Below are 144179 nucleotides of genomic sequence, written 5' to 3'. Positions count from 1 at the left end.
CCCACTGAACTAATTAAGCTCTTACAACAATAGCATATTGGGAAAAGAAAGTGGTAACAGACATTTAATTTTTCAACTTCGAATACTTTAGAATTTTAGATTCTACAATTGACAGAATGTAACTAGAAACCAGAATACTGTAAAACAAACTAAATATTTGCAGTATATAAGATTAATCACATCTTATATACTGTCGTAAGACATATACAAAATCTTAAGCAGATACAAATGACTTTAAGATTAATCACATCTTTTGTATATGTCGTAAGACATATACAAAATCTTAATCAGATACAAATGACTTTGCACATACAAATAAAACAGTAGATGATACATTCTTATCTGAAAAGAAAAAAGTCTTAGGTTGCTAGGATTAGACTTAACCTGCCATTTGGAGCGGATTGCAGACATAAAAGAGATAATCCTTATCAAAAATGAATCGATTGCTCCAACAAATTGATGCTAAGCAAAAAAAATAATGTCGAACGTTTTGTGTTGATTTAATGGTATTTGATATTAAAGAAAGACATCTCTGAAGTCGATCTTCAAGTGTATTATTTTTATTACATAGATAGGTCTAGGTAAGGGAGAAATAAAGAGGACCTCTGCTTGGACGTTCTGTGGGCGAAGAAGGGAAAGATCTTATACTACTTGACATCAGATTCCGCTATTTTAAGTCAATTTCCTACAGGAGCAGTTTTAAGTCTCATAATGTGGGAGGGGGCAATATTTGCCACGGGTATACCCTTTATATAGCATAAAAATAATTTAACATTATATTCTGGAAACACTAGGGGTGATTCCCCCCTGCCCAGGCCTAGAACTGCCACTGTCTCCATGCGTTCTTTTCTCATTGCGAAATTTGCAATATTTGCTTTATGGTATTTGTTTTATTGCTATCTTTACATATTTATCAAATTACGAAACAATACCAATAAATAACTTTTCGCCCTCAGGTGGAATTACTCGAAACAATAGCTTCAGAAACCTCTTCAGCCATACTTCATTTTATAACCTACACAAAAGAATACGTTAATGGAGGATTAAAAATTATGTTTAGGCTCTAGAGGGAATAAAAGCGTTTCATGTCATATTGTTTGAGCATTATCGCCCAGTGCATCTGGGTCAAGTATTTTGACCCAGTACATAGATGTAGCAGCATATTCTTCTATGTTTTTTTTTTTTTATTGCAAAATGAATGGAGCAAAATAAACACTGAATTCAGCAGAGAAAGAAAGAAGCCTACTTGAAGGTTTCTTTATTTTGTATTAGTAATAGGATAGTTTCTAAAATAAAGTTTAATTTAGATTCTGTCGTCTCACTAGCCTATTAAGATTTTTTTTTATTTTTAAACTCGATATTCTGACTTGGCTGTCGAACCACTATATTGCACAAGATTAGCGGCAAAAAAGCAAGCAGAATCTGTGATGCCATACGAAGACTTATATCCATGAAACTGTAAATAAGCTGAAATTCAAAACAATGACAAATTTTATCACTCCAGGTTGAAGATAAAATGTAACAAAATCTGAACACTGGTACTGAGGTGAAATCACTATCTCGTTTTGAGAAGAGGTTACTAATGAGGAGAAATATGGTGGGAAATTTTAAGGAAAGTGTTCCTCACATATTCAATACTGCCACATATACAGCTTTGAAGTAAAGAAGGGCACTTCGGATGTTTGGCAGCTTTGTCAAATAATGTAGAAACGTCTCTGAACGCAAGTTTTGTGTAAGGGTTCCTCATGGACATGCAACGTAAAATCAAAAGACAGCAGTGGCAAAAAGTGTAAAAGAGTCCAAGACATCCAAGACTAGGTCTAAAGATGAAAAAACTATTAGTAAAAAAGAGCAGGGAAATCACTAAATAATATATGTATATACATAAATACACAAACACGCGCACATACACACACCCTAATATATATATATATATATATATATATATATATATATATATATATATATATATATATATATATATATATATATATATATATTTATATATTTAAATATTTATATATATATATATATATATATATATATATATATATATATATATATATATATATATATATATATATATATATATATATATATATATATATATATATATATATATATATATATATATATATATATAAAATATATATATATATATATATATATATATATATATATATATATATATATATATATATATATATATATATATATATATATATTATGGTGATAAGCACCCATGTCCGTCAATTTGGGTGACAAAGGTAGGCCTAGTATCTAATCATTCAATAAATTTTCTTATAGGAGGGGCTTTGGAGTAGTCTCCTATCCTAGAAGCAATTTCCATAACGTTGTGGGATGTGGAAGAGGCTTGGCCATCTTATATAGAAAATGAGACGAGTGAAACGAGTTTCTTGGGAAACTTTTTGGAAAATAACAGAGGTAAAAAAAATATACCAAATATGAGGTGTCGACAAGCAGTCACGAAGATAGGGCACTCAGTCTGCCAGAGAAATATAAAAACAAATTTATCACGTGTGAACACTGGAAAGCTATTTTTATAATACCACAGACGTGTTTTAACTTCTATTACAAAATTCGACAAAAAGTAATCAAACTGTTTGTGATAACCAAGTTTAAGTAAGGTGTGACGTGATTCAATTGTAACCGAAACTCTAAACAAGAGCTAAGAGCTCATATGGCACTTGTGACGAGGCGAGAAGAGCTAAGAGCCAAGAGATCACATGGTATGAGCTCTAACAAAATTCTATGAATCAATAGATTGATTTAAAAAGGAAAATAAGAGGCTTAATGCCGGTCAAGATTTAAAATAAGAGCTCTGAGTCACAAAGTCCTTCTAAATATCAAAATTCATTAAGATCCGATCACCCACTCGTAAGTTATAAATACCTAATTTTTTCTAATTTTTCCTCTCCCTTTTGCCCCCCAGATGATCGAATCTGGGAAAACGACTTTATCAAGTCAAATTGTGCAGCTCCCTGACACGCCTACCAATTTTCATTGCCCTAGCACGTCCAGAAGCACCGAACTCGCCAAATCACTGAACCCCTCCCCCCAACTCCCCCAAAGAGAGCGAATCCAGTACGATTCTTTCAATCACGTATCAAGGGCATTTGTTTATTCTATCCACCAAGCTTCATCCCGATTCCTACACTCCAAGTGTTTTTCCAAGATTTCCCCCTCCAAATCCCCACAATGTCAAAAGATCTGGTCGGGATTTGAAATAAGAGCTCTGAGACATGAATTCCTTCTAAAAATCAAATTTCATTACGATCCGATCATCTATTCGTAAGATATAAATACTCCAATTTTCATGTTTTCCAAGAATTCCGGTTCCCCCCTTCAACTCCCCCGAATGTCACAGGATCTGGTCGGAATTTGGAATTAGAGCTTTAAAGCACAAGATCCTTCTAAATATCAAATTTCATTAAGATCTGGTCACCCTTTCGTAAGTTACAAATACCTCAATTTTCAATATTACCCCCACCCCCCAATTCCACCAAAGAGAGCAGATCCGGCCCAGTTATGTCAGTCACGTATCTTAGACAGGTTTCTATTCTTCCCATCCAGTTTCATCCTGATCTCACCGCTTTAAGTATTTTCTAAGATTTCCGGTCCCCCCAACTGCCCCCCCCCCAATTACGCTTGATCCGGTTGAGATTTAAAATAAGATATCGGAGTTACGAGGTCCTTCTAAATATGAAGTTTCGTGAAGATCCGATCACTCCTTCCTAAGTTAAAAATACGTCATTTTTCTTATTTTTCAGAATTACCCCCCCCCCCGCAATCGAGCGGATCCGTTCCAATTATGTAAATCACGTATGCAAGACTTCTGCTTATTTTTCCAACCAAATTTCATCCCAATCCCTCCAATCTAAGCGTTTCCCATCCTTTTAGGTTTCCCCACCCCAAACTTCCCCCAATGTCACCAGACCCGGTCAGGATTTAAAATAAGAGCTTGGAGACACGATATCCTTCTAAAAATCAAATTTCATGGAGATCCAATCAACCGTTCGTAAGTTAAAAATACCTCATTTTTTCTAATTTTTCAGAATTATCCCCCCCCAACTACCCCAAAGAGAGTGGATCTGTTCTGGTTATGTCAATCATGTATCTAGGACTCGTGTTTTTTTCCACTAAGTTTCATCCCGATCCCTCCACTCTAAGTGTTTTCCAATTTTTATGTTTCTCCCTCCCAACTCCCCCCCCCCATGTCACCAGATCCGGTCGGGTTTAAAATAAGAGCTCTGAGCCACGATATCCTTCTAAATATCAAATTTCATTGAGATCCGATCACCCGTTCGTAAGTTAAAAATACCTCATTTTTTTTATTTTTCAGAAATACCCCCCCCCCCAACTACCCAAAAGAGAGCGAATCCGTTCCGTTTATGTCAATCATCTATCTAGGACTTGTGTTTATTTTTCCCACCATGTTTCATCCCGATCCCTCCACTCTAAGTGTTTTCCAAGTTTTAGGTTTCCCCCTCCCAACTCCCCGCCCCCATCACCAGATCCGGTCGGGATTTAAAATAAGAGCTCTAAGAGACGATATCCTTCTAAACATCAAATTTCATTGAGATCCGATCACCCGTTCGTAAGTTGAAAATACCTCATTTTTCTAATTTTTAAGAATTACTCCCCCCCCCCAACTAACCCAAAGAGAGCAAATCAGTTCCGATTATGTCAATCATGTATCTGGGACTTGCTCTTATTTTTTCCATCAAGTTTCATCCCGAATCCCTCCACTCTAAGTGTTTTCCAAGATTTTAGGTTTCCCCCTCCAACTCCCCCCAATGTCATCAGACCCAGTCGGGATTTAAAATAAGAGCTCTGAAACACAATATCATTCCAAACATCAAATTTCATTAAGATCCAATAACCCGCTGATAAGTTAAAAATACTTCATTTTTTTCTATTTTTTGCGAATTAACCGGGCCCCCACTCCCCCCCAGATGGTCAAATCGGGAAAACGACTATTTCTAATTTAATCTGGTCCGGTCCCTGATACGCTTGCCAAATTTCATCGTCCTAGCTTACCTGGAAGTGCCTAAAGTAGCAAAACCGGGACCGACAGACAGACCGACAGACCGACAGACCGACGGAATTGGCGACTGCTATATGTCACTTGGTTAATACCAAGTGCCATAAAAACGGAATTTCGATACCAGTAAATATATCAAAAGAATTTGGAAGTAATTATTTATGCTGGAATCAGCATAAACAATTATGCTGATTAGAAATATATAAGATTCATTGAATTTAAGTTTACCCATCAAAAGTTACGAGCCTCAGAAAATTTCCCTGAGGATTAGCCTAGAAACTTGGCACAGCCTATCTTCAATGTGGCTAGGAAAATAGTGCCGTTTGAGCAGATAAACTACATTTTATATTTTTACCTTGCTGCTTTTCAGGGCAGGACTTAAATTGCAGTTCAGTGGCTTTTCACTAATGCATATTGAGCTGAGTTACAATTGAGGATAAAAGAATGGCAGATCCTACGCTATTCCTACTGAATAACGGATAGCCTAGGCTGTAAGAAATTAGTATTACTTACAGATGGCAACCATTTGAAAGAAACCAAAACTTACATGGTAAAGACTAGAAGTGGTAACGTCACTATGTCACAAAAGGCAACTATCTGAAGAATGGTGACACTTTGAACTTCTACAACACCGATGATCATTCTGACAAGACGCATTCTATTTCTATCCACGCCCTAGAAAAAACAACAACAATATAATGTAAACTAAATGGTAGCATTCATTAAGGCCTTCCAGTATTTTCGCACTGAAAAGAGTTCCCTAATCAACCTACTTGACATATCAGCTGTCATTGTTACATCTCACCCCAATTTTGTAATAGCCTTTAGTCACCCAAGACTACACTACACACAAGTTTTGTATTTTTCATTGTTGGGACTAAAATCACAGTATATTGCTATCTTTTGTTTTAATTAATAAGGTCTGACAAATACTTTTGTATATATGACCCAATTATACACTTATGCATATCAGCACTTGTAACTAGGTACGTTAGAACTGTAATAGCCCGGAGTTACAACAGCCAAACATTAACTGAGTGGTGGTGGTCTACATAAATAAATTTCAGGCTCAATAAATGAAAAAAATGCACTACATGACAAACAAACAGGAACTGATACAGTGATCACAGACAGCAGTGCTTGCCATAATAAAAGCAGTCGGAATAGTTTTTGAACAAAAATACTGTGAATCACTAAAACGAGCCGAGAGTATAGGGCTTCAGAATGGAAAATAAAAAGATGGATAGAAGACTAATATAAAACTAATACAGCCATGGCACCGCTTCTGAACAAACAAGAGATGGCAGCACTTTCGGACCCGTGGGAAAATGTTACATTTTTGCTTCTGTAAATTTTTCTATTTATCACCCAAAGAAGATATATTGGCTGTGGGGGCCGGGTAATTGCCGCATATATTTAACACTTATAGATTGTAGTCCATCTTTAATTTGAAAGTGGTGCCTGCCTGCTTGCCTGATAGAACGGAGCTTTCCACTCGATAGCAGAAACATGGTTTGATGAAACGAAAGCTTGGCTGCACAACTTCAGATACTCCTCTCTGACATAGGCCATATAACTCCACTTCACTTTGCACACCATAGGCTCTAGCTCGTGGACAAGCAAAAACCATCCTTTTTGGCCCCAGGCAAGAGTTCCGCGGAGCTTTCCAAAATGTAATGTCATATTCATCAATCCAGCCTGAGGTCCACACTTTCCGTAAAAACCGCACAGGTTAGAACCTTACCAGTTTCCAAGAATAAGCTGAGATCGGCGGCATAGGAAAAAAAAAAAAAAAAAAAAAAAACGGGAGAAAACCAAAGTGTTGCTCTCGCAACACAAATCGAATAATAATGATTCTAAAACTCCCCGCATTTAGAAACTTTGTACTTGCACCCTATCCATTATCTAGTTTTAAAAATAAACTAAATAGCTTTAGTCACCGCCGGTGGTATATCTTTGGAGGTGTTTCCTCTGAAAATGGAACCTATAGGTAGTGAAAAGTTAATACTCCCCTAACCTAACTTTTTTTATCCATATTTGAAAAACTCGTTTCTTTCGCTACAGTTAGAAACAAAGTCATCCTTACTTAAACACAAAAGAGCAAGTATTAATGCACGTACCTCGTTTGTTATACAGTAAATATAAAGTCAAATATATGTTAATATGATACCACAAATAATGCTGTAAATTAGCATAGTTCTTTAAGCTAAAAACTTTAGTACTCGATCTAGCTGCTGCTCCAAGTGCATCCAAATTCTTTTTTTTATAGACCATGTCTCTGTCTTCTCAGAGTAAAATCAGAGGTAACAGAAAACTAGGAAGGTGAGCCAGATTCTACTCTTTGGTAGTAAGTATAAATTTGCAGCGGAAAATTTTGATCCCAAGGACACAATGTTTGCTTTAAGTAATGGATAATTAATTTTCAAAACAAAGAATTTTACTGATCTTGAAGTGGGTTGACAACTTGCTAACTAGAACAAAGTTATCTGTTCAAAATTATGAACATGGTTTGTAGAAATAATATGGGAACATTTTCAAATTGTAGGGGCTATGTACCCGTTTTAGTTGAAGAAAGCCTGTTGGACACTGATTTAGGGTTAAGACAAATTTGACCAATCCAAAACATATTAAACAAAAATAAAGAACCAGAAACACTGTTAGTTACTTACATCAAGATAACACAAACACCTGCTTGATAAATGTAGAATTGCATACATAAATGGTGGGAGTAAGATCAGAGATGGTAGGATACGATCTGCAATGGTGAAAAAAATACATTTAAAGATTCGGTTAAAATCTTTCTTTAAACAAAGAAAAAGGGACTATGATAATATTAATGATAATTTATTTGTACAAAATCCCGCAAAGGCCGTGACCAAACAAACAAGACAACATCCAACAAGTGACGTCACTATCTAACATATAAATACATAAAAGCAATCCTGTGTAAACCTAAAAAAATGCCTTCTTGGTTCAAGCCTAGTCTCAGGAATTTCACAGCTTTGAAATTTCCCAAAAATTCGGTTTTCTCTTTATTTGCATTATTTATTACAATTAGTATTATCACTAAAACATTCTAAAAAATTCTTTCCTTAAATATACTAATTCTTTGCATTTCCATACGAAATCCCAGCACTCTGCAACATTGGGCTAGAGCTTGCCAATTTCTCAATCAAAAATGACAATAGCCTCTAATACCTTAGTATTCTCAAAGGGCGATTGAGCATTTTCACATGACGAAGTAAATGTTTGGGTGAATGAACTTCATTAATGTAAGTCTCATAAATCATCTGCTGACAAGCAGAAATAACAAGCAGCTATAACATCCAAAAGAAATATTTAATGGCTTATTTCAAATCTTATTTGTGTGATTTTCGTAAATTTGTCTTGATAGAACCATTGTAAACAGCCATATGACCACAAAAATAGTACCATTGGTGTCATCTCTGTAGTTGAAAGCCTGGGAATCATAAAAACGGTGCCATTATAAGGTCCATCTCTGGAAGCCCCTCAATGAAGATTTTGAGCTCTGCAACTCGATATGATAGACAAGGAAAACAGCGCGGGCGTGAATACCGCGGTGATTTCTATGTTTACTCATAATCGTCTTCTGACTAGCAGGACTAGCAGGATGTTGCAACATTATGGAGGGATGTTTAATGACTCAATTCGAAGTTCTTTCTCGTATCTAAATACTTTATTTTTAATTAAGTCTTGATGAGACTATGAATAATCCTTACCAACAATTACATTTTTTGGTGCCGTTTCTAGAGCTTAAACATCGAGAAGCATTAAAACGACATGATTATAGTCTCTATAATCGTAAACCCTTTAATGGAAAATCTTAAGTCCTCCAATTAGCCCCCATAGTTAGTAAAAGGTACAAAAATTTAAAAAAACTGCCAAGTAATTTTTTTATTTAAATCTGATTTTAAAATAATGAATATTATTTATGTTTACCTTAGCAGCATAAGATAATCATGAAAACAATTTTCGAGAAATTTCAAAAACGAGCGTCAGACACCGATGTATTTCCTTTTTTATTCTTTTTATTTCCCCTGCACTAGCGGGGTACCAAAACATCGTAGACAGTAGTTTAAAAGCTCATTTAAAAGATATTAGTTAAATCTATATGCCGAATATAAATTCTTTTAGATAGCACCATCTTAAGCAAGCATATCAATCTAAAAGTATGACATTTTGCGTTGCAAACCAACGAAACCTCCACGGACAATCATTAAAAATCAGAAGGTTAAAATCTCCCTCTTGAATTCTCCCCCTACCCCTCCTTAAAGTAAGTGAAAATAAAAAAAACCCAAGTTAAAAATGTTTTCACTCAAATTCAAAACCAAGTCAGGAATAATAGTAAACGGTAAAAAGTACATTTACAGGTATTGAAAAATATACACAATGAAAGTAGAACGCGTCGTCTGGAATTGTGTACTCTTCTACACTTTTTCACAGAAAGGGAGTAGCCTCTTGCAGTGTTGTCTATATTTGGGTACTTCTCTACCTCTTTCAAAGAGAGTGAGTGGCCCCTCGCAGTGCCATCTGGATCTGGGTACTTCTTCACGACTTTTCACATAGAGTGAGTAGCCCCTCGTAGTGTCGTCTGGATTTTAGCACTTCTACATCCCTTTTACAGAGAGTGAGCAGCTCTGAATTTGGTTGGTGTTGCAATCCAAACCATCGTATGGATTAGAGTGGTTCCAAGCTTCATTGTACAGGAACAATAAACTCTTGCATAATTGATTTCTCTAGCCCTGAATTACTTCTAGGTCATTCCCTATGGTACTTGGAGGTGCAGTGAACTGTTGCACAATCGATTGCTCTTGTCTTGAGTGTTAGTTCTGCAATGATTTAATACTACAGTACTTGGAGGAGAAATAAACTCTTGCGCTACTGGTTTCTCTGTCCTCAAGTATTAGTTGCGCAAGGACTTAGCCTTAGGGCACTTGGAGGATCAATAAACTTAGACTACGCGTTATAGCTAAGTTACGTAACAGGTTCTACGCTTCTTTTGCCTGCGATAGATACTACGAGTTTTACGACTCTTCTCCGTAATTCATTAAGATGGTTCTACGACCCCTCCCCCAAGAATAGGAAAAAATCCAGCTACTATATATTTATATCAATGAATTATTACGTAAGTGCTATTGCATAACCAATTTTTCTGACCTCGAGTGAGGGTATAAAAGTTTGATAGAACTAGTTAGTATCGCAGTTCCATAGAAACATTTGATTAGTTTACATTGGGTCAAGTTTTCCTCGAGAAATACTCTCTTATTGAAAATGTCTGGTTTTACACTACTGCAACTTGAAGGAGTTGACAATGATAATATGAGGACAAGAGTTCGCAATGTAAAGTGTCTCCCCGTCAATTTAAAAAAAAATCATCGACCTGGCCTGTTCTTCTCAACATTAGTAATGTTGGGCAAACTGAGGGTGGAAGAGACATTGAGCCATTTACAGTCAGGGTATGGTACAGCGTAATGGAACAAAGCCAAGGGATATAGGAAATTTATATCAAGGAACACTACATCCAACTTTTCTCCCGTCTTCACTCGAGATGGACCTATCTATAAACAAGTGCTCAGCAATGTCGGTGATAATTCCAATTTTTTCCCCACTGATCTTTAGGATGAGGTCTATTACCATTTGAGGAGCGAAATACTAACATCGTACATCGAGACCAAATTATTCGTAGAATTTTTCTGCTTTTTTTTTACCTACAATTTCCAACAGAGTGAGCATATCACTTTGAAAATACAACTTGCAGAAATCAAACCCATTTTTAACACTCACCTTCTGCCCACATTTTTTGGCAAAGTTATAATCATCAGGAATACACCCACGATCGTGCAGACTGTCGTAATTTGATCGAGGAGATATTCCCCTCGGAGAAATATCGACATGGATTTAAAATGATCATAAGAGAAAACGCCTTTGAACGTTAACAAATTATACAAATCACTTGGAAATTGTTGCTTGAGAAGGGGAAAATCGTTGCAACCATCGTCATTCTTCTGCATTTGAATTAATTCACTCAAAGATTTGGAAAATTGAAGGAATCTAAAAAGTGAGTTTTATTCTTATACTCAACGCCATCTTCAACAGATTTCCACATAAATTCCAAAAAAGCAGCTTTTCGAATGATTTAGCTATTATATTGTAGAAAAAACTGTGTTCGGCCCATGCAGCATATATCTCAATGTGCCATTGCTGGTAGCACATAATTGAGATTGTAATTGAAAATGTGTATAAAAACAAGAAGAAAGAGCTTCTATTCATTTTTTAAATAGCTAGTAGTATGGGCCCACCGGTGAAAGTTACTTTTCGCTGTCGAACTGTATTCAACAAGATGATCATGGACGTGGACTGCATATTTTAAGGCAAGAGCACTCCTACAAACCAATTAAACTGATCCCAATTCAAGGCAGATTGTTACTCCCCTGATAATAACAAGGGGGCAGTTGGTGTGCCAAATTCTTGAAATAGACTTATTTGCTGTTCTGATTAGCCCCACCAGTGTTTTCCCATGCTAACCACCTCATCCATAGTCTCAAAAACTCTATCAGATTCATATTGTTACCTGGATCTTGTTGTGCCTGTGTATAAGAAACAGCTAAAAGTTCGTGTTCTTTGACTATATATAGCTTTGATGGGTTAGATACGAATTTGGCTCCGATGAGTCAGATACGTCCAACAGTGTTGCTTTACAATTGAAAGGTACTTTATCACTCCGCAAAAATGAATTTCACAATTTTTTAAACTGTACAATAGCGTTGTCTCCTGCCGGCATTTCTACCCTTTGATTGCTGCAATTTATCATACGATTTCTGAATTTTCTTCAAGTTTTAAATAGAAAAAAAACACATTGGAAATTAGTGACGTTCCCCATACTTTTTAACTTAAGACAACAGTCAACTAATTGTAGTAATGGGGGAAAATGACCATGCGAGTTTACATCTTTGGGTGTTCATAGGTCATCCAAACCAAATTTTTTAATTTATCTACTGGCGGTGTGATGACTGAATATAAAACCCCTTTTTATTTGGTTTCTTTCCTCCATCTGCAAATTCTGTGGTACACTGAAGAACCACCTCCCACAAACAGAGATTTTAATTTTCTTTTTCAAACCTTCTCATTTCTTAAAAGACACCAGATACTTACTCTCCAATCAATCAAAATTTACCTTAGAGAACTATTTTCATAATTACGGGCAAATTCGAGACGCATGTTTGAAACATTGCAAACCCGTGTTAAATTGAAAATCCCGAACTCCCTGGCAGCCGAAAAATCTGGGTGACATTTTGTTTTGTAATTCCCCACTCCCTCAAATATTTTTTTCAATTTACAAAGATTCAGATCAATATATTCGATGAAAAAAATAGTGGACCCGCTTCCCCGCTCATTAAATGTGTCTAAAGTAGATATTAATTTATTTATCCAGTTGAAAACTTACCCACAAATTCGCTTGAGACAGGGTAGAATGTTTGGTTTCAGTTTAAAAAATAAAATAAAAAATATATATATATCCCTGACATCCCACTCCTGATGAATACAACTTTCCCAAAAAGCTGTTGGCAGAGGGAGGTGTAAATGGATTTAACTGCTAGTTTTTTTGTCAGGTGATGCGCTCACTCTTCTGGACATTGTTGGCAAAAATACAGAAACAAATTACGAGAAATTTGGTCTTGATATAAGGTATTATTTTGCCACTCCTCATACGATAATGGGTCTCATCCTAAGGATTAGTGGGGCAAAAATTGGACTCATCATTGACATTGACCAGCACTTGCCTATCGAGTGGTCAATGAGGGATGAGTAAGTTTTTCATGGGGATCATATCTTGGAAACTGATCCAACTGGAGTGTAGACGGGAGAAAAGTAGGATGCAGTGTTCCTTGATATGAATTCCCTATATCTGTCGGCAATGTCCCATTACTCTCTACCATGCGGTGACAATAAATGGCTAAATGAACCTTGCGTCCGCAACCTTCTCATAAGCACTTTAAGCTGCTTAGTCCACGATTTTGCCAAATACTTTAAGATCCAGCAACGAATTTTTCTATTATAGAAAATACATTACACTTAATTTATATACGGTTCTAGAACTGTTTTTATAGTAAGGAGTACTTATAACCTTTTGTAATTTTACGAACTGGATTATTACGGAGTACCTAAAGGATACAATTTGGATGGCTGTTGTTAGATTTGATCCGAAAGTTGTCTTAACCGACGAGTCTATTCAGGAGCCAAAAATAGGTTCTCCTGTCAGGGGGGGGGGGTGATAGCCCTACTCTCCATCTCTTTGTAAAAAATGTAATATCTCCTGAGATGGGTTTTTTATCAAAATACAATAATTTAAGAATGATGCTGTTTAGTCTGAGTCCCAGGAAAAATAAAACAACTTACAAGTTACCAGGGTAAGAGAGCCCAACATGTAAACCAGAGAATGTTGAAAATTAAGAAAACTATCTTCTAATACCAGCTTCCGATGCATAGCAGTTTGACAAAGCTGTATACACCTCAGTGCATTTGTGACTGCACTTGCCAATAGAGCACAACAGTAGTAAAACCCAGCAGACCTAAAATAAAAGAAGAAAAGAATTAGCATCAGTTTCTCAAGCTTGCCTCTCCATAGACCCTGACAAATATATATGTATGTATGTAAAATACTAAATAGTTAAACATTTAGAAGCAACTGCAAGTATCCTTTTCGCGAATTTACTCCTATTTGATGCAAGTTTCTCTTATTTCATGGAAATAAGCATAGTCCTGTAAAATGCAGTTTTTACCCACCATTTGACCAACAGAAATGTCTTTTCCATCAAAATGTTCAGAAAAATTTGCTCAGTAGCATATTTAAAATTGGTCGAAATCATCCGGGCTGAAATACCCCCTGTTTTAGAGAAAAGAGGTAAAGGGGGGGGGGGTCTCGACTTTAATATCTGCAATATTTTCTGGATTGAAAGGTTGTTTCCTATCAATTCCAAACTGGTGAGAATGAAAACGACATCAGAATTGAAAAAAATCCATCATTAAGTACCCCGCTTCTATCCCAGGCGAGGTCAAAGGAGGGCGAAAGCACCCTTTCTTGCTATTGGCTTACTTTTGGTTTTAACGGCGCTTTATTGCATTTTCACACCCTTGAACTCAAATATGGTCCAATATATTGTCTTTTTGACATCAAATGTGTTAAGCTGGCAACCCTGCTCATAGACGCTTGAATCTCATAATCTACGCTACCCTGATGTTTCTCTCTTTGAGAACGACTTAGGCAACCCTTTTTGACACATAGAAGTGTTCAAAAAGGTTAAGGATATTAAAGTAAAACTTCAAGGAATGTTGAGCAGCCTGTTAAACTAAATCTAAGCATACTACGTGCATCCTGTCTATCGAAAAGGTATATCTGTAATGTACTAAAGAGCAGCCGAGGGTATCAATTTTAAACGTTCAGATCATGTTTAGGAAGTTGTTAAAAATTTCTTGGAGGGCAACCAGTCCCACTCCCATTGCTTTTTGGCTGCCATCCCTCGAAAAATATCTGATCAAAATTTTAGAATAGCAACCTTGTTTAAACTAGTCGATGAATTATAATAAGCATTCCTCTGGGAATGACTTATCCCCCACAGTACTTGGCGCATGTGTTGTAAGTTATATAAGTTGCCCATTGTTTATATATACAAGGCTGGTCATTGGGAAAAGATGGCATGTTTGATTCTGGTTTCACACCCGTGAACTCAAATATAAACTAATATTGGGCATCTTTAGAAGTGTCAACCTGACTTCAGAGAGGGGTGGCAATTATACTTACAATGATAATTGTAATAACAAGGTGGGTCATTGGGGAAAGGTGGCATGTTTTATCCTGAGTCCACAAAAAGGCTAAGAATATTAAGGTCCTTAGCTGCTAGAGAATATTAGGCTCCTTGAAAAAACTTCTAGGAAACGTTGAAGGGAATATCAAACAAATTCAAAGCACACTATATGCATGAAAGTTTTCAAAAGGACACAATAGTAGTATCTAAGGGACACCAATGGGTATTAAGTTGATACTTTAAAAGGATGATGAAAAATGGAAGAAGGACAGTGGTCCCTCAATCCTCTTGTCCTTTTAGATTATCTCCTTAATACTGATAGAGATATTAAAAAATGATTTTGTTATAATAGCCGTAACGTCTAATAACTAAACCCCCGGGGATGCTTGGTTCCCGCATCCCCTAGGACAAAGAATGGAAATTGTCCAATTTATTTATTTTTATATGCATATACATAATCTACCATTAGTAAAGAGGGCAATATTTATCTGGGATATCTTAAAAAGCCTAAACGTTTGAGGCAAAACTTTGGGAAATAAAGAGGGGTATGTTGACCTAAATAAAAAGAAACTATACATATCAAGTTATCAAAGAAGCCTATCTACAATCTCTTAGGAACAATTAAGGGTATTAACTTTTAACATTCAGTGCCACTACTGCTATTGCTACTATTGCAGCTGCAAATGAGATTGGTGATGACTGCAACTCTGACTAATTCCAATTACGACAACTTACAACTGTGAGTGTGACTGCTTAGAACTGCTACTAAATTTATCTGTGACTACTGTCAGGGAATGTTGAGAGGGATGTTGAACATCGAAACTTTAATGTGGAAAAAAACATGACTTTAATGTTTTGATGCTTCGATGAAACTATGATATGAAAAAAAAAAGGTATGGAAATGGGGAAAATTCCTAATATTATTCGAACTCAAACGACCAGAAATTACTATTAAAGAATAAATGAAACCCAAAAACGAACAAAAATTCAATATACAATCATAGCAAACTAACACACAACAGGTACTAACATAAATGAATAAATAAATCTTAAGACAAATAAAACTTGAATTGAATGTGTTAATCAAACTTGAAAAAGAACAAAAATTACTACAAACAAGAGTTTGGTAACTACCCTTTTCCCTAACTGTTAAAGTCTAAAGCCTACTGTGTTATTTCCGCTTTACTGAAACGAATTATCTAACAAATATTTTCTTTTGTTCTTTCAAAGTTAAAAATAAAAATAAAAGTTACGGTGAAATAAAATTTTGAACTCCTGAGCATTCAGCAATTAATGTTATTATTATATATGAAATATTCAGTTTAATATTATTAGATTTTTCCAAGGACAAATACAGTTTCACTACAAACAAGACTTTGGATACTACCTCCTTCCCTAACAGTAAAAGTTTAAGGCCTAATTTAGGCCTTTACAACCTAATTAATATCTCTGTATATCTAACGTTCAGTTTAATTTTATTAGTTTTTTCCAGGGACTGTTCAATACACAAATAGTTTTTAATCAAACGCAAATGACGCAGTAGCCCTTTTACTTTTACAGTTAGGGAAAGGGGCAGTAGCCAGACTTTTGCTTGTACTGATTTTTGTTCGTTTCAATTTTGATTTTCATATTCAATTTAAGTTTTAATTGTTTAAGATTTATCTATTCATTTATATATGCGTATAATATGCGTATAATTATGATATAATATGATATGCGTATAATTTCTGTTCTTTTCGGGTTTTTATTAATTCTTTAATAGTAATTTCTGGTCGTTTTGAGTTTGAATTATCAAAGAAATTCATTTCTGCTGCTCTTAAGTTTAATGTGGCTCTTATCTTTTCTTTGAAAAACTTCTTTTTTATTTTTTTATATTTTGGTAAACATTATTTAGTCCTGGGACGTCATTCTCCTTATTTGTGTCGTTGTTGATGTAACAACAAGTAAAAATCGGACTAATTTTAAATTAATAATTAAATAAAACTATTATAATTGAAAAATAAAATTTCAATATCAATCAAGATCACGCAAACAGAAAAATATAAATGTTTAAAAAAAATTTTATGTGTAAATTCTTTTTTTGGTCTATTTCATTTTAACACATAGAGCGATGATGCTTAAATAACACTTTAAAAATGAATAGTTAAAATTTTTGATGAGGTACATTTTGTTCTTCGAAGTGAAGTTTTGTAATGACAGATCTATTTGACTCTTATACATTTTAAAGGGATATATTGAGTATGAAGAATGTATGAATGGAACTTTTGTGTATATCAGCCTGATGAAACAAGGCTGATAACATAGAATATAATCGCATTAACTTTGAAATCTTTCGTTAATCTATTTATTTCTCAATGTTAATAATAAAAGAGAAATCGCTTAAAATATACATTGCTTTCAGTAAAGTACATTTGACACTCGTGCTATAGTTGACGTACAATGGGGACACCTTCCCATTCTACGTACTTGATAATTTTTGTTTGTCTTGAGTTTGAGTTGAACATTTGCTTTATTTTTGGTACATTATAAGCTCATTATTGGTTTGACTTTTTATTAAGTCTAATAACTGTTTCTTTTAAGTTTTAGTTCATTGCTAATCATTTTTTTTTTACTCTGGTCATAGCTTTGCTCTTTATTTTGCTAAAATGACCTTTTTTTATATATAATTTATATCAAAAGCAGCCAGTGTGGCAAGTTTTGTCCTTCCTGAACTCTTACCGCCCACACCTACTGCCGTAAAGTATCACTACCTGCGTGTTTATTTTCAAATGATGACATGGTTGTGGTCAGCAACCGCTCAAGTACCTGGAGACTAGTCATGGGAATCGAAAACAAAATTGTGATCAAGTGCTCCTATTTGCTCTTTTTTTTCTAGTCTTTACTTTCCATGCTTTTTTACAATAATATTAATGATGACAAACCTCTATTGTTCTCATTGCACCCTCCCTCTGAAAAATGCTAAAGGGTGAAGGTGGGGTGAAAATAAGAATGAAAGTATCACCATTAAAGATAATTTAAAATAGATATACCGTTCAAATTTGAACTTTTTAACCCTGAAAAAGAAGAAACCTCCTGCAAAAAATTATCATTGTAAGTATAATTGCCACCCCTCTCTGAAGTCAGGTTGACACTTCTAAAGATGCCCAATATTGGTTTATATATTGAGTAATAAAATAACGATGTAGCTTGTCGGCAAAGCGAATTGTAAACTCACCAATAACTTTGAAAAGTTGAAGCCAAGAATCATTCCAAAATAGCTTAGAGGACCTGTAAGCCTCCCGAAACTTATTTTTCATCCTCCAACTTTTAAGCAGTCTGGAAGGAGTCTCATTCAAGGCTTCAAAGGGGCTGTTTTTTCGATATTGGATTCGACTGGGGTATATCACATGTATCCAAGGTAACTTCTATCAAAGAATCATAAAACGAATTAAACAAAGAATCTATATCAGATCCATTTTCTCAAATACTCCACGAACGACCCGCCTACCGTGACCTAAGAAGATACCAACCCTGATCATTGAATTTCAAAGAGGAAAAACCAGCTCCTTGGCTCCTCCTAGGCAACGTGTCCGAAAAATCAGACAATTAAAAAAACAGGAAAATGGTCCGAGATATCACTTGTCAATACAAAATTTTGCACAAAGGTCAACTATGACAAAATATTATAAGAAAAAATAAATCCAAGGACGAGGATGAACTCCTGTCACACAAATTAAGGTTGAAGTAACCTTATCTAATTAGCCTTAATTTAATTCAATTTAAATTTATTTAATTAAGGTTGAAGGTATCAACGATCGAAATGACATAATGTTTATACGATTCTGAAGAAAAGGCTCACTTTGTCTCATTTTGGTTCTCACCTTGTCATCACAGTCCACCAACTTGGTTTTAATTTAAAATCCGGCCAGATTCTGTTTATTTTTTTAGTAAAAACTAAGTAGATGAACTGTAATGATAAAGTTGAAAGCCATAGCTAATTGGAAAAGAACAGCAAACACAGATAGTCTGATTGAGAGGCATAAGCCTTTTTTCAGAATCTTATAAACATTATGTCATTTCAATCGTTGATACCTTCAAGCTTAATTAGATAAGGTTAAATTGAAATAAATTAAGGTATAAATAAGGTTACTTCAACCTTAATTTGTTTGACCGGAGGTCATCCTCGTCCTTTGATTTTCTTTCAGCAATGCTTGCTTGTGGAACAATACCTTCTGCATGCGTTCCTACTTGCATAACTAACACTACCGCTTCTTTGCTTGATAATATTTTGTCATCGTTGGACCTTGGTGCAAAATTCTGTATTGACAAGTGACAAGTGACAATATCTCAGACCATTTTCCTGTTTTTTTTCATATCTGATTTTTCCGACACGTTGCCTAGGAGGAGCCAAGGATCTGGTTTTTTCCTCTTTGAAATTCAATGATCAGGGTTGGTATCTTCTTAGGTCACGATAGGCGGGTCGTTCGTGGAGTATTTGAGAAAATGGATCTGATATAGATTCTTTGTTTAATTCGTTTTATGATTCTTTGAAAGAAGTTACATTGGATACATGTGATTCACCCCAGTCGAATCCAATATCGAAAAAACAGCCCCTTTGAAGACTTGGATGACTCCTGGACTCTTTAAAATTTGGAAGATGAAAAATAATTTTGTATCTTCCAAATATTTTTCATCCGTTATTTTATTACAGAAAATTCTACGCATGCAGTAAAGACATTAGGAAGACATGGCAAGTAATCAATTCTGTTATCAAGCCATCCTCTCTGCCTCCTTCTGTCCCTTCAAGTGTTGTGATTGACGGCGGAAATGTAGAGGGTGAGCCAAAAGTTCCAGGCGCGATTACTTTCTATTTTGCTAATATCAGCAAAACTACAACCTCTTCTGTAAGTCCTTCTTCTTCTCTACCTGATTTTAGTTCTTACCTTGGACCACCTTGTCCTAAATCAATGGCATTTGAGTCTTTCTTTGAAGCTAAAATAGCCGGAATTGTCAATGGTTAGACGAGTTCTCCATCTTCTAGCCCAGACCGTATTCCGACTAAGGTTGTCTAGTTCCTGTCATCTTTTTTACCCTCACCAGACTTGTCAATCTTTCTTTTGAAAATGGTGTCTCCCTAAGTGCTTTTAAGCGTGTTCTGTTATTATTCTTTTTAAAGGTGAATCAAGGAACGATCCTGCAAATTATCGTCCCACCTCTCTTTTATCAGTGTTTGGTAGACATTCTTGAAAAAGCTATGCTTTCTCAACTTCTTCATTTTTTTAATTCTAAACAATCTTTTCATGATTTTCAGTTCTGTTTTAGGGCGAAGCACTCAACTGAGCATGTATGTGCAACTCTCCTGAATCATTTACATTCAGCTCTGCACTCTGGGCTGATACCTGCTGCTCTTTTTCTCGATGTTTGAAAAGCATTCGACGCATTAACACACACGATTGTTCTTTGGAAACTGTCTTAGTTTATTATTAACTATCCTATATTGGTATAAGAGAGAATGTTCATTCTTGGTTTCTATCAAATTTATCTGGTCGAGTCATCCCGGTCAATCCGCACTTTTCTAACCCTTCTTGGAAAGAGTCTGGCGTTCCACAAGGATCTGTCATTGGGCCAACAGTCTTTTTAATCTACATCAATGACCTTATTAATATTGTTGAAAATTAAAAAATTAACATTTGGTGTCGACTTTGTCAACAAGCATCTGTTACTAATTGTGACAGGAGTTTGTCCTTGCCAGACACATTTACTGCTTTTGCTGATGACAGTACTCTTGGCACAGCTGGTAGAACTGAATCTGATCTTCGTTCAAATATGGTAGCACTTTTTGGAAGAGTTATCCCATGGTTTGATGTAGATTATCGTGCCTTAAATGTTGTTAAATGTCATTAAAAGTAATTTTTTCTCATTTTCTCCAGAGTCTCAAAGGCTTGCCCTGGCTTAAATGAAATACACGCATCGAGAGGTTCTCTAAGTAGACCTAAGGATCTTTACACTCGACTCTTAGGCATCTTGCTTGGCGAAAATCTCCCCTTCAAGCATCATATTGACCTGACTGAAATGAATGTCTCCAGGAATCTCGAAATCCTTAGAAGGCTCAAACACATATTTCCAAGGTCGATTCTTAGAATCTTTTCTGCAGCCTAGTTCAGTCTTATGTTTTGTATTATTCTGATATTTGGATGCCAACTTTTCCCTCATCTCTGAAGCCACTTTCAAAACGTTATGATAAAGCAAGGACTATAATTAAGGAAACTAACCGATCTTCACTTAAACCCTTGCTTGATTTGAAATATCTCTATTCTCTTTCTTGTTCTTCTTTCATTTTTTTTTACAGGTGCACGGCCATCTTCCTACTACCCTTCGTAATAATATATATTTTGTTTCTGATCAATAGACTTATCGTATCCCTACAATTTACAGATTCTTCATCCTCCATCAGTGAGGTCTGATTTCAACCCTCTGACAGCTTGCAACAGGAATTTCTAGCTAGTAAAAAAGTTTTTTTCCGGTTTCCCAAGGAGTTGATGTCTCTGGATTGAGTTTGATAGTTAATTTAGCTGATGAAATCATGCGCTACTCCCTGCCTAGCTTGCAATTTTGGGGATTATTAAGGTAGGCGAGGCGACTGGGTTGGCCTATGGTTTTCATAACATTTGGGTAAACGGCACGGCATACTATTTGGGTAAATGGCAGGCAAACAAGCAATCAAAGCCTAATATTACCCACCCAACTAGAGTCTCTGGCGAGTGACCCACTTTCTAACCTGAGACAGTTATCCTAATAAAAAATTAATAAAAATATCTTGGCTAAAAAGTCACTTGGGCTTGCAGGCAAACGATAGACCCAAGTCCAATAGGAGGCCTGCTCACCTATAATCTCAGGAGAGAGACCCAATTAATAAGCTCAGGCAGTTACGCCAACAAAAACATTAATTAAAAAGTTGTTGGCTGACAAGCCACCTGGACTCAAAGGCAAACAGGCGACCTAAGTCTAAAAGGAGGGCCCACCCGCTTAGGGTTTCAGGGAGGTGATTTAGATTTCGGGACTCGGAGCCCAATTTTTATGTGGAGATTAAGTTTTAGAGTGGAAACGTCACGAATCCATTTTGTCCCGTGGAACGAGAAATATTATAATCCAGCCCTGGTCGCATCGTCACTTCTCCTAGAATAAAGGTGTAAAACATTTCAAATGTTATTTTGAGCAAACGTTTCAGAGAATGCTAAATTGTATTACTTGTTTATGAGCAAAATTCATAAAAATAACAGTACAGTTTTTTCCTCGCTTAAAACATTAAAGGATCAAACAGAAAAAGAATATGGAGCCTGACACAAAAGAGGAGTGTTTCTATGCAGTGAATGTTCTTATTAAAGGGCTGTTTTGTCCTATTTTTATATTTACTCTATTACTATCCCAAGTAAGCAAAACAACAGAAATCACTGTTCCCCCTTAAAGAATAATACACCAGTTGTGTGCTATTGTTCGCCTACATCTTTTGAACAAACACAATAAAAGTAAAATAACTGGTTAATAGAGTTAACGCAAGATAACTTATTCAGTGTTATTATTATACACCTAGAATTAAATTTCTAAGGATTTCTAGGACATTGGAGAGAAATAGAAAAGACTTTAGACCATAGTTCTTAAACAAGCTTTAGAAAAATGGAACAGGCCAATCTCGCCAACTTCCGTAATCAAGTCAAGGAGGGACACTCGTGCCTCTTTAAAGAGGCGAACCACGACAATGTTAAGCGATCTTCGGTTCCAGTGGTCGCAGAGGGATGGGGAGGGATGCATTTCGTAGCTCGAGCTCCAACTAAGAAACCCGCCAAATTTCATCCCCCTCCGACTTTTCCTTCATGGGTAAAATCTGGCCGAAAGTTTCGACCCACCAACCCCACCTCCCCTTTAACGTTGTCCGATCGGGCAACGTTCACAAGTAGGAAGTTCACAAGTTAAGGTCCCCTAGTGACCAGGAGCTTATCCGCGAAATTTCAGCTCGATCCGATAACTCCTTCCCTGTTTTCCAGAAACCACGCAAAGCCACTTAATGTTCATGTTCTCCCTTTGTTTCTTTTTCGCCACGCCTACAGGTCACAGCCGACATCGGATCTGGGTGTACGAAGACTCATTCGACGCGGAATTCTCCGAGTAATTTTCCTGGAAAGTTTCGTCGGAAAATCTTAACCCCCCGATTTTCTAGCTTAGAAAAACCCATTTCCCCATAAGAGCCCATGTTAATTTTTGAAATTCTTAAAAGTTATATTTATACACATGCAGGTATTTCGACTTCAAACATGCCCGGTTAGCTCAGTGGGTAGAGCGTGGGACTTTTAATCCTAAGGTCAAGGGTTCAAGTCCCTTATCGGGCGGTTTTTTTTCACAAAATATGAAAAAAACTTCGTTTTCTTAAAGAGTTAAAGAGGCTGCGTCCCAAAGTCGAACCTTGAAACGTACAGGAATTAGGAGAGGCAGTCCTAATTCCTGTACGAAGAGTACAGGAATTATTAAATTACATACACCATGGATTGTAGAAAAACGTACAGAAATAATATGAAAAAAATTTCGTTTTCTTAAAGAGTTAAAGAGGCTGCGTCCCAAAGTCGAACCTTAAAACGTACAGGAATTAGGAGAGGCAGTTGGGGGGCTGCGGCCCCCCAACCCCCCGCCTTTAAAATACTCTTTTGTACAGGTTTTTTGTTGTGGGGGGCTGCCGCCCCCCTAACCCCCCGCTGTTGGCTTCGGAAAGGCCCTCTTTTAATTAACAAAACAAAAAACCTGTACAAAAGAGTCTTTAAAAGTGGGGGGTTTGGGGGGGTGGTAGCCCCCCAACTGCCTCTCCTAATTCCTGTACGTTTTAAGGTTCGACTTTGGGACGCAGCCTCTTTAACTCCTTAAGAAAACGAAGTTTTTTTCATATTATTTCTTAATAAAAGTGACTTTTCCTCTACCTACGCTATTGGACATATTTCTTCCCAGTTAATAAATTCCAGAGCATTGGGTTCAAGACATTGCTCTTTTTTGACAATTATTCAGAGCTCCAATATCAATTTTAAGAGACCATGGCTTTTGCAATAAGTGTTTTGACAGACAAAAAGCGTTTTGGAGGAGGGGAGGGGATCTCTTTAAATAAACTGAAGAATTCTCACCTAAAAGAGGAAAAAATGTAAAGAAGAGCAGAGGCAAGAGTAAAAATTCGAGTGATCAATTGAACTCCTTCAATCAGGTAGGATATTTTTTCCTTAAAAAGGTCCTGTCTTTTATTAGCCAACGATGAAGATACGTCTGGCTGGGACAGTGCTGACGACTGAGGCTCAGACTTGGAATGAATTGAAGGTCTTAGGTCAGGTGGTATTTGTGTGTAGGGCCCTTCTTCCCTGTCCTTCTGTAACCTTGAAATGGATTCTCCATGTGATTCCGTCTCTTGGAGGTCTCTTTTCGGCTCATTCATAACTGAAACACAAAATTGACTAAGGAACATATGCAGCTGAATTACAGAGATCAAGCTAAAAACGTAATTTTCATCTAACCGTCAATGGGTAATACAATTCTTAAATGAGTAAATCTTTAAATTAACAAAAATAAGCAAAGTCCACCCTTTGCTAAGTAAGTTCAGCCCTGTAAAAATAAGATATGTGCTGACTCGGTGTAAAAATTATCGAAGTCTAACCTGTGGAAATAAGGCAAGGCACAGAAAAAACAAGTTTAGGCCTGATCTTACGCTGTTTGAACTAGTATCACCTAAGTATTTTTTAAATTGCAAGATTAAAGAACCAAAAAGTTCCGTTTGCCTCAATTTTGTGTCGGAAAGGTTTCTATAATAAAATAACGAAATAAGATATACAGCCTATATATTCAAGAATACCCATAGGATCAAATGTCAAGATGGTTTCAGCCCAGACAGATTTACAATCTGAGCCGCTGAACATCCATCCCCCCATTCACCCTTTTTTTGTAAAATTATCGTCGAAGAACTATTGCTCAAAATTACTATTAACCAAATATTTTGACTTGAATATTGTTAAAATTTACATTTAATAAAAATAATTCCCCCTTCCCCCAAAAAAACTCTATAAGAAATGCAATTAGCGATATTAAAACATAAAACGGGCAGAAATGAGACAATATGAATCATATACAGGCAATAAGTATCAGATATTACTATGAATGAACAAATGAAATAAAAAACGAACACACATAAGTATGCATAATCAAATCAATTAAACGAAAAGAAATGACCCAAAATGAAAGTTTAGCTACCACCACTAGGTATTGTAGGCTCTTTCGATTGGAAATCGAGAGTTCTAGTGCCTTTTCAAAAACGATCGGAGAGCAACTACGCCCCCACACCCTTTTTCCCCAAAATGCATCCAAAAAAAATTTTAAGATAGCCATTTTGTTAAAAATAGTCCAAAGATTATATTACAAAAACTCCAGGGTCGACGGCCTGGGGGCAGGTTATGCCTTACGGGAAAATAAGGTTCTTATAGAAGGGATGCTTGTATAAACTTCAGAAAGAGCTCATTTGATTGGAAATTAAAAGTTCTAGTTCACTTCTTAAAAGTCAAAAGAGATCAGAGGGCAACTAGGCCTCCACGCTCTTTTTCTCCAAATTCATTAGAAGAAAATTTTAAGATTGCCATTTTGTTTAAAATACTTCAAATGTCAGATAACAAAACTCTGATGTCGACACAACCACCGAGGGCAAAGGGAGCAGGCACCATAAGTTATGCCCTGGAGTATATAAGGTTCTTATGGAAGGGATGCTCGTATAAACTTCAGAGAGGGCTCATTTGATTCGAAATTGAAATTTCTAGTTCATTTTTTAAGATTCGAAAGTGATTAAAGGGCAACTAGACCCCCCTCTCCACGCCCATTCCCCCTAAAAACATCCGATAAACAATTTGAGGTGTCTATTTTGTTAAAAATAGTTCAAAGATCATATAACAAAATCTCCGGGGTTGACATAACTCCCCAAGGCCCGGGGCAGGTGTTGTAAGCTATGCCCTGGGGCAAATATGGTTCTTATAGAAGGGACGTTTGTATAAACTTAAGAGAGGGCTCATTTGATTGAAAATTAAAAGTTCTAGTTCATATTTCAGAGTCAAAAGAGATCGTATATCAACAAGCCCCCCCCCCACACCTTTTTTCCCCAAAAGGCATCAGATGTTATTTTAAGATAGTTATTGTGTTCAAAATAGTTCAAAGATCAGGTAAAAAAACTCTAATGTCGACAAAAACCCCAGGGCCGGAGAGGGCATTGTAAGTTATGCCCTGGGGGTATATAAGGTCCCTATGGAAGGGATGCTCGTATAAACTTCAGAGAGGGCTCATTTGATTGGAAATTGAAAGTTCTAGTTAACTTTTTAAGAATCAAAAGTGATTGGAGGGCGACTAGTCCCACGCCCCTTTTCCCCAAATACATCATGTTAAAATTTTGAGATAGAAATTTTGTTAAAAATAGTTCAAGTCAAATAACAAAAGCCCAGGTGTCGACAAAGCCCCCAGGACCCGAGGGCAGGCGTTGTAAGATATACGCTGGGAGCATATATGGTTCTTATGGAAGGGATGCTCGTATAAAGTTCAAAGAGGGCCCATTTAATTGGAAATTCAAAGTTATAGTTCACTTTTTAAGAGTCAAAAGTGATCGGAGGGCAGCTGGTTTCTCCCCCACGCCGTTTCCCCCCAAATATATCAAATAAAAATTTGAAAGAGTAATTTTGTCGAAAATAGTAAAAAGTCAGATTAACAACTCTGGTGTCGACAAAAGCCCCCCCCCCCAGAGCCCAGGGGCAGTCGTTGTATATTATGCTCTGGGGGTAAATATGGTTCTCATGGAAGGGATGCTCATATATACTTCCGAGAGGAATCATTTTATTGTAAATTTAAAGTTCTAATCCACTTTTTAAGAGTCAAAAGAGATCCAAGGGCAACTAGCCCCAAACGCCCTTTTCCCCAAACCCATCCGATACAAATTTTAAGATATCCATTGTTTTAAAAATAGTTCAAACATCAGATAAAAAAACTCCGGTGTCCGGTGTCCCCCCAGGGCACGGGGGGCGGGCGTTGTAAGTTATGCCCTGGGGGAATTCATGGTTCTTATGGAAGGGATGCTTGCATAAACTTCAGAGAGGGCTCATTTGATTGGAATTGAAAGTTCTAGTTCATTGTTTAAGATTCAAAAGGGATCGGAGAGAAGGTAGTGTCCTCACCCTAACCCTTTTTTCCTCAAATTCACCAGATAAAAATTGAAACTTCCATTTTGTCAAAAATAGTCCAAAGGTCAGACAACAAAAAATCCGGCATTGAATGTAACCCGCAGCGCCCGGGGGCAGGCGTTGCAAGTTATGCCCTGGGGGCAAATATGGTTCTTATAGAAAGGATGCGCGTATCAACTTCAGAGTACGGTCATTTGATTGGAATTTAAAAGTTCTAGTTCACTTTTTAGAGTCAAATGAGACCACAGGGCATCTAGCCCCTCTCCCTCCACACTTTTCAGCCCAAACCCATCTGATAAAAATTTTAAGACAACCATTTTGTTATGGTTCAAATATAAAATGGTTCAGACTTTAGATATTAAAACTCCGGGTCGACACACTCCCCATGGCCTAGGGACAGGGGTTGTAGGTTATGCCCTAGGGGCATATATGTTTTTAATAGAAGGGATGCTCGTATAAACTTCAGAGAGGGCTCACTGGATTCAAAACTGAAAGTTTAGTTCACTTTAAAAGAGCCAAAAGAGATGGAAGGGCAATTAACCTTCCAACGCCCCTTTTTCCTCAAACCCGTCCCATCGAAATTTTGAGATAGCCATTTTAGTTAAAAATTAATTTAAAAAAAACAAGTTTTTTAACGGACAGTTAGGAGCGACATTAAAATTTAAAACGGATCAACGCCGTGTTTCCTCATAAACGCCCCGCTCTTTACGCTAAAGTTTGACTCTTTCTCTTAATTCTACTTTTTAAAACAGTAAAAAACTTTAGCGTAAAGAGCGGGGCGTTGATGAGGAAGCAGCCCCTTTCATATACGAAGTAATTCTTGTTCGTTTTAAGTTTTAATGTCGCTCCTTACTTTCCGTTAAAAAAACTTTAAAAAAAAAATTAATTTCTGAATGTTTTTGAATCAATGCATGTTTTGATTTTGGCTCTCCACAGATGAATAATTAAAACGATATTTCCGTATTACTTTTTTTGGCTAATTGGCTTTCTCATAGTTTTGATCGAATAATTTTGAGAAAAAAAGAGCGGGGGAGGAGGCCTAGTTGCTCTCCGAGTTTTTGGTCACTTAAAAAGGCAACTATAACTTTTAATTTTTACGATTCTTTTTATTAGTAAAAGATATACGTAACTTACAAATTAGCTTGCGTAACGAACTTCTGTACTCTCATGTTTTTATTACGTATATGAAGGGGTTCACCCCCTCGTCAGTACCTCGCTCTTTACACTAAAGCTTGAATTTTGTCCCAATTTCTTAAGAATGACCCCTCAATCACAAGAGCCGTAGAGTAAATAGTTGAAATTACTAAAAATGCTTTAGCGTAAAGAGCGAGGTATTAGGAAGAGGTGAGCCCATCATATGCGTAATAATTTCTGTTCGTTTTGAGTTTTAATGCTTCTCTTTACTTTCAGTTGAATAAAACTTTTTCATATTTATTTTTTCATTTTTTTTTAAATAATGCTAGAGAATCCTGCGCTCCCTTCATGAAACTTTTCTTCCCCCATGACAAATTCCTCCAAGAAAAGTTCCCCCAGCATATCCCCCTCTTCTCAACCCCCCCCCCCAACCTAAAAATCCCCTAGAAAACGTCTGTACATTTCCAAATAACCATTACTAAATATAAGCACTGGTCAAAGTTTGTAACTTGTGGCCCCTCCCACGGGGACTGTGGGGGGGGGGTGTAAGTCGACCCCAAAGACATAGTTATAAAGTTTTTTGACTACACTGAATAAAATGGCTATCTCTGAATTTTGATCCGGTGACTTTGGGGGAAAATTAGCGGGGGAGGGGGCCTAGGTGCCCTTCAATTTTTTTGGTGACTTAAAAAGGGCACTAGAACTTTTCATTTCTGTTAGAATGAGCCCTTTCGCAAGATTCTAGGACCCCTGGGTCGATACGATCACCCCTGGGGAAAAAACAACAAACAAACAAACAAATGAACACGCATCCGTGATCTGCCTTCTGGCAAAAAATGCAAAAATTCCACATTTTTGTAGATATGAGCTTGAAACTTCTTTAAGAGGGTTCTCTGATACGCTGAATCTGATGGTGTGATTTTCGTTAAGATTCTATGACTTTTAGGGGGTGTTTTCCCCCTTACTATTGAGCCGGGTCGCTCCTTACTACAGTTCGTTATCGCGAACTGTTTGACTCTGAATGGCGAAAGGAAGCAAATGCACCATCCTGGGAAATTTCCTTGCATCAGTCATGACATCCACTAGCCTATGATATTTTACAAAATAAAGCAATATTCATGTTCTATGTCAGACAAAAGCAGAAAAAAAGGACAATTCATACTATCACATAACGTGTGGCAGCCCCGTCCACAGTACTATTTTGGGTCAGAGGTTAATTGCCGCTTTTTGGAAATAAACTGAACTCTACCATAAATGTGACCACTTCGGTAGCTGAAATCAGTGTCATGGATCACTGCCACAATGATGCAGCAATTTAGAAGAACTTGGTACTAAATCAGTTTTAAAGCAGGTTATTGTAAAACTAAACAGTGACTTAATAAGTAAGAAGTGATCAAGTAATTTTTGTACCATTTTAGAAGTTACTAGAGGGTATAATACTGATGAGTATGTAAATCTTTCTATCACTCCTTTTCTTTGGCTTATTGTATCAGCATGGCTAAATGTTAAAGAAGTAGCATCTGAAAATTCGAAATTTGTGGCCCTAGATCTGATTGCATTCGGGCCCGGTCCCTAATGCCTGGACATACCGATAGTATACATCTATATTAAAAACTTCTCTTATTTACATTATTTTTTCATCAATGGTTGGTTCAGAACACAAATAAATTAGAAAAGAAAAACAAAGCAAATTTTAGCCTAGTGGAACGAAATATTAGTGGGAACGAGGTACAATTGCAATGATGGTAATCATTATTTTTGGAAAGAACATTTAATGGCAAATTAAATTGTATATTTGTTCTCCTTTTTTTGTTGTCTTATTCTGTGTTATATAAAAAAAAAACATTACCTTAATACCCTATTCTTAATCACTGGAATTATGTTTTGAAACTCTAGGGTACAGTAGGCTATAAGAAAAGCAGGGTCAAAAATCTTTAGATGAGATTCTCCTTTGGACTCCTTTTAAACTAGCTATGATAACAACCAGATTCTTACTTTGTTCTTATCAGAGAGACTCTATTTGCAAACAAATAAATGGTTTTCTGATAAAACGAGCAAGGACTTGGCTATTATTTTAGCTACTTTTTGAAGGGGAACGATTGCATAATAACCCTGTATCTATTTGATATTGATATTTATTTTTATCTTAATTGCATTCAGCCGCCTTTTCCCCTAATGCTTGTATACAGCGTTGGGCTATATTTAAAAGTTTCCTGTTTCTTTTTCGGTTTAACATTCTTCTGAAATACTGACCATAATAATAAAAAAAATCTTACTTTGTGCCCTGAATCAAATGAAGAAAGGATCCTTTTTTTAAATAATAAGATAAGTATGAGCCTATAATTGGGGCTATTGAGAAGGAGATATCTTAAGAAAATAATTCTCACTTAGTAATAATCAGAAAAATGGTACTTTGAAAGCAATTCCAATATTCTGTAATCCCTATCCCTTCCCTTCCCCCTAATGTGCAAATATACAGACCAAATTGTATATTTCGGTATAAGCTTGGAATAGGAAACATATTAAGAAAACACATTAAGAAAAAAAAATCCTTAATTCATAATCTGCTGAAAATCATAGATTTGAAAACATCTTAGTTTCGAAATTTTTAAATCAATTCCACTAAGCTTTATCCTCTGCCCTAAAGTGCAGATATATAGCCCAAATTATATATCCCAAAATTTCTGCCATGCGTCGCACTTGTTTCAACCTGTGTGCCCGTAGATTGTATTAACGCTAATGAAATTAAGAAAGACAAAAATACATGGAAAAATGTATAATTTAAGCTATATATTTGTGCATTAAAGGGGGCCGGGGGTAGAATTTAGTGCAATTGCAGTAAAAATGCGTTAACTACGGTTTTCCCGCGCATTATGAAGTAAGAATTTTTTCCTTACCAACGGCCCTAAATTAATTTATACCCAATCTTCTGCCTAGTCAGAAGGAAATGCAATAGTGCTGCCTAAGTAAAGAGCGATATGGGCACAATGTATTATTTAATAGTTTTGGTTTGTTTTGGACCAGGGAACTTCGTACAGAAAGAGTTGTCATAGAAACTTTAAAAGGGGTTCATTAGATTGGAAATTAAAAGGGCTAGTGTCCTTTTATATAGTCGCAAGTGATTGAAGGGTAACCAGTCCCCCTCTCAACCATAATTTCAAAAAATATATCTAATCAAAATTTTCAGTTTTGTTCAGCGTAGTTGAAAGGCCCAAAAATTATGTCTATGAGGATAACATCTCTCCACAGCCCTCAGGGCAAGATTTGTAAGTTATACCCTGCGGTCATGTAAGATTTTCAAAGATAGGATGGACGAATAAACTTTGGAGGGGGCTCTTTGGATTGGTAATCAGAAGTTCTAGTGCAATTTTTAAAAGTGAAAGTGATCAGAAGACAGATACCTCCAACCACACGTCTCATTTTAACGAAATGCATCTGATAGAAATTTTCAGATAGTCGTTTGTTCAAAAAATAGTACAAAGGTCATAGGCAGCGCAATAGCACTGCCTAAGTAGAAAGCGATGTGGGTATCAATATATAATTTCTTAGCTTTTTTTTACACCTGGGAGCTTCGTGCAGAAGGAGTTGTCACAGAAACTTCGAAAGCGGCTAACTCATTGGAAATTGCATGAGCAAGGCAACTAACTCCCTCCCCTCACGCCAATAATTTCCCTAAATACATCCAATAAAAAATTTGAGATGATCATATTGTTCAGTGTAATAGAGATGTCCAATATTTAAGTCTTTGAAGATAACAACCTCATACAGCACTCATAGTAAGGGTTGTAAGTTATGCCCCGGGGTTATATAAAGTCTTTATGGAATGGGTGGTCGCATAAACTTAAGAAGAGGCTCATTTGATTGGATATTGAATGTTCTGCTTCACTTTTTAGAGTGAAAATTGATAGAGGACAACTAGCCCTCCCATGGCACCCTCTTGTCCCAAACGTGCGATATCTTTTTTGTCAAGAACAGTCCAAAGAGCATGGTTCTAGGCGTTCACCCCCCGGCAATTAACCCTCTGGAAAATACCCCCGGAAAATACCCTCGCAAAAAATCCCCCTCCCCCCGCAGAAAATACCTCCTCCTGCGAAAATACCCCCCGTAAATACTTCCCTAGAAAATACCCCCCCTGTGGAAAAATAAGGCTTTCCTAATTTGAGAATTTTATTTTAGTTCTGTTTTTTTTTTTTTTTTTTTTTTTTTTTAGTTGCTATAGGGGGAAGGAATTTTGGTATTAGTTTATTATTCGCCACTCACTCAAGTCTACGCAGTGTAAAACTCGAAAATAAATCGGTTTCTTCGTTATTTCTTTCAGCCTAGCATGAGACAAGACAAAGGATAGTGACAGAAAACATGGGAAATAAATAATTTGGGCTATATATTGGCACATAAGGAGGGGGGTGAAGTATTTGGACAGTTCGAATTCAGAAAACACTTCTTACTTCATAATATGCAGAATAATTGTACCTAACACATTTTGCATGTAGATCCTCTATACTTTACCCCTTCCCTCCCTAATGTGCAAATCTATAACCCAAATTTGATGCTAAAGTAACGAAGAACGGAAAAATCGGTTTGTTTTTAAGTTTTACATATTGCAAACTTGAGTGAGTGGTGTATAATATACAAGTACCGGAATTTTTACTAGAGAGAGCCGGATTTGACAGCAATATTTATAAAAACGGTCAAAACTTCAATTAAAAACGTTTAATTTAAAAAATTAATACATTTTTCAACTAAAAGTACGGAGCAACATCAATCAGTTGAAAAAACTTGTTTTTTTAAATTTCATGTCAGACCGTTTTTAAAAATACCAAGGCATACCCAAAATAGAGGCCACTGTCTATATCTGGATCTTTCGCCCATATTTCCAACTTTTCCTTCTGGAGAGGATCCTCAAACGATGGTATCCTGCAGTACCATACAATTCAGCACATTGCTGGAAGAAGGTTTGCAACTAACGGGACGTGTCAACAGTCCCGTTGTGGCCCTGCTCAGTGATCAGTGAGTAGAAAGGTTCTTACTTATTTGCCTGCATTTATGGCCCCCGGGCGAGGGTGTCCCAGTTTCAATTTATGGACCTACAGGGCTAGGCCCCCGCTAGATCTGCACTTCCCTTTATGGGATGACGTTCCCCTATCCGCACGCTGGGGACGTGGTGAGTGGCAGGAAGAGGGCCCCTACTTAGAAGGGGACTCAGTAGGTATACAGAAGACACATAGTTAGTCAGAAGGTACTCAGTAGGTACTACTTCCACAGAAAACAAACAGAAAAAGAACGCACACGAAAAAAGAGACAGGCTTATTAGGGCCATTATATTTTCAGATCTCTCCTCCTCCAAATAATATTTTTATGCTTTGACGTTTAGACATGGTAGCTCCGTTTGCAAAATCTTTTAGACAATATTTAAAAATTATTAATAACATTTTAGATTCCCCTTCCACTACGAAACATTTACAAAAAACTTGAAGCCTATTCTACAAATCAATCAGTTCTTAGCTTTTGGTAAAGAATAAATATTTCATTTTTCCAACATATCAAACAGTTCGTTGTAACGAACTGTAGTTAGGAGCGACTCGGCTCAATAGTAACCAAAACTAAAAAAAAATGGAATTTTTATACCAATAGCTACATCAAAAGAATCGCATTTTCATGCTGATATCAAATAAATAAGTTTCATCAAGTTAATTCTTACCCATCGAAAGTTACGAGCCTGAGAAAATTTGCCTTACTTTAGAAAATAGGGGGAAACACCCCCTAAAAGTCATAGAATCTTAACGAAAATCACACTATCAGATTCAGCGTATCAGAGAACCCTATTGTAGAAATTTCAAGCTATTATCTACAAAAATTTGGAATTTTGTATTTTTTGCCAGAAGGCAGATCACGGATGCGTGTTTATTTGTTTGTTTGTTTTTTCCCCGGGGGTAATCGCATCGACCCTCTTATTCTAGAATGTTGAAAGGGAAGCAGCCCCTTTCATATACGAAGTAATTTCTGTTCGTTTTAAGTTTTAATGTCGCTCCTTACTTTCAATTAAAAAAAACCTGTTTTTTTATTTAATAATGAATCGATATCTATTGCAACCAGATAAATTTAGATTAGCAATAATCACAATTTTATTCTCTTATCAGTAAGCTATAAGTCACTTATTTTCTATCGGTCTCCTTTGTATATCATGGATGCGTGTTTATTTGTTTGTTTGTTTTTTTTCCCCAGGGGTAATCGCATCGACCCTCTTATTCTAGAATGTTGCAAGAGGACTCATTCTAACGGAAATGAAAAGTTCTAGTGCCCTTTTTAAGTGACCAAAAAAATTAAAGGGCACCTAGGCCCTCTCCCACGCCAATTATTTTTCCAAAGTCAACGGATAAAAATTCTGAGATAGCCATTTTATTCATCGTAGTCGAAAAACATTATAACTATGTCTTTGGGGACAACTTACTCCCCCACAGTCCCCATGGGAGGAGCTACAAGTTACAAACTTTGACCAGTGCTTAAATATAGTAATGGTTTTACGCATATGAGGGGCTCACCTCCTCCTAATACCTCGCTCTTTACGCTAAAGTATTTTTAGTAATTTCAACTAGTTATTCTACGGCTTTTGTGATTCAAAGGTACTGACGTGGGGGTGAACCCCTTATATATGTTATAAAAACATGAGAATACAATAGTTCGTTACGTAAGCTAATTTATAAGTTACGTATATCTTTTGCTAATAAAAAAAGTCGGAAAAAATTAGAAGTTCTAGTTGCCTTTTTAAGTAACCAAAAAATCGGAGGGCAACTAGGCTTCCTCCCCCGCTCCTTTTTTTCTTGAATGAAATAAAAAAACCAATTTTTTTAACCGAAAGTAAGGAGCGACATTAAAGCTTAAAACGAACAGAAATTACTTCGTATATGAAAGGGGCTGCTCTTTACGCTAAAGTTTTTTACTGTTTTAAAAAGAAGAGTTGAGAGAAAGAATCAAACTTTATTGTAAAGAGGGGGGCGTTGATGAGGAATCAGCCCCTTTCATATACGAAGTAATTTCTGTTCGTTTTAAGTTTAATGTCGCTCCTTACTTTCAGTTAAAAAAAACCTGTTTTTTTTTTTATTTAATAATGAATCGATATCTATTGCAACCAGATAAATTTAGATTAGCAATAATCACAATTTTATTCTCTTATCAGTAAGCTATAAGTCACTTATTTTCTATCGGTCTCCTTTGTATACCACGGATGCCTGTTTATTTGTTAGTTTGTTTTTTCCCCAGGGGTAATCGCATCGACCCTCTTATTCTAGAATGTTGCAAGAGGACTCATTCTAACGGAAATGAAAAGTTCTAGTGCCCTTTTTAAATGACCCAAAAAATTGGAGGGCACCTAGGCCCCCTCCCACGCCAATTATTTTTCCAAAGTCAACGGATAAAAATTCTGAGATAGCCATTTTATTCAGCGTAGTCGAAAAACCTTATAACTATGTCTTTGGGGACAACTTACTCCCCCACAGTCCCCGTGGGAGGAGCTACAAGTTACAAACTTTGACCAGTGCTTAAATATAGTAATGGTTTTACGCATATGAGGGGCTCACCTCCTCCTAATACCTCGCTCTTTACGCTAAAGTATTTTTAGTAATTTCAACTATTTTTTCTACGGCTTTTGTGATTCAGAGGTACTGACGTGGGGGTGAACCCCTTATATATGTAATAAAAACATGAGAATACAATAGTTCGTTACGTAAGCTAATTTATAAGTTACGTATATCTTTTGCTAATAAAAACAGTCGTAAAAAATTAGAAGTTCTAGTTGCCTTTTTAAGTAACCAAAAAATCGGAGGGCAACTAGGATTCCTCCCCCGCTCCTTTTTTTCTCAAAATCATTCGATCAAAACTATGAGAAAGCCATTTAGCCAAAAAAAAGTAAATATGCAAATTTTGTTTTAATTATTCCTCTGCGGAGAGCCAAAATCAAAACATGCATTGATTCAAAAATTAAATAAAAAAACAAGTTTTTTTAACTGAAAGTAAAGAGCGACATTAAAACTTAAAACGAACAGAAATTACTTCGTATATGAAAAGGGCTGCTCTTTACACTAAAGTTCTTTACTGTTTTAAAAAGAAGAGTTGAGAGAAAGAATCAAACTTTAGTGTAAAGAGGGGGGCGTTGATGAGGAAGCAGCCCCTTTCATATACGAAGTAATTTCTGTTCGTTTTAAGTTTTAATGTCGCTCCTTACTGTCAGTTAGAAAAAAACCTGTTTTTTTATTTAATAATGAATCGATATCTATTGCAACCAGATAAATTTAGACTAGCAATAATCCCAATTTTATTCTCTTATCAGTAAGCTATAAGTCACTTATTTTCTATCGGTCTCCTTTGTATTTTGATCGGCTTTCGGATCTTTGTTGAAGCTTTTTGATATCATTTTTATTCTTTTTTTATCCCAAAATTTTCCTCTGTTTTTCCGTTCTAATTTTAGGGTACATTTTGTTTCGTTTTATATTACGGAAACTACTAGGAAAGGAGAAATGAAACTTAAAATGACCAGGAATTAAGTGTGCAACTCCATCCATAGAGTAACAGCAGTAAGCTGTATACAGTGTACTTACGACTTTGAATACTATACTCCACTGGCAGTACTCAGTAAATATGATATAATAGTTTTGATCAAACGGTACATTTAAAATGATAAAGTATGACATTTATGGCTCGTATATGAGTTGCCACTGGATTTGTTTACAGTGTTAATGGTAATTCAGGAAACTTTTGATATTTATAGCTGCAAACTTTACTAATTCACATTTGTTACTGTTTTGCAAAATTTACATACAAAATTAGTTTTTGCTCAAAGCAAAGCTATCGAAACACAATTTGTGCCGGTAAAGTGTCGGCAGCTTTTCAAGTCTTGTTGAGTTCTGTTTTCGCATTTTAGAACTTTTTGCATGCCTGTCCAAACAACATTAATTTGGAGGGGGAGTGGTAAACATTTTTCCCTTGGATCTTTCAGTTATACTATGCCACAAAAAGAAAGAAAAACACACACACTCTTGCGATGCGTTTGAATGCATTAATTCCATCGTCAACTGCTCGCTCAACGTTGTCAAGTAGATACTCAGTGGCTCCTCTTAAATAACTGTTGAGACCCTTGACTCTTTACTTTCATTTCTGAATACCACGGCCATGGTATCTCCGATTTCATCAGTTTACATCAAATCGCAGTAACCCATTTCCTGTGCAGTGGAAAGAAAAGAACTGGAATGAAAAGAAAATTAACAGCAAAAGTATATTATTTCGGCTTAACTTTAGATGAATGGTTGCCTTCTACATACCTGTTTCCTTGACAATGTTTTACTGCCTTGATTCTCCGAAATATTTGTGTAACTACTTTTCAAACAGAAAAGATGGCGAATCTGAGCTAAATATTTGTTATTGTCCAGAATCCAGAAAAAAAACCTTAAGTCCAGAAACAAGAGCAAGTGTCTCTACATCGGTAAAATCAGAACAGTATTTAAGACATATACCCTTGAAAAGTCATGAGAACATTTCTTAGCTTTTTATATCGTGATATTTTCTCCAAAAGTAATTATGGATCCTAGTCCCTTTTCTCTGGTTAGTCAACTGCCGGAGCAAGAAAAAAATTGATTGAAGGTTAGACCAATAGAATGACTTGCACGATGGACAAGATCAATCTCGTTTTTCTTTTTGCTGTTGGCAAATATTATAAATATTTCATTCACTGAATTTTTCTGTCTCATACCAGTCAATGTCTCTAAGATAATTGATAATCCTTGGTTCCTAGGCCAAATTATCTTTGTTCAATTCCAAAGGCATTACCAAATAAGGCTTAATACAAAATTTGTATCTTTTAGCTTAGAAAAAAAATTAATATGCAAATTTCGTTTTAATTGTTTATGTGCGGAGAGCCAAGATCAAAACATGCATTAATTAAAAAACTTCCAGAAATTAAATAAAAAAGCAAGTTTGTTTAAACGAAAGTAAGGAGCAACATTAAAACTTAAAACGAACAGAAATTACTCCGTATATGAAAGGGGCTTTTCCTCCTCAACGCCCCGCTCTTTACGCTAAAGTTTTTTACTGTTTTAAAATATAGAGTTAAGAGAAAGAGTCAAACTTTAGCGCAAAGAGCGAGGCGTTGAGGAGGAAAAGCCTTTTTAATATACGGAGCAATTTCTGTTCGTTTTAAGTTTTAATGTCGCTCCTTACTTTCATTTAAAAAAAAAACTTGTTTTTTTATTTAATTTCTGGACGTTTTTTAATTAATGCATGTTTTGATCTTGGCTCTCCGCACATAAATAATTAAAACGAAATTTGCATATTAATTTTTTTTTGGCTAAATGGCTTCCTCGTAGTTTAATCGGAAGATTTGAGAAAAAAGGAGGGAGGGAGGAAGCCTAGTTGCCCTCCAATTTTTTTATTACTTAAAAAAGCAACTAGAACTTTTAATTTTTTACGAACATTTTCATTAGTAAAAAATATGCGTAATTAAACGAATTAACTTACGTAACGAACTTCTATATTCGTATGTTTTTATTGCCTATATGAGAGGGTCCACCCCTAGTCGGTATCTCGCTCTTTACACTATAGCTTAAATTCTGTCCCAATTCCTTAAGAATGACCCTTGAATCACAAAGGCCGTAGAATAAATAGTTGAAATTACTAAAAATACTTTAGCGTAAAGAGCGAGGTATTACGAGGAGGTAAACCCCTCATATGCGTAACAATTTCTGCTTGTTTTAAGTTTTAATGCTGCTCCTCACTTTCAGTAGAAAAAAACTTTTCGTCTTTATTTTTTCATTGTTTTCTTAAATAATGCTAAAAAATTCTGCGCCCCCTTCATTGAAAGTCTCTTATCATAGACAGCGCAATAGCGCTACAAAATGGCTATCCCTACCATGGTTTCATAATTGGAAGTAACGAGATTGCCGGTTTCCATTTGTCTAATGGCAATATTTAAAGAACAATAAATGTTTAAATATTTTTATTTATATTTTAGCTTAGATAAATACAAATATTTATATTTATAAATATTTTTATTTTACGATAGTATACAAATTTATAATTTTCTACATTAAATTCTCATTTTTCATGGATCGAGAAAGAGCTTTTCTCAAGATCTGTTTACTGTTGCTGTGCTCAAAACGAAAGAAGGTATCATTTATTTTCAGTTTGAGGTTTTAAGTGAAAAAAAAAAAAAAATCAGAAAAATAGTCTAGTATAAAGAAGCCAAATGAGAAGTCTTTATTTTGATATACGGTCAGGATCGTCACCAGGATTTTTGCTGGGGGGGGGGTGTACAAAATAAAACTTTAAAAACTGCACTGAAAATAAGGTTATACGCATTTTGTTACGTTTTTACGAGTCGAAAAAATTGGAGGGGGGCAAGCCCCACTTCGCTAAAGTTTTCGTTAATTCGTCATCGACTATGTTAGTATCTACCACTGTTAGTATTGCTATAAGGATCACGGTGAACTTGAGCTATCAAATGTATTTGGATCGCTTTGTGTTTTGTAACCAAAATCTGGAATATAGAAAAGGGTCTTAAATATATTCTTAGAAACTACGAAAGCAACAATCATATTGGAAGCCCCTATCCCATCCCATAACCCAGATTTTTCGATTGACTCATGACGAAGAATTACTACTGGACTTGTATACAAAACGTTGGACTGAATTTGCAGGTGAATAATCGACAAAAGCCCAATAGGACCCGGCTGCCTAGAGTTTCAGGCGAGCGACTCAATTTACAAGCTCAGTCAGTTACGCTAACAAAGTAATTAATTAAAATTGGTTGACCGACAAGTCGCCTGGACTCGCAGGAAAAAATCAACCTAAGTCTAATAGGGGGTCTGCCGGCCTAGAGTCACAGGGGAGATACCCAATTTATAAGCTCAGACAGTTATGTTAATAAGAAAATCTATTAAAATTGGTTGGCCAACAAGTTGCCTGAACTCAAAGGCAAACAATCAGTCTAAGTCTAATGGGGGGAGGGGGAGGGCACCCGACTAAATTCTCAATCGGGCAACCCAATTTACAAGCTCAGACACTTCCGCTAACCAAAAAAAAAAAAATGCAAATTGGTAGGTCAACAAGTCACTTAGACTCGCAGGCAAACAAGCGATCAAAGACTAATAGGAGGACCTACCCGCCCATTGCGTTACGCAGGTGAACCAATTTTCAGAGCCCAGAGGCCTATTTCTATGTGAAGATAAAACTGAACTAGGCATACCAGAACTGTGATTTCAGCTTAGGAGCAAAGTCTCTCCGCCAAATGCAAGCAAGTTTTAGCGCGGGACCGTCTTAGAAGGTCCAGCAAATCCATTTTATTCCATAAGATGATAAACATTTATACTGTTTTCTATTAGGAAAAGATGAAGATACGTATGGCTGGGACAGTGCTGACAGAGGCTTAGACTTGGAATGAATTGAAGATCTTTGTTATGGTGGTATTTGTGTTTAGGGCCCTTCTTCCCTGTCTTTCTGTAACCTTGAAACAAATTTTCCATGCAACTTCGTCTCTTGGAGGTCCCTTTTATGCTCATTCATAGCTGAAACACAGAATCGACTAGGGAACATATGCAGCTGAATTAAAGAAAATTAGTTAAAAATGTAACTTTTAAGTAACCATCAATGGATATAGAATTCTTAAATGAGTAATTATGTAAATTGATACAAATAAGCAAAGTCCATCCTTTGCTAAGCAAGTTAAGTCCTGTAAATATACGCTGTGCTGACTCAGTGTAAAAGGGCTCGAAGTCTAACCTGTGGAAATATGGCAAGGCAAAGAAAAAACAATTTCAGACCTGGCCGTACGTTGTTTGAATTAGGACCACCTAAGTATTTTTAATCTGCATGATTAGAGAACAATAAAAGTGGTATTTGCATCTATCTTTTGTCGGAAAGGTTTCTCTAATAGAATGATGAAATAAGAAATGTAGCCAATATATTCACGTGTGTCCACACGATCATAAGTCAAGATTGTTTCAGCCCAAAATCCTGCAGATTTACAATCTGTACCGTCGAACATCCATCTCCCCATCTACCTTTTTTTGTAAGAATGTCGTTGAAAAACAGGCGCTAGAAATAACGGCTAATCAAAAGCTTGATTTGAATATTTCAAAGATTTATGCATAATAAAAATAGTTCCCCTCCCCCAAAAAATTCAACAAGAAAAATAATTAGCGATGTTAAAACAAAAAACCATCATAAATAAAGCAATATAAACTGGTTCAATTTGAAACGGTCAGAAATTACTATGAACAAACAAATGGAATAAAAACGAACAGACATAAGAATGTACAATCAAATCAATTAAACGAACATAAAATACCCAAAATAAAAGTGGAGCTACCACCCTTCTAACACTTTAGGAGATAGAATATCATTTGTGCTTCACAAAAAGAAGCAGTCAAAAAAACCTCTACTATATCGACATTCTTCTTTCATTATCTCCATTTCTTTTATACTGGGACCATATTTTTTCGTAATTCTTATGTTTTGGTACGCCTTTATAGATTTTATGAGACAATAAACGTATACTGACTCTCTGAGGACAGCCACCATCTTAAAGCTCCTGGGAATTTGCTTGTACCTATGTGTATTTGTTTCCACCTATTTTAACAATCGATTTATTGTTATTATCTTTTCAAAAAAACTTTCTACTTAGCTAAAAACATGTGCCTTCAAAATCGAAGCCCCTTTGGTGTACATTCCACAAATAGGATGGTTTACAACTTGCTAAATTTTTATGTTATTTCCATATATGATAGAGTTTTGCTGCTTAAGATATTTCTTATATACCCTATAGAAATCCTCCATTCAAATGGTTTTATTTTTTTAATCCGTCACAGGCTACCCTAAAAAGTAAAACTTTATAATGGAAGTCGTTCTTGAGATATTGTTGTGTCATCTTTTTAGTGATCTGCATGCCCACAGTGCACCTCGATTTAGTTCAACATCTTTTTAGGTATTCCTTGAAAGCTTCACCTAATACCCTAAGCTTGTGTGGTAATAATAGGAATAGTAGGATTAGTAGTGTAAGAAAGCATTATTTTTGGGTAACTTCAGTAAATCAATTTTAAGCCATTTTTAGTCCAATAAATTAGAGATAAACCCACTATTTTAATATAGCTTCACTTTCCCTTTGGATTGCCCACTATAAATTTGAAGTGACTGTCTTTGTTTCAAGTACTAACTAATATTTGATCTTCAATAAGTAACAGGATATAATTCAGTCCAACAATCCTAGTAGAAAAATATACAAAAAGAACAATTACGGCCCTTAACGTGTTTCTTCGAACAAGCTAAGAAGGAACGAAACGAATAATTTAACTGAAGGCTGTGATTGGCCCGAATTCAGAAAGAGGACGAAAAACCAATCTCTAACAAATGACAATTCAGGGCTAAGCAGTGCTAAGCAAATAAAAAGATAGGGTCTGGAAGGTAGAGTGGTTGTCATGTCTTGAGATCAAGTTAGAGAGGAGAGGAACTTTGGTAAGTAACTGTAGTCTTTGGCAGTCTGTTTAAACAAAGAGAATTCTAATTTTGTTGAATTAAGTTTTCAAGTGATACTTTTGAATTCTCTTTTTGGGTTTTGGCCCTAACTTTGGTTGGAGCAAGTGTTGTTCTGTACTTCAAGTTGAAAAACTTACTTTTAAAAATTTTATTTTCTGCTTGTTAATCAGATTATGCCGAAAAATTCGGCTCCCTCAAGGCGGTTTCAGGCACCATCCCCTCTCCCCGCTCTGCACCCACCCGTTTATTATGTTAAGACACTTTTTCATAACAGGTAATTGCAAAAAAAAAGATTATTATTCTTATTAAATGGCCCTTGTGTTTCAGGGGTCGTTCTTAAGGAACTGGGACATAAAGTCAAAACTTTAGCGTAAGGAGAAAGATCATGAGGGGGGGGGGGGGGCTTTCAAATACGTTATAATTTCTGTTCGTTTATGTTTCAATGTTACTTCCTACTTTTAGTTGAAGAAACTTTTTTATAATTTAATTTCTGATCGCTTTTAGTTTCACCAAGAAATCGGACTCCCCCCCTCCATGAAAAATTCCTTCACCCAAGGAAAAAATCCACCGTGGGAAGTTGTTTTCACGTAGACATGCCCTCCCTCTTTCCAAGAAAATTCCTCCAAGACAATTCTGTTCTAGCTGAAAATTCCACCCAGAAAATTTATTGCGGATAATTTGGGATGAAATTTTTTTTCTTAGTCGTACTTTCATTTGAAATAGACTTCAATTTTTTATTGTTTTTAAAATCATGCCGGTAATCCTCTTCTCGGTGGAAAAGCTTCCCAGCAAAAAGGCAGCAAAAGGGTGTTTCCAAGCAAGGTTTTTACAGGGGTGGGGGCTGGGATGGGAGGGTACCGCTGGCCACCAAAAAAGACAAGCAAAGATAAAAAAAAGAACGATAATTTTTTTTAATGAATAAGTACGCGTCAAACGAGGCATGTCCAATGCCGATAAAAACCAGAAAAGGAAAGAAACGTCTAATAATAAGAAACAAGAGCTAAGAGCTCATATGGCACTTGTGACGAGGCAAGAAGAGCTAAGAGCCAAGAGCTCATATGGTATGAGCTCTAACAAAATTATAAGAATTAATAGATTGATTTAAAAGAAAAATCAGAGGCTTAATGCAGGTCAGGATTTAAAATAAGAGCTCTAAGTCACGACGTCCTTCTAAATATCAAAATTCATTAAGATCCGATCACCAACTCGTAAGTTATAAATACCTATTTTTCCCTCTCTCTTTAGCCCCCCAGATGGTCGAATCTGGGAAACGACTTTATCAAGTCAATTTGAGCAGCTCCCTGACACGCCTACCAATTTTCATCGTCCTAGCACGTCCAGAAGCACCAAACTTGCCAAATCACTCAACCCTCCCCACAACTCCCCCAAATAGAGCGAATCCGGTACGGTTACGTCAATCACGTATCAAGGACATTTGCTTATTCTATCCACCAAGCTTCACCTTGATTCCTCCACTCCAAGTGTTTTCCAAGATTTCCCCCTCCAACTCCCCCCAATGTCAAAAGATCTGGTCGGGGTTTGAAATAAGAGCTCTGAGACATGAATTCCTTCTAAATATCAAATTTCATTAAGATCCGATCACCTATTCGTAAGATAAAAATACCCCAATTTTCTTGTTTTCCAAGAATTCCGGTTTCCCCCTCCAACTCCCCCCAATGTCACAGGATCTGGTCGGAATTTAAAATTAGAGCTTTAAAGCACAAGGTCCTTCTAAATATCAAATTTCATTAAGATCTGTTCACCCTTTCGTAAGTTACAAATACCTCATTCTTCCAAATTACCCCCCCCCCCAACTCCAAAGAGAGCAAATCCGGTCCGGTTATGTCAGTCACGTATCTTAGACAGGTTTTTATTCTTCCCATCCAGTTTCATCCCGATCTCTCCGCTTTAAGTATTTTCTACGATTTCCGGTCCCCCCCCCAATGACGCTGGATCCGGTTGAGATTTAAAATAAGAGATCTGAGTTACAAGGTCCTTTTAAATATGAAGTTTCATGAAGATCCGATCACTCCTTCGTAAGTTAAAAATACGTCATTTTTTCTAATTTTTCAGAATTAGCCCCCCCCCCCCCAATAGAGCGGATCCGTTTCAATTATGTAAATCATGTATCTAAGACTTCTGCTTATTTTTCCCACCAAGTTTCATCCACGATATCCTTCTAAATATCAAATTTCATTGAGATCCGATCACCTGTTCGTCAGTTAAACTACCCCCCCCCCAACTACCCCAAAGAGAGCCGATCCATTCCGGTTATGTCAATCATTTATCTAGGACTTGTGCTTACTTTTCCACCCAAGTTTCATCCCGATCCCTCCACTCTAAGTGTTTTCCCAGATTTTAGGTTTCCCCTTCCCAACTCCCGCCCCCCGATGTCACCAGATCCGGTCGGGATTTAAAATAACAGCTCTGAGACACGAGATCCTTCCAAACATCAAATTTCTGATCAACCATTCGTAATTTAAAAATACTTCATTTTTTCCGAATTAACGGGTCCCCCCCCCCCCCCAGATGTTCAAATCGGGAAAACTATTTCTAATTTAATCTGGTCCCGTCCCTTATACGCCTGCCAAATTTCATCGTCCTAGCTTAGCTGGAAGTGCCTAAAGTAGCAAAACCAGGACCGACAGACAGACAGACAGACCGACAGAATTTGCGATTGCTATATATCACTTCGTTAATATCAACTGCCATAAAAACGGGATTGCAACTAATCAATTGAAGAGAGAACGTGAAAATCGGAATTTTTCGTCATTAAAACTAAAAGTAACTAAATCTAACCTGTTTTAGGTTTGACCCTTAGCACCTGGATTTGATTGGAGTAGCCTGAATACATTTTATTTGTTTTTTCTGCGGGAGGGGGTGGGAGTCAATTGTTTTCGGTTTTTCTTTTAAAAAAATGTTGTTTCTAGTTTTCTTATCTCTTCTTGCATTATTCTTGTTGTTTCATTCTTCTGGTTTCGTATTGCTTTTGTTTTTATTCTTTTGTTAACCCAAAACGAACAGAAACTAAATAAAAAATCATAGCAAACAAACATAAAACATGTACTAATATAAATGATAAAAAAAAACAGCCTAGCAACGAATAAAGCTTTAATTAAACATGCGAATCAAGATCGAAACTAACAAACATCAAAGAAGAGTATTTGTTCTGCATCCTTTAAATCTAAAAGTCTATAGTCTACTGCGTCATTGGCGCTTTACTGAATATGGCACTTATATATCAAATTTTAATTTAACCTTATTTCTTCCCAGGACCGTTCATGACATATTTAGTTTCACTACAAACAAGAATTTAGCAACTGCCTCTTTTTCTAACTTTAAAAATCTAAAGCCAGCTGCGTCATTGGAACTTTGTTGAAAGCGAATTATTACAAATATTTTCTTTTCCAGTTATTACAACATACAAATGGAAATACATATGATAATATTTAAATTTTACTTAATATAAAAAGAATTTTAGTTTCTCAATTAGAATTAAATCTTTAGCCTCCTTATAGTATATTAAACACCAAGTGCATATTAAATGCGTTCAATACCTTGCGACAATTAAATGTTTCTCCTTTTACTATAAAAATATTACGCTCAGGTGCCTGGTACAGAAATTTTAGCCCACAACGCCACTGCGCATGAGTACGACTCTGACAGACAACAAGCTGAACGTAATCGATGAAATTAGGTTCAAATCCAGGTTTTTAGCCTGTTGCTAAAATAAATTCTGACCATAAGTGCCAATGGCAAAGAAATGATTAATCTGCAAGTTATTTGGTAGGATTATTGTTTCCGTTTATTCAAAATATATTTTAGGTCTATTGTATGATAAAGAAAATCTTTGCAAATTGGATGTTTGAATTCATTTTTATTTTCTGTTAATGACAAAAAAGGAATATTAAACAAATGCGTAGAAGTTACAATTGTCATCATTAGTCCTCATCAGCATCTTGAGGTCCTGCTGGTCTCGCTTGAGGTCCTCCAGCTCGCTTGGCCATTATAATTTGATCTACACGGATAATCGTACAGGCAGCATTTGTGGCATACTTCAGGGCCCAATGCTTAGTAACAAAGAGATCCAAGAATCCTGCCGTAACCGCATCTTTAAAGTTAAGCCCTTCTCCCTAAAATATTAAAAAAACAGCACTATAACAATACAGTTTAATGAAGCAAGAGGGAGGAAAAGGGGGAAAGAAAATCACAATCGAAACTAAAACAAAACTGTTTTAACGTTTACCTTACCAAGCACTAAAACAATAAAAACACGCGGTTTCATTTTGCTTTGATTTCATTCCAACACTTAGAGATACCAAATGCTGTTTTGACCGAAAAAAACAACAACATTGTATTGATGGAAAAACTTGCGCATGAAAAATAAAACAAGCCATTAAAGCCTCAATTTCAATAGAGGTCCCCAAGACTTCCTATTATCCGGTTCAACCAGCTTAAGTATTTTAATTGCACTTGATAAGGAGCTTCTGGTCCCTGGCATGTACCAGTGGGGCCGTTTACTTTCGTAACAACGTTCAGTTACCGCATTCACATCTTAAAAAGAAGAATTAACATGTTTTGAACCTGGTTTATTAGGAATTTTAGAAATTCATCTCGCCACACTAGAAATATAAAATATGGTGATATGGAATTTGATACGCCCTAGTAGACCCAGCTTAAGGATAAAATAGAACTTAGATGAACAAACATAAGAGATTTTAGGAAAAAATAGAACTTTTTAGGATAGAACTTCAATACACATGCTGGCACAATAACAGAAAGATGGTATCTAGCTCAGAACAAATGGACATACAAAAATAATAGCAATGGTATTTTTCTTCGTATTAAAGCCTAGTAATAGCTAATACGGTGTTTGGTCATAAAATGGCTCATAAATTATCATAATCTAATTAATTATATCATTTGGTATTGGAGACTAGTAGAATCGATAGACGACACCAAGATAAATAAGAGTGCTTCTATTGATGTCAAAAGTAAAAAACCACCATTTAATAGTCTCTATAATGCAATACATCTAACATAATGTTACAGCCTTTATGATAATATAGTATCATGTAGAGGGATGCAATGATTTTCGGAAAATAGTTTGTAAAAGAAAGGAAGGAAAGTTGAAAAAGCAGAAAGGAATATCAGGAAAACAGATTATAACTTTGATAGAACAGAAGGATTTTATATAAGCAGTCCCTGAATGCGATAGATCTTTTGAGACAGGAGGATAAAGTAAGGATATTAGGGAAGGAATTTAAATATAAGGATATACGAAGGGGAGACTATGGTTAGAACTGCAAAAGGTCCGGAAAATGTAGCTAAAGGACATAATAGCAAGAACTACTGTAGTGACAGGTTAGAAATTGAAGGAATTGTCAGTCCAGACAGGTTCGAGTTAAAAACAGAACGTCTCCATAATTAGTGACATTTAGTATTAAACGCCAAAAATTTTACGGAAGTGCAAAGAAATGACAAAGCTATAGAAAATTTTATTTAAAAAAAGAAGGTTGATGATAATTTAGAAGGGATTATCGAACTTTTCAGTAAACCTAAAAAACCAACGAACAGAAAAAGAAGAGATGATTTCTTATTTTTTCGTAAGTTTGATATAGACATTTCAGTTAAATGTAGATATTCTCTACAACATAAATATTCATTTTATTATACCAGAATTCTAATTAACTTCTGGGTAATGATTCACGAATTTCAAGAACAAGTAAGAATCGGCGAAAAAGTCTATTGTAATTATGCTCAGATATATTTTTTAAGCAATTTTTCCCCTTTTACCATCAGTGTTGTATTTCTACACAAAAGCGACCCTTTCGCCTCACGCATCGCGAAGTTTCACTGGCTTCCCTGAAATAATTTAACTTGGCTGCTGAAAGCGCATCCGTTTTAAGACTAAAAACAAGTACTAGTTAATCAGAACGCATCAGTTACGAATAATTTTTTTTTTTGGGAGCTATGCCGTTTTCTAACGCCATAAGTCACAAGTGACTCCGTTAGTAGAGTAAGTATCGTAGTTGTTTTGTTTTTTTTTTTTAATTTCGGCTGAGCTTAATGTTTTGTTGTATTGGATTCAATTTTCCGATTTAATCTAAGTAATTACGTGAACCCCCTCCCCAATCTAAAAAAAATTACAAACATGACTTTAAAAATTTAGTTTTGAAATGGATAGTTTTGCCGATCATTACTCCCTATGAAGACAATGAGTGTTGTGTAAAGACGTCAAGTGGCTAAACCCATTTCTTCTGTATCCTGTCAGGAGTTGAACAAGACTACGTCTAGTCACCGCTACTCTTCGTAATTGTAATTGATTACATATTGATACGCACCAGCACAGAGGGCATCCAGCTGAACCCCGAAATACACCAAAGCAATAAAGATTTGACTAACGACATCACTGTACTAGAATCGTGTAAGCAACGACTTCAAGAACTCTCAGACCAAGTGAGGGAGAGAAGCTACCAGGACGAAAAAAAAATGCATATAAAAAAAAACATAATGCATGACCACAACACACTCACATCTGAGCATCGCTTGCGGAGACCAACAGTTAGAACAAGTCGTCCGTTTCAAATACCTAGGAAGCATAATTGAAGAATACAGGATCTACCACAAAAGAAGTGCTTCCAAGAGTTGGTCAAACCGATGGATTAATATATTAATCCATAATCTATTCTTTTATAGATTAAAGAAGATTTGGCGGTTTTAAAACTTCTCTCTACAGCTGCAATTACGACTCTTTAATAGCAACGTTTCTTAGTTTCGAGAACACAAGTCTCACAAGAATTCACGAAATCCACTGGCAACAGAGCATAACCAACCAATTAGTCCGTAATAAAAGGGGCCAGCCTCTTGTGACATATGTAATAAGGGCTCATCGATGGAGATACCTTGGCTACGTACTACGCATGGACAATCCCGGCTACCGAATGCAGTGCTCCGTTGACAAATATCGGGGACGTGTCGCAGATCCAGAAACGCCATGCACCAAAAGTACCAGATCACCAAGACACCAAGCCTCAATCCAAGCTCAGTGGTAGGATATACTGGTAGTAGCAAAATTGCGGGAAGACTGATGGCTCCTTCTTGATGCTCTGGGTGCCTCTGGAGGCACAGGCAGGTCTGAAGTCTAAGACTTTGAAAAGAATAACAATAAAGGAACTGGTATAAAAAAATGCAACAATACAAGCCCTACCATTTTTGATACACTGTGTTATTATCATTTAATCACACTGCTAATACATTCGTTAGACCATTTACTGAGAAAAAGCATGTTAGAACCTTACCTTAAAACGCAGGGGGCTAAGGGGGTGACAGCTACTTCAGTAAGGTTTCTTTTCTATCTCCCCAGAAGAAGATTATTCTATTATATTTTTATACTGTTCTACAAAATACTGTTCTAAGATTTACCGTATGACACATATTTGTAAATAAATTGCATGTCAAAGCGAAATAACCTTGATTCTTTGGGTATCTTTACATTCCATTTAATCTATTAGAAATGCTGACTTTTATACATGAATTTTGCAAAAAGAGTAGTAGCTTAGGGGATCAGGCCAACCATTAAAAAATAGCTGATATTTTGGCTATCATAAAAAATTGACCTTGCCAATCATTGAAAAAGGTCAATATTCTGAGAACCAACACCACGTAAGCATGGGGTTAATTTTAGAAATTACGATGGCTCAATATTGAAGTTCTGCTCTTCCTTCAGTTGATTGAATAAATCTAGGCTTGACCTTGAAATTTATTACCCGTTAGTAATAATTCATTGCAGCACCCAGCGCAACGCTCTAACCATTCACGGCTTAAGCTTAACTCTTTCCTCTATCTGTTGTGAACTTTTCAGCTAACATTATGAAGATATGTATTCATCTCTTTTATTAAGAATTAAAAGTTACCTCGATATCAAACCCTTCACTCTTTTTCCCCTCTTCGTGGGCAGCATACAGTCGTGATAAAACTTCGTTAGGTTTGACTCCAGTATTTTCTGCCAAAGTTCTTGGGAACACTTCCAGGGCTTGTGCAAACTTTTTGATAGCATACTGTTCCAAGCCAGGACATGTGTCAGCGTGTTTAGCTATCTGTCGCGCTAATTCAATTTCTGTAGCTGCAGCACCGGGAACAAATCTACCATCCTATAACACAAGGACTTAGTCAGAGTTTACTTGGATTTGTGGATAATATAACCAAATTTTCTTAAGAAACATAAAAATATATCAATTTCAGAAAAACATATACTAAAGAACATAAGCATATAGAAATTGAATTCACAAAAATTAACTTCAAGTAAAAAGATTCAATAGAAAATAAATTAACTTAGGCTAATATACATAAAAAAAAAAAACTCCTCACTGTTTACAAAGACTCGTGGCATATTTACCTTAACAAAAAGTAAAAAGACCTCCCCTAAACCTTGTCTCTAAGGTACTTCTATGGAAAACACGAAGAAAAAGAAAATACACAAAAATAGAGAGAGGATTATTAGGTCCATTATATTTTCAGATCCCTCCTCCTCCAAATAAGATTTTTACTCTTAGACGTTTAGACATAGTACGTTTTTGTTTGCATAAGCTTTTAGACAAGATTGAAACAATTTTAAATTCCCCCTACCCTACAAACCATTTACAGCGAACTTGAAGCCTATTCTGCAAATCAATCTGTTCTTATGTTTTGGTAAAAGAATAAAGGTTTCATTTTTCCACCAGATAATTGATATCTATTGCAGGCAGATAAATTTAGATTGGCAATAATCACAATTTTATTCTCTTATCAGTAAGCTACAGGTTACACATTTTATTTGGGTTTCCTTAGTGTTTTCGATCGGTTTTTATTGAAGTCTTTTGATACCATTATCATTCTTTTTTTCCCAAAGTTTTTCTCGCTGCTTTGCCGTTCTAACTTTAGGGTACCTTTTTGTTTCGTTTATTTCACGGAAACTAATAGGAAGGAAAAATGATACTTAAAATGATCCGACATTAAGTGCGTAACTCCATCCATAAAGTAGCAGTAGTAAGCTATATACAGTGTACTTAAGACTTTGAATATTATATCCCACTAGCAGTACTTACCCAAATGTGACATAGTAGTTTTGGTCAAATGGTACATCTAAAATTATGAAATATGGTATTTATGGCTAGTATATAAGACTTGCCAAAGGATTAGTTTATAATGCCAATGGTAATTCAGGAAACTATAGATATTTCAAACTGAAAACTACAACAATCTACATCTGTTATTGTTCTGCAAAATTTACAGACGAATTTAGTTTTTGCTCAAAGCAAAGCTGTCAAAACACAAGTTGTGCCGCTAAAGTGTGTGCAGCTTTTGGAATCTTGTCGAGTTCTGTTCAGGCAGCTATGTTTTGTATGCCCACCCATGCGATATTAATTTTGAGGGGGGGGGGGGTAAACATGTTTCCCTTCGGTCATTCAATTAAACTATATCACAAGGAGAAAGAAAAACACACTCACTCTAGTGATACATTTGAATGTATTAATTCCATCGTCAACTGCTCGCTCAACGTCGTCAAGTAGATACTCAGTGGCTCCTCTTAAAATAACTGTTGAGACCCTTGACTCTTTGCTTTCATTTCTGAATACCACAACCATGGTATCTCCGATTTCATCAGTGTACACCAAATCGCAGTAACCCATTTCCTCTGGAGTGGGGACAGTCTACAAATGAAAAAACAAATACCAGCAAACGTATAATTTTAGTTCAACTTTAGACAAATGGTTGTTCTCCACATACCTGTTTCGCTGACAATTTTTACTTTTTTGATTCTCCGAAACATTTGTGTAACTACTTTTGAAATAGAAGAGATGACGAATCTGAGCTAAATATACGTTATTGTCAATAACCCAAAAAAAAAGGTTATTCCAGAAACAACAGCAAAAGTGTTTCTCGATCGGTAAAAGCAGAATAGTATTTAAGACGCATACCACTGAAAAGTCCTGAGTACATTTTCTCGCTTTTTATTTCATGAAATTTTTTTCAAAAGTATCATGGATCCCATTCCCTTTTTTCTTACAAGTCAACAGCCAGAGCAAGAAAAAAAAGTGATTGAAGGCTAGACCAATAGAATGACTTTCCCGGTGAACAAGATCAATCTCTTTTTTTTGCTTTTTGCAAATATTAGGGAGTATTATAGTCATCGAATTTTTCTTATCATACCATCCAATGTCTCTAAGATAATTGAAAATCCATAGTTCCTAAGCCAAGTTTTCATTGAATTCCAAAAGTTTTGACAAATAAGGTTTGATTCAAAATTTGTATCGTTTAGCTGAGTAAACAAAAAAAGAAATACAGTAGAGCACCGAACATTTCTTAACAAGAGTTGGTAGTATTGTACAGCCCTGCTTACTTGATCATCCACCACGCCAGAGAAATTTATTTCAAGAAAGAGAGGACGGGGAAGGGATTTCAAGAACAAAAACATAGATAAATTCTATAAAAACATGAGCTATCTTAATGTAAGATATATATGTATAGGAATTTAATGTAAATTCCTATTAATGTAGTGATTCCTATTAATGTAAAGAGCAGAAATTAAATTGACCGGCTAGAATTTCTCTTAGCTTAAAAAGAAGTAAAAAAAAGGAAACAGCAAGATTTTCCCATGTCAATTAACATATGCGAATAAATTGGCAACTACAGAAAGAAAGCATAGACTTCTTGTTTAGCTTAATTAGATAAAAAAAGGCTCCTGTTCAGAAACTAAAGAAAGGTTATGTATTACCCCATATCTAAAAACAAAGAACAATAATTGCTATTTGAATGTTTTGGCTAAATGTGAATTGAAAAAAAGGTAGTGCTTATACTAGAAAAACCTAGTTTACATAACTCAGTGAATCTGTGATTATATTCGTATCCTTTGCGAGTTTGAATTTTTATTTAATATCTCTCAAAAGACGTTTCTAATGTAATAATATACATGACAAGCGTTAGTAATAAAAAAAAAACAAGTACACCACAATCGGATCCCCCATCCAATCTGCATCAGAAAAAAAGAAAGAGGGAAATCAGGAAAAGAGAGGGAGGGGGAAGGTAAAAAAATAGTACTCAAATTATCTGCAAAGATTTCTGAATTCCACCAAACTCTTGCTGCGATATTTAAGGTACAACTGAAATACTTTCAATGAAGATTTCAACTTGAAGATCTTACAAGGTAATTCCAAGCAATGAACCCAACATCATAGCTTTCGTTTCTTGTTATTAAAAGATGCTTTGGCTAAATAAAAACTGTCAATTCATATACAACAATATAACATCATGTCAAGCATACTTAAATGACATGCTTTAAGTTTTAGTTCAATTATAGTGACCACATTGCTGCAATTGATAATGTATCTTCAAAATTTCTCAAACTACATAACTTGAGAAATTTGGGATAGGATAAACATGAAAAAAAAATTTAATTTTGGATATTGAGTTTTTCGAGTATGTTATCGAATGGAAAGTCCGGCCTCTAGAGTGACCTTTACATTGAAAATAACGAGTCTTGCACAAAGGAGCTGAAAAAAGATGTGAATTTAACGTCTAAACCGTTCGTTGCAAAAATGTGTGAAAAATATTTTTAGTCATCTACTTGAGTCAATTGCCCTGGCACCGGATGTTATAACGTAAAAAGTGAAATAAAAAAAAAACAACCTTAAAACTTTGGCTTCATATTTCTGGCCTTTCTTACTGAAAATCAAAACTAAATAGTTAACAGCTCGGCAAAGAAAAAGAGTAAAATACATAGCACATTTTTTTTTTAAGAAAACAGAGCTCTGAAAATCATTGAGAAAAGGAGTCAAGCTTGGTTTACTCTAGACTGTAAGCTCCAACCTACAATAATATTGCCCTGAATAGTTGGATGAACAAAAACTTACAAGGCGAGGAAGTGCAGTGGCACCTGTAGTCTTAGCTATACGTCTAACATCAAATTTACTGTTTAGTCGAACCGCCATCATTTCATATTTGTTAATAAAATGAAGACACAGTTCTCCGACTTTTCCTCCAGCAACGATAACATCCACACCAGCTTCTTTAAGAGCCTTGATTTCATTTTCAACTAGAGATTCTTCGCCTTTGCTAAAGTCCTTCAGTTCTTGCGCGGTTTTTATCAAAACAGTTCCCTGAAAGAGGTTAACATTCAAGTTTATAATTCAAAAACCAAAATAAACAACAGAATAAAAACCTTGTGAACATCTCCAGACTATCATTTAACTTTTTAGAATCACTATCTTTAAATCAACATCTAAAGTACATGAAAGAGACTGAATATGAGCATCTGGAGGAAAAGGAGCTTGCATAAACAAGGAGAAAAATTGCTGGTGATACTATTTAATAATCACAAGGTACACACAAGAGATAGAGGTGATGAGGGCTTCCAATGTGATTCCTTTTTTCTTAGTTTCTAAGAATACATTTAAAACCCTTTTCCATATTCCAAATTTGGCTCGCAGAAAACAAAGCGATCAAGTGCAAGAGGAGGTAATGGTGTATGGACAGTTTCGCCTTTTTTTACGTTGTAAAAAAAACTATTTGTTACTCTATTGAGGATTCTAATTGTTGCTCTATTAAAGATTCTATAAGGGCCCAGTTTAATCAAAATACATTTCAAAGCTTGTGGTATTAATAGCAATAATACAATTGGTAGATACTAACACAGTCGTTGACGGGTTAACGAAAACTATACCGAAAAAAACTAATTGTGCATATAACATCATAAAGAACAAGCTGAAGAAGTGGTAACGCTTCGGGAAATTGTGATTCAATTTGATGTTTTCGTTAGTCTTCAAACCAATTCTTATCTTCTGAAAAATTTACAAAATCCACATTTTTTTTTCCGTTACATCCTCTCTTGCATTGTACACTTTATTATGGAAGTAAAAAAAATATTATTTTGTTGTATTGATTGAGTTCATATTTAGTCAATTGCAAAGCAACTAATACTTTGGCCAAGATTTTTTTTTTCATATCACGTAACTATTTAATTGTTTTCAACTTTCATTGTATCCAATAGAGTTATAATTTATTGCAGTGTTTAGTTTCGTGATCTCTTATTTTTGTAATGGACCCATATCCCACCTGCTTTAATTTCAACAGGCTTTACATAAATGACAGGTATCATTTTTATATGGGTATGGCTAATCACCTTTTATTCTATGTTTATCGCATAATATTTGTTAACATGAGCAAGTTACTATTTTTTTTGTAGCCTATTATGGGTGTCAATTGTCAATTTGACACCCACTTTGATTTCATCAAGTGAATAATGATTAAATTTCCGGTGACATTATTTTTCATATTTTCCTTCTACGCAAATTTTTCGAATACGTTTTGTGATATTAAAGTGAAATATAATTAATTATTATTGCAATTAGTCTCATCTTTTCCCTCCAATGTTCTATCCCTCTTGTCTCGTGTATTATTAAAGAAACAATTATTCTTTGTTTTTATAGAAGAATTGTGTTCCCCCTTCTCAACAATATATTTGTATTTGAGGAATTTCTTAATTTTTTGGAAATATTTACGCACCTTTAGGAAGTGAAAGGGATACGGAAGGTGTTGCATGGTTAGAAATGTCGTGTGCTCTAAGCGACTAAACCATAGGCGAAGTATTGTTCGGTTAATAATAGCGAAGGTAAGTTTGAGTTTCTTTTTCTTGGTTCATGAAGTAGTTTGAAAATTGATAGGTGCATTTTACCTAAGTGTTTATCTGTGTCAAAGATGGAGTCACCGTAAGATAGGTCTTGTAACTCTTAGTCATGGATAGGATATTTCAATCTCCTTCCGCATCTCAGAAATTAAAGGAGATAGTAATATAGATTTTGCATACATATCATGAAAAGAGAAATCACCAATGCTACAGCACAAACACAAAAAAAAAAAAAAAAAAAAAGAGACAGAAGGAGAAAAGGAAGACTGTTTTCCTAAATTAGTGATTAATATAGAACAGCACTTGAATGAGGCCTTAACCCTACTCATCCATACAATCACATAGGTCAAACAGCATAGCCACACACAATCAACCATAAAGAATAATCCATGGACAGGCAGTCATGTCGTCAATAAGTATAAGTCGTCATTTACCAAACAATAGAAAAAATAATATAGACAAATAATTCAGAGGCAACACCCAACATAAGGGCTCATCAGGAGAATACACTGGCCTATATAGGGTTTCGCCACTCTAAATTCTCTACCCAGCACAGTGTTGTGGCTACCACAGAATATCCATGGCATCCCCGCGTCAGGTATCACCCCCAAAATACATGCCTATGAAAAAAAAAACAGCAAATGTAAAACAACCAAGTAAAACCAAAACAAGCTTATCCTGTTAATATATCCCTCCCTTTAGCAACAATAGGTAAACTAAATATTATAAATTTTACCAAATCACAAATATTAACACATTGCAAAAAACCTGAATGAACTAAACAATTATATAAATCATCTTTACCATGTGGCTAATTTTTTAAAAAATTCCGCTCAAATAGAAACACAATTCAAAATAAATGGCGCTGTGACAACATTTCTCGAACCTCCGAAATTAGTTAAAAATTTCTTTAAGTATTTCTTGATAATTCTTTTGATATTTATTTAAAAGTTCGTTATAATGAAAACTAAATTTTTTAAATTGCCAAGTTAATTTATTTGCAGAAAAACCTCTTGATATCAATTTTTGGCTTAAGATTTTACATCTATTTTTAAAATCAATATAATTACTACAAATCCTTGCATAACGAAGTAACTGTGAGAAAAACGCTGAATATGTGATATTTGAGTGTATATTACTTTCAGGGAATGGGAAACTAATCACTTCAAAATCAAAATCATCCGTTTTATTATACATTTTAAAACTTAATTTATTATTATCACAAATATTAATATTTAAATCTAAGAAATGATCTTCATGACCAGCGCCATGACTAGGCTCAAGAATAAGCTCTGATGGATATATATTTTTAGAAATATCAATGAAATCCTTATAATTTAAGACCAAAATATCATCTAAATATCTTTTATTATTTGACAAAGCATGTTTTAAATCAATTGGATTATTCTTATCCATCGTATATTTATATTCTAGTTGACTTAAAAACAAGTCAGCTATAAATGGGCTGGCATTCCCCCCCATGGGAATTCCCATAATTTGCTTGTACAAATCACCCCCAAATCTTATATAAGTATTGTATAAAACAAATTCCAATAACTCAAAAATCATATCCAAGCTGTAACATCTCAAGTTAACTGTAGTATTAAAGCAGTTTGTCCATATGGCTTTTTTATTATAACTGTCTATTTTTAAGAACCTTTTACTAGATAAGAGGAAAGATTTCTTTATAACAGTTTTTAAATTATCAAACACTAAATTGAGTGATAAATTAGTATACATTGTCGCAAAATCGAAAGACTCAATTCTTTTAGCTGAAACCATTGTTAAAGAATCTATCACCTGCAGTGAATTATTAACACTCCAATATGGATTAAAATTCGAAAATTTTTTAATACCAGAACAATAGGTTTTAAGTTTATTTACAATTTCCTTTAAAATTAAAGAGAGGTCAGTAGCAGCAATGCGGGTTGGACATTTAGCTGCTCCAGCAATAAACCGTGGTTTAGGGGGATTCTTATGAAATTTTACAGTCCAATATAGGAAAGGGAACTTTTTATCATTGTCATTTATTTTAATATTAAAATTTTTAAAAAGTATTTCTTCAGTCTTTTCAATTAAATTCTCATCCTCTATATTTACCTTTTCATAAACATTAGTTGTGCATAACTCCCTTTTTAAGATATCACAATACAGCTTCTGACAAATTATGGCAAAATTATTATTAGCTTTATCCACTGGCACAATTACAAATTCATTCTTTAGATTAGCAATTGCTTGTTTAATCTTCGCATTATGAAGACGGTGAAAAGCCAAAAAGTGCTGATAATGTCTTGAAGGTATTCGGAAATTACTTCTCAGCAGTAGGAAAGCGTGTTGCTGAAGGAATCTGTCCGATGTTACATGATCCAACTATTTTTGACTACATTCGTCATTTTGGATCTGAGGTTTTATGTATTTAGCACCTGTATCATGAAGTGAGATGAAAGAGGTCATCTAAAAAATGAAAAGTAATACCTCTGGTAGTGATGTAATATCGTTAAGAGTGGTTAAATTTATCCTGCCACTAATACAGAAGCCACTTTTGTCACTAATTAATTCTTCATTAAAAGAGGGTTTCTTCCGCTCTTGTTACTCCTGGTTATAAGGGTGGTGAAACAAATAATTTAGGAAATTATAGGCCGATTTCTGTTCTTCCTGTGCTATACATGTTTTAGAAAAATGCTTTACTCCCCGTCTTTATGCATATCTAGAGCCTCGTAACGGATTTCGGCATGGTTTCACAACAGAACAAGCGGTTTCCTATCTAAGCAGCGAAGTCAATCAAGCGCCGGATGAAGATTACAGAGTGTTAGCAATAGCTTTAGATATAATTAAAGCTTTGACACAGTATTCTAAGCTTGACTTCCTACGTACATTCTTAGCAGGGCGGCTAAAATATGTTCAGATTGACTCAAAGCGTTCACCAAGCTTTCCTATTACATGTGGAGTTCCACAGGGCCCTGTTCTTGAACCGCTATTATTCTTAATTTTTTATAAAAGACCTAAGTCAAACCATGTCTAATATCAAAAACATTTTCAGTGAATTAGTCCATGATCCACGAGAATCGACAGTAATTTTTGCTGATGACACGTCGCTTGTTTGTCTTGCAAGAACTGAGAAGGGATTACTTGAATTAAGTAAACAATAGTTAGACAGAATTTCAACTTGGATGCGCGTAAATAAACTACAAGTTCACTCGGCCAAGAGTATTTTTATTATATTCTCGAGAACAGCTACAGATTACCCATGTATTTCTCAATTAAAATACAGTTATGGCGAGATTGAAAGGATGTCTTGTGTCAAGTATTTAGGTATTACACTTGTTAAACTTTACCGTTTAGGACAACATGGTGGGAACATGTCAGCAATTTTATCACCGAACATCGGAATCCTTAGAAAACTCGCACACTTTGTCCCGAATCGCATTTTAAGGTTGTTGTATTTCTCTATAATACATCCGAATATTTTATATTGTTTTTCGGTATGGTTAGGGACTTTTCCGTCGCTAGTGAATCCAATTCGAGTTCTCGCAAATAATGCGATCCGTTTACTCCACAAAAAATCTGTGTGATTCTGTGAGATTGGAGTACGGACAAAAAAATTAACCAGCTGCTGGCGTAAGTGATTTTATATCACCAGTTATTTATGTTTAAATATAATAATAATACTTTACCTTTATGCTACTCAGGCATGTTTCAGGTTAGGTCTGATTGTCACAATCATAATACTCAAACAAGCAAGGCGATGTCTGCTGCAGTTGCTATCACTACAAGGTCTAAGTTCTCCTTTATTTATCGAGGAAAAAAATTATGGAATAGTAATGATAAGACAATTCAGACATAACAAAATTTGAAGAATTTAGAAATAAAGATAGGAAAAGATGTATTCTAATTACGAACTTTAAGTTATTATTTGTCATTTTTATTTCTATTTTATTTATAAATTTATGGACCAGTAATAATATGATAATTAATGATATAAAATAATTTGAAAAAATTAGAAATAAAGTCAAGGAAAAAGTGTATCCTATTAATGAGTCATAAGCTATTATTCGTCTTTTTTTTTCTTTTTCTTCTTTTGTTGTTTGAGAGTGGATTATTTGGATTAATTTTTCAATTCTTTTTTTTTGGTCGTTGCGGTGATCTCCAGAAGCAACTGAGCAAGGAATATATATTATATTTCATATATATATATATATATATATATATATATATATATAATATATAATTTTTTTAAAGCCATTCTGAAGGCTTCTTAGCCCCTTCCCTTGCCTATAAAATGTCCCCTGTCATTCCTCTCTTGGAAATCATAATCAAGAACCAGAATTTCCGTTTTATCGTTTTTAACCGTTTCTCTTGTTCGGCTGGTGCACACCCAATGAAGTCCAAGAAAATAATCTTAACCAATTTTCAACATAACGGCTTGAATGGAAAAGACTATCAAAACAATTAAGTGCATTCAAAAAATTCTTGATTGGATCAGACATATCACATGACAGGATTAACAAAGTGCACGTAGAGTTGAACTTGTGGCGATTAGTGTTCAATCAAATCTGGCACGCTTAAAAAAATACAGAGTTATTCTGAAACATGTGGGAATGATGGAAAAAATATTGAAAGTATTGTTTTCCATTGTTTGGCTGGTACATACCCAACGAAGTCCAAAAAATAATCTGAACAAATTTTCAACCCAATGGCTTGAAAGCAAAGGATTTTCAAAACAATTAAGTGCAGTCAAAAAACTCCTGATTTAATCAGACAGATCACATGACAGGATTAACACAGTGCATGTAGAGTTGAACTTCTGGTGATTAGTGTTCAGTCAAATCTGGCACGTTTGAAAAAATACAGGGTTATTCTGAAACACGTGGGAATGATGGAAAAAATATTGAAAGTATTGTTTTCCATTGTTTGGCTGGTACATACCCAACGAAGTCCAAAAAATAATCTGAACAAATTTTCAACCCAATGGCTTGAAAGCAAAGGATTTTCAAAACAATTAAGTGCAGTCAAAAAACTCCTGATTGGATCAGACAGATCACATGACAGGATTAACACAGTGCACGTAGAGTGGAACTTCTGGTGATTAATGTTAAGTCAAATCTGGGACGTTTGAAAAAATACAGGGTTATTCTGAAACCTGCCGGAATTGAGGAAAAAATATTAAAAATAGAAAGAAAAAAACTCAAATTCAAAAGTAAGGAGCCAAGCGAGTCAGTTATAGACTTTTTTGATAAGAGAAATCAAAGCTCAATAAAAAGGAGCAGCAAAAATCTACACTTTTGGCCACTAGCTGAAGATCGCTGGCTCTTAGCATGCTGAAAGAAAAGAAGAGTATGAAAATGAAGACTTGATTCACACTTTAATGCCATGTCTCACCCTTGGCACCTTTACAAGGAAACTGCCTCGAGTTTTCAAGTTAAATTCCAGACACGCTATGAAAATGTATGGCATCTATATCCTTTGGCTGGTTTTCACTCAAGCAAGCCGCATGCTGTTTACTCAATTCAGATGGTCAGTAAAACTCCCCACAAACATAAATTATAAAATCACATGCCTGCAGCAAGCCCGCTGATTCAGACGCATTCCATACGGCTGGTCAACTGCAGAATGAATGAACTTAATTATCCGTAAAAGTATTTAAAAAAAACACTAAGTACGGAGTATTATAAATAAACAAAAACAAAAACGGTAAACAGTGAGAAAAAATTCAAACTAACAAAAGACAACGTGGACTAATTAACCAGTATCAATATGGAAAAAAGGCTGCAGAGGGTCGTAAACGTGAATAAAGTAGATAGTCCTTTGCATAATCATCACCGGAAGACCGAATCCAAGAAGGCATATCTATTAAACCAAATCGAGCAATTATTTTTCTGTTTTGGTGCCATCTAGGAAGCTGGAGGAGGAATTTGCAATGTCTGAAATAAGCCGCACGTAGAGTATGGCGATTTTTCTTACGAAACAGATGAGCCATGCCTGATAAAAACAAAAACACAATAAGCGTTATAAATCATGTACAAACCGTTGCGGTTGTAACAACTTTTGTTTGGGGATATTTTTCCGTAAATGATGCGTAGGTTTTTCACGGCTTGATTCACTAGGGATGAAAAGGTAGTGGAAAGTGTTGGACCGAAACACGGACCAAGCTAACTAACTAAAGAAGAACATTGCAGCATTGCAGTCCCAGCAACGAACGGAGCAACCGCATAAGGGCTATTAAAACAAATAAACTCGCATTTAGACGCATTAACTGACAGTCCAATCTTGGATAGTTCATTGGTTAATATAGTAAAGTTGGAAAGCCATCCAAGGCAAGTCCGGGCAACAAGAAGAATGTCGTCTGCCTATGCAAAACAAGACGAACCAATATTATAGTAAAAAACAGAACTTTTAAGGGGACGCAGGCACAATGCAAGCACACATTTAAATATACTAGGTAGAAGTTGCAATCTATCTATTTTTAGCAGCGGTTTTCACACCATGAAGTGGCAAAAACCATGAGACTAAGTAAAAAATCCTCTGAGAAAAAGGAATAAAACAAGAGTTAAGAGCTCATATGGCACTTGTGACGAGGTCGGAAGAGCCAAGAGCTCATATGGCATGAGCTCTAGCAAAATTATAAGAATCAATAGATTAATTTAAAAGAAAAATCAGAGGCTTAATGCTGATCGGTATTTAAAATAAGAACTCTGAGACAAATGGTCTTTTTAAATATCAAAATTCATTAAGATCCGATCACCCACTTGCAAGTTAAAAATACCTCATTTTTCTAATTTTTTCTCTCCCTTCAACCCCCCCCCCAGATTGTTGAATCGGGGGAATCAACTTTATCAAGTCAATTTGTGCAGGTCCCTGACACGCCTACTACCAATTTTCATAGTCCTAGCACGTCCAGAAGTACCAAACTCGCCAAAGCACTATACCCCCTAACTACCCCAAAGAGAGTGAATCCAGACCGGTTTCGTCAATCATGTATCTACGACATGCTTATTCTACCCACCAAGTCTCATCCCGATCTCGCCACTCTAATCGTTTTCCATGATTTCCAGTTTTCCCCTCCAACTCTCCCTCAATGTCACCATAACTGGTTGGGGTTTAGAATAAGAGATCTGAGACATGAGTTCCTTCTTAATATCAAATTCGAAAATACCTAACGAACGGTCACCCGCTCTTAAGTTAAAAATATCTCAATTTTTGAAACTTTTCCAAATTAACACCCACTACAACTCCCCCAGAGAGAGCAAATCCATTTCGGTTGTGTCAATCACGTATCTAGGACTTGTGCTTATTCTCCCCACCAACTTTCATCCTGATCACTCCACTCTAAGCGTTTTCCAAGATTTACGGTCCCCCCAATGACACTAAATCCGGTCGGGATTTAAAACATGAGATCTGAGTTACGAGGTCCTTCTAAATATGAAATTTCATCCAATGAAATTCCAGATCCGACCACTCCTTTGTAAGTTAAAAATACCTCATTTTTTCTAATTTTTCAGACTTAACCCTCCCCCCAACTCCTCAAAAGAGAGTGAATTCGTTCTGTTTATGAAAATCTTGTATCTAGGACTTGTGCTTATTTTGCCCACTAAGTTTCATCCCGATCCCTATACTCTAAGCATTTTCCAAGATTTTAGGTTTCCCCCTCCAATGTCACCTGATCCGGTCGGAATTTAAAATAAGAGCTCTGAGACATGATATCCTTCTAAATATCAAATTTAATTAAGATCCGATCTAATTTTTCCAAATTAATCGTCCCAAATTATTACCAAGTGTATGTCACTTGGTAAATACTAAGTGCCATACAAAGTAATTTTTCTCTGGGGATGGAATATTTGGTTGAAGGATGGCTTCAGTATGACTTATTTTGGAAAAGGGTTATTTCTAGGCTCTGGGCAAGCCATGGGTGGAAATAGTTATAGGCCCAACTAAACTGAAGGAAAACTCGACTTTCTTAAAACCTAAAACCCCTCCCCCTCACCCTATTTTAGATAAGGCTTGTGATATCATAGCTCGATATGAGCCCTGATCCTAATCATCTTTGGTCTAGCTTTCATTTGGATCTGTTGCTCCATTTGCGAGTTATACTAAATTAGACCAAAAGCTTGACTTTTTTCAGCACTTAAAACCCACTCCCCCTTGTTCTATTCGAGCTAGGGTTTTCATCTCAAAACTTGATGCCTGCCACGATCTCAGGCACCTTTGGTTCAATCTTCACTGAGATCCATCAATCTCTTGCAAGTTACACTGAATTAAATGAAAAACAACTTTTTTTCGCACTTAAAGCCCCATCCCCCTAATTAAGCTAGAGTCTTCAACTCCAAACATTATGTGTCGTATGGTTTTGGCATCTTTGGCTTGACTTTCATTGAGATTCATTACTTCATTCGCAAGCTAAACTGAGTCAGACAAAACTCACCTTTTTTAGCACTTAAAGCCCCCTACCCCTCGTCCTAATGAAGCTTGGGTCTCCATCCCAGAACTGAATGCATATCATGCTCTTAGGCATCTTTATTCAATTTTCATCGAAATTCATCTCTATATTTGCAAGTTACAGTGAATTAAATGAAAAACTCGATTTTTTTTTTAACACTTAAAGCCCCATCACCGTAATTAAGCTCAATTTTAATCCAAATAGTTCAATATTAATACAAATCTGACTGGCGGTTCTTCCACTATACTTGATTGCACAGATGGGCGGACAGACAGACAAATCTCAAAAACCTATCTTAATGGATATTTTCCACTATGCAAATAGGTGATGATGCCTGGATGGTGATATGCGTTTTTTTTCCTTTTTTGGATCCAATGAGCCAACATGGCTACCTAAGACGTTACAAAATCCGCATGTTGTCTGTCCATCCATCTGTGTAATCACGTATAGGGGAGGGGGGATTTGCTGGTTGGATTTGGATGAAAATTTTGATGGCCAGATTTGGTGCCAAGGATCATGAGACACATCAAGTTGAAAGATGAAGACCCTAGCTCAAATAAAACAGGGGGGGAGAGGGCTTTACCTGCTAAATACAGGTTTTTGTTTAATTCAGAGTAACTTGCGACTGGAGTGATGGACCTGAATGACAATTGAACCAAAGAGGCCTAAGACCATGACACATATCAAGTTTTGAGATAAAGAACCTAGCTCAAATTTAACAAGGGGGAGTGGGTTTTAATTCCTGAAAAATTGAAGCATTCTGTTTATTTTAGTATAACTTGCAAATGGAGAAACGGATCCAAATGAAAACTACACCAAAGATGCCTAAGATCAGGGCTTATATCAAGTTTTGGTATCACAAACCATATCTCAAATAGGGCAAGGGGGAGAGGGTTTCAAGTCTTAAAAAGTTGAGTTTTCCTTTAATTTAGTAGGGCCTATAACTTATGAATGGAGTGACAAATCTGAAGTCAGATTCGTCTGAATACCTGAATTTGCTGGAACAACTACTACTACTACTAATAACTCACTGCAGCACCAAGCCGCCTGAGGCCAACACAGCTACGCATGCTCCTCCTCCAACCTAATCTATTTAAAGCCTCCCTCTTTACACCCTCCCAGGAAGTTCCTATTTCCTTTAAATCTTTATTTATGACATCCTCCCAACCCAGACAAGGACGACCTGCCTTCCGTGTAGCCCCAAACAGTTGGCCAAAAAGGACAATCTTTAGTAATCTGTCATCCTTCATCCGTAGAATGTGGCCATTGCTGGAATGAATTTGACGAAATACCACTGCATTGGATCCGGCTAAAGTTTCCTAGACTTGTTTATTGCAGACAACATTTAGATGGGCAAAAATTCATAGCTTCAGTAGTTTTACCAATAATATGGTCTGAAGATGATGAAATTGTAGAAATCTGGTTCAGTTAACAAGATGATAAAACTTAAACACTAATGTCAGAAATATAAGCCCAAATGGACTACAGTGTGCACCATTTAGCACAAAACAAGGGATTTTAGCTCACTGTCGGCCAGTGAACTGTGAAATAATTTCAATTGTCTTTGTTATATAACTTTTAAACAAAAATTAAACCAAGTGTTAATCATGCTATATTTTTTTTTCGTCAAAAACAAATACCTTATTTCATATCCAAAAATAGGGCATGGAGCTATATCTGAGTTTACTTTAAATCTAAAGGGTGATGTTTTCTTGTACATTGCCAAAGCACACACACATAAAAGCTATATCTGAGTTTGCTCTAAATCTAAAGGTGATGATTTCTTGTACATTCCCAAAGCATACACACACAAAATTTTTGGGTCAAAGGTAAAGTATTTGAAAAACAAGTACATTAAAAGTATCTTAAGTATCTCGTAATCTTACTTAAACATCAAGTAAAAAGTAAACCCTAGAGTTTTAACTTGAGTACAAGCACAAGTAATGGAAAATTTTTACTTAAGTAGTACTTCAAGTAAAAGTACTTCAAGTAAGTGACAGCACTGTTTTGGGCACGCAATAGTAGATAAGATTCGAGACAACCTCATTCTTGATCCACGAAAAATGAAAATTTAATGTAAAAAAGCAGAAATTTGTATGCGTGCATGAAATACTAGCTTTATTAAATACATCCAACGATGCAAATGGAAGTCGGGAATTTCGTCAGTTTCAATTTTCCGGAGTATATACAATAAAACGTCAAAAACACATATTCCCAAACACAAATTTCACTGCAATATATGGAAGGTTACAGTTTTATTTCTTTTTAACAAAAAAAAAAATATTATTTTATTCATAAAAAAACAAAAAAGACTGAAGATTTGCTCTTTTATTCATATACATCATCTTAGAAATCCATAAACCAAACATTTTGTAATTAGTTTATACTAATTTGCATAAAATAAAATAAATATTTAATTAAGCGTCAACATCAAGACTACAAAATATAAAATTAGTAAGCTGGCGTACAGGCTTAAAATTTGGCGGTATCAAAGCTTCTCTCTACGACTGAAATTTTGACTCTTTAATAGCAACGTCATGTCAGTTCTGTTGTCTGCAGCCGAAACCAGGCACTTGAACCAGAAATATGAGAGGAGACTTCTTGGTTTCGACAACACATGTCTCAGAGGAATTCTCAACATCCACTGGCAGCAGAGGATAACCAACCAGTCCTCCCGTGATAAAACGGGTCACAGAGTTTATAAGAATACGCCAATCGGGATATCTTGGTCACGACCTACACATGGACAATCCAAGGCTACCGAATGCAGCGGTCCCCTGGGAACCATCCAGTAAAAGCCACAGAGACAGACCCAGATACATGATGCACCAAACGTACTGGACAGATCTGCAAAACCTAAACACCTCGATCCAACCTCAGTGGGAGGATATACTGACAGCAGCAAACTTGCGAGAAGATTGGTTGCTCCTTCTTGATTTCCAGGATGTCTCTGGAGGCACAAGCAGATTTAAGGTAAAGATACAGGCTACAATTTATATCTTAGTCAAATTGAATTTAAAATGTTACTTTTTTATAATTCCAAGTTCCTTCATTTAGATTACAAGGAATGACTACAACTAAAATGTGTGAAATAAGCAAATAAATAGTAAAATAAGCTCTAAAAGGTATATGAAAAAAAAAATAGAGTGACCTTGGTTTCCGTTTGCACAGTGTCTACAGGACAGGTATAAACTGCAATTTTCGCCTTCTCTTTCTTGGAGACACTGCCTTCTACTAGCCTTTTGAAAACCATGCCTTGAACAACTGATGAACTTGTTAAGCCAGAGCCCGATATTTTACAAACTCTCACATTATCAACGTTAAAAGTTGTCTTCTCAGGAAGAATTGATACTAAAATGGAACAAAACTAAATTTATTAGACACACTAATAAACAGTACTAAACACGAAAAATAATTTCTGTTCGGTTTAAGTTTTAATGTTGCACCTAACTTTCAGTTGAAAAAAAACGTGTTTTTTTATTTATTTAATTTCTAATCGTTTTTTTTAATAATGCCAGAAAATCCAGCTCAATCTCATTGGAAAATTTCCTTTCCCTACGAAAAGTTCCTCCACGAAAAAACAAAATGCAAACCATATGTAAACAATGGGCATAGTTCTTAGCATGCAGCCCTTCCCTGAAGAACCCGTAGTGAATGATCTTGTTAGTATGATGAACGAGCTCATGGGCAACTCAGAGGATTCTGGATACAGTGAAACATACATGAAAAAGAAGATGCGAGAGAGATTTGGTGAAAGCGCAGTATTTGGAGAGATAAACGGCAGACAAAGTCACTACGCTAAGAGCAACAGCTCATGACATTCTCCATGAGTATTACTTAAAGCCAAAATATGTTGACAACTGGAAAAGAAAGCTATCGTCCAAGCTGCAGCAGCTATAATCAGAAGTGATACCAAAGGTATTAAACAAAAATGGATGTATATCTCAATTCTAAAACCTCGGGGAGATAACAGACAACATCAAATACCTACCCTCATCTTTGCGGCTTTTTCTCACACTCTGTTCGTAGGAGACAAAACAGACAGGGAGGTTGCGTCAATAGGTCAGTACATGTTACAAGCCTTCAGCCAAAGGCAATCAGACCACCTCTTCAGATTGCATCAGCTGTCCAGTTGCATTATCAGTTTAAGCAGACGTTTTCTAATTGACATGCTTCGTGCTATGGGTGTCAGCTCATCATATTACGAGACGAAGTTCTTGGAGCGCGACGTTTCGGTATCTAACAGCACAAACATTGAAGAACTGGAAATTTTTTTTTGCGTGCATCACATAGCTGGTAACGTCGATCACAACGTCCGAACCTTTGATGGTAACACCACTTTTCACGGCATAGGTATTATTGTTTCTCTGACGCCACTGTTGAGCTCTTGAATAGTACCTTAGAGGAGAAAGTTTGTAAAGTCAAGGCAGATAACTGAATCGAACTGAATTCCCAATAAGTATCGCAGACATAAAACATGAGAATCTAACCTTCTGTACGATCCGCTACCACGAGCTTTGATTCTGAATCCCTTAAAATATTGCGACTTGCTATGGAAGATGTCCAGACTTTTTCCTGCACCCTCGCCTAGCTGGCAAGGAGCTTTGAGCAGGCCTTGTGTTTACATGCAATCAGGCTCTTACATAGGGAAAGCCTCTATTCTCTTTATACCCATGACCGATATGAGACCAAGTGATCCCGTTTGTATTTACTTGACACTCAGTCTCGTTTGCGAACAGTGTTCCAGATACAGTGTTACTCCGGTACTGACCTTCGATCAGCCGCTTTACTGAAGAGCTTTTCCATTATTGCTTCCAATACAGATGCAAGTCCTGACAAAAAGGTGTCATGTGGCTGAGTGGCTTCTATACCCTCATGAGTAACGTTGGGGCTTGGGCAGATTATTGAAAGATCTGGGCTTCAAGAAATATTGGAAATTATATAAAATCCGATTAGAAGCTGAAATTTCTAGATAAACAGAGGATTCTCGCCTCTGAGTTTGTTTGACCTGCGACAACGATAGAAAATACTGTCCAATAGATTTCTTTTTTGTGAGGTTAGACCTGTAGGACATATGGAAAGAATCCACAATAAGTGTTGTGGAATCTTCACGCTTCCCTGATAGACAACCTTCATTTACAGAATCTGGACTTTTCTCTCCCAAAACGACCTTACCCGATTCTTCCACTATTTTTTTTTCATATGATACAATTCATATCGACAATTTCGACAAATTTTATTAATAGTTTAAGATAAAATAAAAATAAGATTTATACATCATGAAATAAACATACAGTATTACATTTTACTCTTCCCCCAAAGACTCATTTGTAGGTAAACAAGGGGGGAAGACAAACGAGTCACTCACTCAAAGAACAAAAAATTAAAATAATCACTTACTCGCAGAGAGAAGAGCAGAAAGAAGAAGAAAAGAAAATATAAATAAAACAAAACTATAGAAAGCAAAACTAAATACATTGAATAGACTAAATTAACCGAGTAGATTAAATAGACTGCAATAATAAACTTATAAGAAAAATAATTAAATAAATAATAAAATAACTTCTAAGATTCCAAAGGATTTTTAACATTTTTTTTTTTCATTTTGATCAAATCATAGTGACGCTTGAAAGACAGTTTGCTACATATTCATCGCTCCACCTAAAAAGGTAAATGAAAGTTTTAGTTTTATGTTCAAATGAATGTGATTTTCATAATCACCGTGATATAGTACCCTATTGTAAACATCAATTATGTTGTTGTATGCCCTTATATGGAAACACGAATTTTACCTCCTCAAAATCAACCTCAACCTCAAAAAATATTAAGTTTTGACTTAAGTTCAAATAAAGGTGATTTTAATAATCACCGTGATCTAGTACCCTATTCTAGACACTTTATATGGAAGCACACATTTCACCTCCTTAAATCAACCTCAACCTAAAAAGAACCTTAGTTTTTATTTTAAGTTCAAATAAAAAGGATTTTCATAATCACCGTGATTCATTATCCTAGTCTAGACATCAATTTTGTAGTTGTACGCCTTAATTTGGAAACACAAACTTCATCTCCTCAAAATCAACCTTAATTTTAAAAATAACCTATTTGTGAAACAGCTAGATGAAGAAACTTTGAGTATTTGGAATCAGCACATTTTTCTGAGTCGGGTAGTCAAAGAATCATTTCTCTTGCAATTTGTTTCCGGTTAGACCCTTTTTTCACACACGTCCTGGACTATTTGATTTAGTTTTAAAGCCAGATTTAGTTTTAATGCATAATGGCATAAATGTGTGAAGTTGAAATACCCAATATCCCTAGAAACGTAGTAGCTGGACCATTCAACTATTCGGAAACAGAATAGTTATCTCAGAATTCGGACAGGATGTCTTTGAAAAATTAATGGACTCGGAAGGAGACTGTTAGCCCTCCAATCAGTTTGAACTCTTAAATAGGGCACTAGAACTTTTAATTTCCAATCAAATTAGCTCCTTTAAAAGTTTCAGTGAGCAAAAAGTTCCATAAAAGTATCACCTCAATACCCGTAACGTCATAACTTACAGTAAACGTAGTAGTTGCATTAATAGTATACATTTAGTGCCTTCTGACTAGTTTAAAATCCGCCACAACTTACCCTGAAAGGTCTAACTTAATAATTGAAGCCGTTCTTGAGATATGGCTGTGTCATCCTTTTGACAATCTACATGCTCAGTTTGTTTTCATATAGCTCAAGATCCACCTGAATATTCCTTGAAAGCTTCACCTTGATTCCCTTAGTTTTTATAGTGGCAATAGTAATTAGAATTAGTAGCTGTATGCAAGTAGTACCTTTGTTTTTCTTCAAATCCCCTTCAACACACACTGAAATTTTCAACTCAATACCAAAAACCGTTCCTGAGATATTAATCATATGTCCTCTTTACAGTCGGAGTGGGCAAAGTGATTTTCAATTTAGTTCAATACAGTTTCAATATTCCCCAAATTTTTCGCCTTAATACACTTCGTAGATAGCAGTAGTAATAGCACTAGAAATAATAGTAACAGTAGTAGTAGTACAATCTATGGTAGAAATAGTAATAATAGTAGCAGCAGCAGAAGTATTATGAGTAGAAGCAGTAGCATTATGGTTAGTTCAACTTCCCCCACAACAAGCCCTGTAACTTTCAACTTAACACACCAAACTGTTTCTAAGATAATAAAGATGTGCCCTTTTGAAAACCTGCATACAGACGGCATGATGTGATTTAGTTCATTTTTCCCTCTCATATTCCCTTAAAATTTCACCTCCATACCCTTAGGCATAGTTGCAATAGTGGTCACAGTAATAGTATTAGAACTTGTAGCACCAGTAGCATTATTAATAATTAGCTGTTGGTGGGGGCGCTCCGAGCCCCCCCCCCCCCCCCGTGCGCGTAAGTCGTTACGCGCCATTGTAGTTGTGTCCCTGTTTCCCACCTGTGAATATAAATAGATATATATATACATATATATATATATATGTTTTTAACTACGTAAAACTTGCGAATATACAATACTAGCTGTTGGGGTGTTAAGTCTTTACGTAAGTCGTTACGCGCCATATTAGTTACGCGCCATTGTAGTTGTGTCCCTGTGATATATATATATATATATATATATATATATATATATATATATATATATATATATATATATATATATATATATATATATATGTTGCATATAAATAGATTGTCAGGTTTACTGACTCTTGAACATGCAACATATAATTTTCCGTGGGAAAAGCAATCCGTATTCAGATCTTTACCTCATTATTCTAATGATGTGTCCCTGTGTCCCGGTCGTCATTTGTGTCCCGGTGTCCCAGTTTGTAATTTCTCTTTGAGTGTCCCGGTCGTCATTTATATATCCCGCCTGTGCCCCCGGCGTCCCGTTGTAGTTGTGTCCCTGTGTCCCGGTCGTCATTTATATTCCCTGTGTCCCGGTCGTGATTATGTCCGGGTGTCCCAGTCTGTAATTTCTCTTAGAAGTTCCCGGTCGTCATTTATATTCCCTGTGTCCCGGTCGTCATTTGTGTCCCGGTGTCCCGGTATGTAATTTCATCAGTTGACAAACATGACGTCAGTCGACAAACAACTTCATGACGCATACAGCTCAGTCCTTATAATGACGTCAGTCGACAAACATGACGTCAGTCGACACACAAACATGACGTCACTCGACACACACACACACACAACTTATTTATATAAAGTTGTGATAACACACTTTATTTATATAAAGTAGATTCTTCGCTTTCCCATTGTCTGTGCATATAAATAGATTGTCAGGTTTACCGATTCTTGAACATGCAACAAATAATTGTCCATGGGAAGAACAATACGTATTCAGATCTATACCGTATTTTTCTAATGATTGCCCTTGAGCTTTGTTGATGGTGATTGCTAATCGAACATTCCCTGTGTCCCGGCCTTATTTATATATCCCCCCTGTGCCCCCCGGCGTCCTCGTTGTAGTTGTGTCCCGGTCTGTAGCGTCATCTTATAATGACGTCATATACAAAGCCATATATACTTATAATGACGTCATATGCAAACCCACAAACAAACAAACATGCATACATACATTTTATTTTTATATAGATAGATATAGTTTCTTTTTTTGGTTTTTTTCTTTTCTTAGTTTTTTTCTTTTTAATTTTTTTTCTTCTTTTAGTTTCTTCTTTTTGTTAATTTGTTTTCTTTTTTAGTTTTTTCTTCTTTTTTAGTTTTTTTCTTTTTTTGTTTGTTCTTTTCTTTTTTCTTTTCGATGAGTTTCAGCAATTCTTACCAACTGAGCGTTTCGCTTATGAAGAATAATATCTCGGTAAAAACTGATCACCGACCATAACGATTGCCACTTCGTCGATAGTTGGAGCATTGTATCTACGCACATGTTGGCCAGTAGGCGTTTTGTCAGCGGAAATAACAATTTTATGTGTATCAGTATAAAATTCAAGGCCTTGCAATAGGGACAAATTTTAGACATAGTCCCGATTTGAACCTGAATGCCAGGCGAAAATTTTCAGGTTGCTCTTGTGATTCCTCGGCACGCTTTCTTTTGGTGATTTCTCTTTGAGATGCAAGCCTGTTTTCACGCTGTTGTTGTGATTCCTCGGCACACTTTCTTTTTATACTTTCTCTATTAGCCGCAAGCCTGTTTTCACGCTGTTGTTGTGATTCCTCTGCACGCTTTCTTTTCATACTTTCTCTATTAGCCTGTGATTCCTCAGCACGCTTTCTTTTCATACTTTCTCTATTAGCCGCAAGCCTGTTTTCACGGTGATGTCGTGATTCCTCGGCACGCTTTCTTTTCATACTTTCTCTATTAGCCGCAAGCCTTTTGGCATAGACTCCTTGAGCAGCTTCCTCGGCTGTTGCCATGGTAGGCTCTTCTGTCTTTTTAAAATCTATATTAAAAATTTCTCTTTGAAAGGCCCTTCTTATATACTTATAATGACGTCACATACAAAGCCTTTGGCGTCATAACAAACATGACGTGAGTCGACAAACAACTTCATGACGGCATAATGCCCAGTCCTTATAATGACGTCAGTCGACAAACATGCATGACGTCAGTCAACACACAACACACAAACAACTTATTTTTATATATGTAAATTATTTATATATATATAGATAATAACCCTAGTAGTATTTACAGGGTTCGGAAAGGTCGGTTCGTTTCAAATTATAGGCTCTGTCCTATTTTTATAGGATTTCCCGGGCCCAAATATAGGCCAAATATAGGACTCAGAAGTCCTCGGGATCAGATATGTGGTAGATGGCGTGGGATGCCTGGTCACATAAATTACCAAGTTTCATCCCGATCCCTCCAATCTAAGCGTTTTCCATGATTTTAGGTCCCCCCAAACTCCCCCAATGTCACCGGATCCGGTCGGGATTTAAAATAAGAGCTTTTAGACACGATATCCTTCTAAATATCAAATTTCATTGAGATCCAATCACCCGTTCGTAAGTTAAAAATACCTCATTTTTTCTAATTTTTCAGAATTACCCCCCCCCCCCTCCCAACTACCCCAAGGAGAGCGGATCCGTTCTGGTTATGTCAATCATGTATCTAGGACTTGTGCTTATTTTTACCACCAAGTTTCAGCCCAATCCCTCCACTCTAAGTGTTTTCCAAGATTTTAGTTTTCCCCCTCCAAACTCCCCCAATGTCACCAGATCCGGTCGGGATTTAAAATAACAGCTCTGAGACACGATATCCTTCCAGACATTAAATTTCATTAAGATCTGATCAACCGTTCGTAAATTAAAAATACTTCATTTTTCTATTTTTCTCTGAATTAACGGGCCCCCACTCCCCCCCCCAGATGGTCAAATCGGGAAAACGGCTTTTTCTAATTTAATCAGGTCCAGTTCCTGATACGCCTGCCAAATTTAATCGTCCTAAATTACCTGGAAGTGCCTAAAGTAGCAAAACCAGGACCGACAGATAGACAGAATTTGCGATTGCTATACGTCAGTTGGTTAATTCCAAGTGCCATAAAAACACTATGCTACAATGAGATTAACCGAACAGGCGGACCAAAGGATGATGAGGCGATAAACGATAAAAAGCTGATTCCGACAACCTTCCATGCAGGAGGGCCAACTTCGCACTTTTATCAGGGACATCAAACTTACAAATTATCTTACCATTGCTATACCACGGGGGGAGATAAAGTAAAAATTTACAATATCTGAAATAAAAAGTCCGAATCTGATTAACATCATTTTTCTTTAGAAGGGGATAAAGACCATATAGATAGAGGACAGATTGATCACAGAATGTAGCATATAGCCTACCCAGTGCACATCTATTATACTTCCCTCGATTAGCACCTATCTTAGAATAGCCCATTTGAATAGCTGGGCCGTATTCACATCAGCCAGCCAGCGTTCAGCCAGGAAACACATAAGTCGCAAGAACTCCAGTCTCATTAAGCAGAGACTGCTAGCCTATATACTCATCTTCACTCATTTCGGACAGGCCCAACATGACAAAAAACAAAACATAGGCTACTAAGTCAACACAACAGCATAGCCCAGGCAGAAGCAGCTTACTAAGCCCAACACAAAGCATTAGTTAAGTTCAAAAAACTCAACAGTTGCAATTAATTATCAATCAACAACAAAAGACAGAAAATTGCAAATCCTGAGCAATGTTCTTAGTGCTCTTCAGCCGAAAATATAGGAATAATAGGATTTTAGCCAAAATATATGCATTTTACAGGAGTCCATTAAAATATAGGAATTTATTGGAATTTATAGGCGAGTCCGAACACTGCATTTACATATTGTCTTTTGGTCAGTTCTCATCAAGTTCTGGAAGTTTCAACTTAATACAATTAGCCGTTGACATTGCCGATATATCCTTTTGATAACCTGTTAATTCATATTCTTCCTGAAATTTTCGTCATATTGCTCTTAGCCTTACAAGTAGTTGGCAAGGAAATAGTAGACAAAGTAGTAGCAATAGTTGTAAATGTACCAGTTGTATTAGTTTTAGTAGTAGCGTTCACATATTGCCTTTGGGTCAATTAATTTTCCCTTTAAGCATTCTCTGTAATTTCCAACTTCATACCCATATCAATTCTTGAGATACACCCTTTTGACAATCTGTGTGAACATAGTTTCTTTTGCTTTAGTTCAAATTTCCCCTCAATATTCTCTCAAATTTTCACGAGACATAGCCTTAATAGTGTTAGTATCACGATAGCAACTGTGTTAGTAGGAGAAGTAGCAGCATCAGTAGTGTAGTATCAGTATCAGTAGTAACAGTAGTATGAATAACAGCATTAGCATGTACATGTTGCCTTTTTTTCAGTTGAACATCCCCCTCATGATACTGTGAAAGTTTCATCTTGATACAGTGAGCCGTTCCAAAACTACTGCTGATGTGCCCTTTTGACCCCCTTTTCATCTTAATACTCTTAGCCTTACAAGTAGTCGTAATCAAAGTAGTAGTTGGAGTAGTTTAACAGCAGTAGTAGAACTAAAAGTAGCGGTGGTAATAGTGTTAGTAGTAGCATGCATACATTACCTTTTGGTGAATTGATTTTCCCCTTTAAGCATTCTTTGAAAGTTCTAACTATACACCCATATCCAATCTGATACGCCCTATTGACTACCGACATACACAGGGTGTTTTGACTTTGCTCAATTTCTCCCTCAAAACCGTCCCAAATTTGCACCTTCATAGTAGGAGCAGTAGTAGTGTTGTGTTCGTAGTAGCAGCAGTATTAATAGAAGTAGTAGCCACTACATGTTGTCTTTTGGTCAATAGAACATCCTCCTCATGATTTCCCAGAGGTTTCATCTTGATAAGCCGTTCCAAAAAAGCTGACACGCCTGTATCAGGCGTATGCACATAGTGTGTTTTGATTTATTTCAACTTTCCCTAGGATCCCCCAATCACTTTTAACTTTAAAAAAGAGCACTATAACTCCCAATTTCCAACCAAATGAGCTCTATCCGAAGTTTATAAGACCACCCACTCCATAAAAACCTTATTTGCCCAAGGGGTATAACTTAAAACCCTTTTCCCTGGACTCTGGGGGATTGTGTCAGAGCTCGAGACATTGTTACATGTTCTTTAGACTTTTTTGAACAAAACGGCTACCTCACAATTTTGACCAGATTAGTTTAGGGAAAAGAGGGCATCGGGAACAGAGGGGGCTAAATCCCCTTAAAACCCACTTTTGACTCTTAAAAGGGAAATAGAATTTTCAATTTCCAATAAAAGTGCCTTCTCTTAAGTTTATACAGCCACATCCTCCACAAAAACCTTATATACCCCCAGGGAACAACTTAGAATCCTTGCCCCCAGGCAATTGGGGTTATGCCAACTACGAAGACATTGTTATACGATCTTTGAAATATTTTGAACAAAATGGCTATGTCAAATTTTCTATCAGATGCAATAGGAGAAAAGAGGACGCGAATGGGGGGGGGGGCTAGTTGCTCTTCGATCCCTTTTGACTTTTAAAAAGGAAATTAGAACTTTATACGAAGTTTATACGACCACCCCTTCCCAAAAACCTTATGTGTTAATAATGCACAACCAGTATAACTTATAGCCTTTGCCTGAGGACTCTAGGGGGGGGGGGTTCCACCCAAAAAACATAATTACTGGATCTTCCATAAAAAACCTTATATGTCCCCGGGCATTACTCACGGCCCTCACCTCCAAGCCCTGGGGGGTTGTGTTAACCCTGAAGGCCTTGTTATATGATCTTTGGACTATTTTTGAATGAAATGGCTATCACAAAATTTTTATCGGATACATTTGGGGAAAAGAAGACATGGAGGTGGGGGGGGGCTATTTGCCCTGCGATCACTTTTGCCTCTTCAAAAGGGCATTAGAACTTTCCACTTCCAATCAAATGAACCGCTTTCGAACTTATACTACAACTCCTTCTATACGAAGTGCCTTAGTCTAAAAAAAAGAAGAAAAAAAGCCATAACAACAAAATAATACATTATGTCTACATTGCTCTTCGCTTAGGCAGCGCTATTGCACTACCTATGATTAATCAGAGCACTAGAAATTTCGATTCCCTATCGAATGAGCATCTTTCGAAGTTTATACAACTCATTCTATACGAAGTACCTTGGTCAGAAAAAAAAAAAAAAAAACAAGAGTCAAGAGCTTATATGGCACTTGTGACAAGGTCAGAACCTAAAATTAGACTCGGTATTAAAGTTATCGATTTCATCGTCCTAGCACATCAAGAAGCACCAAACTCGCCAAAGCACTAGTAATCCCTCAAACTCCCCAAAGAGATCGGATCCAGTCCGCTTATGTCAATCACGTATCTAGAACTTGTGCTTTTTCTCGAAATCGCCAAAGCACTAGAAATCCCCCCAACTCCCCCAAAGAGACCGGATCCAGTCCGGCTATGTCAATCACGTATCTAGAACTTGTACTTATTCTTTCCATTAAGCTTCTTCCCGATCTCTTCACTCTAAGCGTTTTCCAAGATTTCGGTTACCCCTCTTCACCCTCCCCCCCAATGTCTGCAGATCCGATCCGAATTGAAAATGGAGCATCTGAGACATGAGATCTTTATCAAGTTTCATATCAAGCTTCATTAAGATCCGATAAACAATACGTAAGATTAAAATACCTTAATTTTCACGATTTCCCCTCCCTCCAGCCCCCCCCCCCCAGATGGTCGAATCGGGAAAACAACTGTTACCAAGTCAATTTGTGCAGCTCCCTGACACGCCTACCAATTTCCATCGTCCTAGCACGTCCAGAAGCTCCGAACAGTCAAAGCACTGTAAATCTCCCCCCCCCCAACTGCCCCAAGGAGAGCGGATACGGTCTGGTTATGTCAATCACGTATCTAGGACTTGTGCTTATTCTTTCCACTAAGTTTCATTCCGATCTCTCTACTCCAAATGTTTTCCAAAATTTCCCCCTCCAACTCCCCCCAATCTCACCGAATCCGGTCGGGATTTAACACATGAGCTCTGAGACACGAGTTCCTTCTAAATATCAAATTTCATTAAGATCCGATCACCCGTTCATGACTAAAAAAATCCCTCTTTTTTCCTAATTTTTCAGAATTAATCCCACCGCCGCCCCCCTCCCCAAACTTCCCCAAAGAGAGGGGATACGGTCTGGTTATGTCAATCACGTATCTAGTACTTGTGCTTATTCTTCCCACCAAGTTTCATCTTGATCTCTCGACTTTAAACATTTTCCGAGATTTCCGGTTTCCGCCTCCAACTCCCCCCAATGTCATCGGATCCGGTCAGGATTTAAAATAAGAGCTATGAGACACAGATCCTTCTAAATATCAAATTTCATTCCTTGATACGCCTGCCAAATTTCATCGTCCTAGCTTATCTGGAAGTGCCTGAACTAGCAAAATCGGGACCAACATACCAACGGACAGAAATTGCGATCATCACATGGCTCTTGGCCGACAAGCAAGTGCCATAAAAATAAATACCATAAAATTAAATGATAATTAATTAATTAAATAAAATTAAATGATTATCATTTAATAAAAATTAAATGATAAATGCCATAAAAATAAATAATAAACCCTGTTCTCACATCGCTCTTCTCTTAAGCAGCACTATTGCACCATCTCTGATTAGTGCCTTAAATCTAAAACTAGGCGAGAAAATCTCAGTATAGAAATTGTAAAGTCAGTAGATTCCATTAATATTTTAAAGAAGTTTATACGTACTTTGGTAAGCATATCCTGTACTGTCTCAAGGCTAGTGGAACAACTTGAAACTTTCAGGAAAAGTTTCCTTTTGGAGGGATAAGGAGAATTTAATTTATTGTTCAGGGGAAGAGAACAAATTATATTTTCCAATCCCCACAAAATCGTTGTTTTAAAAAATGCTATGGTTTAGAAAATGGATACAGCTTAAATGCCTGCCTCACTACACCCTTGAAAAACGACTTGGAACCAATGTAGCTTCTGATAGTACTTCTCCAAATACAGCATTTTTCCCCATTTTATCTCTAATTTAAAACAGGCCGCACGGTAATGAACATATCAAAACTTTTGGTAGCATGACCAGTTTCAAGTCGCACTTTTTAGAAGGGCCAATTTAAAGAAACCTAAGAGAAACGCGATACTGACTTGCCAGTTGACATATATAAAGAATGATAACTACCAAAAATTTAAATGCTCATATTTTAATTAATCTGCTTTTTTTATATTTACACGAGCTTACCACAGGCCTTGGCAATCAGCTTTGACAAAAAATCTTCATTTCCAAATTGCTTGCTCATAATGGAGGTTTTCAGGCCTTTAGTAACTTCTTCTTCATTTCTGTAATCCTTGATTTCATGGCAAACCAGAGTTGGGAGGATTTCCAAGGCCTTTTCAAGTGCCTTTTCAAAACCATCTGCTATGTCTGTAGGATTCAAACCCTTAAAAATAACATAAATTTGTACTAGATAAGGAATGAAAACTTGAATATTTAACTTCACATGTTGTTGACATGAGGATCATTCACTGTAAAAGGTTACATTACATAAACGATTTTTCCGGGGCGGGGGGGGGGGGGATTTCAGTTCGAAAAAGTACACAACTTCAGTTTGACACTAAAAAGATTGGTTTCATTATAGTAGGAATACAGTATATAGTACATATGATTTTAAGGTGAAGGATCCGACGTTTGTCCTTATCGCTGCTGATCTCTTCAATCTGTCCTTGAGTGAACACGCCCATCCGAAAGCATCCACTGAATAAAGATCGTAAGCTGATACCTAGAAGCCACGTAACTCGTTTTTCAGAAAAGGGTCACGCTAATCGTCTGGTTTTGATGCAAAAATATTATCAATTCATAACAATGGCACATTTCGCAAAAAAAAAAAATTACCGGTTCTAAAATATACAAAATGTCTGATATCTTCACTGATGTCAAATATCCCGGGTTGTAACTTTTGACGTCTTTTAATAAAGAAAAGTAAAAAAAAAAAACATGCATAAAATGACACAAATAAATTTGTTTCTTCAAAAAGTGAATACAGTTTATCACAAGTTCTCTGGGAATCTGCATAAACTTAAAAATTGAAGTAGGAAGCGTTACCAGAATATGAATTCAAATAAAATCGGAAACTTGAACGATGAAAAGTTACGACGCAAGATAATTTTTACAAGCACTTTTTCCAAGGGTACTAACGCATTATTCTAACATTATAACTTCCAGCATTATCTTTAAATGGTCGCTTTTTCTCTTCTGGACAAAAAAGGCAATCAACAGACTGGTCTATCATTTAATAATGTTAAAGTAGCTAAATTTAATGTAAAACATAAAGAATAAGAAACTAATAGTTCTAGTAAAAACTAATAATTCTCAATTAATTCTAATTGTGTCAAACATTAGAGTTCAAAAATTTAGAATTCATACACAAGTATTATTACCACCTCATTTGTAATTACTCTAAAGTAGATGATTTCATTGAACAGCCTAAGAAATACCAATAAAATTGTTCAAAACGCTGATATTTTAATCAATTTATAGATGGTAAAATTGTTCACGATACGCTTTTGCTACTTTAGAAAGTAGTTGAGTTAGGATAATGAAGCTTCCAGAAATGAATTTAAGCTCAAATTATACCATAAGAGCATGTTCTTGAGCTCCTAAGTCATATTTCTGTATCTTCTTTATTTCTTAGACTTAGAAAATTGTATAGAAGACAGAAGTAGTACACGTCATAAGTATGTAAAGTTTTTTCCTTAATTTCGGCTTGAGTCTATCTTTAATTGAGCATAGGCATCAAAAACAAAATATTGATTATTTTGGTGCAATTTTGGGTAAGATCTTAATCTATCTTAGGATGGTACGACAAAATCCAGATCAGGGCCAATCTATCATCTACACCAGTGGTTCTCAACCGGGGTCCACATGGCCCCTAGGGTTCCATGTAATATCTCCGGGGGTCCACAGGCAAAACAACAAATTGGGGGTCCACAATGAAATTTTGGGGGTCCATGAAGAAAACCAACTTTTAAGAATTCAATTTCTACTGTAATTGACATTATTTTGAATCGGTTTAGTGACCTACTCGGAATGGATGTACCGATTTGGATTTCAATTCCTTTCAAATTTAATGTTGCCAAAATAGAATTATCTTTGCAAGAGCCCCTCATCGAATTATAAAGTAATGAAATAATGCGTGCAAAATTCAAAGATGGAAAGTACAATATATGGGAAACAAATGATGTTGCTACAAAGTACCCTTTGCTCTGGGATAAAGCGCAGTTCTACGTTATTGCTTTTCCTACATCTTATCTTGTTTAAGCGGGATTTAGTCGTGTTTCTCAAATTTTATCAAAAGCTCGCAATAGACTTGACATTGTGAAAAGGGGTGATCTTCGACTATCATTAACATCAATAGAACCAAATATAAAGAAACTTGTCGAGAAGCATCAACCACAGGGATCTCATTGAATAAACATGCCTTTTCCTTTTTTTAATCACACACTTAATTTCAACTGCTTTTTTTTTATCCAGTTTACCTAAATAATGTTGGGAGTGAATTAAACAGCCTGAGGAGCTCTACTCTCCATGAGCTTTAGTTGCTTGTCAATCGAAGAAACTTGTAGAAACTTGTAATATTGTAGTTATTATCACAATGATAGTAATAATAATAATAATAATAATAATAATAATAATTATATTAGAATATTTTATTTGTATTAAATTAGTTTTCATTTAAAAATAAAGCTTAATCGTATGCTATTTGTTTGATAATTAAAACCTTAAAATTTATATTAGTGAAGAATAAAAATTGTTCTTATGTCCAATAGCTATGAAGGGGTCCACCAAGATAAAAAGAAGGGAAAAGGGGTCCATGAGGAAAAAAAGATTTGAGAACCACTGATCTACACCACGATCAGGAAAAGATAGAAAGTCTGGGATACATATTATTGCACATATCATCTCCCTCGGGGAGTTAATTTTTTTTTATTTGAGTCCTGTTCAACCACCTAAGAGACTACAGTCTAAATCCAACAAAAGGATTTGCATTATGTGTACTAGAAAAATTTGATGCAAAAGTCACGCTCACCGTTTTAATAAGAGATTCTGCAGCTTCTAAAAGAGCACCTGCAAAAATAATGACAAAGTTTGTTCCATCACCAACTTCTTGCTCTTGCATCTGTGAAGCTAAAACCATTATCTTTGCTGCAGGATGTTCAACCTAAAAAAAAAAAAAAAAAAAAAAAAAAAAAAAAAAAAAAAAAAAAAAAAAAAAAAAAAAAAAAAAAAAACATATACACACATTACAAAGTTTCAATGAGGAATTAGGAACTTCAAAAACAACCAAGAGTAACGATTGCAAACTAAAAAAAAGTAGTAGCAAGAAAAAACAAAATAGTTGCAAAATATAGAAATATGACAGAGTAGATACTTAAAAATGGACATTCTTTCTCCTTCTTTTTTAAATTAAAAGGTATTTCTAGAATAAAAAGCCACAAAATTTAGCCATCCAACTAGGATTATAAAATAGAAGCTGAAAAAATCGCCTTCTCAGATCATTATTTTTGTTAACCAGCATTTACTCATAAGCCTCACAAGATTGTTCCAAGGGGGAGGCAGGTGTTGGACCAATGGTTAGCAACAACACAAAAAACACAATTGACTATTTTTATCATCAATTTACAATTTTTTTTGGGTACAAGTACTAATGATTTCTTATTTTGGAAAATCACACAACAATTACAATGATTTTTATTTTTTAACAATCAATCAATTAGAGCTATTCACTAAACCATCCCTGAATGGTAATGCGTCAAAAAAGTACAATACATCTATGAGTAAAATTCAGGGTGAGAGTGGGGTAAGGTTGTAGGTGGGTTAGAGGAGGTAAAGCCCAAGGGCCCAACTGAAGGTACTTAATGTGTTTTAATTTCGGACTGTAATATTGCTATGCGAGTCTTAGATTCGTAATCAAAGAGCCGAGAAATACTTTAATATCCACTTTTATACATCTTTTATGAAATGAGTACTTGGTCTTCGAGTGTCCACTATGCCAAAACATTGGATAAAGCATAATTAATCCTAAAAGTAAAAATCAATAAAAATTCCTCAGAATTGCCAAGAATTTAATTTAGAAGTAACATTGCAAAGTACCCGAAATTCACGTGATGATGGGTCATTACTTGAATCCAATGATGAACTTGAATCTAACTTTTCCACAGGTATATCTAAAACTTATCTTGCACCCAAAAAATGAAAATATCGAAGAACTGCTAAGTGACTACGAGGTTGAATGCCATAGTAAAGGAAAGAAATATTGAAATATTTCATGAAAACTAAGAAAGGGAACACATTTTCTTGGCCTATTGCTACAAGGCTACAAGTTCTGTTGCTTCAAGGGTTTTCCCTAGTTTTTATACATAACCACCTTTGATTATTATCATCAACAATCAACTGCGCTCAGTTTGCTCCCAGGACTTTGACAAAAAGGTTACAAACGAGTGACTTGGAAACTGACAAACCTTATTGCTTGTGATTAATCGCCCTTACCAATATAGTGGCATCAAAAGACACAGCATTTAAGCATATTTAGTATGCCTTTATAATGGAACACTGAGGCAATTAGAGGCAGAAGGTCCATTTTTGGATCTTGCATTTGTCAATATTTGAAAAGAATTTGACCTAATTGACAATCTTGACTATCAAAGATGCTAATTGGTAATGGTATTCGAAGAGGAATACCCAAAGGCGGATTGACTTATCATGACAAAACCAAAGAAGTAAATCTTGAAAAGCAGATGTCTATAGGAAATAGGAAAAAGAAGAACAATCAAACGAATATTTAACCTGTATACAACAATGCATCATCAGCATACAAAGAGAGGAAGAATTTAAACCACCATAATTAAAAAAAAGACCTAAAATTAAAAGTAAACGAAAAGAAAAGTCAAACTAGCTTCACCAAAAGACATTCAAAAAAAAAGTAACAAGAAATTAGGGTGATAGCCAATGAAAGAGAAGGAAACAAAATAAAGCAGATATTTCGACAAGGACCTCCACTATGCTGTCTTCAGTGTTCAACACACACACACACAGACACACACACACACACACAAAAAAAAAACTTTCTTTTGAAGTAAACTCTAACGAGATGGGGAAAACATTGAAAAAATTGTAAAGCAGGTCTGCCCCAAATGGGGTGGTAGGAGGCCTTAAGAAAGAATTTTAGGAAAATTGGAACTTCTTGGGAGGGTGTAAAGAGGGAGGCTTTGAACGAATTCGATAAGGATAATGGGCGTGCATAGCTGTGTTGTCCTCAGACGGCTGAACTTTTAGCTCATACGTTAAGTTTGGCTTTTTGTTCTAATTATTAAAGAATGACCCCCGAAATACAAGGGCAGTTTTAGTATAGTAAGTTTTTTTAAAAGTTCTAAAAAAAAAACTTTTGCATAAACCGCAAGGTATTGAGGAGGGGTCAATCCCCCTTATATAACTAACAATCTCTATTCGTTTTTAAGTTTTAATGTTGCTCCTTACTTTCAGTTGAAAAAACTTGATTTACTTTTTTTTAATTTCTAATTGTTTTCTAAATACTACCAGGAAATCCAGCTCCCCCTCAATGGAAAATTTCTTTCCCCACGAGAAATTTCTCCGTGGAAAGATCCTTTTATACAAACCTTCCACTCCCCACCAGAAAAATTCCCCCCCCCCCAAAAAAAAGAAATATTTTGTATACTTCCTAATAGCCAATACTATATGTGGATTTTGGGGAAGATTTATAGCTAGCAGTCCTTCTCCGGGGGGCTGTGGAAGGTCAAGTCATCCTCAAAGATATAGCTATTAATTTTTTTTACTATGCTGAACAAAATGGCTACCTCAAAATTTTGATTGGACAACTTCAGGTAAAAAGGTGTGGGAGGGGGGCTAGCTGCCCTCTGATATTCTGGTCACTTAAAAAGGCACTAGAACGTTTGATTTCCAATCAAATGAGCCCTCTCCTGATTTTCTAGGATAACTGGTTCAAAACGATTACCCCTGGGAAAAAAAACAAATAAACATGCATCTGTAATCTTGCTTCCGGCAAAAAATGTAAAATTCCACATTTTTGTATAAAGGAGCTTAAAACCTCTACATCAGGGTCATCTGATATACTGAATATGATGATGCGATTTCCATTGAGATAACTTGAGGGTGTTTCCCCCCTTTTTCGAAAATAAGACAAATCTTCTCAGGCCCATAACTTTTGATGGTTAACATTAAACCTGATGAATGTTATATATATATACATAACATTCATATACATAACATATATAACATAACATAACATATATATATATATATATATATATATATATATATATATATATATATATATATATATATATATATATATTGAATAAACATTAAAAATCGATGCTTCTGATGTATCCATAGTTAACAAGACTCTGTTTCTTAGAGTTTGAGTTGAAATTGAGCTGCATTGCTCTTTACTTGCAGTTTGTTACCACATATTGTTTGATACTCCTCTCAAGCTCCCATGATGAATCTCGCCAAGGTCATGATTACCTGATAGGTAGCTAGCCTTCTTAAATCCCAGCTTTAAATTAACTCTGGATAATACAAGATGGTGATTATTTCTTTTAATCTTGCAAGCAGTACTCTTTTATAAGCTTGTGTCCTATATTGAAATTCATATCCAAGCATGTCAAGTATGAAACCAGAAATATCACAAAACGAACAAAGCCTGTTTTAGACAAGATTCTGAGAAAAGGAATGGCAAAGTAAAATAATGTCCGAATTTGCTAAATCTAACTATAATTTTCTGATATTAATGAATTTGTATTAGAATTTCTTGTTAGTGCTTTTTTGTCAGGAATACTTGCAGGGTAAAAGAATTATTCAGTTTTAAATCCCAATATGAATTATCAATGTTCCATTCTTCTTGATAGAATAGAGTAAGCTTTGTTTTAGACAAATCCCATTCTCCCAAAAAACTCTATATTCTGAGGTCAAACAAACTGTCATCAGTGTTTGATAAAAATGTGTAAATGGAGTGATTAGCTGCCTAACAAAGAGAAATATATATTATTTTCCAAATCGCTGAAAACAAAATTTGACAGTTGGAATGTTTAAATGGTTGCAAAGTTTACACAACGTTGAATCCCATTTATTTCGGTTCTTGATAAAAATTAATTGTAAAATCACTAGTTTAAACCAAGCTTATATAAATTATTTGTAGAAAAAAAAGACAATCTTTAAACACAAAGATAGCTTTACACATATTTATTATAAAGATTTCTTGAAGTTGGTGACCCAGAAATTACTACATGTTATGGCAATACAAGTGGAAGGTTTTGAGTATGAGAAATTAAGGAGTCACACATTTTTAAGTAATACCTAGATGAAATTTTGATCACTTCTGCAACAATTTCATAAAATCTTGAAAAAATCAGAAATTTCCAAAAGCTCATTGCATAGCATCATAAGTTGATCAAATATTGCTGAAATTTGTGAAATTTTATCCTTCATATGGTGAAATCTCAATTATATCCAGAGCATTTAAAATATTTACACATCTATATTCAGTGGACAAACTTAGACAGCACAATAGTGTTGTTTTTTTTTTTTTTTTTTTTTTTTTTTTTTTTTTTTTTTTTTTTTTTTTTTTTTTTTTACTGTAGACCTAGAACTGAGGACACCTTCATATTCATAGCATAAAAATAATACATTTCTATGCCACTAGATTTTAAATCAGAAGAGCCATGCTTTTCTCATTTTATATAATCAAAATAGGTTCCAACCATAAAGAGAATAGCAACATTAATAAAATTACATCAGAAATGGTAAGACATAGAGAAAGGGAATACCTCAAGTTCCCTAATGATGGTAGCTGCATCATTGGTAACAAACAACTTATCCAGATGGTTAATAACCATTTTGTTCATCCCATGAGGTCCATAAACTGTCCTTACTGTTTGTGCAAATTCTTTGCATGCACTGATATTTCTGATGACAGCCTCTTCAACTCCAGAAAAAAACTAAACAAAATAGTGAAAAAATTTAATTAACATTTTCAAAATGAAAAACTGCAAAAATACTACTGATGTAAAAAGAAAGTTAAACCTAAAAGCTATAAAGGTAAGTTTTATACCCTATGCAAAAATAACAGCAACAGAATAAAATAAAATAATAAAGGATAATTTTGAGATAAACACTAAAAGTTACATTAAAAGCAAGACATCACTGCTTCATATAGGATCCATATTCTAAAAGTTACTAACAACTGTAATGCAGTCCTAAACTAGTTAAAATAACAACTCAATTCTTATCAGAGAAACAGTAATTTTTGAGGCGGTTGAAACAATAATTAACTGTTATATTTGCTTTCAGTTTAACAATATCCCCCCTTCATACCTAGATATTGCCCAAGGCTAAACACTAAATATAGTGATTTTGCTTGTCTGTATTCTTTTTTGTACTTATTTCTCATCGGCAGTTGGTTCATACTACCTACTGAAATACAAGAAAGAAAAAAAAAACAGCAGACTTAGTCTAGGGCTGTATCCAGGTTTAAGCAAGGGGGACATTTTGGTGTGCTAAAATTTACTTTTTCAAATTGACTTTATGAGCATACTGTCAATGAAAAATAATAACAAAATTTATTGCAATCAATCAGCAATAACTCCTGCATACAGCTTAGCATTTGTCCAGCTCCCTGACACGCCTACCAATTTCCATCATCCTAGCACGTCCATAAGCACCAAACTTGCCAAAGCACTGAACCCCACACCCTCACTCCCTCAAAGAGAGTGGATCCAGTACGGTTACGTCAATGACGTATCTACGATATTTGCTTATTCTACCCACCAAGTTTCATCCCAATTTCTCTACTCTAAGCGTTTTCCAAGATTTCCAGTTTCCCCCCCTCGAACTCCCCCCAATGTCAACAGATCTGCTCGGGATTTGAAATAAGAGCTCTGAGGCATGAGTTCCTTCAAAACTTCAAATTTCATTAAGATCTGGTCACCCATTCGTAAGTTAAAAATTCGTCAATCTTTTTAATTTTTCCAAATCAACAACCCCCCCCTGGCTCCTACAAAATAAACAGATCCGTTCCAATTATGTCAATAAAGTATCTATAGCTTGTGCTTATTCTTCCCATCAAGTTTCATCCCGATCTCTCCACTCTAAGCGTTTTCCGAGATTTCTGTTTTCCCCTTCAAACCCCCCCAATGTCACTGGATCTGGTCGGGATTTGAAATAAGAGCTCTAAAGCACAAGATCCTTCGAAATAACAAGTTTCATTAAGATCTGATCACCCGTTTGTAAGTTACAAATACCTCATTTTTAAAATTTTTCCTAACTACTCCCCCCCTCCAACTCCACCAAAGAGGGCGGATCCAGTCCGGTTATGTCAGTCATGTATCTTGGACATGTTTTTATCCCTCCCACCAAGTTTCATCCTAATCTCTCCACTTTAAGTGTTTTCCAAGATTCCCCCCCCCCCAATGACGCTGGATCCGGTCAGGATTCGAAATGGAAGATCTGAGTTATGAGGTCCTTCTAAATATGAAATTCCATTAGGATAAGATCACTCCTTTGTAATTTAAAAATAACTCATTTTTTCTAATTTTTCAGAATTATCCCCCCCCCCCAATAGAGCGGATCCATTCCGGTTATGTCAATCACGTATCTAGAGCTTCTGCTTATTTTCCCCACCAAGTTTCACCCCGATCCCTCTACTCTAAGCGTTTTCCAAGATTTTAGGTTCCCCCACCCAACTCCCCCATATGTCACCGGATCCAGAGCGGATCCGTTCCGGTTATGTCAGTCACGTATCTTGGACTTTTTATTCTTAACGCCAAGTTTCATCCTGATCTCTCCACTTTAAGTGTTTTCCAAGATTTCCAGTTCCCCCCAACCCCCCCCCCTTAATGACTATGGATCCAGTCAGGATTTAAAGTAAGAGATCTGAGTTACGAGGTCCTTTTAAATATAAAATATCATAAAGACCCAATCACTCCTTTGTAAGTTAAAAATACCTCATTTCAGAATTAACCCTCCCCCCAACTCCCCGAAACAGAGCAGATACGTTCTGATTATGTCAATCACGTATTTAGGACTTCAGCTTATTTTACCATCAAGTTTCATCCCAATCCCTCCACTCTAAGCATTTTCAAAGATTCTAGGTTCCCTCCCCTCCAACTCCCCCCAATGTCACCAGATCAGGATTTAAAATAAGAGCTCTGAGACATGATATCCTTCCAAACATGAAATTTTAATTTTCAAACATGCAATTTTCAATTACAAACATCAAATTTGTAAGTTAAAAATACTTCATTTTTTTTAATTTTTCCAAATTAACCGCCCCCCCCCATTCTCCCCCAGATGGTTAAATCGGGAAAACGACTATTTCTAATTTAATGTGGTCCGGTCCCTGATATGCCTGCCAAATTTCATCGTCCTGACTTACCTTGATGTGCCTAAAGTAGCAAAACCAGGACCAACAGACCAACAGAATTTGTGATTGCTTTATGTCACTTGGTTAATACCAAGTGCCATAAAAAATAAAACTTTTGTACATTGCCTAGGGCATCTAGGCGTCAGGGAACAGAAGATGCAATTGTTCTGGCAGCATGGCATTTGGAAAGAGTCTTGAATGGTGAATTCAAAAAAATTGGTGAAAAAAATAAAGGCATATTCCTTTATTATTATGGTGTTTAATTTAAAAAAGAAACCTTGCACAGAATTTTTTAAGGTTGTAAAGGTAGCATCTACACCATAACAAACATGAAGAGTTGACGAATTACAAATTCTAGTTAGAACTAGGTAGAGACAAACATAGAAGATTTAGACAATTTTGCAACATATAGCCTAGATAAACAATGCTGCCAGGGGTGTAGCTCCAGCATTTGTAATACAGGGGTGAGGGGTCCATATCTGGATAGTCAAGGGGCACGGGCTATATATAAACTTATTTCTCCATATTATTGGGGGGGGGGGAACTTCCCCCAAAACCACACCCCTGAATGCTTTTACCTAATTTTTAACTGATCCAAAGCAGATAGTCTCAGTGAACAACCTACCAGCAACCACTAAACATCCCAAAACTGTTAACAATTTAATCAGAAGTAGCTGAAAAAATGGGGTAAAATTATAAATAATGGGCTTTTTTCCTACTTTAGAAAGTAGTCGAGTTAGGGTAATGCAACTAAACATATATTAGGATGTTATGGTGAGACCCTACATGAGCCTCATTTTGTAGTAACTTTATACTTCAGATAGAAAATAAGACATGTAGCCTACCATTCATTGTTATTTTTATAATAACCACAAATGTTGCAATAACATATTAGCTCACCCTAATGAGAGTGAATATATAGCTAAGCTGTAAAAAAAAAAAAAAATGTTAATTCTATGGCTTTGCATTGTTTGTTTTTTAGCTCATTGCTAACTAACAATAAGTCTGTAATTCCAACTTGAAAAAAACATAAAATCAGCAAACTTTCTATGTAGTCTAGAACCATGTCAAGCTACATTAGGGGGGGGGCTGGGAATGCAATTACATTAGTTGAAAAATTACTGTAAAATAAAATCCTGGTCAATAAAATTGTCAAAATAAGGTAGAATAAGGAATTCCCTAGGAAATATAGGATAAAATTGGTGTTTTAGAGTTGCCCTGTAGCTAGAACAACAATTGGGCTTCTTGTTTTTTGTCTTATCTTTTTATTCAGCTTTTAATGAAAGCTTTAAAGCGTTCCGATTTTCCTAGGCTTAAAAAAGTAATATCCCTCCTCTATTTTGAAAACCAATAGGTAGACAATCTCTTACTGTAAATGAACTCAAGTTTTGTTAAAACGCTATTTAGTTTAGGATAAATAAGTTTGATCAATACTCATTTTATTTATTCATAATAAACAGGCTTTGGCGGGGTTGAAGGCGGGAGCTAATTTGGATCCAATCCCCTGACACTTCAAACTTCTTTGAATTTTTAAACACTCCTTAATCAAATTATCTAGCCTTTTTTTTTTCTTTTTTTTTACAACTGTCCTCTCCCTTACAAGAAAAAACAAACCATTTATGACTTCCAATTTAGTTCTTTTTTTATGATATACCTTTTACAAACACACTCATTCATCAGCAGAAAAAAAGCCAATTGTGTCCATTTCCACTTTGATCTGTTCCATTTTGGTGTATGAGTTTAAATTTTGCATTCATTTATTGGTTTGACAACAGATGGTTACATTGCTGCCATTGACTACATGTCTTACAAAGCCTTTTTTTAGTCTGCCCAATGCATGCATCACAATACTATATCATAAACCTTTAACAAACACTCAGAGCTAAGAGCTCATATGACAAGAATAGAAGAGCCAAGAGCTCATATGGCATGAACTCTAGCAAAATTCTAAGAATCAACAGAATTAATTAAAAGGAAAATCAGAGGTTTAATGCCAGTCAGGATTTAAAATAAGAACTCTGAGACAAAGGGTCCTTCTAAATATCAAAATTCATTAAAATCTGATCACCCACTCGTAAGTTAAAAATACCTCATTTTTTTCCAATTTTTCCTCTCCCTTCAGCACCTCAGATGGTCGAATCAGGAAAAACGACTTTATCAAGTTAATTTGTAAAGGTTCCTGACACACCTACCAATTTTCATCATCCTAGCACAGCCCAAAGCACCAAACTTGCCAAAGCACTTGACCCCCTGTAACTCCCCCAAAGATCAGATCCAGTCCGGTTACATCAATCACGTATCTACAACATTTGCTTATTTTACACACCAAGTTTCATTCATGATCTCTCTACTCTAAGCATTTTCCAAGATTTCCAGTTTTCCCCCTCCAACTCCCCCCAATCACCAGATCTGGTCAGGATTTAAAATAAGAGTTCTGAGACATGAGTTCCTTCTAAAAATCAAATTTCATTAAGATCCGGTCACCCATTTTGAAGTTAAAAATACCTCAATTTTTCTGAATTAACTCCCCCAAAGAGAATGGATCTGTTCCAATTATGTCAATCATGTATCTAGAACTTGTGCTTATTCTTCTCATCAAGTTTCATCTTGATCTCTCCACTCTAAGTGTTTTCCAAGATTTCTGTTTCCCCCTAAATATAAGGGGGAAAAGTATATTTCCCTGTCTAAATATAAAATTTCATTAAGATCTGATTGCCCATTTGTAAGTTTAAAAATACCTCATTTCTTCTATTTTTCTGAATTCCCCCGCCAGCTCCCCCAAAGAGAGCAGATCTGGTTAGGTCAGCCATGTATCTTGGACTTGTGCTTATTCTTCCCACCCAATTTCATCCTGATCTCTCCACTGTAAGCCTTTTCCACGATTTCTGGTTCCCCCTGCCCCAACTCCCTCCAATGACACTGTATCTGTTAGGGATTTAAAATAAGAGATCTGAGTTACAAAGTCCTTCTAAATATGAAATTTCATTAAGATCTGATCACTCCTTTGTAAGTTAAAAATACCTCATTTTCTAATTTTTCAGAAATAACCCCCCCCCAACTCCCCCAAAGGGAGCAGATCCATTCCATGTATGTCAATCACATCTAGGACTTGTGTCTATTTTTCCCACCAATTTTCATCCCAATCCCTCCACTCTAAGTGTTTTCTAAGATTTTAGGTTTCCCCTCCAACTCTCCCTAATGTCACTGGATCCAGTTGGGATTTAAAATAACAGCTCTGAGACATGAGATCCTTCTAAACATCAAATAAGAAGATCCAATTACATGTTTGTAAGTTAAACATACCTTATTTTTTCTAATTTTCTTAATTAATCACCCCCCCCCCCAGTTGGTCAAATCAGAGAAATGACCATTTCTAATTTAATCTAGTCTGGTCCCTGATACGCCTGCCAAATTACATCATCCTAGCTTATCTGGAAGTGCCTAAACTAGCAAAACCAAGACAGACAGACAGACCAGTGTGTCTTGGGGCTAAAAGACTGTCAGACTTAACAAAGCAAATGAGAACAATAGCATATTGAAGTAGAGGTGGTTATAATTTTTAAGTGTTAGAATATTACCTGAAGTAAAATTCTGTGTAGGGTTAAAGACAATCTAGTCTATGGTCCATGTCATTAATTTTTACAAATATAGAGGAGGGACATACAATGTATTTTCCAATGAGTAGGGGGTGGGGGCAAATTATCTTCTGTTCAAGTGTTTTTGTTGAAAATGCAAAAAGGCTTATGATGTATTTTGTATCAACCAACATTGCAATGGTAGAATATTCACCACCTATTGTGTCTGCACTAGAGTAGCAACAGTAAAAAAATACTTGGTAATAAATGCCCGTTTTGTCTTGGACATTAAGTCTGTAATATACATAACTTTTTTTGGCACTCCTTTCAGCAGCTCCATTCCATGTATGTCAATCACATCTAGGACTTGTGTCTATTTTTCCCACCAATTTTCATCCCAATCCCTCCACTCTAAGTGTTTTCTAAGATTTTAGGTTTCCCCTCCAATTCTCCCTAATGTCACTGGATCCAGTTGGGATTTAAAATAACAGCTCTGAGACATGAGATCCTTCTAAACATCAAATATGAAGATCCAATTATATGTTTGTAAGTTAAAAATACCTTATTTTTTCTAATTTTCTTAATTAATCACCCCCCCCCCCAGTTGGTCAAATCAGAGAAATGACCATTTCTAATTTAATCTAGTCTGGTCCTTGATACGCCTGCCAAATTACATCATCCTAGCTTATCTGGAAGTGCCTAAACTAGCAAAACCAAGACAGACAGACAGACCAGTGTGTCTTGGGGCTAAAAGACTGTTAGACTTAACAAAGCAAATGAGAACAATAGCATATTGAAGTAGAGGTGGTTATAATTTTTAAGTGTTAGAATATTACCTGAAGTAAAATTATGTATAGGGTTAAAGACGATCTAGTCTATGGTCCATGTCATTAATTTTTACAAATATAGAGGAGGGACATACAATGTATTTTCCAATGAGTAGGGGATGGGGGCAAATTATCTTCTGTTCAAGTGTTTTTGTTGAAAATGCAAAAAGGCTTATGATGTATTTTGTATCAACCAACATTGCAATGGTAGAATATTCACCACCTATTGTGTCTGCACTAGAGTAGCAACAGTAAAAAAATACTTGGTAATAAATGCCCATTTTGTCTTGGACATTAAGTCTGTAATATGCATAACTTTTTTTGGCACTCCTTTCAGCAGCTCAGTGGGCAAATGATAGCAGTGCAAAAAATGACCTTTGTGCAAAATTTTCAAAAGAAAAAATCATGGACACAGACACCATTTGTCAACTGTAGCTTATCTTGTTATTGCTAAGTTCTTTAAGTCTTAAAATCAATATCTATTTAAAGAACAAGGTTTCAGAATCTTTGATGACTTTTTTTTTAATCTTTGTGTTCCAATGGTGAAACTTTGAGAAATAGACATACTGATTAAATGAGGTAAAATAAAAACAATTTGAGGCTATAGGAAAACTAAGGAAAAATGTTTTCATCATAATTTGGATAGGCATAGGCCTCTATCAAGAGACTTGGTGCATTGTCAGGATAAGAGAAACATTGCATTGAGAAGGCTACCAAAATAAGGACTACAACTTGTATTGACAAATATATTGAAGATTCCAAAATTGACATAAGAACAAGGTGAACACACTGATTAATTTTTTTATGCTGGCTATAAATATAATAAATCAATTCACTTAAAAAAAACACCTGCTCCTGATGGTCTCACTTCAGTGTCTATGAACATTACATTTCACATAATAAGGCATCAAGTAGTGTGTTCACCTTGTCTCTACACAGTTTATGGAATCACCTGCAATTTTTTTAATCCAGTAAATAAGAGTTAAGTGCAGATGGTAGCAGGACTGCTCATATGGATGGTGGCACCCAGGGCTAAATTAATTGCAATATCCCCCCCCCATTCAAACATAAACAAAAATGCCCTAGCCACAGTAGGCTACCCTGGTTGTCCCCCCTTAAAACAGCCATGGATAGGGGCTTGATAACAACTTCCCATGGTAAACTCCTTGCCTAGTTTATACTCTGAATCAATTAAACTATTTGAAATTTTAATCTGATCAAATAGCCTAGTAGTCTCCTACTAAGCTCCATCATTTCGTTGGCCCATCCAAAATAGAAGATAGGCCTAGGCTAATCATAGGCCATTACAACATGTCCAATACTGGGACAAAAGACTTTAATCTTGGCTACACAATCTATACATTTTTCTGGGTTGCTTCCAAATAAACTGTTGTCTTTTGTCTCAGTATTGGACATGTTGCAATCCAACCAAAGATTCTGTCCCAGAATAGGCAGTGATTAAGTGTCCCAGTACTGGTTGTCTTACCATATTATCAACAAAACTAAGTTTTACCTTTGCACCTTCTTTCAGCATAGAGCCAAAGCCAGGAGCTTTCGGAACATGTAGGGCCATATTAAGTTGAACTTTATTAAATAAAATTTAGTGGCCTATACTGACTCTAACTCCCTTGATGCTGTAGCTGCACTTGCCGGCTTTGTTGCAGTTGAGAAGTAAAAGGTGTTGGCTTTTTAAATAGATGGCAGAAATGATTAACATTGAAGTTGCAGACTTGATGGATGTCTCCAAGCATAGACGAAAGTATAGTTTACAGATATATATTTTGCTCGTCTATCCTCAGGTTTTAGCAGGCTTCTAGGACACATCAGCGTGATAATACATTATGCATGACCAAAATAATCGGGATACCTGACACTTTTTTAAGCATTGTAAATTGTAAGGCACATAAACATTTATATCATATATTTTTTGTCTGTGGTTCAGACCCTGCAATACGGATGTTGATTACTGTTAACTTAACTGCAGTCAATTCAACCGTATTTCTGTTAAGTTTTGGACGTTCGAAGACTTCTTTCTTGTGGAAATTGCCAAACCTTTCAGTATAATTGAAATATCCAATAACTATGCCTTATGATGAGATGACTCGCTACAGTCCGTGGGGAATATGTGTTTGTTCACATATAGCATTTGTTATCGGAAAATATACAAAAGTAATTTTGAGATGTATTTTCTGTGGGGAGGATTTTCTCAAGGGAGAATATTCCATGGGGATACAAGTTTCTGGGGAAACTTTCACACGGGGGAAGGAAAGGGATTCTCTGGTATAGTTTGAAAAAAAAGAAATTCAATAAAAAACTATTTTTTCAACTGAAACTGATGAGCAAAATTAAAATGAACAAAAAATTATTCCGTGTATGAAGGGTCTGCCCCCTTTTGAATCCTTGCTGTTTGCGCTGAAGGTTTTTTTTGTCACGATTTTCTTATGAAAGACTATTGAAACGCAGGGGCCATTGAATTTGAACCAGAAGTATTTTTTACAGAACATTAACAGTTTAGCATGAAGAGCGAAGACTGAGCTAAGGGCAGCCCCCTCATATACGGAATAATTTCTGTTATTTTCAAGTTTAAATGTTGCTCTTTTATTTTAGTAAAAAAAAACCTGTTTCATTATTTAATATGTAATATACTCTAAAAAAAGCCTTTTTTGAGCACAGTACGTGTTGAAAGAGGAGCAACGAGCCGAAATACTATACAAATTACAGTTAATCCTGTTAGACTCAAAAAAATAAAATGTTTTCATTAACTGAGAAGTATTTGTGACTGAATATGTACTTAATGCCTGAAGTAAAGCATTATTTTTTTTTCAATCACTTCTTGCAGGTGCTCAGTCTTGCCTAAATTTGTTTAGTTCTAAAATTCTGGCTTCATAGTTTAGGCAAATCGTAGAATTTCTTTCAGGGGGACGATAGAATTTAAAAAATCAAACACATGAATTACATAGTATATATAAGAAAATACATAAAAAATAAAAAAGAGCTCACCGATCATGAGGGAGAACATGCGAAAAAAGTATTTTTTTTCTTCTCAGTATTTTCTGGTCTTGATCTGACTTTTTCAGGTGAAATTCACCCAAATGCTGGCAAACTCAACAACCAGCTTACAAGTTCCTCAAGGAGGCTGGAAATGCACCTCATAGAATAGGTCGACGTTGACTGGACAAAATTTTACACACGCCTTGCTGTCAATAAAGTTTTGCTGGATTAATCAAAGGATACTGTTGTTCCGAAAAGTAAAAGGTCAGGTTTGCATTAGATAAAACTCGGCGATTTCGCAGCACACAAAAACTTGGGAAGGGAGGGTGAGCTCACGCACTTCAATATTATTTTTATAGTCTTACTTAAGATATTTTGAGCTTCTTTCTATCTGGAATGATAATTAGTGACAAATAATTAATCTCAAAGAAATTGTAAGAATAACTTAGGTTTAGTTAATAACCTTTTAATATTCAATTTCATGACTTAAAATTGTTTATAAGCAGGTACTTTCAGCTGCTTTTACAATATTCTATTACTCAGGTGAATGTGGTCCCATTTAATATTACCTGGGTTATGGAGGTGAAGTTTTGGCCCAAAAGGTAAATAGTTCACTAATTTTGATTTAGTAAAATTTTAAGAGATAAAACAGTGAACACAGCAACAAACAGTGTCTCAATATGATTAAGCCAAAAAGCCTCTGTAACCTTAGAAACCCTATTATTATTTTTTCAATTATTAGGAGAGGACTTGCGTTTAATTATACGGGTTTCAGTACTGCCCTAGCTAAAGGAAAGAACTTAAAGCCTCGTCTTGATTGATATCTTTCACCCTGTTAGCAGCAAAGCCAGCTTTGATCGGACAGCTAATCATGGTATTTGAAATTATTGAAGGATGACCAATCATATTGGGCGCCCTGAAATGATTTACTTCCAAATGATGTGGCTGGCAGGGTGAATGACGCCAATCAAGACGTGGTTGAAGGTATGATTTTCGGAATAAGTTACGTTTCTTATTTTGTGGATATCGGAGTTAGTTCGTATTTCATTTGGTAACGCTGATCGGTCAAATTCTAATTTTAAAAAATCTAACATTTTGATTGTAGGTACAATCATAAGACTTGATATCTTAGTAGTTATTTATAAGATTCGGATGTGGCTGTGGTAACTGAGGTTTGGATCTTAGTCAACAAAAATCTTCTTCCTGAGATCACCAGGCAAGAGATTATGGATAATCAACCATCATCATAAGATCTCTTGAAATGAAAACAGCAGGGATAGGACATATTCAGTGGAGTAGGTCCCCAAGTTTGGGGTAGCAATGTATTCCGTGTCAAACACCAATCTAAATCAGCAATAAAAGGCACTAGTGTAGGGCAAACATAATAACAAGATCCTTGAATATAACAAGTGACATAGGCCTAGTCTACAATCACACAGGTAATTTTACCATTGGAAATGAAATTTTCAAGGATGGGTCTACAGTCTAAAGTGGGTCCTGGGAAAGTATTTTGAAGTACCTTTTCACTCCTGTTCCCTCCAGAGGGTACTTATCTTTAAAAATCTTTGTTTTGTAAAAGCCAAACTTTACAAAATAGATAATAGATCTTCTGCTTAAACAAATGACAAACAATATTTTCAGCTTCACAACTTTACTCATTCCCAATTTATGATGTTTCAAAGATCTACAAATACATTTCCTAAATTGGGGGGAAAACCTATAGAAATGCATTTAAAATTATGCTCAAACAACAGAAATTTTATTTTCATAACTAAAACCAAAGAAAAAGAGACTGAAAATTTAAGTATCATGTTGTTTTGTCAAAAATCCTAATGGGTCAAGTTGGCTAGGCAAATTTCTAAGACATAGCCTAGATATCAGAAGAACATTGTAGCTTGGCAATGCCTTCCCAGAGCTTGTTTTTGGCCCTTGATTTATTAAAAAAAGTTTTTGTTTTCCTAATCTAACCACTTTTCAAGATAGGAAAATGTAGCTTGTCTGGAATTTTAACAAAAAGAGTTAAAAATTAGCAATTGCATGCTAGACTCTTAATGACTAGCTCCAATGGGAGAGAAAAGAGTTGACTACCTCTGGTGAACATTTTTTTGATTATTTGACTTGTGTTCTGCTTTATCTTGTATTGATTGGCTATGTGATTTTGCTCATTCATCATCAGCAGTAGAGGGTAGGTTTAAAACACAACCTTTTTTAGGGCAGCACCAAAGGCATTTGCAGGCCCTTCTCCCCTGGGTCACATTCTAGTCTTATCCCCCTGCATACTTGATGCACAGCAGCATAACCCAGCAATCCCTCCCTCCAAATTCTCCTCTGTCCTAGGTATTTATGCATGCCCAGTTGACCCAATCACTCAGTTCACATTACCCAATTCAAACTATCCCCAAACCTACCTTTACTTACATCCCTCCCAAAAATACACATCCCATAGACATAAATTCTCCCTGTGTGTCCTGGAATTTAATAACTGGTTCTGGCCCCCATCCATCTTTTGCCAAAATAAACCTGACTCCTCCCCTCTCAGACACCCTCCACCCTAATTCCCTTTCCCAGCATCATCTTGCCTTACCATCCCTCCCTATAAAGAACACTCCCAATTTGACTTCTTCTTGTATCACCAGGAAACTTTTCCCCCATTCCTTGCACTTTATTCCCTGCAGGTTCCCTACCAATGTGACTATGGTTCAAGAGTCCCTATATGCAAAAATTGTCAACACCATCCCACAGCTCAAATTTAAAACACACCCCAAGAATTACTGAAATTCAGTGACAGTCATGTTTCCCCAGTTGCCTTAAATTTCCAAAATTTTTAATCACTAATACCAAAAGCCTTGACTTTGATAAGCCTGCTGAACTCAAGGTGCTATCAGAATTAAATCAAATTGACATTATTGCTATTACAAAGGCACAGTCTCATGATCAAAGGTTCTTTGTTTGTCAAATTATTCAGAGTTTACAAAGCTCTATCCTTCAAATAACCCACTTGGAAAAAAAAAGAGGTTGGTTCATCTCACCCATGAAGCAGTTTATTACCTTGAAGTACAGAAATCTACTAGAGTCTGATTGAACTGATTTTGCATTTATTAGCTATTGAATTTGAAAGAAACTCTCTAAGAAGAGTGGAAATGGCCTGAATTCTCATGCTTTAAGCACTGGTTTAAGACTGTGATGATTTTCATTCCTGGATATTGTTTAAAGCAAAGGATTCACATATGTTTTTGCTTAAGGTTTTCTATTAAGTCTTAAGAAGGTTTTCTCTTGAAGTGTCTTGTATGGTCCAGAAATCACTACAGGTGCCTAATAAATCAGTTAACTTTTTCATTGATTCTAAAGTTTGATTGAATCTGATTTAATCCAGAAAAAAACTCTGGCTATCCATCTAAAATTCTGTAATGCCACTTTTAATGTTTAAAATTTGTTGCAAAATTTTGTCCAAAATACAAATAGCAAATCAAAATCTTAATTTTTATACAGAAAAAAACGACAAAAACTTTCCAAATATTGCTTTTTATTAGCTAATGTCACTTAAAAACAAACAGAAATCCAGTTAAATTTTTTTTTTGCAAGATAAAGCTGGCATTCTATGATATATTCATCAACACCAAGAATCCTTTCATAATGACATACAACCTTTTCTACTTCCAAAAATCCAGGAAAATCAGAAATTGGGGAGAGAAGTCAAAGGCAGAAAAAACACCAATCAGATGCATGTCTTTCATGAAAGGCTGGTCCATTTCACTCATGAAACAGTCTATTACTTCAAAGTACAGAAGTTTAATGGGGTCTGATTGAACTGGCTGACTGATATTGCGTTTACCATCTGTTGAGTTTTTAAAGTAACTCTCTAAGGTGAATGGAAATGGTCTGACTTCTTATGCTTCAAGCACTGGTTTTAGATTGCGTATAAAACTAGTGTATAAAGTCCTGGATGTTGTTTATATCCAATAATTCAGATATGTTTCTGTTTAAGTTCTTCCATATCAGTTCTCAACTTTTGGTGTTGTATGTATGTTCTGGAAATCAGTGCAAGTGCCTAATAAATCAGTAATCTTATTGTGATTCTGAAGTTTGATTGAATCTAATTGAATCCAGAAAAAATCTGGTCATCCATCAAAATTTCTGTAATGCAACTATTAATCATTAATAATAGTTCATTGCAAAATTGTTAGTAAAAATCGTTAGTAAAAAGTTTATTACAAAATTTTGTTTGAAATACAAATAGCAAACGAAAATCTTAATTTCTCTGCAAAAAGACAACAAACTTTCCAAATATTTATTTTTATGAACTAATTTAAAAAAAACCATGTCACTTAAGAACAAACAGAAATCAGTAAAAAAAAATCCATCAAACAGTTTGTGGTAATGAACTGTAGTAAGGAGCGACCCGGCTCAATAGTAACCAAAACTCTAAAAAATGGAATTTTGATACCAATAGCTACATCAAAAGAATCGAATTTTAATGCTGGTTTTAAATATATAAGTTTCATCAAGTTTAGTCTTACCCATCAAAAGTTACGAGCCTGAGAAAATTTGCGTTATTTTAGAAAATAAGGGGCAACGCCCCCTAAAAGTCATAGAATCTTAACGAAAATCACACCATCATATTCAGCGTATCAGAGAACCCTACTGTAGAAGTTTCGAGCTCCTATCTACAAAAATGTGGAATTTTGCATTTTTTGCCAGAAGGCAGATCACAGATGCGTGTTTATTTTTATTTTTTTTTTTTTTTGTTTGTTTTTTTTTCTTTTTCCCAGGGGTGATCGTATCGACCCAGTTGTCCTAGAATGTTGCAAGAGGGCTCATTCTAACGGAAATGAAAAGTTCTAGTGCCCTTTTTAAGTGACCAAAAATATTGGAGGGCACCTAGGCCCCCTCCCACGCTAATTATTTTCCCAAAGTCAACGGATCAAAATTCTGAGATAGCCATTTTATTCAGCGTAGTCGAAAAAACCTTATAACTATGTCTTTGGGGACGACTTACTCCCCCACAGTCCCCATGGGAAAGGCAACAAGTTACAAACTTTGACCTGTGCTTACATATGGTAATGGTTATTGGGAAGTATACAGGCGTTTTCAGGAGGATTTTCTTGGTTTGGGGGAGGGGTTGAGAAGAGGGGGATATGCTGAGGGAACTTTCCTTCGAGAATTTGTCATGGGAGAAGAAAATTTCCATGAAGGGAGAGCAGGATTTACTGGCATTATTAAAAAAAAACAATTAAAAAATAAAAGGGAAAAAGCTTTTTCAGCTGGGAGTAAGGAACAGCAATAAAACTTAAAACAAACAGAAATTATTACCCATATGGGGGGCTCACCTCCTTCTAATACCTCGCTCTTTACGCTAAAGTATTTTCAGTAATTTCAACTACTTATTCTACGGCTTTTGTGATTCAGGGGGTCATTCTTAATGAATTGGGATAAAATTTAAGCTTTAGTGTAAAGAACGAGGTACTGACGATGGGGTAAATCCCCTCATATATGTAATAAAAACATGAGAATACAAAAGTTCTTTACGTAAGCTAATTTATAAGTTACGTAAATCTTTTACCAATAAAAAGATTCGTAAAAAATTAAAAGTTCTAGTTGCCTTTTTAATTAACCAAAAAATCGGGGGGCAACTAGGCTTCGTCCCCTGCTCTTTTTTTCTCAAAATCATTCGATCAAAATTATGAGAAAGCCATTGAGCCAAAAAAAAAAAAAAAAAAAAAATGCAAATTTTGTTTTGATTATTCCTCTGCGGAGAGCCAAAATCAAAACATGCATTGATTCAAAAACGTTCAGAAATTAAATAAAAAAAACAAGTTTTTTTAACTGAAAGTAAGGAGCGACATTAAAACTTAAAACGCACAGAAATTACTTTGTATATGAAAGAGGCTGCTTCCTCATCAACGCCCCACTCTTTACGCTAAAGTTTTTTACTGTTTTAAAAAGAAGAATTGAGAGAAAGAGTCAAACTTTAGCGTAAAGAGTGGGGCGTTGATGAGGAAGCAGCCTCTTTCATATACGAAGTAATTTCTATGCGTTTTAAGTTTTAATGTCGCTCCTTACTTTCAGTTAAAAAAACTTGTTTTTTTATTTAATCAAACAGTTCGTGGTAACGAACTGTAGTAAGGAGCGATCCGATTCAATAGTAACCAAAACTCTAAAAAATTGAATTTTGATATCAATAGCTACATCAAAAGAATCGCATTTTAATGCTGATTTTAAATATATAAGTTTCATCAAGTTTAGTCTTACCCATCAAAAGTTACGAGCCTGGGAAAATTTGCCTTATTTAGGAAAATAGGGGGAAACACCCCCTAAAAGTCGTAGGATCTTAACGAAAATGACACCATCAGATTCAGCGTATCAGAGAACCCTACTGTAGAAGTTTCAAGCTCCTATCTACAAAAATGTGGAATTTTGCATTTTTTGCCAGAAGACAAATCACGGGTGCGTGTTTATTTGTTTTTTTTTTTTTGTTTTTTTGTTTTTTTTTTCCCAGGGGTCATCGTATCGACCAAGTGGTCCTAGAATGTCGCAAGAGGGCTCATTCTAACGGAAATGAAAAGTTCTAGTGCCCTTTTTAAGTGACCAAAAAAATTGGAGGGCATCTAGGCCCCCTCCCACGCTCATTTTTTTCCCAAAGTCAACAGATCAAAATTTTGAGATAGCCATTTTGTTCAGCATAGTCGAAAATCATAATAACTATGTATTTGGGGGTGACTTACTCCCCCACAGTTCCTGGGGGAGGGGCTGCAAGTTACAAACTTCAACCAGTTTTTACATATAATAATGGTTATTGGGAAGTGTACAGACGTTTTCAGGGGGATTTTTTTGGTTTTGGGGGTAGGGTTGAGGGAGGGGGCTATGTGGGAGGAACTTTCCTTGGAGAAATATGCCATGGGGGAAAAAATTCAATGAAAAGGGCGCAGGACGAATCTGGTCACGTTAGAAAAAACGTCAAATTCAGAGCTTAATATACAATGCTGGGTGTTCGGAGCCTCTCTATTATGGAGTATAATTTGAAAATAACACAACTATACGAGCGATAAAACATATATACCACAACCATAACTCAACTAACGAAAGAACTGCTAAGAGATAACACAACTATAAAGTGAAAACAGGTGAAAACTAACGGGAAAATAAACGAACTAAGAGGTGGAAGGGGCCCAGAGAAAAAATATAATCATTTTTCAATTTTGAGCCTAACTTCCGCAAAGGAGTAATAATGTCAGAAGCCCCGAAATACCGAATTATTTTCTTTTCAAACAGTTCGTGGTAAAGAACTGTAATAAGGGGCGACCCGGCTCAATAGTAAACGGAACTCTAAAAAACGGAATTTTGATGCTAAAAGATACATCATATGAATCGAATTTTCACGCTGATTCTAAATATATAAGTTCCAATTAATTTAGTTTTTGTCATCAAAAGTTACGAGCCTGAGAAAATTTGCCCTATTTTGGAAAAAAGGGGGAAACATCCCCTAAAAGTCATAGAATCTTAACGAAAATCACACTATCGCATTCGGCATATCAGAGAACTCTATAGCAAAAATTTCAAGCTCCTATCTAAAAAAATGTGGAATTTCATATTTTTTGCCAGAAGACAAATCACGGGTGCGTGTTTATTTGTTTGTTTGTTGTTGTTTTTTTCTTTTCCCCAGGGGTCATCGTATCGACAAGGTGGTCTTAGAGTGTCGCAAGAGGGCTCATTCTTACGGAAATGAAAAGTTCTAGTGCCCTTTTCAGTGATAAAAAAATTGGAGGGCAAATAGGCCCCCTCCCACGCTAATTTTTTTCCAAAAGTCAACAGATTAAAATTTTAAGATAGCCATTTTGTTCCGCATAGTCGAAAACCATAATAGTTATGTCTTTGGGAATGACTTACTCCCCCACAATTCCTGGGGGAGGGGCTGCAAGTTACAAACTTTGACCAGTGTTTACATATAGTAATGGTTATTGGGAAGTGTACAGACGTTTTAGCCAAAAAAAAATTAATATACTAATTTCATTTCAATAATTTATGTGCGGAGAGCCAAAATCAAACATGCATTAATTCAAAAACGTTCAGAAATTAAATAAAAAAAACTAGTTTTTTTAACTGAAAGTAAGGAGCGACATTAAAACTTAAAACGAACAGAAATTACTCCGTATATGAAATGGGTTGTCCCCTCCGCAGTCCCTCGCTCTTTACGCTAAAGTTTTTAATTGTTTTAAAAAGTAGAATTGTGGCAAAGAGTCAAACTTTAGCGTAAAGAGCGAGGGACTGCGGAGGGGACAACCCATTTCATATACGGAGTAATTTCTGTTCGTTTTAAGTTTTAATGTCGCTCCTTACTTTCAGTTAAAAAAACTAGTTTTTTTTATTTAATATAAGCAAAGACCAGCAAAGAAACAAACTGTATTTGAAAAGTTTTATCCGTTTATAGAAATATTAAGTCCAAAATTACCAAAACTTCCAGGAATGAACATCATTATTAAACAGTCAGTTTACTTTCATTAATTCTTTTCAGTAGTCTTAGGCCTAGTTGATATGATGATCTTTGTTTTTCTTTTTTATTGATGTTATGACAAATAAAAACGCACTGTTCGAAATAAAAGCTGTTTTCAGTAGAGCACAATTGATGCTCTGGCCTTTCGACGGCTTATGGGGTGTTAGCCTACTCCTGTTTGTCATGATTTCTTTTCATTAATTTTTTGATGGTTATTTCTTTTTGTTTCAAATTTAAAGTATTATCTTAATTTATTTATACTTGTTGTTGGTTAAATGGAGCTCTGTGCTTTTCTTTGAAAACTTCTTTTATGAAAATTTTTTTCTTTTAATTAATGGACAATAAGAAGGTGCATAGTCTTGCACGTTTACCATTTACCTAGCTATGCAATAGAACAAGGTACATGTTCACTCACTTGTTTTCTCTACAATTTCCTAAGCTTTGGAAGTAGGGAAGTAGCAGAGGTTTGAGTGGGCAAACATATTCCTAGGGTATAATCTAGGCTATGAATTCAATTCAGAGGGTTTTATTCTCCTAAATCAGCCTTTTTTCAAGATTGTAAAACACTCATCTAGATTTTTACCCAATAGCCTACCAAAGAAAATGCAAAGGTTGGGTTTTACCACCACCTGTATATATAAAGATTGTCCTCACTATCTTCCCCTCCCTCCAAGGGCCTCATAGCTACAGGATATTTAGAGAATCATGTGAACACTGTATCAGAATCAAAAAGAGCCGTTTTTCATAAAAATCTCCCAACTTTCCACAGGCTTCTTTACGCCTCCTCTGGTTTTGTGGTACTATGAGATGTGTGGGGGGAGTGATACCAGGATGGGTTGGTTTGATATATCTTTGTTGATTAAAATTATATCTCTGAATTTTCTTTCATAGGCAAATGCAGATAGTTTGAACTGGTGCACCTTCACAAGGCATTTCCTGTGCCCAAATTACCCTATTGGCTGCTCTGCATTGCATCTTTTCTATGAGCTCAATATCCTTTTCATGAGAAATAATGCCAAGGATGCTCTGAAGTCCAATTAAAGGAGTAGTGGTAATAGTAGCATGTACATATTACCTTTTGGTCAATCAATCTCCTCCCTTGTCATCCCCTGAAAGTTCCAATATTAATACTTTGTCACTCTTGAGATTCACCCTTTTGCTAAGTAGTAGTAATAGTAGCATGTGCATATAAACTTTTGGTCAATTGATTACATCTCTCATAATTCCCTGAAAGTTCTGGTGTTAATACTCCATCACTCCTGAGATACACCCTTTTGCCAACTCCTAAGCACATAATATGTTTTGATTTAGTTCAACACTTTGGGCACAAAAGGTCAAACATGTCTCTTTCCCAATAACATGTACTATATGTAATTATTAGGCAAATTTTATAAATTACAACCCTTGCTGCAAGGGCTGGGGGGAGGGGGCTTATCCCCAGAGACATAGTTTTTAGAGCTTTCAACTATGCAGGAAAAGCTACCTATCTAAAATTTTTTTCAGATGTCTTCAGGAAAAAAAGATGCATGAGAGGGGGACGGGTTACCCTGCAGTTACTTTTGACTTAAAAAAAAAGCTTTTAAAAATGCCCCTTCCAAAGTTTCTATGAAAACTTTCTGATGTGAAGTAGGCCTACCTTGGTGCAAAAAAAAGATAGAAATAAATAATACTTTGTGCCCTCATTGCTTTTTACTTAGGTAATGCTACTGTGCTGTTTATAGGCTAATCCTGAGTTGTGATGATGATTAGATTTTTTTTTTTCGATGTTATGAGAAATCAAAATGTGGCTCAAAATAAAAATCGTTTTCAATAAAGTGCAAATTATGTTTTGGTCTTTGAAGACACATGGGCTGTTAGTCCTACTCCTCTTTGTGGTAGCTTCTGCTGGTTTTGAGTTTGATTTGAATATTTTTTTGTTTCTGTTTTGTCTCTGTTTTTTTTCTGTGTTATTTTTTTAGTTTGAATTTTTGTGTGTGGTTATTTCATTTAATTTTGAATATCGTTGATTCTTCGGTTGTGATTTATGGTAGTTTTGTTCTTGAAACATTCTTCAACTTTATTTCTGCTCATCATTGGTTTAATGCAGCTCTTCAGTGTTCTTAGAATTTTTTTTTTTTTTTTTTTTTTAAGAAAAAACTTTAAAAAAATTAAAACTGCATAAGGATAAGACCTTCACAAAATCTTTTCTATCGCCTGAATCAAGCGCCTGTTCATATTCTATAAAACTGAGGGCTAAGAATGTCTGACGGTTTTGGTACTTCTCAATTATTAATATAAGAGTGCAAATTTAGTTGACACATCTTCTCCCCTTCCTAAAAACCGTCCTGTTCTTCTCTTAAAGCTTTATATACATGATCTCTAAGTCTAAAAACTATCATCATACTAATTAATTTGCTTTCTACTGAAAACAAGTTAACATCTCTATAATTACTACACCTACTCTTAGTATCATCATACTAAGTAATTTGCTTCTACAGAAACCAAGTTAACATCTCTATTATTACTACACCTACTCTTACACCATTCTTAAAATGATTTCTAATTAAAGTTTTCCTAAAACCGCTAGGTACTTTCCTTTTTCAAAATCATGATCATAATTTTACTAATATATCTTTAACTTTACAATCGCCATATTTCAGAAACTCGTTTACCAAACATTTAGCACCTACATTGCACAAGCTCCTGGGCCAAAGGGCCCTCATGGACTAAACAATAGTAAATTGGGCCAAAAAGTTATTTTCCCTAAACTTTTATCCTGAAGTTGTTAGTTGTAGAAAAATTTGGTCCATCTAAAAATGAGGATTTAAAATGAGCCAAAGATTTTTTTTCCTAACAGCATGGGGCCCAAGTAAACCCTGTTGTAGAATTTTTTTTTTTTTATTGTGGGCTCAGGATCCGAAAAATAGGCCATTTCTTCTGATTGGCGTAAAACTTATATGGTTAAAAGTTTAAAACAATGTGATATGTAACCCATTGTGGACTCAAAACGGCCACAAAATTTGACCTCAAAATGGCCCAACAACCTTTTATCCAAACAGCTTGAAACTTAAATCTAAAATCAATCAACCAAGGAGTGGTAATGTGCAAAAGAAAAACAAATCGGTTGAGAATGTGTGGGAACCACAAAAATGTGGAAAAAACGTTTTACTTTATATTATTATTATTTGTAATTTTTAAGCCAAGTTACCACTATACAGTAATAATTGAAAATAACTTCGGTTTGTCTGAAAACACGGTCCAAAAAACTGGATTTTTCCAATCAGTTTGAAACTTATATCGGTATAACCCTTTGGGTAAGGAAATCTGAATGCACAAAAAGAAAAGATTAGTTCACTTGAAAACTGAAACTAAGAATAGTCCCAAAACTTTTTTGTCAAACAACTTGAAACTTGCATTCACAAGTCTCTGAGGCAAAGGGACCCTAAAAATAGACTTGTTGCGTATGCTCCTCCCTGAAACTAGGGCTGGAAATTTTTACCCGAAAACGGGAAATTTTTTTTAGGGAATATTTCGAAAATTCTGTTAGTAAGTGCCTGAGCCAAGTAGATCATAATCCAGAAAGCACAATTGGGAACTAAATTTTAGTGCATTGATTCATAAAGTCCGAAGTTAGAACCGATTTTTTTTTTGTCACCTTGAAAATTACTGGGGATGTAGACTTGTCCAAGGCCTTAAAGAAAGTTTTGTTCCATTAGTCTGTAGCACTCTAGCCTGAACCACAAGATTTTGTTTTCTCCAATGCTTTAACTTGCAGCACGTATAGACTAGGTCAAGGAAAATTCAGTGAAGATAAAGAAAATAATATAGTATTTTATAGGACAAAAAGAAAATCCGAAAATGTTTTATAATTAAATTTTCTATGATTAGATTGAAACAAGGCATGTACAGGGCATATAAAAAAGGGTAAAGAAGCTATTAAGACAACAAAAAATTGGGAAAAAATTCTACTTGTATTACTTCGTGAAGTCTACAGGGTATGTGCACTGGGTAAAATGGACCTCAATGAAAGGTTGAAAGGTCAAATGAAAGGGCGATCGTATATACTTAGGAGGAGCTTCATTGGATTGGTAATCAGCTCTCGTATTAGAGCGATGTGGGCACAATGTATTATTTATTTTGTTTTATTCCTTCTTTTTTTTTGTTTAGACCAGGGTACTTCGTATCAAAGGAGTTGTCGTAGAAACTTTGAAAACAGCTCATTCGATTGGAAATTGAAAGGGCTAGTGCTCTTTTTAGTAGTCAAAAAGTTGGAGGGCAACTAACCCCCCTCCCATACTCACCATTTCCCCAAGCACATTCAGTAAAAATTTTAAGATTCAACGTAGCTCGAAGATCTGGAAATTATGTCCTTGTGGATGACAACTCCTCTTCCCCTACAGCCCTCAGGGCAAGGGTTGTAAGTTATGCCCTGGGGACATTTATGTAGAAAGGGTGATTGTATAAACTTTGGAGGGGGGCTTATTGGATTAGTAATAAAAAGTTTTAGTGGCCTCTTTGAGCTTCGGAGTGATGGGGGGGTTGATACCCCCCCCCACACACACAGACACCGATTTTCCCGAAAGGTTGCATTTTCCCAAAATGCACCTGATACAAATTTTAGACGGCCATTTCTTGTCGTAGAAACTTCTAAAAGGGCTTGTTATATTGTAAATTGAAGTGGCTAGTGCCCCTTTTGATACTCGAAAGTGATTAGAGGGCAACTAACCCCCCTCTTACGTTCACTATTTCCCCAAACTCATCCAATCAAAATATTGAGATGGCCATTCTGTTCGGCGTAGTCAAAAGGTTCGGAAATGACGTTTTTGAGGATGACAACCCCCCACAGCTCTGAGGGTAAGGGTTGTAAGATATGCCCTGGCGGCATATAAAGTTAGTATAGAAAGGATGGTCGTAAAAACTTCAGAATGGTCTTATTGGATTATAAATCAGATGTTCCAGCGGCCTTTTTAAGATTCTGAGTGGTCAGAAGGTGGATACTCCCTCCCACACCTCTTATATTCCCGAAATGTATCTGATTGAAATTCTGAGATGGCTATTTGTCATCATAGAAACTTCGAAAAGAGCTCATCTGATTGGAAATTGAAAGGGCTCGTGCTCCTTTTAATAGGTGTGATCGGATGGCAACTAACCCCATTCCCATGCCCATCATTTCTTCAATCACATCCTATCAAAATTTTGAGGTAGCTATTTTGTTCAACTTTCTTGAAAGGACCGGAAATTATGTAGTTGAGGATGACAACCACGCTACAGCCCTTAGGGCAAGGGTTATAAGTTTTGCTCTGGGAGCATATAAGGTATATATAGGAATCTGATCGTATAAACTTCAGAGGGGGATCATTAGATTGGTTTTCAAAAGTTCTAGTGCCCTTTTTAAGATTCAGAGCGATTGGAGGGTGGATATCCCCCACACACCTCATATTTTCCTTAAATGTGTGTGAGAGAAATTTCGTGATGACCATTTGTTGTCGAAGAAACTTCAAAAACAGCTCATTTGATTGGAAATTGAAAGGGCTAGTGCCATTTTTAATAGTCAAAGTGACTGGAGGGCGACTAACCCACCTCTCACGCCCACCATTCCCCCAAACAAATCCAATAAAAAATTTGAGATAGCCATTTTGTTCAACGTAATTGTAAGGTCTGGAAATTCTGTCTTTGAGGATGACAAACCCCCACAGACCTCAGGGCAAGAGCTCTAAGTTATGCCTTTTGGGTATATAGGGTATATAGAAAGGGTGATCGTATAACCTTTGGAAGTGACACACTGGATTGGTAATCAGAAGATTCATTGTTTTTTTTTAAGATTCAGATTGATTGGAGGTTCGATACCCCTCCCCCCACATACCTTATATTTTCCCGAAATGCTTCTGATTTTAATTTTGAGATGGCCATTTGTTGTTGTAGAAACTTCGAAAACAGCTCATTCGATTGGAAATCGAGAGGGCCTGTGCCTTTTTAAAAGTCGAAAGTTATTAGAGGGCAAATAACCCCCCTTCCACGCCCAGCATCTCCCCGAACACATCCCAATTTTTTTTAAGATTGCCATTGTGTTCAGCGTGATTGAAAGGCCTGGAATTCATGTATTTGAGGATGCCCACCCCCCACAGCCCTCGGGGCAAGAGTTGTGTGCTATACCTTGATGCAACAACGTACCTTTTTAAGACTTGGAGTTATTGGAGGGTGGATAACCCTCCTCCATATCTCGTATTTTACCGAATTGTATCTGATAAAATTTTCAGCTGGCCATTCGTTGTCGTAGAAACTTCGAAAACAGTTCGTCCGATTGGAAATTGAAAGAGCCAGTACCCTTTTTAATAGTAAAAAGTGGTTGGAGGGCAACTAACCCCCTCCTCATTCACCATTGTCCCAAACACATCCAATCAAAATGTTTAGGTAGCCATTTTTGTTCCAAGTAATTGAAAGGACTGGATATTATGTTTTTGAGAATGATAAACCCCTCCCCCACAGCCCTCAGGGAAAGGTATATAAGATATATATGGAAGGGGCTATCGTATAAAATTTAGATGGGGCTGATTGGATTGGTAATCAGAAGTTCTAGTTCCCCTTTTAAGATTCAGAGTGATCTGAAGGTGGATATTCCCCACCCCTCCAACCCTCGTATTTTCCTGTAATGCATCTGATAGAAATTTTGAGATGGCCATTTGCTGTCGTAGGAACTTCGAAAAAGGCTCATTTGATTGGAAATTGAAAGGGCTTGTGGTGTCAGTTTAGTATAGACCTACATATACTGATATATATTCCTTAAAGTCTTAATAATTTTCAATTTATAAAAGTTACAAAATTTAAAACATTTTAAAGGCATTTTGTTTATCTAAATAATACAATAAATACTCGATTCAACCTCAAAACGATCAAAAATTAACGTGAGTAGGGCTGACAACCCCCACGCCTTCTTAAACCAGTACATAATTTGCTCTTTACCGAAAACAAAATGCATTTGAAAGGATTTCACTGTGTTTTTACCTGTTTAAATTGTTTTCACTAGATATATCAAGGGGGGAGTCCTCCCCCTTACACTCTAATTACAGCGTGAGTGTCTATTTTTAAGAGTAACAAGAGATTGGAGGGCAAGCAGGCCTTCTCAAAAGCCTCTTCATTTTCTAAAGGGATTCAGTCAAAATTTTGAGACGGCCATTTTGTTCAGTATAGTAGAACGATCCTGCAACTATGTCTTTAGGGATATTAGGCATATCAACTCCACAATTATGCGATTGGCCCATTATACTTTAAAACCAAATGTTGCTCTAAAAATAAATACAAAGGCATTGTGTTAAATGGTTGCCAATAAGACACCTGAGCAATATATTGAGAACGACTGGGGGTATTAAGTTGAAACTTTTGGGGATACTACTATTTCTACTTCTGTTCTTATAATTTAAATAAATAGAAACAGTGTAGGTGTATCCAGGTTATGAAAGAGCATAGATAGAATCTTTTGAGAATGATATTAAGTTTTATTTTTCAGCTCAACTTCAGAAGCTATAAAATTAAATTAAATAATATTATTTGTGTCAGGATTAAAAATTGCTTAAAAAGTTTCTCCAACATACAAATAGCAACCCATAATATGGATTCCTATAGGAGAGAACTGAAAAGATGTACACTATTTTTGTTCCATGAAAAAGAATATGTCAATTAAAAACGAACAGAAACTAGACCTACGTTGCCTGGGCAACGTGAAGTGTTGCGGCAACCTTTGTCTGGCTTCGCCGATAAAAGTGTTGCGAGAGCAACACTTTGGTTTTGTTTCTTCGCTATCGGTTAAATTCTGAAGTTGTCAAAACTATCAAAGCAGAACACAATCAGTAATCACATGATCAAGTTCTTCAGCGTTGAAAAAACAACAGCAAAAGAATATCGGAAGAAGGGACTAAATTGAGTTTGCAGCCAGTTGAACTTTATCCTTTTCAATCGTAGACATCGTGACCGATGGAAACTTGGAACATTATCTTATATAATCTAGTTGGTATTATAAAGCTATTCGTGACTTTTCAGGATCAAATACCATAGATGTGCACCAATTTACACAAATTTTTAGCCTCTGATGAACCTCCTCTAGCAACCGATTCTTACTTACAAGTCCCTCTCCCGTGATATACATCCAAGTTCACCGGAAACAAATAATGGGTACACCAACTAGCAAAAGTTGCAAACCCCTTGTCGCTGAAGTCATTGTAGCCTAATAGCCGATTATTACTTACAACTCCCCTACATGTCTTACAATCGGGAACCAAGTTGTTCTTACCATCAATTACACCAGAAACAGATAATAGGTACACCAATCAGCAAAAGTTGCAAACCCCTCATTGCCAAAGATGATTATAAGCTAATAATCGACTGTTGCTTGGAAGTCCCCTACATATCTCACAATTGGTATCGGCCTATTTTTAGTTCAAGTGTGTACCTTACCACTGAAGTTGTCAACCCCTTGAAACTTTCAAACTGGTGTATGTCATGAAGGAATTTTTGTAACAAAAAATGGATGACATATACTTTGATCAGCTCATCAAGGTCTATCGAATGTCATTGAAAAAAAAATTCTATCTGTCTTAGTTCAAAAGTTGACTTTTTTGCCGGAGGCCAACTTTCTAACACCACCACTTAGAAAGGAGCAAAGGATAAGCTCTAATTTCTTTAGCAATGAGAGAACTTTTAAAGTTTAAGAGGTATATCTGATACCATTTCTCTATTGCAATCCCAAGTAGAAAAAAAAAGAATGGTAAAGTCAGCTGAAATCACGAACAGAAATGGCTAGAAACAATAGATGGCAGCATTTTCGGACCCGTGGGAAAATCGCACTCTTTGTTTCTGTAAATTTTTCTATTTATCACTCAAAGAAGATATATTGGCTGTGGGGCCGGGGAACTACCGTATACATTTAACACTTATAGATTTTAGTCCATCTTCAATTTGAAACTGGTGCCTGCCTGCTTGCCTGCTAGAACGGAGCTTTCCACTCGAAAGCAGAAACATGGTTTGATGAAACGAAAGCTTGGCTGCACAACTTCAGATACTCCTCTCTGACATAGGCTATATAACTCCACTTCACTTCGCACACCATAGGCTCTGGCTCGAGGACAAGCAAAAACCATCCTTTTTGGCCCCAGGCAAGAGTTCTACGGAGCTTTCCAAAATGTAATGTCATATTCATCAATCCGGCCTGAGGTCCACACTTTCCGTAAAAACCGCACAGGTTAGACCCTTACCAGTTTCCAGGAATAAGCTGAGATCGGCGGCATAGGAAAAAAAAAAAAAAAAAAAAAAAAAAAAAACCGGGACAAAACCAAAGTGTTGCTCTCGCAACACAATTAATTTAAAAACCTTTTTCCACAAGACAAGTTTTTCAAAGAAAAGTAATGAGCCCCATTAAGCCAAGAATGAGCAGAAATAAAGTCAAATAATCTTTCAATCGTTAAACTACCACAAGTCGCTATCAATAAATAAATGAAACTCGAAACGAACAGAAATCACAGAAATAGCAGAGTCAAACTAAAAACGAGCAATAATTAAAATCAGTAGGGCTGACAACCCCTATGCCTTCTCAAGACCAGAACACAATTTGTGCTTTACTGAAAATAAAATACATTTGTAATATTTTCACCTTTCTTACTTTCATCAATGAAAACTTATCAAAACCTTAACGAAGAAATGTCAGTATATGTCAATTTAACTGACAGTTCACGGTTTTTTTTTCTTTAGAAAAGTTCAGATTGTGTTCTCGTCTTGAGAAGGCATAGGGGTCATCAGCCCCATTTATGTTAACTTTTGCCTGTTTTGAGTTTGACTTGGCTATTTATAGTAATTTCTGTTCATTTTGAGTTTCATTTGCTTATTGAGTATTGTGTGGTAGTTTTACTGTTGGAAGATCATTTGACTTCATTTTTGCTCATTCTTGGCTTAATGGAACTCTTTACTTTTCTTTGAAAAACTTGTCTTGTGGGAAAGGTTTTTTAAATTAATTTCATGAAAAAATTATTAATGTACTAGTTTGTAAGAAATGTTTTGTTTTGTTGATAATAAGAATATTACAGAGATTTTGCTTGTAGATAAACCGGTATCTTATATAGCTGGTGTATTTTTTCTCTTGCAGTTAGTTTCACGATGTTCTTCTCATGTCAGAAAGAGTTTTCAAAGGAATTTGTTGTGTTGCTGTCGTGTTTTGTGTCACTTATTCTCATATATATTGTAACTACATCTGCAAACGGAAATGGAATACGGTATAAAATAGTATGTTGTGGTAGATGCGGGATGTGTAATAGTTTAAACTGTGACATATATGTTCTTAGCGAATTAGGACATTTAAAGTGCAAAATATTAAGACCTGTTTCTTGCTCTTCAAAAAATCTAATTTATCTGTTAACATGTAGTCTATGCAAAATGAAATATGTTGGTGAAACTGGACAAACCTTACGCCGTCGATTTATGACACATAAGAAGTCTATTGAAAGACTTGACATGACTACCATACTTGTGCACCATTTTAATGGAAAATGTGTACTTGCCAATCTCTCTGTTCAAGTTCTAGAAACAGTTGAAATAATGGACGATATAAAAATACAAAAACAGCTAAGACGCAGTAAAGAGCAAGCATGGATCAAATTGTTGAACACAGGTTGGCCCTTTGGGTTAAATCAACGTGTTACTAGATAAAGTGTTTTTATTAGTTAAATTAATTTTCCTAAGCTCTAGCTATTTAATATTGCTGTGATATATTTTTCTTTGAAGGTGGGGGATTTAAGACAAAAAGTATACAGCAGGGATTGGGAAAGGGGGTAAGAGAAAAATGTTTAAACATTAGACCATTTATTTAAAAAGTTTGCAAGACTATGTGTATATTTTTCAGGGAGGGTGAAACTCGCTCTCCCCCTCCCCCTCTGTAGATACCCACTTAAGGTCGCTTCATCAATAGTTAATTAAAGTGTAATTGAAAAAGTAAATTATACTTGTACTTATAGGGCACAGCTGCTTGAAGAATTTACGTAACTAATTCTTAGGGAAGGTTTATATACTGTTGTGTTGTGTCGTCTTGTGCATGCGGCTAAATAGCTTCCAGATGCACTAATAATAACTATTGTCATATTCGTACCATCAAGGCTAACACCAGACAAAATTTTTATGTTCACTAAAAATAACTTCCTTCAGGGAGGGAATGTTTACCCTTTTTATCTGATTTATGCTAAAACCATAGAACTCTACAAAATCTTTAATAAAACTGGAATTTTTTTCTATTTTTCGCATTTTCGATAGTTATACGAAGTACCCTTTTCTAAAGGTCTAATTCAAAAAGCCGTTTCTATGGTGATGACTGTGCTCCGACAGTCTCATTAATGTAATACACAAGTCTTAGTGTTTTGTACTATAAGTATAAAAATGCCCCTAGAACCAACAGTTTAGAAAATGGACTGGAAACTGTCATAGAATTATTACTTTTTTTTTGAAAAAAAATTAACAGAATCAGGCCTTATCGAGGTTTCTAGGGACAGAGTTGTGAATGAAAAATCTGTAGTATCTGTTATGTTTTTTTTTCTCTGTTGTTTTCTGTTTTTGTTGTTTTAATGTGAAAATTCCCTCTCTCTCTCTCTCTCTCTCTCTCTCTCTCTCTCTCTCTCTCTCTCTCTCTCTCTCTCTCTCTCTCTCTCTCTAAAAAAGAAATTTTCGAAGAAAAATAAAGACCTAATTCAAGCTTTAAAAGAACAGAAATAACTACCAACAAATCAATGAGACCCAAAACTGACAAAAAATAAAATGGATAATTGAGCCAAACATTTCCTTTTGTGTAATTGTAGTGCTTGTAGTATGCTATGAATTCGATTTTCTTTTGTTTGTCACTTTCCATCTTTCTTATGACGACGCGTGACCACGAAGTTATATTTGGGACACGAATAATAATGCATTAAATGTATCGCGTTTTCATTTATGTAGTTATTGTGTTGGTATTTTGTTATGAACTTTATTTTGTTCCATTCGCCATTTTCCGTCTTTCTCTTTTTTGTATGCTTTACTCTGTTTATCATTGTATTTACATTGGGTCATAAATAAATTCAATTCAGTTCAATAAAAAGAAAAGGCATTTTACCTGTCAAACGGCTTAAATGTCATTTTTATTTCGCTGAAAGCGAATGTTCTTTGAACAGTGTGGTTTTATTTGTCAAAACATCAGCAACAACGGAAAAAAAGAAAATCATCCATAATAATGCAAATGATTGTAATGAACTAATGGAAGTAGACAGATTGTTTAATAAATGATATTTATTTATGGTAGTCTCAGCAAATCTTGATTTGTTGATGCTGTAGATTAGAAAATGTTTAAAATATGTTTTGTTTTTAGTAAAGCGAAAATGGCTTTCAGGCCTTTGGAAGGCTTAATAGGTAGTACTTCCACTCCTGTTTGTTCTAATTTCTACTCATTTTAAAATTTTGCCCATTGATTCCCTTTAATTTCTGTTTCTTTTATGACTTATTTTATTTATCTATAGGAATATTTGTTCTTTTAAGATTTGATAAGATTATTTATATTTAATTTCTGTTCGCCTTGGGTCTCATCTATTCATTAATAGTAATTCCCGATTGTTATATGTTTGAATTGTCGTAGAGCATCACTGTTCCTCTTCTTAGGTTATAGTATGGCTCTTGACGTCTCTTTAAGAAAATTCTTTTATCATTTTTTTTTTCAAATTTGTCTTGTTCTATTTTCATTGACACGATTGTATTTTTGGTTAATATTAGAAACATTTACAAGACTTTTTCAGCTTTTTGCTTAAGAATCAAATTATTTGATAATAATTTAAATGTTGGACAAAATTTTGACATCCAGTCAAAGTTATCAACTTAACAGTAGTTTTCTCCAATAAATTTTTTAACAATAGTTTTACCAATCGAATTTTGGGTAGATGGACATTAATTGTTATTAATCATCCGAATTTTAAGTCGTTGTAATTTTTGGTTTTCTATAGGGCTGAAGCTGGATCTATTGTTTTGTTGAAATAATATTTTCATGTTAAACCTTGTTGTAATCGTTAGTTTATTAAATAAATGTATGTCAAGGTTTTGTTTTCGTTCTGTTTTGTTGTCGTAAAAACAAGATAATGATAATTAGGACATTGCGAATTAATACAACGCAATTTGTTCCCTTAATTTTCTGCTCGTAATTGCGGTTCTATTGGTCGGGGTATTTTCATCGAGTCGGGTGCAAGGTGTGCAATTTTAAAGCAGATGAAAAATTTGATTTTTTCGTTCTAAAAATTGGTATAATCACATTTTATTTCAAAATTTATCGTTCTCGTTAAGGTTCCGAAAATCCAGTCTTCTTGCCTGAAAATTTCATACCAATGAGGGAAAAACAATGCTCCTCCAGTTTGGATATGTCTTTTCCCTGCCTCTCAAATATCTAAACGACTTAAATATCAGGTGTATTTCATTGAAAACGATGTGTTTGGATATGCTCCTCCAGTTTGGATATGTCTTTTCCCTGCCTCTCAAATATCTAAACGACTTAAATATCAGGTGTATTTCATTGAAAACGATGTGTTTTTGAACAGCGTAGTTTTATTTGTCCAAACATCAACAATAAAAAAATAACCATAATAGCCAGGATTACTGAAAAGAATTACTGGAAGTATACTGATTGTTTAATATATAGTGATCTCCATTCATGAAAGTCTGAAGAATTTATAACCTGTTGATATTATAAAAGAGAAAATATCTTAAACATAGTTTGTTTTCAGCAAAGCGGAAATGACATTGAAGCCTTTGTAAGGTATAGGGTGTAGTAACCCTACTCCTGTTTGTGGTAGTTTTTATCCTTAAAGTTTGTATAAATCACTTACTTTAATTTCCATTCGTTTTGTGGGTCATATATTCATTGATAGTAATTTCTCTTTGTTTCAAGTTTGAATTATTAAATGCCTTTATTCCAGTGTCTCTGTACTTCTCTTTGAGAAACTTCTTTTTGGAAATGTTTCTTTTTATTTAGTTAAATAAAAGAATAAGTTTTTTCGACTGAAGGTAAGGAGCGACTTTAAAATTTAAAACGAACAGAAATTACTCCGTAAATGAAAAGGGTTGTTCCCTCCTCAACGCCCCGCTCTTTACGCTACAATTTAACTCTATCAAAACTCTGCTTTTTAAAGCAATAAATAAACTTTAGCATAAAGAGCGGAGCGTTGAGGAAGGAACAACCCTTTTCATGTAAGGAATAATTTCTGTTAGTTTTAAATTTTAAAGTCCTCCTTACTGTCAGTTCAAAAAACTTGTTTTTTTATTTAATTTCTGAACGTTTTTGAATTAATACATGTTCTGATTTTGGCGTTCCGCAGATGAATAATTAAAACAAATTTGTATATTATTTTTTTAAAGGGTGGGAGAGGAGGCCTAGTTGCCCTCCAATTTTTTGGCTACTTACAAAGGTAACTAGAACTTTTAGTTTTTTTTATGAACGTTTTTATTAGTAATATCTGTACGTAACTTACGAATTAACTTACGTCACGAAGTTCTATATTCGAATATTTTTATTACGTATATGAGGTGGGTTTGCTCCCTCTTCAATACCTCGCTCTTTACATTAAAGCTTAAATTTTGTCCCAATGCTTTAAGAAGGACCAATGAATCACAAAGGCCGTAGAATAAATAGGAAATTACTAAAAATACTTTAGAGGAAAGAGCGAGGTATTTAGGAGGATATGGACCTCCTCATATGCGTTATAATTTCTGTTTATTTTAAGTTTTAATGCTGCACCTTACTTTCAGTTGAAAAAACTTCATATTTATTTTTTCATTGTTTTTTTGAATAACGTTAGAAAATCCTGCTCCCCCTTCATGGAAATTCTCTTCCCCCATGATAGATTCTCCATGGAATCTTAAAATTTTGATCCGGTAACTTTGGGGGGAAAATGAGAGTTGGAGGGGGCCTAGGTGCCCTCCCATTTTTCCGGTCACCTAAAAAGGCACTAGAACTTTTAATTTCCGTTAGAATGAGCGCTCTTGCGATATTCTAGGACCGCTAGGTCCATACGTTCACCCCTGAAAAAAAAAAAACAAAAAAATAAACACGCACCCATGATCGGTCTTCTGGCAAAAAAAACAACAAAATTCCACATTTTTTGTAGATAGAAGCTTAAAAATTCTTCAGTAGGGTTCTGTGATACGCAGAATGCGATGATGCGATTTTTGTTAAGATTCTATGGCTTTTAGGGGATGTTTCCCCCTATTTTCCAAAATAAGGCAAATTTTCTCAGGCTTTTAACTTATGATGGATAAGACTAAATTTTATGAAACTTATATATTTGAAATTAGCATAAAAATCCAATTCTTTTGATGTATCTATTAGTATCAAAATTCAGTTTTTTAGAGTTTTGGTTCTTATTGAGCCGGGTCGCTCCATACTGTCTTATTAGAGAGGATAGCTCATAAAAGATGAATGCAAAGTTTCCTGTTATTTCATAGCTTCGCATTTTCTGTAACCCCCTCCCCCGAACCACCCCCACCCCAACGCGAAAAAGTCCCCGTGAAAACGGCTGTACACTTCGCTATAACCATTACTATATGTAAACAATGGTCGAAGTTTGTAACTTGCAGCCCATCCCCCGGGGACTGTGGGGGATTAAATCGTCCCTAAAGACATAGTTATTAGGTTTTTGACTATGCTGAACAAAATGGCTATCTCAAAATTTTGATCCGGTTTCTTTGGGGAAAATGAGCGGGGGAGGGGGCCTAGGTGCCCTTCTATTTTTGTCATTTAAAAGGGGCACTAGAACTTTTAATTTTCGTTAGAATGAGCCCTCTCGCGACATTCTAGGACCACTGGGTCGACACGGTCACCCCTGGGAAAACAAAAACAAAACAAATGAATACGCATCCGTGATCTGTCTTATGGCAAAAAATACGAAATTCCACATTTTGTAGATAGGGGCTTGAAACTTCTATAGTAGGGTTGTCGGATACGCTTCATCTAATGATATGATTTTCGTTAAGATTCTATGACTTTTTGGGGATGTTTCCTCCTATTTTCTAAAACAAGGCAAATTTTCTCAGGCTCGTAACTTTTGATGGTTAAGACTAAACTTGATGAAACTTATATATTTAAAATCAGTATTAAAATTCGATTCTTTTTATGTAACTATTGGTATCAAAATTCTGTTTTTTAGAGTTTCGGCTACTATTGAGCTGGGTCGCTCCTTACTACAGTTCGTTACCGCGAACTGTTTGATTAATTTCTTTCCGTTTTCAATCGACATACCTCTTGCATTAGTTAATAATCGGGATATTTGGAAAGTTATTTATTCAGTGTTTTTGGTTAAGAATTAAGATTTTTCCCGCTTGCCAAAGTTCGGACAAAGTTAGATTATTCTGTAAAAATTCCTGAATAACAGTTGTCTAATGCAACGAATCTTTATAGTAGTTTTACTGTAGAATTTTTGGATAGATGGGGAGGAGAAATGTCGGTCAAGTGGGTTGAAAATCTGCATAATTTTTAGCCTTCTTTAGGTCTGAAGCTATCCTAACCCCAATTCTATTACAGCCCTGAACGTAAACAAATATTGATGAACTATTTTATAATAAAAATCTTATCTCATTATATTGTGTTCTAAATGCTTGTTTGTTGAAATAAATACGTTTTCAGGTAATTTTTGAAAAGAATTCTGTTTTGTTGTATAAAAGAGAATTAAAAGTAGGATGTCAAGAATCAAAACTGCCAGATTTGTTTCCCAAATCAGGCTTCTTTGGCTCTTAAACTTTAATTAAGGCATGTTCATGACCTGAAATTTCAAAGCAGACTAACTTATAAATTTGTTTTTATCCTATCAACATAACCGCATTTACAAAGTTTATGTCCCTTGATAAGTTCTTCTTGATTTATTCTAGCTGCCCTGAAAGTTACGTCTACACTGTTGCTTCAAGAATCAATTCAACTCACTTTTAATGTAAAAAGATTTCCGCTTAGATTCATCTTATCTAGTATACTTGCTCAGTAAGTCGCCAGCCAATTGGAGACAAAACTAATTTTGGCATATTTTGATGACATAAAAACTCACACAACGATTTGTTTCTATGGCTTTTGTCTTCATTGAGGCCCCCTTGTATCCATCTACAATGTCCTTTAAGTCTAAACTAAATCTGACAAAACAGTTTCAGGTGTCGCAAGTTACAAACATATCGAAAAAAGAAAAAGGAAATGGAGCTTATTTTTGGGCATCAAAAACCGAGACAGCTAAACTTAGTTCCAAATTTGCTTTCTGCACGGGGGCCCGCCTGACCAAGAAAATTATGAATGTTATTTTCCAGCTTATTCGGTAGACAAAATATATAGAGGATGGGAAACACAATTTTTTGGCCCCTTATCCCACCCTTCTTAAAATCATAAATCCTCTTCTTTCCTTCGCTGTCGAATGCTCCGAAAGTTTCCTCGATCTCCGTCTTTACTTCCCGAGATGTTGAAAGTGTATCCTTTTGAAAGCCCAGATTTGTAGTTTCATTTGATTTACTCTAGCCCTCTTTCTAGTCATAATTCAAGTTAGTAGTATCCCCTCAACAAATTTTAGAAGCCTCATAGCCACTACTCTTTTCTTCCTTTAATGATTTAAGATGACGAAGAAGTGTAACGTCTATCCCCCTCAGTGTAAGATGCAGGTGCTTCTTACGTAATAGGGAATGTTTCGTAAGAGATGCAGGTGCTTATTACATAATAGGGGATGTTTTGTAAGAGATCCAGGTGTTAATTGCTTAAAAACCTAAGGATATAGAGAAAACCTCCAGGGGCTCGCCAAATAAGGATTTCTGTGGCTGTTACGTAATAGGATTTGCTTGTTGCGTAATAGAGGTTATTTTTCTTTGAATATTTACAAAAACCGCGAGGGCCAGGAAAAAACCTTCAGGGCCCCCTCAAGTAAGGACATGGTCCCAATTGCTCATCGCTCTATCTATATAACCCCCTCCCCTCACCCGCCAAAAAAATAAGGTGCACATCTATGAATTGGAGCTACATTAACTCTCTATATTAGATTAACAGCTAAAGCCCCAATCCCCCTCCCGAATAAAGTAATTTTATCGAGGACGAATTTATCTAATTTTTATTACAAATTTATCTAATTTTAATATTTTATTAATGCTTTACTGTAAGATTCATGATTCCTATTAAATCGCTTTGAAGCATATATCGACAGCAAGGGTTAAACACAACTTAATTAATATTCGTCAGATTTTGGGCTTAAAACAAACAGCCGGTGTTGTGCTAATTACATGGGGGGGGGAGGTGGGAAGATCCCTTTGTCTGCTAAATTTGAATGCTCTCGTATTACAAGAAAATAGCAATTTAGAAATGTTTCTTCTGATCAAATTGGTGAGTTATGATTAAACATAATCCCTGATTTTTGACGGGGGTGACTTAAATTCTGACTAGTGTTCAACATAAATTATTATTGTTAGTTAATCGTGAAAAAGAGACACTATTAGAACATTTCCAGTGTCTGCTAAATTCCAGTTATGAAAAGGGAACGAAATTTCAGCGGAAAAAACGTATTATTTTCGCTAGAAGTAAGAGACGAAGGTTGTATTGAATTTTAGCATGAAATGCTCCGAAAAATGTAACTTATCTATGCTTTAAATGGAGGTACGAGTAATATTCTTTCCTTATAGTAAAAAAAAGTAGATAAGCAAAAATTTGGCTGTAAAAAATGATTCATTACGTGACGCCCCCCCCCCTTCATGGTGGGTGTGCAGTTATTTCCGATTGCGCACGGTTTACTAAACTCGAGTTTATTCGTTTTTCTTCGATTTATTGAAATTTCTTCTATTACATTTAAACAGCGTTGTTTAAAACTTCTGTAGCTCAAGTATGAAGAATGTTTTTTGCTTTACTATATTATAGAAGAATAAAAATGCAATGAAAATATTTATTATCTGCGATACTCGCTAATTCGAAGTTTTCTGTCAAATATTCTATGCTTGCCGTAACCCCCCTTATTAAGGTTAAGAAAACCCCTTTTATCACCATTACAGTTTAAATTCCACTTGCTAACTCCAGGGTTACACATCATTTGCTAATGTTTGCCCCCATAGTTCCCTATCATTACGGCATTTTTCTATGTGTGGGCCACGTCATGGTGGATGGGTGGGGGGCAATGAGGTTGTTTCTGAAGGCTAAATTCCATGCTTCTTAAATGATGACATATTTCCATGTATTGGAAACATATATATCTCTTTTATGAAAACTAATTTCCATAAACAATCAAATAGGATGTATTTTCTTACTACATGAAAAAAATAAAATAAAATTTAACTTCTATTTCAGGAAAATTTTGAGCTTCCCCCAGTAAAAGGGTGAGGACGGGAGCTGCCACAAGCGTGCATAGCGCCTAAAATGCACTCCCATTACAGGGCAAGAATGCCGTCCCACAGAGACCTGCGCTCCCCGTACAAGGCGAGAATGCACTCACTTCATTCCTCCAGCATGAGGAGAACACGCTCGGCATGCAAGATGGAGTTGCCGAGGGGCTTTGATGAGCATCATTGATCCTAAAAGGAAATAGCTAAAGTAAGGAATTCTTCTTGGCTTAATAAAGGGGGCCTCACGATATTTTTTGAGGGGGTTGAAGACTCCTTCGCTCCTAAGAAAGAAATAGCTAAAAATAAGACATTCCATTTGGGTTAATAAAAGGGGCCCTGTTGATAGTTTTAAGGGGGGTTGAAGAACCCCTCGCTCCTAAGAAAGAAATAGCTAAAAATAAGACATTCCTTGTGGGTTAATAAAGGGGGCCCTGTCGACAGTTTTGAGGGGGGGGGGGTTGAAGAACCCCTCGTTCCTAAGAAAGAAATAGTTAAACATAAGATATTCCTTTTGGGTTAATAAAGGTGACCCTGTCGATAGTTTGAGGGTGGTTGAAGACTACCTCGCTCCTAAGAAAGAAATAGCTAAAAATAAGACATTCCTTTTGGGTTAATAAAGGCGGCCTTATCGATAGTTTGAGGGGGGTTGAAGACTCCCTCGCTCCTAAGAGAGAAATAGCGAAAAATAAGATATCCTTTTTCAGCTTCATAATGGACCCTCACGCTAGTTTTGAGGGAGTTTAAGGACCCCCTCGGCCTCCTAAATAAAATAGCTGTGAATAATTCATTTTTTTTTGCGATTAGTAGTGTTTTGAAAATAATGTACTTTTAACGTCATGCATTCTAATGTTGAAAACGTAGCTTTTTACTGTTGAAATATATTCGGGGAGGGGGATTTGAGGGCAGTGCCCACTAGGTTTTTTCATCACAATGAGATATCCCTTCGAAGTTTATACGATCACCCTTTCTATATAAACCTCATATGTCCCCAGTGCATAACTGTAGGGGGGGGGGGGTTGTCATCCTCAAACACATAATTTCTGGATCTTTCAATTATTTTGAACAAAATGGCAATCTCAACATTTTGATTGGATGTGTTTAGGGAAATTTGGGCGTGGGAGGGGGGCTAGTTGCCTTCCAAACACTTTTGACTATTAAAAAGGGCACTAGCGCTTTAATTCCCAATCGAATGAGCTCTTTTCAAAGTTTCTACGACAACACATGGCCATCTAAACATTTCTATCACATGCATTTCAGAACATACGAGGTGTGGGGGTGGGTGTATCCACCTTCCGATCTCTCCGAATCTTCAAAAAGGCACCAGGTCATCTGATTACCAATCCAATGAGCCCCCTCCTAACTTTTTACGATCACCTTTTCTACATATACCTTATATGCCTCCAGGGTATATTTTATAAGCCTTGCCCTGGGGGCTGTAGAGGTTTGTCATCGTAAAAGACAGAATTTCTGGACCCTTTCATTGCATTGAACAAAATAGCTATCTCAAAATTTTGATTGGATATGTCAGGGGAAATGTTTGGCATGGGATGAGGAGTTAGTTGCCCCTCAATCACTTTTGATATTAAAAAGGGCACTAGCCCTTTCAGTTCCAATCCAATTAGCTCTTTCCGAAGTTTCTACCAAAACGAATGGCCATCTCAAAATTTTTGTCGGACAGATTTCGGGAAAATACGAGGTGTCGGAGGGTATCAACCCTCCGATCAGTCTGAATCTTAAAAATGGCACTAGAAATCCTGATTGCCAACCCAATGAGCCCACTCCAAAGTTCTTACGAACATCCTTTTTGTATATACCTTATTTGCCACCAGGGCATAACTTACAGCCCTTGCCCTGAGGGATCTGGGAGGTTGTCATTCTCAAAGAAATAATTTCCCGACTTCAATTACGTTGAGCTAAATGGCTATCTCAAATTTTGATTGGATGTGTTTGGGGAAATGGCGAGCGTGGGAGCAGTGTTAGTTGCCCTCCAATCGCTTTTGACTATTAAAAAGGGCACTAGTCCTTTCAATTTCCAATCAAAGGATTCTTTTTTCAATTTTCTACGACAACAAATAGCCATCTCAAATTTTCTAGCAGATGCATTTGGCAAAATACGAGGTGGGGGGGGGGGTGTTATCCAACCTCCCATCATTCTGAATTTCAAACAAGACACTAAGACTTCTGATTACCAATCCAATGAGCACCTTCCGTGGTTTATACGATGATCCTTTTTATGTAAACCTTACTTGCCCCTGGGCATAACTTAAACCTTTGCCCTGAGGGCTGTAGGGGGGGCTGTCAGCTTTAAATACATAATTTCTGGAATTTTCAATTACGTTGAACGAAATGGCTATCAAAAAATTTTGATCGGACATGTTTGGGGAAATGATGGGCGTGGAAGGGGGGTTAGCTGCCCTCCAACCACCTTTGACTACTGAATGGGCATTAGCCCGTTCAGTTTTCAATTGAACGAGTCCTTTCGGAAGTTTCTGCGACAGCTCCTTCTATACGAAGTGCCCTGGTCTAAAACCAAAACAATAATAATAATAATAACAAAAAAACACTGTGCCCACATCGCTCTTTGTTTAGGCAGCGCTTTTGCGCTGCCAATGATTTCTGGTTGTTTTCAGTTTGAATTATTATTGGACTTTGTTTCTATTAGTCTGAAGTTTAATGGATTTTTAGTTTTCTTTGAAAAATTTATTTTTCTGACAATTTTTTCAATTAATAAAGCATGAAAAAAATCAACCTTTATTAGAGAGATTTATCACAAAACACAAGCTTTTATTAACTGTGGATGAATTATGCCAATGTATGGCTGATGTCAGTAACTCTACGCTCTGAAAGCAAATCGTGTGACATGCAACAGGTATGTGAAGCCTGCAGTCATTATACAAAGCGACTAGTTATCAATTATAAAGCCAATAGCTTTTATATCCTCACAAGAGAACACATGTTACTTTTTCTTATGCTTGTCGTATTGATCTGCTCCTAGTATGTTCATTAAATTATAAATATATGCTTTTTTTCAACTGAAAGTAAGGAGTAACACTAAAACTTAAAAACGAACAAAAACTATTTCGTATATAAAAGGGGCCTTCTTCTCAATCCCTCGCTCTTTATGCTAATTTTTTTTAGCATTTGAAAAAAGATCATATTCCAATGAAACGACTCAGGATTTCAGTTTTTCAGGATTCATTCTTAAGGAACTGGGATAGAAAGTCAAACTTTAGCGTAAAAGGTGAGGAATTGAAGAGGGGGCAGCCCGCTTTCACATACAGAACTATATCTGTTCGTTTTAATTTTTGATATTGTTCCTTACTTTCTTTTGAAAAAAAAAAAAACATTTTTCATATTAAATTTCTGATCGTTTTTTAAATAATGCCGGGAAATACACCTTCCCCCTTCGTGAAAAATCCCCCACAGAAAATTGCTCCCGCGTAAAATTCCTCCCCATTAAAAATTCGTCCCGGACAATTCCTCCTTGCTCAGTTTGATATTGCGCTTCAAACCATGTTGTTTAAATAGAAAAATTACCTTTTTTTGACAGTAAAGAGTAATGTTAAAACCTGAAACTGAACATAGATTAAACTATGTGCGACGAGTGGCTGTTCTTACTTTTTACTCAAAAGTTTCACATATAATGTATACTAAATATCCTCTCAGTAAATTATTAGCTGGATTTTAATATAAAAAGTAGGCGGCTTAAGGTCCTCCCCTAAAGTCGTCATTGCACTGGATAATTTACTTGAAAAAATGACTCTGTTACTCAATAACAGTATGTAATAATGTATGGATGAACGTTGTTACGTTGTACTGGGAAATTGCTTAACCACTATTGTTACCTAAAACATAAATACATTTCTTTCCAGAAAGTTGGGCTGCTACCAGTAGCAAGTTCCTGGTATACATAATACCAGTATGAGCCCGAATTTCAATTTTCTATCTGACTAAATCAAACAACAAGATTGATCTTTGCTTAATATTGTAATGAAATCATTTGTTCAGATAACAAAAATAATCACAGTTCCGCTGAATACCAGACACTGACTCTTGTTTAAAATTGGAAGAAAAGGTTTAATCTAAGGACTAGGAATTGAACTCATTTGCCATAGCAGTAGGAAGATAATTCGGAATAAGTGCAATATCGTTTGCAACAATCATCAACTATGCCACGTCGTACTCGCGTGCTCATAGATGTATTTGCTTCTTCATTGTTGATGTTAGAGAAAAAGTTTGCAAAAGATGGTTCTTCGCTGTCGGTAGCTGCAACAAAAAAAAAAAATAAATATATATATACGGTATGAATATTCTCTATATTCTTAAAAAAATAAAATACATGCGGACATAAGGACATATATGTAGTAAAAGAAAAATTAGGTTGTGATAAATTTGTGTCATATGGGGAAAGAACGTAAAGTATAAATGAAGATTTTTAGGTATCACGAGAACATGCTTACTTTAAGGAAAACGAAAGAAGAAGGTTAAAAGGGATTTGTTAACAACAGCAACAAATAATTTTTGGGGGGATTCGGAGGGTATTGTATCGGAAAATATCGGCGAAAAATTTACATTATTTTCCGGTTTCTCACCGGATTATATTTTCCATCGTTTATTTGTTCTGATTTTTTCTTTCTTTCTCTTATTATATAGAACTTAAGACGAATAAAATTAGTTTATAAGAAAAGGTCGAATCTAAAGCCAACAACACTATTTTGAACAGAGACATGGAACCTAAAAGGAACAGTAATTGCCGTAAATAAGGTTGATGTTGTCACCCTTCAAAACCTCCAGAAGGTACGGGTGTTCTTTTCACTTAACAAAATACTAAAATACATTGCTTAAGTTTTGTCAATTTTTTCTTTATTATTTGAACAAAGAATAGTTGGAGTAAAGCAATAGAGTAATGAAAGTTGCTTAATTGTAAAAGAAAGAGCTAGACGCTTATGGCTGGGCACGATGTTCTTGAAAGAAAATTGAAGTAAAAATTTTTGTTGGAAATGGTAGTGCTATTGTTTGCGCAAAACTTCAATGAGCGAAGACTTGAGAAGGAATCAAAAGGAAATTTAGGAGCTAGTAACATCTTTGAAGAAATATATAAGAAAGCGACGATTGCAGAGAAGTTGAGGGGTTAAAAAATGCTGCAAGGGGGTAATAATGTATTGTTAACTTCTTTCGGGCTTAAAAGGCTAAGAAATAGGGCAAAACAATTAATTTTGTTATTTAACTAAAGTTAGAAAACAACTTACAGCGAACGCTTCGCTTCCCTGGGCCAGCATAAGAACCCTTGCAGATCATTTTCAAAGCATCTACAAGATACCTTCCGCATAGTCGCATGCTTCTCTTTTCCATTGGAACACGGAACCTTGGTGAAATCGGTCGGTGGTAAGCCATGATGTCGTTATCTCGAGATGCTAGCTCTGCCATAATTTCTCGATCGGTGTCAATTTCGTAGGTAAGCCCTGATGTGGCATAAGTAGCAAGAAGAGTTACGACTATGACAGTTGCATACATCTGTAAAGAAACGATCTTAACATATTGTGTTACTTATTCTGGAGCACGACACAAATAGTTTAATAAGACAGAAATAATAAAATCAAATATTCAGCTCCCAAATCGTTTCCTTGTAATTTATGAATTAGACCAATTTTATCACAAAGATGACACAATGAAGAATGTGACAGAGAAACCACGAGCCATCTTGAACGAACTATTTTGACCCTGCTTCTGATATTAGTGAACCCGTTGGCGGGAGTGAGTGGTAAAACAAAGGGAACATTGCGAAGGGATCAGTATAAAGCTGTATATGTAAACAATGACTTGCAGCAGAACCGAAGCAGCTCTTTATTTTATGAATAAAGGGCCGATATTGGCATTATAAACATTGAGAATAGCTCATTTAATAAATATACCCATAATTTGAAACTTTGCAATATTTTATAGACTGAAATCAAACTTATTAAGAACGACTGAAATTTTAAACATAAAACGGATGTTCATACGTATTTTTTTTTTATCTTTAATAAGCAGAAGTTTTAGCAGCGCGTTTCTAGAACCCTTTGTTTTGTTTGACATATCTATACCCTTAAGCAAATTAGTTTAGTTCTCATACAAATGGGAATAGGACAACGATAAAACCGAAAGACGTTCTTGTAGAAATGATTGGCTAAACTTTATACTTTGGGGATGGGTTTGATTGCATAAATAGGGGGTTAACTGAGCATCACTCATTATCAATGTTCCACAAAATACGAAGACCTGATATTTTCTCATGTTCTTAAGAATTATCCTAATTTTTTCCTCACATAATTAACACAAAAAATTGAAAACAAGATATAACAAGATACAAAATATAAAATAATAATTTATCGTTACTTCGATGTACGGCTTTATTTTTCTCTTGCGATTTTTTTTTTTGTCTTATAAAGAGCCACGCATGTGGGATCCATCCACATTTTAAACACATAGATAGTAAACTATCATAAAATTAGTTATTATAAGCCACAGAAATATATTGTCATTCCAAATGCATGAAAAGTTACTCTTGAAGTCGAAATGTACATTTACGCGATGGTGTAGGCTACACTTGCGTCAGAACACAAGGTGTCTCTTCGTCCCCCCACCCCCCAAAAAAATTAATATCCTAGAAATGTTGAAAGCGTAGCCAGCTATCCACTCTATTCCTCTTATCAAAATTAACAAAAAAGTGACCTTTTTAGGTAACTCCTGAATTCTTTTATAATATTCTACTTCCACGAAACCACCTCCGGACTTGGTATATCACCGTAAGACCTACCTTATGATAGTATGAAAGATGAAAATAGTTCCTTGAAAGTTCACCGGTATGTTTAGATCTTTTCCACCTTGTTGTTGGTCGCCGACTGCGATTATTCACCGTATTACACATTGTTTTTATACAGCCTCTATTCTCATCTCAATGAGTTTCTGACGACATCTTGAGCAGACAAGAATAATCAGTTCTGAATGAATATCAATCAAAATCTCTTACTAGAGCAATAGGTGTTTGTTTCCCATCAATGACATGCAGCCTTTGTCTGAAGATATTAAATCAAGTTAGGAATCAAGTTTTAGGATTATTAAAAAAATATACAGGGATCCATAGAAGTAACAAGTTTTTCACCTGCAAAGTTTTCTAATAGTGTCATTTGTTTTATGGGAAATTCTAAAACATTTCTTGTGTTATTTATGAATTTTTTAGGGGGGGGGGGTGTCGTTTAAGAATCTACAGAATTGTCGATGCTTACCTAGCCTAGGACTGGTGAGAGGTCAGACAATTAATCCGAATTCCGTTCAGAGTATTTAGATCACGTTGTTATTGTTAGCATGAAGGAGAATGCAAACACTGTATACTTTCAATCTCATGATGACTACATTAAGACTGCAAATAATCTATCTATTTTTAAGAGAGGACGCTGAATCTGTCACAGATTGACAGCCAACTATACGCTGACACTCATTACGTCATATAATTGCCATCCATAATCTTGATGTCACTGCGCATTTTAGACCTATAAATGAAATTACACATTGTTATTATATTGTGCAAACACATTGGGCAATTCCTAGCTCGTTTGGCTATTTCTATTTGTTGTAGCTGGAATTTAACTAAATCAATTTTTTCCAGAAAAATTAACTCGCTAGAAAGTCTTCATGCAATAGTCTCAAAACTAAACTGAATATTAGGATGCCCCAGGATCGAATCATTTGACCTAGTCCTGAAAACTAGGGCTTGCTGTGCGTCGATTTTAGGGGAAGAGTAGCAAGTATTCTTCATTAAGTAAATCCTAATGATAATTCAATGCTTAAAAGTATGCTTTCTGCTGAAGTTATGTTAAAAATGTGAAGAATAATTCTGTTTTAAACTCCGTAGGGTGTCTTTCTCCCGTTTGCATGGGCAGCTACAAAAGGGAGGGGTACCAGTCCACCTGGCTGAATGACTATGCCTTATGTTTATATATTTTGTTTTTAGATTTCTATGATACAGCATCGGAAGTGTTGATTTGGCCAGGTATACGCCCCTCCTAAAAATTCAGCTCACGCGGGCCCATGCCCTCTAGGTACAATTGTTGGTTGACTAAATCTTACTAAAACCACATTCACGGTAGCAGGGGCGAAGCTATAGCTTTGAGTTTTCTTTTTTGGGGGGATATAAAGAATGTGCCGACAAAATTTTCCAGTGTATTGAAAAATTCAGATATACAAGCTAAATTCAGACGCCAAAGAAGCTCGAAATTCCGATGTGTTGGCATTGTGTGCCGATGCCTCGGATCTTTTGGGAGAATCCCTCCCTGCTAGTTTCGGCCCTGCACGTTAGTCAATAAAATGGCAATCCAAAGAGAATAATAGCCGCTTCTTTGAACATGCCACTATTTCTTTTAAAAACTAAAGTTTTATTTGATTGTAGTATTTTAATAACAAATAAATACTTAGATGTACTACTCAGAAAGTAACAATATAATCCCATTTCAACTTCACGGTGAACCCTCCCCCCTCTCACTGTTCGCTTTGGCTATTAGTTGATATCTCGCTCAAGATTTGGGCTCTAGATAAGACTTAGCTTAAATTTGAGTTTCTTTTGTTGTTCTTTTTTTTAGCCTTTGTGTGTTTGTTTTTTCTCTCATCTTTTTTCTAATTTTATCAAGCTATTTTCTTATTATTTTCTTTTCTCTTGTTAAAGGCTTCCGAATATGAAGCCGAAATATCCAGGCTTACAATTTATCCGAAAAACATTTTTCAATTAAATCATTAAATAATTTTTTTATATTTAATTTTAAATAATTTAACCTAAAAGACTGTTTTCAAGTAAAGGAGTTTGCCAAAGAATATTAAAGGGCTGTATTTAAACCTAAGACTAGCCGAAATAATTTATATTATAAATCTAACTTAAATACTACTGCTACTACTATTAATAACTAACCACAGCACCAAGGTGCGTGAGACAAAAATAGCTGCGTATCCCCCTCCTCCATCCCAGTCTATTCAAAGCCTCCTTCTTTATACCCTTCCTGGAAGTTTTCATTTCCTTTAAATCTTTCTTTATAACATCCTTCCACCCCAGCCGCGAACGACCTGCTTTTCGTTTAGCCCTAAACGGTTAGCCGGAAAGGTCAATTTTTCGCAATCTGTCATTCTTCACCCACTGAACGTGCCCTACCCATCTTAAACTTTCTCTTATTATAGCCCTAGAAAGTGAGATTGAACCACACTTTTCGTATAGTCTACTGTTTGAAATACGGTCAGTCAGCCGGGTACCTAGAAAAATCATTAGGCAATTTCTCTGGAAAATGTCTAGCGAATCTTCATCCGCTTTTCTGAGCGCCCATGCTTCAGAACCATATTTGACCACTGCCATATATATAGCTTCTAATATCCTAATCTTAGTTTAGAGACTTATATTCCTATTCTTCCAAACTTATTTTAACTATGAAAAAAACACCCATTTTTAACATCTTCACTGCTCCCACCGTCTTTAATAATAATTAAATAAAAAAAAACAAGTTTTTTTAACTGGAAGTAAGGAGCGATATTAAAACTTAAAACGAACAGAAATTACTCCGTATATGAAAGGGCCTGTCCCCTCCTCAACGCCTCGCTCTTTACGCTAAAGTTTGACTCTTTTCTCTCAACTCTACTTTTTAAAACAGTAAAAAACTTTAGCGTAAAGAGCGGGGCGTTGAGGAGGGAACACTTTCATATACAAAGTAATTTCTCTTCGTTTTAAGTTTTAATATTGCTCCTTACTTCCAGTTAAAAAAAAAATTTTTTTCTATTTAATTTCTGAACGTTTTTGAATTAATGCTTTAGAATGTTTTGATTTTAGCTCTCCGCACATGAATAATTAAAACGAAATTTACATATTAATTTATTTCTATGGCTAAATGGCTTTCTCATAGTTTTGGTCGGACGACTTTGAGAAAAAAGGAGTGGGAGAGTAGGCCTGGTTACCCTCCAATTTTTGGTTATTTAAAAAGGCAACTAGAACTTTTAATTTTTACGAACGTTTTTATTAGTAAAAATATACGTAACTTACGAATTAACTTACATAACGAACTTCTATATTTGTATGTTTTTATTATGTATATGAGGGGGTTCACCCCCTAGTCAATGCCTCGCTCTTTACACAAAAGCTTAAATTTTGTCCCAATCCCTTAAGAATGACCCCTGAATCACAAAGGCCGTAGAATAAATAGTTGAAATTAATAAAATTACTTTAGCGAAAAGAGCGAGGCATAAGGAGGAGGCGAACCCCTCATATGCGTAATAATTTCTGTTCGTTTTAAGTTTTAATACTCCTCCTTACTTTCAGTTGAAAAAACATTTTCAAATTTATTTTTTCATTGTTCTTTAAAAAAATGTTAAAAAATCCTGCGCCCCCTCCATGGAAATTTTCTTCCCCCATGACAAATTCCTCCATGGAAAGTTCCTTCTGCATAACCCCTCCCCCCAACCAAAAAATACCCCTATAAAACGTCTGTAAACTTCCCAATAACCATTACTATATGTAAACACTGGTCAAAGTTTGTAACTTGCAGCCCCTCCCACGGGGACTGTGGGGGAGTAAGTTTTCCCCAAAGACATAGTTATTAGGTTGTTTGACTATGCTGAACAAAATGGCTATTTCAGAATTTCAATGCGGTGAAATTGGGAAAAAATGAGCATGGGAGGGGGTCTAAGTGCCCTCCAGTTTTTTCGTCACTTAAAAAGGGCACTAGAACTTTCAGTTTCCGTTCGAAGGAGCCCTCTCACGACATTCTAGGGACATTGGGTCGATACGATCACCCCTGGAAAAAAAAACACGCATGTGTGATCTGTCTTGTTGCAAAAAATGCAAAATTCCACATTTTTGTAGATAGGAGCTTGAAACTTCCACTGTATGGTTCTCTGATACGCTGAATCTGATGGTGTGATTTTTGTTAAGATTATATTACTTTTAAGGGGGATTCCCCCTATTGTCTAAACTGAGGCAATTTTTCTTAGGCTCGTAACTTTTGATTTGTAAGTCTAAACTTAATAAAACTTATATATTTAAAATCAGCATTGAAATGCGATTCTTTTGATGTAACTATTGTATAAAGATTCCACGTTTTAGAGTTTCGGTTACTATTGAGCCGGGTTGCTCCTTACTACAGTTGGTTACCACTAACTGTTTGATATTACTATGGTAAGTTAAGCTGTCCACCGGATCACTCTTTTCATTACCCAACGTCACCTTTTCATTTTTCACTTATTCCTAGCTTTAGCGACTTAGTCTTCTTATCATCGATTTTCAGATCTATTCCAGCACCCTGAACTTACAAAACCTGTAAAAGTTAATTCATTTTCTCACACTTCCATCTAGGATGGTTAAATCATCAGTATGATCTAAGTCCAGGAGAGTTGATCCCACCTCATTTGATTCCGTGCTCTCCATTTGCCTTCCCTGTGCATCTTAAGACAAAATTAAATATAAAAAAAGACAAGTTTTTTTTGACGAAAAGTAAGGAGCGACATTAAAACTTAAAACGAACAGAAATTACTTCGTATATGAAAGGGGCTGCTTCCTCATCAACGCCCCGCTCTTTACGCTAAAGTTTGACTCTTTCTCTTAACTTTAGTTTTTAAGACAGTAAAAAACTTCAGCGTAAAGAGCGGGGCGTTGATGAGGAAGCAGCCCCTTTCATATACGAAGTAATTTCTGTTCGTTTTATGTTTTAATGTTGCTCCTTACTTTTCGTTAAAAAAACTTGTTTTTTTTTATTTAGTTTCTGAACGTTTTCGAATCAATGCATTTTTTGATTTTGGCTCTCCGCAGATGAATAATTAAAACGAAATTTGCATATTTATTTTTTTGGCTAAATGGCTTTCTCATAGTTTTGATCGAATGATTTTGAGAAAAAAAGGAGCGGGGGAGGAGACCTAGTTGCCCTCCGATTTTTTGGTTACTTAAAAAGGCAACTAGAACTTATAATTTTTTACGAATGTTTTTATTAGTAAAAGATATACGTAACTTACAAATTAGCTTATGTAACGAACTTTTGTATTCTCAGGTTTTTATTACCTACTAGCTGTTGGGGTGGCGCTTCGCGCCACCTCAACACCTAGCTGGTGGGGGCGCTTCGCGCCCCCCCAAGCCCCCCGCGCGCGTAAGTCGTTACGCGCCATGGTAGTTGTGTCCCTGTGTCCCACCTGTGAATGTAGATATATATATATATATATATATATATATATATATATATATATATATATATATATATATATATATATATATATATATATATATATATATATATATATGTTTATGTTTTTAACTACGTAAAACTTGCGAATATACAACATTCTTCGCTGTCCCATTGTCTGTGCATATAAATAGATTTTCAGGTTTACCGACTCTCGAACATGCAACATATAATTTTCCATGGGAAAAACAATCCGAATTCAGATCTATACCTCATTATTCTAATCATTGCCCTTGAGCTTTGTTGATGGTGATTGCTAATCAAACATTCCGTGTGTCCCCGTTGTCATTTATATATCCCCCCTGTGCCCCCGGCGTCCCCGTTGTAGTTGTGTCCCTGTGTCCCTGTCGTCATTTATATTCCCTGTATCCCGGTCATCATTTGTGTCCCGGTGTCCCGGTCGTCATTTGTCCATGGGAAAAACAATCCGTATTCGGATCTATACCTCTTTATTCTTATGATTGCCCTTGAGCTTTGTTGATGGTGATTGCTAATCGAACGTTCCCTGTGTCCCCGTCGTCATTTATATATCCCCCCTGTGCCCCTCGGCGTCCCTGTTGTAGTTGTGTCCCTGTGTCCCGGTCGTCATTTATATTCCCTGTGTCCCAGTCGTCATTTGTGTCCCGGTGTCCCGGCATGTAATTTCTCTTTGAGTGTCCCTGTCGTCACTTATATTCCCTGTGTCCCGGTCGTCAGTTGTGTCCCGGTCGTCCCTGAGAACAACAATATGTATTCAGATCTATACCTCATTATTCTAATGATTGCCCTTGATCTTTGTTGATGGTGATTGCTAATCGAACATTCCCTGTGTCCCGGTCGTCATTTATATATCCCCCTGTGACCCCCCCGGCGTCCCCGTGGTAGTTGTGTCCCTGTGTCCTGGTCTTTATTTATATTCCCTGTGTCCCGGTTGTTATTTGTGTCCCGGTGTCCCAGTCTGTAATTTCTCTTTGAGTGTCCCGGTCGTCATCGACATTTATATTCCCTGTGTTCCTGTGTCCCGGTCGTCATTTGTGTCCCGGTGTCCCGGTCTTTAATTTCGTCAGTCGACAAACTTGACGTCAGTCGACAAACAATTTCATGACGGCATAATGCTCAATCCTTACAATGACGTCAGTCGACACACAAACATGACGTCAGTCAACACACACACACAAACAAACAACTTATTTTTATATATCTACTAGCTGTTTGGGTGGCGCTTCGCGCCACCCCAACACCTAGTTGGTGGGGGCGCTTCGCGCCCCCCCCCAAGCCCCCCCGCGCGCGTAAGTCGTTACGCGCCATATTAGTTACGCGCCATTGTAGTTCTGTCCCTATGTCCCACCTGTGAATATAGATATATATATAAATATATATATATATATATATATATATATATATATATATATATATATATATATATATATATATATATATATATATATATATATATATGTGTGTGTTTTTAACTACGTAAAACTTGCGAATATACAACATTCTTTGCTGTCCCATTGTCTGTGCATATAAATAGAATGTCAGGTTTAACGACTCTTGAACACGCAACATATAATGGTCCATGGGAAAACAATCCGTATTCAGATCTATACCTCATGATTCTAATGATTGCCCTTAAGCTTTGTTGATGGTGATTGCTAATTGACGATTCCCTGTGTCGCCATCGTCATTTATATATCCCCATGAGCCCCCCGGCGTCCCTGTTGTAGTTGTGTCCCTGTGTCCCGGTCGTCATGTCCCGGTGTCCCGGTCTGTATATACATTCGTTTTTGAATTGGTCTTTTTTTAGGTTTTAGTTTTTTACCTTTTTTTAGTTTTTTTTTCTTTTTTTTAAGTTTTGTTTTTCTCCTTTATTTTTCATCTTTTTTCCTTTTTCATTTTATTTTCTTTTTTAGTTTTTTTTAGCTTTTTAGCTTTTTCAGTTTTTTATTAGTTTTTAGTTTTTTTTTCTTTTTAGTTTTTTTGTAGTTTTTACCTTTTTTTTAGTTTTTAATTTTTTTTTGCTTATGTCCTGGTCGTCATTTATACTCCCTGTGTCCCGGTCGTCATTTGTGTCCCGGTGCTTTGTTGATGGTGATTGCTAATCGAACATTCCTTGTGTCCCGGTCGTCATTTATATTCCCTATGTGCCGGTGTCCCGGTCGTCATTTGTGTCCCGATGTCCCGGTCTGTAATTTCGTCAGTCGAAAACATGACGTCACCTGACAGATCCACAGACAGACAACTTATTTTTATATATATCTACTAGCTGTTGGGGTGGCGCTTCGCGCCACCCCAACACCTAGTTAGTGGGGCGCTTCGCCCCCCCCCCCAAGCCCCCCCGCGCGCGTAAGTCGTTACGCGCCATATTAGTTAGGCGCCATTGTAGTTGTGTCCCTGTGTCCCACCTGTGAATATAGATAGATTTATATATGTGTTTCAAACTACGTAAAAATTGCGAATAAACACATTCTTGGCTTTCCCATTGTCTGTGCATATACAAAGCCGTATGTACTAATAATGACGTCATATGCAAACGCTCTTTTTACAAACAAACAAACATGCATCCACACAACTCGTTTTTATATAGATAGATAGATAGATAGATACAATACAAATTAACTGCGTAAAACTTGCGAATATACAACATTCTTGGCTGTCCAATTGTCGCTGCATATAAATACATTGTCAGGTTTACCGACCCTCGAACATGCAACGTACAATTGTCCATGGGAAAAACAATCAGTATTAAGATCTATACCACATTTTTCTAATGATTGACCTTGAGCTTTGTTAATGGTGATTGCAAATACTAATCGAATTGGGAATTGCAATCTTTTAAATTGAAAAAGCAGATCCGTTGGAATCATGGGAATGCGAGGAATAAGAACAGCCTCACCCTCATAAGGCCCTGTCAAGATCGTGGCCTCTATTAGGTTTTCCATTGTTTTTTTTTACGGCAAGTCGCGTGCCATTGCAAAGCTTTGGTGGGTTGATATTTCTTAAAAGTATTATTGGTACGCCTATTTTTAGTTGTAGCACGTGTGGTTTTTTTTACGGCAAGTCGCGTGCCATTGCAAAGCTTTGGTGGGTTGATATTTCTAAAAAGTATTATTGGTACGCCTATTTTTAGTTGTAGCACGTGTGGTGGAAACCCTGAAGGATCTATGGAATTTAAAAATTCAGATGGATAATTAACCCCTTCATTTGGTTCCAAAACTGTGTCGACTGACTTGTAAAGGACTGCCTGGTCTCGAATCTTGGTCAAAACAATATTGTTGATTTCGTGGACGTCTATAATTTTGGGTGCGAGAATCGCTCTTTCACTTAGCCATTTATTATTTTTATAATTTTTTAGAATATTCGGAAATACTTTTTCAATCAATTCATTTTTGGACGTCACTAAAATTACAGAAATCAGCAGGTAGTTGTATACGTCCTGAAATTGAGTCTACTGTTTGACCAGAGTCATCGTTTTGCAATCGGACACGCATATTTGTAGTTAATTTTAATATTTTTACGTGTGCCCATAAATTAGAATTTTTTAGGCAAGCATTCATTTCGTCTGCAGGAGTTAAACTACGTAAAAATTGCGAATATACAACATTCTTGGCTTTCCCATTGTCTCTGCATATACAAAGCCGTATGTACTAATAATGACATCATATGCAAACGCTCTTTTTACAAACAAACAAACATGCATACACACAACTCGTTTTTATATAGATAGATAGATAGATAGATACAATACAAATTAACTGCGTAAAACTTGCGAATATACAACATTCTTCGCTGTCCAATTGTCGCTGCATATAAATAGATTGTCAGGTTTACCGACCCTCGAACATGCAACGTACAATTGTCTATGGGAAAAACAATCAGTATTAAGATCTATACCACATTTTTCTAATGATTGACCTTGAGCTTTGTTAATGGTGATTGCAAATGCTAATCGAATTAGGAATTGCAATCTTTTAAATTGAAAAGGCAGATCCGTTGGAATCATGGGAATGCGAGGAATAAGAACAGCCTCACCCTCAAAAGGCCCTGTCAAAATTGTGGCCTCTATTAGGTTTTCCATTGTTTTTTTTTTACGGCAAGTCGAGTGCCATTGCAAAGCTTTGGTGGGTTTATATTTCTTAAAAGTATTATTGGTACGCCTATTTTTAGTTGTAGCACGTGTGGTGGAAACCCTGAAAGATCTATGGAATTTAAAAATTCAGATGGATAATTAACCGCTTCATTTGGTTCCAAAACTGTGTCGACTGACTTGTAAAGGACTGCCTGGTCTCGAATCTTGGTCAAAACAATATTGTTGATTTCGTGGACGTCTATATTTTTGGGTGCGAGAATCGCTCTTTCACTTAGCCACTTATTATTTTTATAATTTTTTAGAATATTCGGAAATACTTTTTCAATCAATTCATTTTTGGACGTCACTAAATTACAGAAATCAGCAGTTGTATACGTAGTTGTATTACAGTTGTATACGTCCTGAAATTGAGTCTACTGGGAGCTTTCCGTTTCCAATTGTCAGCAATTGATCTGAAAATGTTTGACCAGAGTCATCGTTTTGCAATCGGACACGCATATTTGTAGTTAATTTTAATATTTTTACGTGTGCCCATAAATTAGAATTTTTCAGGCAAGCATTCATTCGTCTTCAATGGCTCTGGTGGTGCAGCCAATAGAGGAAGTTTAACTTTTCCTGAGGCGCAACACCTTCCCATTGTTTCACCTTTGAATTTCAAGGCCTTGCAATAGGGACAAATTTTAGACATTGTCCCGATTTGAACACATCTACTCAAGCTATAATCATCGACTGGGTTGTACCTGAATGCCAGGCGATAACTTTCAGGTTGCTCTGATTCCTCGGCACGCTTTCTTTTCTTACTTTCTCTATCAGCAGCAAGCCTGATTTCTTGCTGTTCTTGTGATTCCTCGGCACGCTTTCTTTTCTTACTTTCTCTATCAGCAGCAAGCCTGATTTCTTGCTGTTCTTGTAATTCCTCGGCACGCTTTCTTTTTTCACTTTCTCTTTTAGCAGCAAGTCTGCTTCCGCGTTGCTCTGGTAGTTCCTCGGCACGCTTTCTGTTCTTTTTTCTCTATCAGCCTCAAATGTCTTAAATATCTTGAATGACGTCACCATCAAAGCAAAAATGACGACAACTAATTTCATGACGTTAGTCAACACAGAAACATGACGTCACCTGATCCACAGACAGACACACAGACAGACCACTTATTTTTATATATATAGACTAGCTGTTGGGGTGGCGCTTCGCGCCACCCCAACACTTAGTTGGTGGGGCGCTTCGCATCCCCCCCAAGCCCCCCCGCGCGTAAGTCGTTACGGGCCATATTAGTTACGCGCCATTGTAGCTGTGTCCCTGTGTCCCACCTGTGAATAGAGATAGATATAAATATATATTTTTAACTACGTAAAACATGCGAATGTACAACATTCTGTGCATATAAATAGCATTTATATTCCCTGTGTCCCGGTCGTCATTTGTGTCCTGGTGTCCCAGTTTGTATTTTCTCTTTGAGTGTCCCGGTCGTCATTTATATTCCCTCTGTCCCAGTGTCCCGGTCGTCATTTGTGTCCCGGTGTCCCGGTCTGTAATTTCTATTCAAACAATCCCTGTGTCTCGGTCGTCAATTATATATCCCGCCTGTGCCCCCGGCGTCCCCGTTGTAGTTGTGTCCCTGCCTCCCGGTCGTCATTTATATTCCCGGTCGTGATTTGTGTCCGGGTGTCCCAGTCTGTAATTTTTCTTTGAGGTTCCTGGTCGTCATTTATATTCCCTCTGTGTCGGTCGTCATTTGTGTCCCGGTCTGTAATTTATCTTTGAGTGTTTTTTCTTTTTAGTTTTTTTAGTTTTTTACATTTTTTCAGTTTTTTTTTCTTCTTTATTTTTCAGCGTCACTATGAAGTACATATCGCCGAACCTTTGTTTTTTA

The 144179-nt window shown here is 35.9% G+C and overlaps 3 protein-coding genes and 1 long non-coding RNA gene across 4 annotated transcripts in view; 1 reads left to right on the top strand and 3 right to left on the bottom strand.

Annotated features, from left to right (window-relative positions):
- Nucleotides 1-30217, bottom strand: part of LOC136040541 (transmembrane protein 33-like) — a 30565-nt gene extending 348 nt beyond the window's left edge. Inside the window, exons 1-6 of the mRNA XM_065724735.1 lie at nt 30082-30217; nt 24030-24333; nt 13484-13656; nt 7735-7820; nt 5613-5740; nt 1-1820 (exon numbers count right to left, since the gene is read on the bottom strand). The exon at nt 1-1820 is cut by the window's left edge and continues 348 nt beyond it. Coding sequence (XP_065580807.1) covers nt 1580-1820; nt 5613-5740; nt 7735-7820; nt 13484-13656; nt 24030-24331 — 930 coding nt within the window. The 5' untranslated portion in view covers nt 24332-24333; nt 30082-30217 and the 3' untranslated portion in view covers nt 1-1579. The remainder of the gene's footprint in view (nt 1821-5612; nt 5741-7734; nt 7821-13483; nt 13657-24029; nt 24334-30081) is intronic.
- A 16386-nt stretch (nt 30218-46603) lies between these two features.
- Nucleotides 46604-96859, bottom strand: LOC136040534 (T-complex protein 1 subunit theta-like). The gene is made up of 9 exons (XM_065724722.1): nt 96700-96859; nt 88191-88361; nt 83414-83545; nt 80569-80767; nt 67995-68194; nt 54638-54883; nt 52235-52438; nt 50663-50899; nt 46604-46879 (listed from the first exon to the last, which is right to left on the bottom strand). The coding sequence occupies exons 1-9, from the start codon at nt 96757-96759 to the stop codon at nt 46688-46690; spliced, it is 1641 nt and encodes a 546-aa protein (XP_065580794.1). The 5' UTR covers nt 96760-96859; the 3' UTR covers nt 46604-46687.
- A 2373-nt stretch (nt 96860-99232) lies between these two features.
- Nucleotides 99233-119729, top strand: LOC136040529 (uncharacterized). Its single transcript, XR_010620797.1, has 3 exons — nt 99233-99278; nt 107557-107716; nt 116774-119729. It is a non-coding gene; the product is annotated as an uncharacterized LOC136040529 (long non-coding RNA).
- Nucleotides 119730-129975: 10246 nt separating this feature from the next.
- On the bottom strand, nt 129976-132945 carry LOC136034305 (uncharacterized). The gene is made up of 3 exons (XM_065715445.1): nt 132800-132945; nt 131253-131517; nt 129976-130269 (listed from the first exon to the last, which is right to left on the bottom strand). Exons 1-3 carry the CDS (start codon nt 132908-132910, stop codon nt 130106-130108), a joined length of 540 nt encoding a protein of 179 aa, XP_065571517.1. The 5' UTR covers nt 132911-132945; the 3' UTR covers nt 129976-130105.
- Between the last annotated feature and the right edge of the window lie 11234 nt (nt 132946-144179).

Source organism: Artemia franciscana, chromosome 2, assembly GCF_032884065.1.
Source record: "Artemia franciscana chromosome 2, ASM3288406v1, whole genome shotgun sequence".
Taxonomy (NCBI): Eukaryota; Metazoa; Arthropoda; class Branchiopoda; order Anostraca; family Artemiidae; genus Artemia; species Artemia franciscana.
This window is presented reverse-complemented; position numbering and strand designations above follow the sequence as displayed.

Bases quoted from the DNA above. Each gene is read 5' to 3' on its own strand.
- LOC136040534 (XM_065724722.1), bottom strand. From the start codon at position 96,759: ATGGCCCTACATGTTCCGAAAGCTCCTGGCTTTGGCTCTATGCTGAAA. The intron at 83,546-88,190 runs GTATTCCCTTTC...TTTTTTTTTTAG, and splicing joins CCATCATTAGGGAACTTGAG to GTTGAACATCCTGCAGCAAA. The intron at 52,439-54,637 runs GTAAGTTTTTGT...TTTCATTTGTAG, and splicing joins CCACTGCACTTCCTCGCCTT to ACTGTCCCCACTCCAGAGGA.
- LOC136034305 (XM_065715445.1), bottom strand. From the start codon at position 132,910: ATGTGTAATACGGTGAATAATCGCAGTCGGCGACCAACAACAAGGTGG. The intron at 131,518-132,799 runs GTAGGTCTTACG...GTTTCTTTACAG, and splicing joins ATCTTTCATACTATCATAAG to ATGTATGCAACTGTCATAGT. The intron at 130,270-131,252 runs GTAAGTTGTTTT...TTTTTGTTGCAG, and splicing joins AGGGAAGCGAAGCGTTCGCT to CTACCGACAGCGAAGAACCA.